The 121,839-nt window shown below is 43.0% G+C and overlaps 3 protein-coding genes and 2 long non-coding RNA genes across 11 annotated transcripts; 2 read left to right on the forward strand and 3 right to left on the reverse strand.

Annotated features, from left to right (window-relative positions):
- The first annotated feature begins 11,206 nt into the window (after positions 1-11,206).
- Positions 11,207-17,654, forward strand: lgi3 (leucine-rich repeat LGI family, member 3). Its single transcript, XM_088994553.1, is given in 10 exon segments — positions 11,207-11,344; positions 11,346-11,461; positions 12,126-12,197; positions 13,564-13,635; positions 14,089-14,160; positions 14,929-15,000; positions 15,095-15,264; positions 15,356-15,520; positions 15,611-15,701; positions 15,906-17,654. Coding segments are annotated over 10 exon segments (1,647 nt in total). The 5' UTR covers positions 11,207-11,257; the 3' UTR covers positions 16,636-17,654.
- Positions 17,655-21,201: 3,547 nt separating this feature from the next.
- chmp7 (charged multivesicular body protein 7) lies at positions 21,202-30,018 on the forward strand. 3 transcript variants are annotated; one of them, XM_088994555.1, is made up of 10 exons: positions 21,202-21,590; positions 23,915-24,086; positions 24,886-25,071; positions 25,185-25,318; positions 25,445-25,493; positions 25,581-25,700; positions 25,782-25,880; positions 25,961-26,018; positions 27,476-27,678; positions 27,761-30,018. In XM_088994555.1, the coding sequence occupies exons 1-9, from the start codon at positions 21,328-21,330 to the stop codon at positions 27,667-27,669; spliced, it is 1,275 nt and encodes a 424-aa protein (XP_088850681.1). In that variant the 5' UTR covers positions 21,202-21,327; the 3' UTR covers positions 27,670-27,678; positions 27,761-30,018. The 3 variants fall into 3 exon arrangements, with proteins under 3 accessions (XP_088850681.1, XP_088850682.1, XP_088850680.1); XM_088994556.1 differs by having other exon boundaries at positions 21,204-21,590; positions 24,886-24,930; positions 27,957-30,018; XM_088994554.1 differs by having other exon boundaries at positions 21,207-21,590; positions 27,957-30,018.
- Positions 30,019-35,635: 5,617 nt separating this feature from the next.
- Positions 35,636-53,876, reverse strand: ccdc92 (coiled-coil domain containing 92). 2 transcript variants are annotated; one of them, XM_088994558.1, is made up of 4 exons: positions 50,025-50,222; positions 46,975-47,112; positions 46,630-46,671; positions 35,636-39,124 (listed from the first exon to the last, which is right to left on the reverse strand). In XM_088994558.1, exons 2-4 carry the CDS (start codon positions 47,108-47,110, stop codon positions 38,331-38,333), a joined length of 972 nt encoding a protein of 323 aa, XP_088850684.1. In that variant the 5' UTR covers positions 47,111-47,112; positions 50,025-50,222; the 3' UTR covers positions 35,636-38,330. The 2 variants fall into 2 exon arrangements, with proteins under 2 accessions (XP_088850684.1, XP_088850683.1); XM_088994557.1 differs by lacking the exon at positions 50,025-50,222 and adding an exon at positions 53,687-53,876 and having other exon boundaries at positions 35,638-39,124.
- Positions 53,877-54,995: 1,119 nt separating this feature from the next.
- Positions 54,996-80,760, reverse strand: LOC148899370 (uncharacterized). 4 transcript variants are annotated; one of them, XR_016114861.1, is made up of 3 exons: positions 80,670-80,760; positions 80,379-80,459; positions 54,996-56,419 (listed from the first exon to the last, which is right to left on the reverse strand). It is a non-coding gene; the product is annotated as an uncharacterized LOC148899370 (long non-coding RNA). The 4 variants fall into 4 exon arrangements; XR_016114862.1 differs by lacking the exon at positions 80,670-80,760 and having other exon boundaries at positions 54,996-56,277; positions 56,352-56,419; positions 80,379-80,577; XR_016114863.1 differs by lacking the exon at positions 80,670-80,760 and having other exon boundaries at positions 54,996-55,366; positions 55,749-56,419; positions 80,379-80,577.
- A 16,323-nt stretch (positions 80,761-97,083) lies between these two features.
- LOC148899371 (uncharacterized) lies at positions 97,084-105,460 on the reverse strand. The gene is made up of 3 exons (XR_016114718.1): positions 103,541-105,460; positions 99,683-99,725; positions 97,084-97,453 (listed from the first exon to the last, which is right to left on the reverse strand). It is a non-coding gene; the product is annotated as an uncharacterized LOC148899371 (long non-coding RNA).
- Positions 105,461-121,839: the final 16,379 nt, after the last annotated feature.

Here is a 121,839-nt window from a genome sequence, read left to right on the forward strand (position 1 = left end):
GTTTTCTGTATGGAGTTTGTATGATCTCTCCGTTCATGCCTGGGTTTTCTCCGGACGCAACATTCACCATCCCACCCCTCAGATTCCAAAAACATGCACAGTAAATTGATATACATAACACTTTTTTTTCCCTCGCAGGCCACATTGTAGTTACAATTTCTTCTCGATGGACGTAACGAATTTGGGGAAACCATTAGAATCTCCTCCACACATTGCATACAGAACACAGAACAAATTAATGAACAAGTGAAGAATAATGACTGTTATTGTGGTTTACATAAGACAGTTTGACATTTTAGTTCGGACTTTAGGAGGCATCATGGCACTTGACACGCTTGATTTGCTTTTGCGGGACGAATAAAATGATGCTTGGGGCCAGATTTCGCTCCTGGGCCTTAATTTTGACACCAGTGCTCTAAATTATCCCTAGGAGTCAGTGTAAGTGCGGATGGTTATCCATTTCTGTGTCCCTGCGACTTGCTGGCAACGAGTTCAGTGTCCCCCGCTTACTGCTCGAAGACCGCTGAGATATCTTTAGCCAAGAGAAACATTAACAAGAATTCAAATCAAAATAAGGGGAACCTGTTCTTCACTTGCATTGTCTCGTCACACTCTGCCAAAGTACTGTACACATGCATCTAACGGCAAGGGACATGACTACTTTCCTTGGCCCAACAATGTGTGACAATGAATTTTCTTTTCTGTGATGTCTTACCAGTCAACAAGGACACACACTCCATAAAATGAAAGGCTCTGTTGGTTCAGATGCCGTTTGAGAGAGACATAACCTGACAACACATCCACCCACTTTATACAGATTATCAGCGGTCAGGTCACATGGGCAGCAGACTGAAAGCCTGAACTTCCCGGAGATCCCACTTCGTAACGGACCTTCTTCTGCAGCAGAATGGCTAAGGCGCGTGATTGGATTGGATTTACCTTCTCTTCCTGTAGATGAAACAAACCCTCTCTTAAAAAGGCTAACTACTACATACACAGCCTTTATGAACTCTTTATGAGCTTTTTAACAATCGCTGTCCCTTCAAAGCCCACAGGGAGCGGAGCCCAATTCAGAGTTCTTCAAATATCATGAAAAACCTACCAGAACAACAGATTATACCAGTGCTGGGCCATCAGGGCCTGCAAGGTATAATGAGATGAGCAAATCGTATTTGCTAGTTTGACCAGCGATGCCTGGCTATAGACCAAACGGAGCATATGCAGCTGTGAGTCAGTCGTACCAGAGTCTACGAGAGGCTCCCACATGTCAATTGCCTTCTCCCTCCGACCAAGACATCGGTGCTAATAAAGAACCCCAAATCTATCCAGAAGTTATATCATTGGGCCTGAGGACAGCCAGGGCCAACCTGTCACGTGGCATCAGGATGGCCAAGAGACAGCACTCCAGGAGGATCGCCAACCACTTCAAAGACAGCAGTGACACCAGGAACCTGTGGCGTGGGATACAGACCATCACAGACTACAAGCCCACTCCACAGACCTGCGAGAACTCCACCACTCTGCTGAACCAGCTGAACGACTTCTTCGCCCGCTTCGAGGCAAACAACAGCACTCGAGCACAGAAGACGCCACCACCTCCCGGCGAACAGGTGCTGACACTGTCCCAGGACAGCGTGAGGCGATCCCTCAGAGGGACCAACGCACGAAAAGCCCCGGGTCCCGACGGCATTCCTGGCCGTGTTCTGAGAGACTGCGCTGTGGAGCTCACAGATGTCTTCACGAACATCTTCAACACCTCTCTGAGCCAGGCTGTTGTGCCCACGTGCCTCAAAGCCACCACCATTATCCCGGTCCCGAAGAAGTCGTCCCCCACCTGCCACAATGACTACCGCCCGGTCGCACTCACTCCCATCCTCATGAAGTGCTTCGAGCGGCTAGTTATGAACCACATCAAGGCTGCCCACCCATGACCCCTTCCAATTTGCATATCGGCCCAACCGCTCGACCGATGATGCCATCTCCACTGCTCTCCACACAGCGTTCACCCACCTGGAGACCAGAGACTCCTACGTCAGAATGCTGTTCATCGACTTCAGCTCAGCATTCAACACAATCATCCCCCAACAACTCACCGATAAACTGAGCAAACTGGGGATCAGCACCTCCCTGTGCAACTGGCTGCTAGACTTCCTGACGGGGAGACCACAGGCAGTCAGAGTTGGCGACAACACTTCCAGCACCATCACGCTGAACACAGGGGCCCCCCAGGGGTGTGTGCTGAGCCCCCTCCTCTTCACTCTGCTCACGCACGACTGCTCACCATCATCACCCAGCTCCAACCTCTTCATAAAGTTTGCGGATGACACGACTGTGGTGGGCCTCATCAACAACGACGAGGAGACAGCCTACAGGGACGAGGTCAGCCGCCTGGCCACGTGGTGCAAGGACAACAATCTCCGTCTGAATGTGGAGAAGACGAAGGAGATTGTTGTGGACTTCAGGAGAGTGCGCCCCCAGTATGCTCCACTAACCATCGACGGTGCTGCAGTGGAGAGAGTGAGCAGCACCAAGTTCCTGGGAGTGCACATATCCGAAGACCTGTCCTGGAGCCACAACATGGCATCAATGGCCAAGAGATCCCACCAGCGCCTGTACTTCCTCCGCAAGCTCAAAAGAGTTGGAGCCCCGACCCCCATCACGACCTCCTTCTACCGCGGTACCATAGAGAGCATCCTGACCAGCTGTATCACCGTGTGGTACGGCGCCTGCACCGTGTCCTGCCGTAAGACTCTGCAGCGCATCGTGAGGACAGCTGAGAAGATCATCGGTGTCTCTCTCCCCCCCCTTCAGGACATCTACAACACCCGCCTCACCCGCAGAGCCATCCGGAGCGCTGGCGATCCCACCCACCCCTCCCACAGCCTCTTCAGTCTGCTGCCATCGGGTCGGAGACTGCGGAGTCTCCGAGCCAAGACCGGCAGGCTCAAGGACAGTTTCTGCCACCAGGCAGTGCGGAGACTCAACTCCCTCCCAGCCCTGCCCAGCCTGCCCCTTCCCACTGCCACACTCACCGAACTCTGAGTACACGCTACATGCTGTACGATCATCCTGAACTCTATTTTTTGTTATTTCTCATTAGACGAGACCTCACTTCAACCCTTTCCAACCCTTTCTAGTTGTTTGTTTTTGCAATTACGACATTACGTCACTTTATGTACGTCACTTCCTCACTTTACATATGTCACTACCTCACTTTACATACGTCACTACCTCACTTTCCATACGACACTACCTCACTTTACATACAGAAATTACATGTATTGTCTGTTGTCAATTGTATGTCTTTTTTAGCCACGTTATAAGTGCCTTGCATGTCTTGCACGCTGGGTCCGAGAGGACATTAATTTCATCTGTGCTGTATGTCATGCATATTAGCATATTTGACAATAAAGCTGACTTTGACTTTGACTTTGATTTACCGAACCCGTATGCTCCGTTTGGTCTATATGTGACGGGTGTCACAACAGTGACTATCTTGAGCTCCACCTTGCTGCCGTCTTAATAATACCCGACGCGTGGATGAGTATTTTTATTTCTTTTATTGCTGCAACACAGTATGGCAGAAGGGATGGGTGAAGTCACATGGGTTTCGTCTTGTGATATAGTTCTCAATATGCAAAACATTGTAGATAACAAAAGAAAATGAACAACGTGTGATTGTATAGTGGTTATTTACAGAAAAAGAGAAAACAACACAAGTTTACTGTTATTTACTTGATGTCCTTGAGCGCATCACATTCGAGCCGGTCGGTGCGAACACGCGGTGCGCTGGATAATGGCGGCACAGTTCGACCCGCAATTACACTCACGGCCAAATGAAACACGACACAAAAAAATAACTACTATACAATAAAAACGAAATGAAACAATTATGACCTGCAACACAGTATGGCAGAAGGGATGGGTGAAGTCGCATGGGTTTCATCTTGTGATTAACTACGCAACAGAAAAGCACTATGAGGCACAACTGCTTCAAAGTTCCACTCGACAAAACTTGAATTAAATAATGACGCAAAAAGTAATCTGGACTTGAAAGGAATCAGCCCAGTCAGCAAAATTGGTCTGGCCCAGCATAGAGTCATATCCCCCCATTTTGTGCTAATGTTATTCGTCATTATTAGGGCTCTTCGAAATTCAGTCTTAAAGGACAACCGACTTCACTTTTTTGTTTGTCAACTGACATCAGAAAAACGTTTTATAGATTCTAAAATACCCAAAACACGCAGTATGATATTTTTATTCAAATGCAAAACACCAATAAAAATGACTCGAAGTGTCCAAAATATGCAAAAAATTGAGCTGCGAATTGGGCATTTTCAGAAAGTCCCGCCCCCAGTTTGTGACGTTACGCCAAGACGTCTTGCATTGCTTAAGAATCAAAACAATGGCTTCAGATTCGGAGAATATGCTTTCTTGTTACACCTCCAGTTAGTCAAAGTCAAAGTCAAAGTCAGCTTTATTGTCAAATATGCTAATATGCATGACATACAGCACAGATTAAATTAATGTCCTCTCGGACCCAGCGTGCAAGACATGCAAGGCACTTATAACTTGGCTAAAAAGACATACAATTGACAACAGACAAAACATGTAATTTCTGTATGTAAAGTAGTGTCGTCTGGAAAGTGAGGCAGTGACGTATGTAAAGTGAGGTAGTGACATATGTAAAGTGAGGAAGTGACGTATATAAAGTGACGTAATGTAGTAATGCAAAAACAAACAACAAGAAAGGGTTGAAGTGAGGTCTTGCAGACAAAAATGAGAAAGGACAAAAAAAAATAGAGTTCAGGGTGATCGTACAACATGTAACGTGTACTCAGAGTTCGGTGAGTGTGGCAGTGGGAAGGGGCAGGCTGGGCAAGGCTGGGAGGGAGTTGAGTCTCCGGACTGCCTGGTGGCAGAAACTGTCCTTGAGCCTGCTGGTCTTGGCTCGGAGACTCCGCAGTCTCCTACCCGATGGCAGCAAGCTGAAGAGGCTGTGGGAGGGGTGTGTGGGATCGCCAGCGATCCTGATGGCTCTGCGGGTGAGGCGGGTGTTGTAGATGTCCTGAAGGGGGGGAGAGAGACACCGATGATCTTCTCAGCTGTCCTCACGATGCGCTGCAGAGTCTTACGGCAGGACACGGTGCAGGCGCCATACCACACGGTGATACGGCTGGTCAGGATGCTCTCGATGGTACCGCTGTAGACGGAGGTCGTGATGGGGGTCGGGGCTCCAACTCTTTTGAGCTTGCGGAGGAAGTACAGGCGCTGGTGGGATCTCTTGGCCATTGATGCCGTGTTGTGGCTCCAGGACAGGTCTTCGGATATGTGCACTCCCAGGAACTTGGTGCTGCTCACTCTCTCCACTGCAGCACCGTCGATGGTTAGTGGAGCATGCTGGGGGCGCACTCTCCTGAAGTCCACAACAATCGCCTTCGTCTTCTCCACATTCAGATGGAGATTGTTGTCCTTGCACCACGTCGCCAGGCGGCTGACCTCGTCCCTGTAGGCTGTCTCCTCGTCGTTGTTGATGAGGCCCACCACAGTCGTGTCATCCGAAAACTTTATGACGAGGTTGGAGCTGGGTGATGATGGTGAGCACTCGTGCGTGAGCAGAGTGTAGAGGAGGGGGCTCAGCACACACCCCTGGGGGGCCCCTGTGTTCAGCGTGATGGTGCTGGAAGTGTTGTCACCAACTCTGACTGCCTGTGGTCTCCAGCAGCCAGTTGCACAGGGAGGTTGCTGATCCCCAGTTTGCTCAGTTTATCGGTGAGCTGTTGGGGGATGGTTGTGTTGAATGCTGAGCTGAAGTCGATGAACAGCATTCTGACGTAGGAGTCTCTGGTCTCCAGGTGGGTGAGCGCTGTGTGGAGAGCAGTGGAGATGGCATCATCGGTCGAGCGGTTGGGCCGATATGCAAACTGGAAGGGGTCATGTTTGGGGGGGAGGGCAGCCTTGATGTGGTTCATAACTAGCCGCTTGAAGCACTTCATGAGGATGGGTGTGAGTGCGACCGCGCGGTAGTCATTGTGGCAGGTGGGGGACGACTTCTTAGGGACCGGGATAATGGTGGTGGCTTTGAGGCACGTGGGCACAACAGCCTTGCTCAGAGAGGTGTTGAAGATGTCCGTGAAGACATCGCTCCACTGCGCAGTCTCTCAGAACACGGCCAGGAATGCCGTCAGGACCCGGGGCTTTTCGTGCGTTGGTCCCTCTGAGGGATCGCCTCACGCTGTCCTGGGACAGTGTCAGCACCTGTTCGCCGGGAGGTGGTGGGGTCTTCTGTGCTGGAGTACTGTTGTCTGCCTTGAACTATTTGAATCATATGAATATGATTCAAATAGTTCTGAAGAGGAAAGCATACATGTTTGCAATCGATTAAAGAATTTATTCCATGCCATTTTGAGGCAACATTGGGGAGAAACGATCACCAGAAAAGAGACACAAAATGGCGACCTCCTGTGGCCACCTCCGTTTCCACAGGCTGATAAATTCCTTATATGGAGCTTGGACACCCTCTTCTGGCGGCTTTTGGGTGCAACACAAGGTTTTCAGACCAAACAATACAGTAAAATACATTGATGTGATGGAAGGACTGCTACAATGTCTTTTTTTTCGGTCAGGGGGCATTCCTTTAGTGATGTCACATACGGACTCGTCACCAACTCAAAAACAAGACTTCCTGAGTATTCAGCGCGAGTTTTAAAACGTAAAATATAGCTATATGCGGTGGAATCTTTTTAAAATACGCTCAGTAGAAGTCATTTGGAGCCATTTTACAAATTATGGACACAACTTGTCCGGAGACGTCGGTTGTCCTTTAACTCCAGAGTCTAGACAGAAATGTTTTCGTATTATACACGTGAAATACTTTTACTTACTACGTCTTTTCTGATGTCTCACTGGAGCGTGTTTGGTCAACTGCATTCATCGAGCGTCGTCGCCAACAGCTTGCGACTCAGCGAAATCCTTCCTTCTCGCCCCACCCACCCACCCACCCACTTCTTCTTCTTCTTCTTCTTCTTCTTCTTCTTCTTCTTCTTCTTCTTCCTTATTGGCGTGTGGCAGGTAACGTTCGCGCAGCATAACCACCCACTGTGTCGGAGTCTCGCAAAACTTGACTGTTGTATGTACAGTACATATACAGTATTGAAGTACAGTACGTAAAGGGGGAAAAAAAGAAAATTAAAAACTTTTTTTGTTAATTTGTTAAGTAGTTAACTTTTTATGTTCGATCATTATATTATTTTATTTTAAGGTCATCAAATTTATATTCGGTTTATAATTCCTTTAATATGTTTATGAGATAGCATTTGTTTGTTTGTTTGTTTGTTTTTTTGTTTGTTTGAAGGAAAGCTGGAAGTGTTCTCGGGAAGGCAGAGAAGGGTGTGCTCGAGTGAGTTTGGGGTTACATACGGCAAGATATAATAAAAGGCTGCATTCAAACGAAGTCCATCTCTCCTTTATCGAATATTCGTGGAGCCATCCATTGCCATTCCCAAAACTACAAATCCCTCAACGAACACTTGTACCATCTTTTTCAGATGTCAGTCGACTTCAACACAATCCTCCTATCAGAATGATTTTACTGTGTGTGTATGTGTGTGTGTGTGTGTGTGTGTGCGTGTGCGTGCGTGCATGTGCGTATGTCTCGAGTTCCGGTTCAATACTGGCTAGCCATCACTGAGCCGGAGTTGTAAATTGATTTCCGGCCCAAATCCAGTTTACCATAATCGGCCCACATCTGGTTTGCCATATTCGGCCCACGTCCGGTTTGCCGGAGTCAAGCCATGCCTCCTTTGCTGCGTCTGGGCCGCATTCGGCCCACATGCGTTTTGCCAGTGCCGACACAAGGCCGGCTGTGCTGGATCCGGCCCAGATGCCATTGCTGACTGGTAAGGAACTATAGATCCACTAGACAGTAAAAAAGGGGAAACAAAATAAGATATTGTCATGAAAATGCCGTTGCATTAGCATCAATATACTTCTTTGAGAGACAGCAAAAAGCAAGCGTGCAAGCTAATGAGCAGTGTGCAGGCTAGCTAGAAGTAGCTTCTATAGACCCGGCAAGTTGACTTTCATTATGATCGTTTGGCTGAATTTTTTTATACCAATCATGAGGAACGGAAAACTGTTCTTAATAATAGTATTAGTAATAGTAACAGAGTATTATCACAAAGTTATTTTAAATAATATATTCTGACATTTTACGTCTGTGTAAGCTCTCAGTCGTACAGGAGTGGTCCATCGATGAGAAGGTTTCTTCAGCCGTCATCTGTACAAATTTGAAGGTTTCGGACGTTTCGCCTCCTATCCAAGAGGCTTCGTCAGCGAACTAAAGTCTGACTGGTCGTATCGGCCCCATTTATATATCCCTAATGTCCAGACATGGCAGCGCCGGACACAGCTATGATAGGTCCCTACTCTCAGGTTGGGGGGAGCAGAGTACCACTCCCTGTGGCCCCACTGATTGTTCCTACATTCCTGACTAACGACTGGCCTATTTGCCCCACTCCCACCGGTATCACCTCATCAGCATTACGAATGTTGCCTAACCTGTTTTGCCTAAGCAGGCTATTGTATGAACGATCCAAATTGAACCTCACCCCACCAGACCGGTTCAATGAAGGATTTTGTTGTTTTATAAGAATCGCTTCTTTTACCCCCCTTTCAAACCATCTATGTTCTTTCGCTAAGATTTTAACGTCATTGTCGTCAAATGAGTGGTTGCTAGCTTTTAGGTGCAAATGTACTGCCGATTGAGGCCTACTTGTATTATCCCTGCGATGTTGATAAAGTATTTTCTTGAGAATTTGTTGAGTCTCCCCAATGTACTGCTCTTTACAATTTTCATTCTTACAATGTATGGAGTAAACTACATTACCTTGTTTTTCATTTGGTAGCCTATCTTTTGGATGCACTAATTTTTGCCTTAAAGTGTTTATCGGTTTGAAATAAGTAGGAATTTTGTGTTGCCAAATGACTCTTTGTAATTTTTCAGAAACTCCTTCGTCAGCGAAAGACGTCAAAGAAGTACAGACTTTCATTGATGGACCACTCCTGTACGACTGAGAGTTTACACAGACCTATCAACCAATATGCAAATGAGCTGAAAAACAGACCAATGACGTGAGTTTGGTGGATTAACAGAATCACTGTGGCATTACAGATAATAAACGGAGAGAAAGCGTACTCAGAGAATCAGATCTGCACCTGGAAAAAGCCTTGGCACTGTGTAGAGCCGCCAAGACTGTGAAATCACAGGCCAAAGAGCTGATAAATAATGCTAGCTGTAATGTGGATGCAGTGGAAAGAAATGCACACAGATTGTACAAAAACAAGACGACTGATGTGAAAGCAGGAGTGAGACAACCCAACAAAAATAAGATGTTCAAACAAATATCTTGTACTCGTTGTGGTACGCAACCCTAAAGCAGTGTCCAGCATCTGTGAAAATATGCAAAAACTGCGACAGAGCTAATCACTATGCAAGTTGCTGCAGGAACCAAGAAAAGAAAGGCAAGGTAGATGCAGTAGATGATCATTATGAAGTGCAGGGACTTCATGTGAATGCCGTATTGGATACTGGAGCCAATCTGAATGTCATGTCAGAGACTGATTTCGTGAAGATCAGATCGAGACCAAAAATACAAAGAGCAAACATGAAAGTTACAGCTTATGCGGGTGCAGTCATAGCAATTAAAGGAAATGCATTGTGTATGTGGCACCACAAGGCCCATTAGACAAGGTATCATTCATCATAGTTCCTAGTGATGTGCTGGCCATACTAGGTTTGTCGGCATGTGAGAGACCATACCGAGTGAAGAGAGTTGTTGTTGTGGACAGACAAAAAGAGACAATATATTATCAACTCACGGAGCAGAATCATGTCCGACTGGAGAAATACACTGGGCTACTCTTGGGACTACGTCAACTCTATCCAGAAGTTGGATCATTTACCGAACACGCTTGCACAACGCAACACAAAAGGCCTTCTCTGCTGGCCTAAAAATATCTGAATCACAGACTAATGTGAATTATATTTTGTCCATAAATACTTATTAAATTATCCCAAACTTTCTTAGGGCTTGCTTTCATTGCTTCGCCCCTGTTATGCTGCTTCCAGACGTGTGTTTTTGATTTTAAGCATTTAACCAATCACATTTCAGCTATAATTTCTTACCAGGGTCGGAAATCTACCTGGAACCCGTCACAATCAGTACTGCGGGGCCCTGGAGCATAAAAATCAATGTTGATCAATCTGTTGCTTTAACGGTTAAAGCACTCACTTTCTTTTATCTCTAGCCACTAGTGATAACAGCATATACTGGCCAGAGCTTATCTGTAGCGAGCTGCAGAAGCAAATATATTGTTGAGTTTTGTCGACCCATAACGGAGGAGGCTGAAGGAGGAAAAGAAATGTATTTGGTTGCAGATATACTGTTAGTAATTTTCAAGACGGACTTTTCAAGTCTAGATGGATATCATTAAGGTTGGACAGCTCCGAAGCAAGCAAAAATAGTAAATAATAGTGCACTTTTATAAGGTTATCATGAATCCACACGTTCATAGTAAAAAATAGAATACTTTAGTGACAGTATTTCTTAAGTTTCTTCAAGTCAGAAGTTATTGCCTGGCCAACGGCATCCTCTCGTGGATGTCGAGTAATATCACACCACACTCCCAGCTGATTGAGACGTAGCACGGCTGAAGGGCTAGGAGTGACATGCACAGCACGCCACTGATTTATACCCAAAGTATCTGGAAATATGCAACAATAAAACTTTTTGTTGCTAGCTTCAAATGTCATTTTTTTATGGCATTAAGTCTAACAAGTCCTTAAATATGAATGTGCATATGAATTATTGGCTGTCTATACCTACAGGGTGTGCCTTGTGATTGGCTAACAAGCCCATGGCACATGATGCCATCTTTATAAAAACCATTTTTTTCCTACCTTTTTCAATCCTTGAGTGGAAAGTAAATAATTCAGTAGTACTGCCTTCTGGTCCCATTTTTCATCATTCTTGTTTCTCATTTTTTCTCACAGCATAGGGCATGAATTTAAGGGAAACAATGGAGCACCGAGGAGACAAAACACTCTCCTTCCCCTTATCCCCCTCCCTCCCTCCATCCCTTAACCCCACCCATCTCTATCTCAATTTGGCATTTGGCGTTAGTGCTGGGCTGTTAGACAGTTTTTTCCTAGTTGCCCAACACGGCACGCAGAATCACTTTCTCCTCCTGCTCAAGCATGATGGAACTTGGACCAAGATGCCTCGCTTTGATCTATTTTCTGTTTCTGTGTCTGTCTTTGTGCCATCCCGGAGACACAAACACAAAAAAAAGCAATCAAGATACCCCGCTGTCCTGCGACTTGTTCGTGTACCAAAGATAGCGCCTTTTGCGTGCATACTAAGGCAATACCAAAGAGCTTCCCACCTGGGATCATTTCTCTGTGAGTTGAAACTACTCTCATTCTGTACTTACTTGTATGATGTCATGGCTGTATTCAGCACACATCAATGATGTCACCCTTGTTTGAGTCCCAAGGAGTAAAATGCATTCACTGTATGTTTTGAACAGCTGAGGAAACAGAGAGGATCCTTTTTTTATGATGCAATTCTGATGTGTGCGCCTGTACAGCATTTCTAACATTCTTCCCATATGCTAAACTTCAACATGGCAATAATATCTTAGCAATAGATTAACTGGATCTACAAGTCCTCGAAGAATCACTCAACATAATGAAATGAGATTCAAGGGGAATGGGGTGTATTTGTTGAGAGCTTCCGCTCACGTTACCCTAACCCCAATGGACAAGGATTTCAAAAGAAAGGTGATCTCATTTTGCACAACGGGAGTAAGAAATGAAGTTGTGTGTCCCGAGTTTTAAAAGGCTTTAACCTTCAACGACATTCAGACAACCAGTGTGTGCTACTTTTGACTGATTCATCTTATTGTTTGATTTATTGAACATATAAACACAACATGAAAGAAAAAAACAAAATCAAATAAATATATAAATGTGTTACAAAAGACAAAACAAATGATGCTTGTGTATTCCGGCACTCCATATAAAGTGCCTTCTCGTAAATGATTGTCCTTTCTCATCCGCACAGGACGATGGTGAATGCATCATTTACGACAATCGCAGAAGGAGCTTTCTCACACCTTCACCTGCTCCAGTTCCTGTAAGTGTATCACAACAACAATTTACATATTTTTTGCAAAGATTGGAACAGAGTCACCTTCTCTCTTTAAGACCCTTCCACGGGGGACTAATAAAGGTTTTCTGATTCTGATTCTGACAAACCTAAAGGACAATGCCAGGTTTGCACACAGTTTATGTTTTTGTGGTATATATTTGACAATGAAACAACTCCAACCATTTACAATGAATTGCATTTGAAAACAGTGGTGACATAGCTAGAACATGAGACATGCTTCTGTATCTGTGCCATCCCAGATGACTGAGTGCATCAGTTGTGCCCTGATAAAGGCCTAATTGTCCATCAGATGCAGTCATTTTTCTGTGTTTGCTGCAGCATCTCATTTGTATTTTGACTTGTGACATTAAATGTATTGTAAATGCAGTTGCGTGCCGTGCACGTCCTCCTAGGTCTTCAGTAGTGCTACGTCTGAATCAATCGGCTGGGAGTGTAGTGTTATATCACTACACGTCCACTAGAGGATGCTGTTTGTTGGCCAGCAAATAACTTTAAACCTGAAGAAACTTTAGTCATTAAACTCTTCAAATTTTTACTATGAAAGGGTGGGTTCATGACAACCTCATAAAATTGCAATATTATTTGCTATTGTTGCTAGCTTAGGAGCTGTTGAACCTTAATGATGTCCATCTATTCTTGAAAAGTCCTTCTTGAAAATGGCTTTAACAGTAAATCTGTGTCCAAATCCATTTCTTCTACTCCTTCAGCCATTGTGGGTTGATAAAACCGCTATTAAATCAACACAATATATTTGCTTATGCAGCTCGCTACATATACAGTGTGCTAGCTCTGGCCAGTATGCCCTTATCACTAGTGGCTAGTGAGACTATGATTGGTTAGTGATGAGCCAATCATGTGACTCACCAATCATAGTTTGTGAAAACTCTGATATTTCCGGTGCCTTCCAGCAGGCCTTGAATTGCCAACTCAAACTGTGATTGGTTAAAGCAACAGTTTCATTGCCATTAATTTTTATGCTCCAAGGCCTGCAGAACTGTTTGTGAAGGCGTACAGGTAGATTTCTCACCCTGGTAACAAATGATGGCTGAGATGTGATTGGTTAAATGCTTAAATACGAAAACACACATCTGGAAGCAGCACAAGAGGGGGGAAAGTAATGAAAGGAAGCTGAAAGACTAGTTGGAATAAAATAATTCATAGACAAAATACAATTCACATTAGTCTGATTCAGATATTTTAGGCCAGCAGAGAAGGCATTGTAGGCCCTGATGGCCCACCACTGGTATCCAGTGTATCAATCTCACTGGTATAACTGAAATGTATTGTTTTACTACACTTATCTCCTTCACAACTTTCACTGTGCCCGCAGACTTTTGAACTCCAACACATTCTCCACCATTTCGGATGATGCTTTCGCTGGCCTATCTCACCTGCAGTACCTGTGAGCAAAATTACAATTTATTTTGTTGTTGTTGTGGTTTGGCAAATGCATGTTGATCACGTCATGTCATATAATGTCAAAGTTGTTAACTTGTTTTAGCAATATTTGACAAAACAGATAATCCTACTTTTTTTAGACTCATCTTGTTTGCTTTCTTCATAAAATTGACTTATTATTTGTGTGAGCAATAAATAAAGATCAGCCAATAATAAAATGAAACTGTAAATATTGCAATGACAGACGTGCAGCATGACAAATGTAGCATTTTATTTCTTTGCCTTCAGAGAGCACTTGAGTGGATGGCTGGCTTTGTGATGATAATTGCTTCTGGCTACTTTGTACATGTTTTTTTGCACTGGCTTCTATAAGTTACTTTTTCTTCTTTTTTCTTGCTTTCATAAAACATCATCTCATCTGCCGAACATGGAACTGTTTTTTTTCTTCCTATCCCAGGTTCATAGAGAATAATGACGTCCAAACTCTCTCGAAATATACCTTCCGTGGACTAAAATCTCTGACTCATTTGTGAGTATCATCATTCTCGGCATGTCATTCTGCACTATAAACTAGATTTTTTGTAGTACAGGGACTTCTCAGTCCTGGTACTTTGAATGGAAGCATCCATCCATCCATTTTCCGTACCGCTTATTCCTCATTAGGGTCGCGGGGTGGTGCTGGAGCCTATCTCAGCTTTCTTCGGGCACAAGGCGGGGGACACCCTGAATTGGTTGCCAGCCAATCGTAGAGCACACAAAGACGTACAACAGTCACTATCACACTCACACCGCGGGACAATTTGGAGTGGTCAATCTGCATGTTTTTTGAGTGTGGGAGGAAACCGGAGGACCCGGAGAAAGCCCACGGGCCGGGGAGAATATGCAAGCTCCACACAGGAGCGGGACGCGAACCGGCAACCTCCGCACTGTGAAGCCGGTGTGCTAACCACTCGACTACCACGCGACTATCTCGTAGGAATATGGTGATGAATATAAAACGCATTCAGTGACCATACTTGTTTTTTTCTTAAATTCATGGTTACTGTAATTGCTGTTCATCAAAATGTATTCAAATATATATAATGTCATTACGCATTACGTTAGTGTACATTTGTGACAGGACAGAGTTGGGTACAACTTTTGGGTCACATTACAGCCATATGAACAGAACTCTATCGTATAACGAGTATTACCTGTAAATTTAACAACAACATAGTCCAAGTTTGATATATGTAGCCTTGATTTTGTCTACAAATATTTTATTAAATCCCCAATTGACCTTTTTCTTTTAATCCAGATCGCTCTCAAACAACAACCTGCAACTGTTGCCCAGAGATCTATTTAAACATCTGGACATCCTCACAGATTTGTAAGTGTGTTGAAACTGTCTGTGTTGGATTCAATGCACAACCTACAATATCCAGCTACTAAAATGACTTTGGATTTGCATTTGTTGGTTTCAGGGACCTGCGAGGAAATTCCTTCCACTGTGACTGTAAGATCAAATGGCTGGTTGACTGGATAGAACAGACCAACACGTCTGTTCCACCCGCCTATTGCACGAGCCCTTTTGAATTTCAGGGACGCAGAATCCATGACCTTGACCCGAGAGATTTCAACTGCATCAGTGCAGGTTTCAACTTAATTGTTCATCTTTGAGTTGAAGAGCAATGCCCTGTCAAGTTTGTGATTTGCTATATCTTCTCTGTATTTCCTTTTTCTAGATTTTGCCATTTATGAAACGTTTCCTTTCCAGTCTGTGTCTGTGGAGTCTTACGAGTTCACCGGAGATCAGTTTGTCGTCTTTTCTCAACCTGAATCGGGGTTCTGCACTCTTTATGTGTGGGATCATGTCGAAATGACATTTAGGACATTTTATAATATATCCTGTAAGTTATGGCACCAAATCCATGTAAATTCCATCTTTGTTTATTGTGCCTTTTACCTGCTCTGCCTTTTTTTACGGTTTGTCTTTGCAGCTCAGTCAGCGCTGTACTGCAAACCCATTGTGATAAACAACACACTTTACATGGTTGTGGCTCAACTTTTTGGTGGATCTCACATCTACAAGTAAGCTTTGCACACCGCAGTCGCCATGTAGAAACGCTCGGTTTTGATTTTAAGTTCTAAACCTTCACGTAAACAAAAAAAACATGTTTAGAAAATCTTGTCCTCCTCATCTTAACTCCTTTGGCCGCTAGATCGACATTGTAGCCTTATACAGGCATGTTTCATTCAAACTGTGTCACCATGAGGGTTTTCTTCAAACCGCAGGTGGGAAGAGGACGCTCTTCGCTTTGTGAAGATACAAGACATTGACAGTACCCGAGTGAAGAAGCCCAACTTTGTGGAGACATTCCAACTGGATGGCGAATGCTATTTCGTAGTAGTAGACAGCTCAAAGGCTGGTTCAACCAGCATTTATCGATGGAATAGCAATGGCTTTTACTCCCACCAGTCGCTCCACCCTTGGCACCGCGACACCCATGCAGAGTTTCTCAATGTCGGAGGAAAGTCTCACCTCATCCTCTCCAGCTCCACTCAGTCACCAGTGATTTACCAGTGGAACCGAGGGCAGAAGCAGTTTGATTTCCTCTCCCAAATCACACAGCAAGCTGATGTGCAGATGGTCAAGCACTTCTGGGCTCGGAAAGTGCTTTACCTTTGCCTCACACGCTTTATTGGTGACTCAAAGATACTCCGCTGGGAAGGTCAGCGTTTCATCGAGATCCAGACTCTTCCCTCTCGGGGCTCCATGGTTGTATATCCCTTCACGGTGGGCCTTCGGCAGTATCTCACCCTTGGGAGCGATTTCTCGTTTTCCAGAGTGTACTTGTGGGATGATCTGACACAGAGGTTTCAGCCGTTTCAGGAACTCAATGTGAGAGCCCCGAGGGCCTTCAGCTTGGTGTCAGTCGACAACAAGGACATTATGCTGGCTGCCAGCTTCAAGGGAAATTCCCTGGCCTACGAGCACCTGCTGGTCGATCTCAGTGCCAGGTAGAAATGCGAAGGACAATGTGACATGCCAAAAAAAAAGTGCAGGCATATTGTAGTGCATCGCAAAAAAATTATAGGTACATTTATTTTGAAAATCCAAACAGAAGTTTGTGTCTTACTGTATTCACTATATTGTACACACAAATATTAAAATAATTGATTTGTATACTTTTGATGATTAAAGCTTATACCTAATAGAAACCAAGAAATTGGTTCCCAATTTGTCATTATACTATAACGAATCTGGGCGAGTTTCACGTTTTGATTTGATCTACTAAAATATATGAACTTTTCCACATCTGTAGTTTGTGAGTCAAACCTGTATGAAAGTTTTGTATTCCACACAATGTTTTTAATGACTAACTAAAAAAGTATCCAATTAATTAATTATCTCTGGAAACCTTATGTTATTGTGAAGATAGAGCCTCAGTGCCATGCTGACTGAAATGCCAGGTTACTCTTTTTGTAGAAAGTGTTATTGTTGAAATGCATGGTCGCTATTGAATCAGTCACCGGATGATGTTCTTTTGTTTAATACTCGAGTACTGTTATTCAAACGTGTAAAAGTTCAAAATGCTAAAATGATTTTTTTTTAGTCACAGATGGCTTAATGTGTCCCTCTCGTCTTTTTGACACTGATTTAAAAAAACTTTTTTTTTCACAGGTTAAGTTTTGGGGATATTTTTGTTTGTGTATTTAAGTTTGACCTGTAAGAGCTTGCACAATATAAATGTTGCCATGCATTTTAATAATGTAGATAGCTTTCACGTTTCATTAAAAAAAATCCCTGTTCCTGAACCCAAACCTTCATTCTGAAATACCACGAAGCCAATGATAATTTTTATGTGAGAGAGAAAAAAAGGTGGCAGATTCTGGGTCGGCAGACAAAAAAAAAACATTGAGAAATGTTTACTTTGATCTCTGATTGAAAGTAGTAAACAATTCTTGACTATTTGAATACGTGTTTATTTATATGGTATCGCATATCTCTAAGCTTAATAAATGTAATAACAAGCACCTCATCTCAAGTGGCTTAAGACAAACTGTTTGGAGAGGGTAAATATCATTTTTATCTTCATTAATATATGCAAAATTAGAAGAGTGGAATTGCAGGGATTTAGATGGCACAGTAATAGAGGGGATAGGGGTTTGATGTTGGCACTAAGTTGAAATGTCCTTGAGCAAAATACTGAAACCCCCATTTACTCCTGATGCTGCATCCTCAGGTAAAATGATGTAACAATGTGAAGTGCTTTGCGTACCAAAGGGAGGAAAGTGCCACACAAGAGACAACCATCACGATTCCAATTGTCCATTGATCAACACATAATTATGTTAAGCACTAATGTATGTGTGACGGGTGTCACAACAGTGACTGTCTTCATCTCCACGATGCTGCTGTATTAATGAAGACGAGACGCGTGGATGTGTCTTTTTATTTCTTTTATTTCTGCAACACAGTATGGCAGAAGGGATGGGTGAAGTCGCATGGGTTTCGTCTTGTGATTAACCTGAATCTCCTCGAGATTGTTCTCAAATGCAAAACATTCTAGATAACAAAACAGAATTAACAACGTGTGATCGTATAGTGGTTATTTACAGAAAAAGAGAATACAACACAAGTTCACTGTTATTTACAAGATGTCCCTGAACGCATCATGGGCGGAGACTCGGCAGAACACGCGGTGCGCTTGTAATGGCTGGCGCACAGTTCAACCAGCCACGGACACTCACGGGCAAATGAAACACGACACAAGAAACTAAATATTGTTCAATAAAAACGAAATGAAACAATTATTACCTGCAACACAGTATGGCAGAAGGGATGGGTGAAGTCGCATGGGTTTCGTCTTGTGATTAACTGCGCAATAGAAAAGCACTATGAAGCTAAGTTCCACTCGACAAAACGTGAAGTAAATAATGACACAAAAAGTAATCTGGACTCGAATGAATAAGGGAACTAATTAGATAACACTAGACAGTAAAAAAGGGGAAACAAAATAAGATATTTTCATGAAAATGCGCGTTAATCAAGACCAACAGAAAATTGCGACTCACCCTGAATCTCCTCGAGATTGTTCTGGAAACTATGGGCGGGACATAGTGCCACACTGTGCGCCGTTGCGTCACTTCCTTCATAATTTAATAACCTAAGTGTACAACTCCGTTACATACACCCCCCTTAAATTATGCAGAAGTGAGGCAACATACACACGGAAGACAACAGAAAGACCAACAGGCAAAATAGACAAGGTTATCGGGCAAGGATGTACAAAAATGCTGTCTAATTATGTCGCTCATCTGACCAACTACGTCAGGTGACTGGAGTAAGGGATCTGTCGCCGGTGTGTCAGGGTCTGTGCGCTCGTCGGAGATGCACTGTACTGGGTCTGGGAAGGAACTCTGTCCCCACTAACATAAGTGGCCTCAGCTCGCACCTGCCCATTCCCCTCTGTACAAACTACATCACCCTGCATAGCACTACATAACTGTGACAGACTGGAGAAAGGTATCTGTTGCTGGTGTATCAGTTGTCTGTGCGCTCGTCGTAGATGCACTGCACTGGGTCTGGGAAGGAACTCTGTCCCCACTAACATAAGTGGCCTCAGCTTGAACCTGCCCATTCCCCTCTGTGCAACCTACACCACTCTGGATTGCACTACACAACTGTTACACGGTTGGGAAGCCTCTACCTCTACCAACACACTCATTCAACGGTGTGCTACTTGTTACTTCTAAGGAGCTCATTCTTAGACTTAACACACAAAAACACGTACATGAAAAAAAGTACACCAATTGCAAAACAGCAGGTAGACAATTAACACTCTACATGTATTTCCAAAACGGGGGTCGACACACCGTCCACCGAGTGATGGGACTGCACAGCGTCTTCATTGTGCAGCATCGCGGTCCCGGTCCGAAGTGGAGAGTCACTTGTGAATCCGGGTCACGGCACCAATGTGACGGGTGTCACAACAGTGACTGTCTTCATCTCCACGATGCTGCTGTATTAATGAAGACGAGACGCGTGGATGTGTCTTTTTATTTCTTTTATTTCTGCAACACAGTATGGCAGAAGGGATGGGTGAAGTCGCATGGGTTTCGTCTTGTGATTAACCTGAATCTCCTCGAGATTGTTCTCAAATGCAAAACATTCTAGATAACAAAACAGAATTAACAACGTGTGATCGTATAGTGGTTATTTACAGAAAAAGAGAATACAACACAAGTTCACTGTTATTTACAAGATGTCCCTGAACGCATCATGGGCGGAGACTCGGCAGAACACGCGGTGCGCTTGTAATGGCTGGCGCACAGTTCAACCAGCCACGGACACTCACGGGCAAATGAAACACGACACAAGAAACTAAATATTGTTCAATAAAAACGAAATGAAACAATTATTACCTGCAACACAGTATGGCAGAAGGGATGGGTGAAGTCGCATGGGTTTCGTCTTGTGATTAACTGCGCAATAGAAAAGCACTATGAAGCTAAGTTCCACTCGACAAAACGTGAAGTAAATAATGACACAAAAAGTAATCTGGACTCGAATGAATAAGGGAACTAATTAGATAACACTAGACAGTAAAAAAGGGGAAACAAAATAAGATATTTTCATGAAAATGCGCGTTAATCAAGACCAACAGAAAATTGCGACTCACCCTGAATCTCCTCGAGATTGTTCTGGAAACTATGGGCGGGACATAGTGCCACACTGTGCGCCGTTGCGTCACTTCCTTCATAATTTAATAACCTAAGTGTACAACTCCGTTACATATGTATATTTCTAATGTCAGTCAGAAAGCATTTTGCCAGTCTTCGGATGTGCATTTATGGACAGATGATTATGAACAAATGCTCTATAGCCCCTGAAGAAAATGAAAATACTTTAACTTAGTGTATTTCTCTGCTGATGACGACACAAATACAGTAAAGTCTCGTTATATCGATATTCAAGGGAGTCCGAAAAAATATCGATATAACCGGGACTATTGATATATCCGACCCTGTTTGCATGTAATTTTCTCCGTGCGTGCATAGAAATAGTATCGATATAACCAGGACTATCGATATATCCGATATCGATATAACGAGACTTTACTGTAATGGGTATTTAAAATCCAAAATTTTATATTTGTGATTCGATACAAGTCCAATCGATGCACCTTCGCGTAACTGAAGGTGAAAGAAACTTTGATCAAGACCTCGACCCCTGGTTTTCATAGTCATGCTCAAAATCAAATTCTGAAATCAGGCTCCACCCACATTAGATGCTAAAAGACACATAAAAATGCAAAAACTATTTGATAAATAACGATCGCAACGGGAAACGTGGTTATGATTTGGGATCATTTGAATAAATTCGAGAGAGTATCACTCATGACAAAAAGTTTTGTGACGCGCTAAATTTGCGTGACGTCATCTGCAGGAGTTGCCTCCATTGAGTGACGAAATGTGTCCTTCCACGCTCCTTTGTTGTTCCCATGGTCTTTTCGAAGAGGCTTCTTGGCGGGAAGCACCAAGATGCAACGGGGCGAAGTGCAGGGGAGATTGCCAGTAAATCACTAAGATTTACGTCTCTGACACCGACTTCCGGAATCTCCAGTTGTCACCGGAAGTGCCGCACCAACTTGCTGTCAACAAATTCCCGAACGCTCACTGACTGCCTTCCTTTGCCTATATTGCATCAAACATGTCAAGCGTTGTCGAAAACACACTGCCTTCCGAATGGGACGACGACGAACGAATGAATTTTCTGTTCTCTGACTTCAAAGAGAATCGCGACGTGAACACAATGGACTGGGACAGTAAAATGAACTTCTGGACGACTCTGGTTGTACAGAACTGCAAAGATCGCCGTTCCGTGTGTGTCAATCTGCAGGACCTCAACAAAGCCTTCAGGAGGAAAGAAAAAGTACCTCTGGGCTTGACGACTGTAATCCAATCCATGTCTCGGTAAATACTGTTGTGTACGGTCCGATTTCTGACATTTGTATGTGTAATGGTGAGGATGTCAATATATTTGTGAATGTTTGCGCGTTCCCCTCATGCATGCTAATGCGTGTTTACTGCGCACACTCCCATCAAATGTACATACATGTATATGCATCCAAATGTAGATTGATGAATTTGTCCAAGCATTCTACTCGATCCACTTGATTCCTCCGGCCCATTAGCCTTTGCATGAAATAGGTGCGCTACATCGGCGAGAGTGAAACTGACGTTTGTTTACATGGGAACTGTAATCGAATCCACCTAACATACATATTAAGACTCCCGATTTCGACCACAATATTCACTTTATAAAGCAACTATTGACACAATACAGACATTTCATTTGTAAGGTGAAACAAAAGAAAATGTAAAAACAAAAACATTTTTATACCAATTGAGTGTGTAAATAAACAATGAAAGCATTTTTGTTTTATTTACTTCTAATGTACACTTTTTAAACTCTCATATTATTTTAATACGCACCAGAGTCACAAGTACGAAAATCTCCTGATTTCTGAAACTTAACATGGATGACCTAACAACTTTTAATTTTATACAAAATTCTATTTGCTACTTTTGAGGCCTAAGGAATACCCGAACAGTGCAAAATTATTGTCAATGAAAATTTGAAAAAAGCTTTAAACTATTTGATAATTACTGTACTCAAGTTTGTCCAAACTTACATTGCTGTGCTTTTGCTTTCATGATCCAATGCCGAAGATCATTTGATGGACTTGATACAAAAAAAGAAACACAAACAACTGTATAATCCCAGTGGCGGTCCGTGCATTTCACACCTAGGCCTTCAGTGAAGTGCTGCTTAGTCCGACATGAACAAATATCCCTCATAATACCATAATTTATGACACAACGGCTGGAGATATCATTTACAAAAGCACACGCACGCAGTACTGGGCGTGGCATCACCTTAATCGTCTACAACACAGGCTATTTTCCGGAGCAATTACACATCAATAAATCTGCATCAGCAATTAGAACTTGTCACTATATGTGATACCGCATACACTTAAAAATAAAAGGAAATTTAAAATCATTTGTCCACAAAGTTTTATTAAGTCCACCAAGAATATGCAATCTTTAACAAGATTTTACGCTAAATTACAAAATGTCAGTTTAATATAAGAAAAACAACAAGACGTTCACAAAACGAACTATTTGTTGAAAATAAAAGTAAACAAATCTTTTTCATTTGTTCTTTAGAATAGGCCTACATGCGACAGCGAGTTGTCCTCTCCTTCAGCCATTGTGGGTTAAAAAAGCGAGTAGATATACTTGGTTTTTCTGCTAAAGTTTCCGGGTCTGATCTGTTGTAGCTTGGTTGATTTGCATAGCGCTGCCTCCGCTGAGGGCTGAGGTAAAGTGAGTATCCAATCACAGGACGCGTACATGTCATGTTCAACGCGAGGCCCTCTAGCTGGCCTCACTGTGCCAACTCGTGATCTGATTGGCTATCACAACTATATATCAACTACATGTGCCCGTTCATGTACAGCGCACAGGCGCCCTCACTGTTGATTCTGAAGGCGTCGGTCAGATTTCATACAGCCTGGCGACACAAGCTAGCTGAGTTCTGATTGGATTAAAAACTACAACACTGAAAGGAGCATAACCAAATGGATATAATATAACATCAAGAAAACAGTGTGTAGAATAATTATATATATATTTAGAAAAAATACTTTTTTAATGAAATTGACTTTTATTATAATTATGATAATGATGTCTGATTATGTTAGGCCAGCAGAGAAGGCCTTGCTGGCTCTGACGGCCCACCACTGTATAATCCCAAAAATAGTATGTACACATACTATATGATGGGACCGTGTTCCAGTAAACAACAACTATAAATATAAATATGCAGATCTGACTCGCCTTTTGAGCTGCATGCCTGGCGGCAATGAATCGCTAATGTACATCCTTTCCATTGCCTCATCTGGGGTAATCTTACCTGTACATGTACTGCCGCTGATGGGAAAATATCTCCACCAACAAGGCCGCCAGGTCAGCACATCTGTTTATCTGGTCAAGTCTGTATATCAGTGACAACAGCAGCTCAACCTGGAAACACATGTCGCCATCTCCATCTGTGATGGAGATGGCGCCACGGTGCTAGGAAACAACAGCGCCCAATACAGGAGCGAACAGACTTTTGACAGTTACTGTTTAAAGGAGTGTTTTGAGTGGACTAGAACACTATTTGCATTCTGTTGGTTGTGGTTCAGTTAAATCCAGGTGGTGCTGTATTTCCCTTTCACCTCATCCAGATGTGGGAAGCTTCAGTGGGAGTCTGAGTTTGCCGCCAATGTTGATTGCGGCTGGCTGTCGTGGGGTGTTGGCCTCCTGCTGGTGAAGCCTCTCAAGTGGACCTTCTCCTCAATGCTGGGAGGAAACCGACTGCCTTTGGAAGAGTCTTTTGTTGTCATCGAACTGGTGAAGGTGTGTTGCTCACTGTCATATGGATGAGAATGTTTCTTCAGCCGTCATTTTACAATTTTGAAGGTTTCGGGCGTTTCGCCTCCTATCCACGTTCGCTGACGTAGCCTCTTGGATAGGAGGCGAAACGTCCGAAACCTTCAAAATTGTACAGATGACGGCTGAAGAAACCTTCTCATCGATGGACCACTCCTGTACGACTGAGAGCTTACACAGACGTATCACTGTCATATGTGATTCAATGCAATATTGCTAACAAATTATGTAAGATTTCGTAAGACTGTGCACCTAAACAATGAACACCATGAGTGTGTTTTGTAATTTTTGTGGTGTTTTCATTGTTTTTGCATCACTGGAGGCCATCAATTACCTGTAATACCCTAAGTGCGATTTTATTGTGTACCCCGACACTGGCTATTTTTAGACACTCTCAAACTAATTAGATTAAACCTGTCTTTAATTTATGAGCCAACGCGTCACCCAGATCCCATGCTTCATAAATCACAAATACAAAATACAGTAATAACTAGAATATAAATTGCGTTACCAAAAAAAAATAAAGTCCTTTGTGTGATTACACAAGTGATAATAATCATTGGCCACTGGAAGGTTTGTGTTCAACTTTATTTTTATTTCACTGAATAGTAATATAACATTCAAAATATTTTTGTTGAATTGTAGCAGAGCTCCTGCTTTCATTCTGATCACTTGATCAACCACAAATAAACAAACAGAGGAGCCTGCTGTCATTTTGTCCGTGTGTGCTCTTTTATGGTAACTCCAAGTTTGTTGTTCTTTCCAGGAGAAAGCGGCTGAAGTGCTGAGGACTTACCAATGCAGTGAATTTGCAAGTCGCTCTGTCATGTCATTTCAAGAGCTGTGTACACTCACCTCCTCTATTTGTGCCGATGATAGTACCCTGTGCATGGCACTTCTGCAGCTTCAGAGGGACAAACAAGTGGCAGTTTCCTTGCATGAGGGGGAAAAGGCAAAAAAACGGAATGCATGACTGCCCAAATGACTTCTCATTTCCCCCCCCCCCCCCCACCTTGCCTGTCATTTTATATGCTGTTTTTTTCTTGTTTATTTTGTTGAATACAGATTGTTAAATTTTGCCAACTTGGGCAGAGTCGCGTCTCCACTGTCAGTGAAGTTGATATTGGAATCTATCAGTTACACCGTAGTGAGAAACTGCTCGAGGAGCGTCTGGAAAAACTGGGCCTGGAGGCTGACAAGTACTTCCAACTAATAATAACACCATTAATAATAAATAAATATGTTTCTCTAAAACCAAAACCCATTTGGTTGAATTTGTTAAGGAATAATGTCTTTTAAAGTTGCTTTATATTACTTGTGCTCAGGTGTAGAGAAGAAGCAAGAATTCTACTTCGAGAAAGGAAAAAAACACAGGTAAACCCTGAAAACGCTCCACAACATAATTAAAAGCAACAAGGAACAACCCAAATTTGGTGTTACGATTTATTGTGCCTTCAACAGGCACTGAGGTGTTTGAGAGGTCGGAAAAGGGTGGAAAAGAGAGCGGACAACTTGTTCGGACAGCTGGAGTCCATTAGAGGCATTTTGGATCGCATAGCTCAGTCAAAGACGGATAAAATGGTAGGCCGGCACAAAATACAAATACCGTAAGCTGAAAATCAATTTTGACGCCCGTCAATGCTGAGATTGTGTCTTGTGAAGGTTCTCCAAGCGTATCAAGCGGGAATGGCCGGCCTCAGACTTTCTCTCAACGAGGTGACGGTGGAAGATGCTGAAAGCCTTCTTGATCAAGGCCAGGAGGCAAGTTCATTTGAAAACGATTTCTTGCATCCTTTTATTTTTGTTTGACCTTCCAAATGCATCCTTTGTCATCCAACTAGTTGTGTGACAAACAAGATGAAGTGAACCAAGTCCTATCTGGAGGAGTGACCACAACAGGTAAATTGCTCGCCCCTTCTACTTGTCTGTCCTACACAAAAAAAATCTGAATATGCCAATGAATCTACTGTTCCGTCCCTTGTTTTAACTCTTCCACTACAAGCCTCTCAAAGTAATGTACAGTGATACCTCATTTTATGAACGCTTTAGCTCACAAACCTTTCACTTTATGAACATTCAATTCACGAGAATATAATCTTGGCAGACGAACTAGTTTTTGACGGACGAACCAAACCACATAGTGCCACGGTGGCTGGGAGACTAGTTTTCGTCACCTCCTTTCTTTGAGTGCAGACATGGTTTGTTATTGAGTGGAGTACTTTTGCTATTCTGGGACCGAAAAGACCTCGCCACAGGCTAGTGTTAAGCCTAAAAACATATCAAAGAAAATTACGATCGAGCAGAAGAAAGAGATTATCGAAAAACAAGAACGAGGTGTGCGTTTGTGTGATTTAGCGTCCCGGTACCAGTATGCTAAGTCGACCATTGCTACGTGTGGCTTAGGGTGTTTCTGTGTTTTCTAAGCAACGGTCTCAGATAATAGAAGAGGTTGAAAAACGTCTGTTGATTTGGATTACGGAAAAGCAGCGGGCAGGGGACATTGTGAGTGAGGGCATTATCGCCGAGAAAGCACGGCAACTTTACTTGGATATCATCAAGAGGCAACTCCATCAATGACCATCACAAAGGTAAATAAAACAACTTTATTAGACAGTATAGTATTTCTTTAATTACAAGACATTAGCACATTTACTATACATAAAATAAGGTATATTATGTGTACTTTTAAGGCTTATTTAGTATAAAATTATGTTTTATGGGGACCTGGGAACGTATTTTCATTTTTAAATGTTTGTTATGGGAAATAAATGCTCGGCAGACGAACTTTTCGCCTTACACAGACTTTCTGAGAACCAATTAAGTTCGTGAGCTGAGGTATCACTGTATTTCTAAACTTCAAGACCAGTCCGACTTGACATGCCCTTTAAAGATTTCATCAAGACGAGGCCCTCCGCTTGTGACCAAGTTCCATTCCTAAAACACACCTGAATTGGGCCCCACCTTAAGTCTATCACACCAATGCAACAGCACAGTCATTATTGCAGTCAATATGAATATGAAAAAACACTCAAAAGGGAACATCTTTCAAACATTACAGATAATTAATTCCGGCCGAGGATGATCCTTGGGGCAGTTTAATTGTCTATCTATTTATTAGGTGGAACAGGGTCTTTTTCAAGGAAGAGGGAATTATGTGAACTAGAAATGTGACCACACAACATCTGGCGTCTTCTGCAAATAAAGAAAATGTCAGAAAAAAAGACCAATAGAACAGCTGGAATTTATTTTGTCTGAATCAGATGCAGTCCCACCCCACACTGACTGAAGAAAAATAACCCCATAAATAGCATGACGGCCACTACTTTTTATGTTTTACAATTGATTTACTTTTGTAGATGATGATGATGAGTTGGAGAAAGAACTTCAATTGCTGCTGGATGAATCCAGCACAGATCCCGATGTTCCAAGCTCGGTCCTGCCGAGTATCCCGGGTGACGACGTGCTGGATTCACTGCCTGCCGTCCCTCACACGGACTTGAATAATAGCGCCAAGCGGCTGGAAGAGCAACTCAAGCAGCTGATTTTCTAAACATTTAAGGTAGGTTTTCATTTTCCGTGCTTTTAATGAAATTTTAACCACAGATCTAAAAATGATGTCCTGTGTTTTCCAACACATGCAGGAGTCTTGCAGCAAGAAAATGAGTTTTTTTGCATTGCAGAGGCAAACAAAGTGACCTGGAATTTTTACTATGTAAAGCTGGAGCTGTTAGTGAGATGTATGATAATAAAACTCAAGTTGTCACAAAGTAGACATCATTGAAAATAATATATGTAAAAAAGTATCATCCATTTTACAGACCGCTTTATCCTCATTAGGGTCGTGGGGGACGCTGCAGCCTATCCCAGTCAGCTGTCTTCGGGGATTAGGCAGGGGACACCCTGGTTGCCAGCCAATCGCAGGGCACACAGTGACAAACAACCAGTCACTCTCACACCTAAGGACAATTTAGAGCAGATATGGGCAAACTACGGCCCGCGGGCCACATCCGGCCCCTTGGTCTTTTAAATCCGGCCCGTCAAAGGTTGGTACACAGGTTTGATGTGATTGACTACCTTCATTTCATTTGGATTGTAATGACAGCCATTTAAAGGACAACCGACGCCGCCGGACAAGTTGTGCCCATAATTTGTAAAATCACTTCAAATGACTTCTACAGAGCGTATTTTACAAAGATTCCACCGCATATAGCTATATTTTACGTTTTAAGACTCGCGTGACGTCACATTTGGAACGCAACTGACCGAGAAAGCGACACAATGCATTTTGCGGTACTTTGTTTGGTCTGAAAACTTCGTGCTGATCCATGTTGATGGCGAAATTAGAAGGAAAACGCATAATGCGATAGTGAATCGTTGTGTGTTGCACCAAGACAACAATTTGATATTCGCTGACACAAATTCCCAGCAGACAACTCAGCCCATTTCCAACGGAGCTTGGGCGCCATCTTCTGCCTTTGTCTGGGACGCTACATTGCTGTCATTGACGGCTCGAATTGATATGGGGGGACTTCTTTAATCGATTGCAAACATTTATGCTTTCCTCTGTAGAACTATTTGAATCATATTCATAACTGGATGAGTAACAAGAAAGAATCTTCTCCGAATCTGAAGCCATTGTTTTGATTCTCGAGCAAGGCAAGACGTCTTGGCGTGATGTCACGAACTGGGGGCGAGACTTTCTGAAAACATTGAATGAAACATTCAGGAGAGACTGTGTCGGATCATCTCAAATTTACGAGACTTTTAAAAAACAAGGATGAGAATGGGGTGACTGTGATCATGTTAAAAACAATTGAAAACTGAAGCGTTCCCTGGCTGGCTTCAAATATTTGCGCATGACATTAGCTGAGCAATGCTCTTGTGTGGTGATCGCGGGGATCTATAGTTGGGCATGGAAAGAAAACCACCAGATCTCTTACTCATCTCGTTTCGTAACAAATAGTATAAATTTGTATAAATGTGTACTGCACGCTGCAGTTTTTGGGCAATATAACACTTTGTTGCTTGTGTTGTAACACTTTCATACCAGACATATACTGTACCGTTGTTGTTTCATTGTTCTCATTCATAAAACTATGTCAATACCTGAATGTTTTTTTTTTCTGATGATGTTTTATATGGACTCAAAAACATATGCGTTTTTTTTAAAATATGTACCGTATCCTGAATGTGGCCCCCAAGCAAAAAACTTTGCCCACCCCTACTTTAAAGTGTTCAATCAGCCTGCCATGCATGTTCTTGGACTTTGGGAGCTGAAGAGATAACCCGTGCAGGCCTCGGGAGTACATGCAAGCTTCACACCGGGAGGCCGGACTGGGTCTTGAACTCACGACCTTTGCACTGTGAAGTCGGTGTGCTAACCACTTGCCACACTACTTATTCAGTCCAAATTCAAAATGCCCTTTTTGTGGATGCATGCCAAAGAAGAGGAAACATTAAGCTTTTCTTTCATTTGAATGTGAAGTCAACATTTTAATGTGTTTACAATACAATCTTCTTCTTTTCCGTTCGGCTTTTCCCTTCAAGGGGTCGCCACAGCAAATAAGTGTCCTCCATCTTTAGAGGTTTGATCACCATGTTTGTTTTGGCTAAGCTTTTATGTCGGCTAATACAATACATATTGATTTATATAGCGCTTTAACAACAACTGAAGCTGTAACAAAGCTCTCTTTGGTATGTCACCACTGAGCATGCCTTTAAGACTCAGTTGGACAAAAAGAGTTTGTCCTCAAGTGTGTCGTTGTATTACTGGATAAGTGTTGCTTTTCCTGTTTTACCGTAATCTTGTTTGCCAAATGTTACATCTCGCTTGAGTATACTCACCAAGATGAGGGGTTAGTTTTCATCAATATTTATTCTGCAAATAAAATATATTTCAACCATACTGGTGGTATGTTTTCTTTTGTCAGGTATGTAACGGTACAGTCGAGCGTTGGTGGTACATAGCTGTATTCTCTGCACTCATTCTTGGCCCATTCCCGGCGTATACGGTACTTTATCAGGGATTTGTGTTTACAAGTATGACCACCAGTGCTCGCTGATTTGCACTGCACCAAATTGAGGACTTTACCTTGACTCTGTAGCCATTGAGGAAGGAACACACACGACTGAATTTGGAGATGTGTTTATTACAACGGCTAACAAGTGGATCTAACTCAAACAGAAAATGCAGTGAAATATATGTGACATAAACCCGCCCCCTCCCATGCCCCTGCTGGGTGAGATGCCTGGTCCTAGTGCCCGCCACACAGCCCCCCAGAACACCCAGAAGGAAGGTCAAGGTGAAAATTTTGCAGGGGGCTTGACCACCCTGCCACAACGACTACGGAGTCCGTCGTTCGGTGATGAAGGTGAACTCATTCGGGCAGGTGATCCGGGTGAGACCTGAGTGGGGGAACGACACTCAACCCAAGCATGGCGCGGTGAGGCTGGAGGTTTCGGAGGGCGTCCGCGACGTGGAACCGGGGCAGGCGAAATGTCCTCGCCTGCAACTAAATGAGCCGGTTTGAGCCTGTCTATTGAAATGCACTCCTGCTGACCAAAAAGCAGACCGAACGAATATTTTGGGGACGCAGTGGTGAAATGGTGCTGGAGTCAGGGGCTCTGCTGGCAAAAGAGGCAAAGAAGGTGTACCCGAAGCTTCAGGCAGAAATTCACCAGGAATGTGGAGTGGCTGACCGAACACTAACTGCCGGAGCGGCATTAAGGTCTTCTTTTGGGGCCGAACGTAACCCGAGCAGGACCCATGGAAGCCGGTCGACCCAGTTACTGTCCGATAGTGCGGCCCGTAGCGCGGCTTTAAGTGGCCGGTGGAGACGTTCACACATCCCGTTAGCCTGCGGGTGGTAGGCCATAGTGCAGTGTACCTGCCCACCCAAGGACCGTGCCATGGCTGACCAGAGCTCGGACATAAACTGGGGGCCTCTGTCTGAAATGATATTGGATGGCGTGCCGAAACGTACGACCCAGGACGACAGAAATGCGCGGACAATATCTGCCGAGGTCGTGGAGCACAGGGGGACTGCTTCCGGCCACCTAGTGGTCCGATCGACCATAGTGAGATGTGTGCAACCCTGCGAAGGAGGGAGGGGCCCGACCAGTTCCACATGGATGTGGTCAAATCTCCTGGCCAGAATTGGAAAGGTTTCCAGGCTTGCCCGGGTGTGCCTGTGGACTTGCATGCAGCTGCCCACTTCCTGACGTCCTTTTGTAACCCTGGCCAGACAAACTTGGCCCCAAGTAGTTTGACTGATGCCCGGACGCCAGGGTGTGAGAGGGAATGATTAGAATCAAAAATTCGCCGAAGCCACTCCTGTGGAACCACGGGACGAGTGCGACCCGTAGACACATTGCAGAGGAGAGCGGCACCCTCTTCACACAGTGCCACCTCCTCAAGTTTCAGGGCCATGCCTGCTGCCTTGAGTTCATGGATGTCCGGATCTTCAGATTGGGCGGTGGCCATCTCTGAAAAATCCACTCCGAGCTGGACTGGACACACGATCGTGTGTGACAAGCAATCGGTCACAGGGTTACATTTGCCGGCCATGTGCTGAATGTCTGTTGTGAATTCCGAAATGGCCGCTAAATGCCGTTGCTGTCGGGGCCACTACGGTTCAGTCACCTTCGACATGGCGAATGTGAGTGGTTTGTGATCCACATATGCGGTGAACCGGCACCCCTGGAGGATGAAATGAAAATGGCGCGTTGCAAGATAGAGTGCTAACTCTCTGTCGAAAACACTATACAGTGAGACCTTGGCTTACAAACTTAATTGGTTCCCAGACAGAGTGTGTATCCCAAAAATGTTTTTCCCATAGGAAACCATTAAAATGAGAATAGTCCGTTCCCAGGTCTCCATAAAATATAATTTTCAACTAAATAAGCCTTAAAACTACACACAACATACCTTATTCTATGTATAATAAAAGTGCTATGGTATTGTAATGAAAGAAATACACTGCACTGGAGAATAAAGTCACTTTATTTACATTTGTGATGGTCATTGATGGCTCTTAATTGACACCTGTTGCTTTCTGGCTTGTCAGATCTTACGAAACTGAGGCATCACATTATCATTCATCATGCTCATAGCCTTTTCTGGATGGAACCGTTCTATAAAAGCCTGCACATAAACTCCTGAATGGCCTGCTTCTGCTTGTCCTCTTGAAGGCAAATCAAATCCTCTGTGTTGGTGACCTCATTATGGTCAGCAACAAGCTCGTCGATGTCATCTGCATCCACTTCGAGTCCCGTAGGTGCTGGCAGAGATTTTATTACAACAAGCCTGTCAAGCTAGGCAAAATAAAATGGCACACTCGCGATCCCGGAAAGCAACAAACTTACGCGATCACGGCTAACAATCACCTCGGGCAAAGCAAACTCTTGGACTTGCCAGCACAAGACACAGCGAGGCGCAAGGCGTCGTAATAATTTCACTGGTGAGGTGACAGCGACTCGTTGACATGTCCCAGTATCGGTGATTAGGGGATCAACACACACACCTCGTTCGTGTTTCTCAATGATCTCCTTCTTCTCCTCGACTGTAATTTTGTTTTGTGTCTTCTTCGGCTGGCGGAGGTCGCGAGCGGCGACCCTGCCCCAGATGTCAACTTGCACGTGACAATTTCGGTGTCATTAGTCACGTGAAAGCGTCGACTAAATACCACCTTTAGTCAAGCTTTTTGCGAAGGATGGTAGCAATGGTGGACGGTACCGGGCCCTTTATTTGTAGAATGGTCGTAGAAAGTTACTCTCAGGGAAGTGACACACAGCGTGGAAGATGTGTCAGGCTGAGATTCACATGACAGCCGCGGTGCGCACATATGATGCCACAAACGTACACCTCGTTCGTGTTTCTCAATGATCTCCTTCTTCTCCTCGACTGTTATTTTGTTTTGTGTCTATTTCGTCTGAGCACAAGCCTGTGGTGGCATCTTTTTCGGTCCCATAACGGCAAAAGTATTATTGAAGACGATCGACGTGTGCACTCATAGAAAGGGGTTGTGGAAAGGTAGGCTGGCTGGGACGCTGTTCGGTCATGAGCTTTTGTGTTCTTCAGCCGAAGATTACTCTGCCAGCCGTATGCCCAGCTTTAATTTTCATAAATTTAAAGTTCGTAAACTGAAAAGTTCGTAAGGCAAGGTGTTCGCAAACCGAGGCCCCACTCTACTTGCCTTCGTTATCTTGCAACTTCCAACTGAAAAATGCAAGGGGCTGCCATTTGTTCTCCACAAGCTGCTCAACCACTGCCCCTACGGCAACGTCAGACGCATCCATCGGTGGTCAAGGCCACCTGTGCGGTTGAGATCGGGTGGACCAGAAGAGTTGCACCCGCGAGAGCTTCCTTGGCTCGTTGAAAGGACTGTGCTCATTGCAGGGCCCACTCGACGGAGTCATTAGCCATCTTTTTCTCAAGGCGCCGTAGAGGGGTTGTAGAAGGTCGGCTTCATGAGAAAGAACCCGGTTGTAAAAATTGATCATGCCCAAAAACTCCTGCAGAGCCTTAACTGTGGCCGGGTGGGGGAAATCCACCACTGCCTGCACTTTGGCGGATAAGGGGATGGCGCCCTGTGGAGAAATGCGGTGCCCCAAGAAATCGATCTTGGACAGACCAAATTGCCACTTCACAGGGTTAACGATAAGGCTGTGCCGATCAAGACGCTTGAAAACCTTAGTTAAGTGCAACAGGTGTTCCTCTGGTGAAGGGCTAGCCACAAGGATGTCATCTAGATAGACAAATACAAAATCAAGGCCTCGCAAGACTGAGTCCATCAGGTCTGTGCCGCCCCCTTCAGGCCAAAAGGCTAAAGGGGGTAATCACTGCAGTTTTTGGCACATCCTCTGCCCGTACCGGCACCTGGTGATAACCGTGAACTAGATATACTTTGGAAAAGATCACGGCGCCGGCCAAACGTGCGGAAAAATCTTGAATGTGCGGGATGGGTTAACGGTCATGTGTGGTTATGTTATTAAGCCGACGAAAATCACCGCACGGCCGCCAAGAACCGTTAATTTTGGGCACCATGTGTAATGGTGAGGCCCACGGGCTGTTGGAACGCCTCACGATGCCCAAACGCTCCATCGTCGCGAACTCCCCTTTCGCCATTGCCAGTTTTACCGCGTCGAGGCGACAAGCGCAGGCAAAAACTGGCGGGCCGATCGTGGGGATGAAATGCTCTACCCCTCGTTTCGTATCGGAATTGGAAAAGGCGGGGGTAGTTAACGACGGGAAATCGGTCAGCAGACTTTCGTCAACGTTACCTGACGTTAAAGAATTTGCGTGTGTTAACGCTCCGAGCCCTCCAGCCTCACACGGGAAAGTCGCGAAAGAGATGGCGTCAATCAAACGACGGTTAGCAATGTCCACAAGAAGTCCGTGAGCACATAAAAAATCCGCGCCGATTATCGGAACTGTGATCGAGGCAACAATAAAATTCCACTTGAATTCCCGTCCGTGGAAGCGCACAGTCATTGACCTGGAGCCAAAGTTGGCGATGGGCGAGCCGCTAGCTCCACACAAGGGAGGCTCGCATCCACCTGCCGTCTTGTCCGCGGCGGTGGCCGTCAGCAGGCTTACTTGTGCCCCGTTGTCCACAAGAAAACGTCTACTTGACGAGGAGTCCGTGATGAAAAGCAGCTCGCTTTCGTTGCCGGCGCCCACAGCTGCTACTGGGTGCCGGGCGTTGGAGATTCCCAGAGCCTCGTAGGAACAGGGGGGTACGCAGCGTCAAGCCTTGGCGCCAAACCGCTAATGGAAAAAGCAGATGGCGTTCTCGCGCTGCTTCTGCGATCCCACTCGGGCCACGACTGTCGGATCGATGCTCGATGCCCCTTCACTGAGGGTTTCGTTCGTCCCGCTTTGCACGACAAACCGCCGTGTCGCCAGAAGCACTTGAGCCGCTTCTTCAGCCGAACCTTGATAGTCACCGGTGGCTAAGCACGTTGAGTTAGCTAGCGCGGCGCGCGCTGAGGCTGGTAGCTGACGGAGGAAATATGGGGGAAAAGGAATCCGGCCTCATCCGAACTTAAGAGCGACAGCATATTGTCCATGAGATCCACTGCTGTTCCGTCGCCGAGTCCGGGAAGGGAAAGAATCCTGTCTGCTCTCTCAGAGGCCGATAACGTGAACCTTCTGATCAGCAGGTGTTTGAGCGCCGCGTATTTCTCGCTCTGTGGAGGCGCGCGTAAGAGCGGCTGCACACGACGAGTAGTCTGCTTGTTGAGAGACGCCACGACCAGGTAATACTTCGGCTCATCCGCCGTGATGCCTCGTAGGTGGAAAACTGCTTCCACATGCTGGAACCACGAAGCCGGATCGCTATACCAGAACTCGGCAGCTTTGCGACGTAGGCGGGAGCTGCGAGTTGGGGCGCCGGTCGTGGCGACATGGCCGCAGAAGACACCTCTTCGTCTGTTGCCATGAACATTTCCAACATCGGGGTCACCAGTGTAGCCGTTGAGGAAGGAGCACACACGACTGAATATGGAGACGTGTTTATTCCAACGGCTAATAAGTGGATCTAACTCATCCAGAAACTGCAGTGAAATATATGTGACATAAACTCGCCCCCTCCCGTGCACCTGCTGGGTAAGATGCCTGGTCCTAGTGCCCGCCACAACTCGTGATTTTCCCCAATGAAATGAATAGTTATTATTTAAAACACGGAGATCATAATGTAGAATACAATTAACAATTTCTGGAATCAAATAATTATTTTCTATTAATTTCTCCTTCCTTCAATAAACAAAGGCTACATATTTTCAGCGTGTCAGGATTTCCCTTTTTCTCTGCAATGCCGTGGCAATTGCAAATGTCTGCAAATGAATGCATGTTAATTAGCACACAATTTAATATATGGTGTTTTGTTGGAGACATGACATAATGAGACCCCACCTAACTCGTGGCCTTTAGCATCCTAGTGCATAAGCATCCAGTATATGGCGACGATGAACCACTTTAATTATGTCAGACACAAAAGCTTGAAGCTCACATGCAGTTTAGTAAGACATGTTAACTCTGTTATGTCTTGTAATTTATGAACTCTAGAACTTTCTTCAGCACCACTCACCTTTAAATGTCAAAAACAATAAAGCTTGATATGCATATGTGATATGTTGTGCGCCAATGTATCCGTGGTGAACGACACGTGCCATTGTGGCCATGTTTGAAGAAATCTAAAGAAGCTTCTGAGGCAGGAACATGCACATCGACAATCTCGAAACGAGTAGGCAACCCAAAAAAGCTTTATTGTGTGAATTTAAATTATTATTCAAGGGTACGTGTTATGTGAAAAGCAGGATATAAAGTGACAATAATTACCATCTGAGGTGTTGCTGTAGTCTCTAATAAACACTAATTTAAATTAAAATCCTTACAAATCTACAGCGTTTATCAAGTACATTACTTCTATCACAAAATTCTACAACATCAGTGTTTTTCCCAATGCCCCTTTATCACAAATAACAGATAATGGAGATGATTCCATCCTTATTAATCCTCCCACACATACATGACTTGTAGCTCATGTTGAATCGAAGCATAAATACACACGCAGTGACCAGCTCACCTTGATTATGCAACCTCCAGTAAGAGAAGTATACTGACATTGCAACGGGGGTGACAAGACATTCCAAGGGCATGAACTGAATCATTGCTGCGGCTCTCGACATTTCGCTCAAGAGTTTGTTATGACTTCAAGGGACTACCGGGTCGCCATAACTGCACGATGCATTGTGTGCGCATTTGCAACAAGCAAGCACTGATGCAGCTATTTGGCTGAGGATGTGCTGACTGCACCACATAGACAAGAACGATGCATGTATACTACAACACTCGATAAGGTTGTAAAGAAACATTTGGCATGCTTTGCAGGACAGTCGTCCTTTTCAAATGTGCATGAAGAAACGGCCATTGATTCAGTGCGTCATTTGCATTTTATATAACAGTGTTTTGCGTATAAAGCAGGCTACACAGTGTTCGGACTCTTCTCTGCCTCTTGTTTCATCGGATATATACACCACTCACAACAAATCGGCATAGTCGGCTTTCTGATAAAATTTCAGGATCAATCACCTTCAAGTGTGAACTTCGAATGCCTCCATACTTTTATGCACACTTGCTGTTCACTAACAAAGAACTGAATAGCAGAATTGTGTGTTAGGGCCATGCATGAATCAACCAAGAAAATAAACCAATTTCCTGTTTCACTGAGATTGCTTATTTAAATAATCATCAAGCTGTTCACATTTGGGCCTTATTGTACTGAACAATTGATGCCATTATTTTGAAGCTTCAAACATGATGTTCTTACAGGAAAACTGCCAATGTGCTTTGAATGTCCAACCAACCATCCATATACCGGACCGCTTAATCCTCATTAGGGTCTCAGGGGTGCTCAAGCCAATCCCAACCATTTTTGGGCACACCCTGAATTGGTTGCCAGCCAATCGGAGGACATACAGAGACCAACAACCATCTGTGCTCACACTCACACTGAGGGACAATTTGGAGTGTTCAATCAACCTGCCATGCATGTTTTTTGGAATGTGGGATTAAACCGAGGGACCCGGAGAAAACGCACACGGGACCAAGGAGAATATGAATATGCAAACTCCACACAGGGAGGTCAGACCGTATCTCGAACTGACAACCTCTGCATTGTGAAGTCAGTGTGCTAACCACTTGACTACTGGGCCACCCGCTTTGGATGTCAGTGTCATCAACTGGCTACAATAGAGATTAAGAGCAACTGGAAGAGTCACTGAAAGGCAAAGAAATGGACGTCACTAAGTGGGGGGGGGGAATGCTGTTGTAAATTTGGTCAATGTAAACGAATAGCACGCTATGCAAATATATATAAAAAACCCAAGGTGCAGGGAATGCCACCAGCACACATTATCTGAGAGATACTGACGGCGTTGAGTAAAGCTGCCACGAGGCCTCTCACTAAATGAAGTTCCTCCACTCATTTGCTTGGCACGGAAGAAGTACTGGGATTATTTGATACAAGTTTGGCCTAAACCTAAAAACAGTGTATCAGTGAATTTCAGCAAATAAAATGTGTTTTTGTCCAAACATTAATCCCTGAACATGAGAGGGTTCACCGAAGTTCATTTTAGGTGCGGTAAGCCGAGTATGCGTAACATTTTGTGAGTAGTGCATATGTGCATTCATGTGTGTGTGCCACGGCTTCAAACTGTCCTGTCAGCCCCAGAACGCTTGCGCACAACCTTTTCTTCTTTCACTTGGTCCACCGCCAGAGTTTCCAGCTCTGCCTGGGGCAGGGCCAACAGAGGGGTCCCATGGGGGATGCGGTGTGCCACCCCCACGTGAGCCCTGTACTGGCGGTCCCGAGCCGGGCTGTGGCGGGGGCTGGGCGTGACGGACGGGCGTTCCGAGGTGATGGGTGGAAAGACGGTCGTTCGTTCTCGTACCACCTGCATGTCTGGAGACTCTCTCCCCGCCTGCAGGAAGGGCGTCGGGTCGGGCATCGCGTCCATGGCCTCTCGCAGGACCACCCGCTTGCCGTCCGGGCCCAGCCGGTACACCTCGGTCAGCTCGGGGTGAAGTGGCTGAGAGAGGCTCTTCCTCAAACGGCGGCGTGGGGTTTCGGGTTGCCTGTCTTTAGCCGGAGGGGGCGTGGGCTTGAAGGAGGTGACGGGGCTGACGTTGGGGCTCGCCTCCGAGGAGCTGCCCGCCAGAAGTTTCTTCTTGGTGGCGTGGAGCTGCGACGTGAGGTAAGCGATGGTGCTGGCTCGCTGCTCCAACTCTCCGGACAGAACGGCCAGCTTGTGGCTCTTCATTTTCAGCTCCTCCAGGTACTTCTTCTCCCGCTCCTTGATGGTGTTTTCCAGCACGAAGATCATGGCGTTCTTCTGCTCCAGGTCCTTGAGCAGCTCTGTATTCTCCTCCTCCTTCTTCTTCAGTTCTGCCTCCAGCTCCTCGCACCTCCTTTGCAGCTCTCGGCATCGCACCTCACCGCTGTCTGCACGAGCCACAAATACCAGTTATGAGAATGAGGCAAACAAGACAACAGTTTGGACTATTTGGTTCAACGCTACACAGTATGACATTGCCGACGTCGGACGGAATCCTCATACCATACACTTTTTAGGGGACGCCGAAAACTGTATTTTTCAAAGAAACTCTTACTTCTCTTCTGTCATCTGCTTCTGTAAAAGTAACAGTCGTGCGAATCAATGGAATAGATCTGTGAAAACAATGACCCAACTGTGACAAAGACCGTCCTGGCCTGACGTAAGCGATATGCAAGGTAGTCCAGTTCACACTCGAAATCAGCTGTGAGCAAAATCAGCACCATCCCAATCCACCAGACGATGACACCCCCACCGGTACAGCAATAATTGTTTTAAAATATTTAAAGTCCCATATTTTACGGTGTATAAGGCTCACCCAAAAGCCTTGATTTTCTTCAAAAGATGACCTTGCGCCTTATATGTGAATATTGAGTCACAACAGGTCCATCACAACCCCGCCGCCTGTAAAGTTGTGCGTAACATCAGCCTCTAGTGTAGCACCTTATAATGTGGTGTGCCTTAAAAAAGGAAAACATAGATATTTATATACTATATTTGGAAAACTTTTATTTCGTTCATCGCCTTATACTCCGGTGCGCCTTTTACACCAGAAAATACGGTATCAAGTACTTTTGTTGCTAAAAAAGTACAAGGAGTGTGGAAGCATTTACTATTTCATGTTTCTTGCTAAAATCTGGAGCAAAACGAAAACTGGTCTTTACTTTCAATAACTGAGATGTTGCAAGCATTTCTTTTGTTGCCATCGCCGTTTTTAAAATAATTTTAAAATAATTTGAATAATTTAAAATAATTTGAACACTCATTAACTCATTCACTGCTAATCCCAGCATTTAGTTTTTTTGTCTATGCTAGCGTTTTGTTAGTTTCAGCTGTTGTTAAAGCACTACATTAATCAATATGTATGTATTGTATTGTATTTTGTACAGCCGCCCTCATTTCAAGATCATACACCTCCAGACCCATATAACTTGGGAATTAACTCTTTTGCTGTATTGAATGTTTATATACCGTATTTATTCGAGTATAACGCGCACATGTGTATAACGCGCACCCCTGATTTTCAATTAAGAATCTGTATAAAATTGTTTCACTTTTACTCGGCTCAGACCAAGCATTGGGATAAAAATCATTTATTGACAATGTAAACACTAAATGACAATGTAAACACTGAATTGAAACTCTGGATATTGGCAATTGTGCAAAACAGCAATGCTTAACTCACGTTTCAGTGTGGGCGAGGCGAGGAAAGTAAATGAAGCGTAGCTAAAAATATAGTAATCAACAATCCAAAAAAAGGAATGCGCATGATTCGGGTCTTTCCGAGAATCGAAACTGAAGGGCAAGAATAGCCATGGAAATGCTGCCCCCCTAGGAGGGATAAATCATTAAATATACAGTAAAGTCTCGTTATATCATGGTTTATATTGTTAATACTGCTTATTACGACACTATTTTCATTTCCCGTGCACATTTCTAGTCTTTTTATGTATAATTAGTTCCGTTTAGTACGATTCGTGGTTTTTACGATAATCCGGTTACTACGGTGCTCTTTTTCATCTCCCGCCAGCCATTTTGCTATGTTTATATCGATACACGCCATCGGTCGCGCCATTGGTGGACTTGGTCACGTGAGTTTGTTATGTGACCAGCTCCCGTTTAGCAGAGCCATTTCCATTTTCAAGCGCTCGCTCGTGTGGAGCAGATGAGAGTTTTTGTCAAAAGGTAAAAATGGGAAGCAGAAGAAGATTGATGACTTTTTTTTAAATTGCATACATAATACAGTAAGATGTAAGTGTTGCAGTTTCCCTGTTGTGTTATGTACTGTATATGAATGCAATCGTTTTTTGCAACAGTTTCTTGTTTTGTCTGCTGAAGCGTGATGATTTTGAAAATTACCATACATTCCATACTGTGTATTAAAGGACAACCGATGTCACTTTTTATTCAAATGCAAAACACCAATAAAAATGACTTCACGCCAAGACGTCTTGCATTGCTTGTGAATCCAAACAATGGCTTCAGATTCGGATAATATGCTTTCTTGTTACACATCCAGTTATGAATATGATTCAAATCCACTGTAGTTCTGAAGAGAAAACCATAAATGTTTGCAATCGATTAAAATATTATATGTGCCATTTTGAGGCAACATTGGGGGAACATCTCTCTCCCCCCCCCAAAAAAAGAGGCACAAAATGGCGAGCTCATTGCCAGCTCCGTTTCTTATATGGCGCTTGGATGCCCTCTTTTGGCGGCTTTTGTTAATGCAGTTCGGCGCAGGAGGGATATATCGACAGTACGGTTATATCGACATTTTCTCTAACTCCCGAGAATATCGATATAACGAGGATTACTGTATATTATTATTAAATATAGATTATTTTACCAGTCCTCGTTTATAACATGCAACCGAGTTTTGAGGTTCTTTTTTAGGTTCGAAAATTTTGCGCGTTATACTCGAATACGGTAGTCCGAAAACTCAAGTCTGCGAGTCAGCAATTTTAATGAAAATGTCAAAAACCCTGGCACTGGAGTGAACACATTTTTGCATATCATCTGGCAGTGAATGAGTAAAAGGGACCAACAACACCTAGTCCATCAATTTGTTGTGCAGCTCATGACATAAAGGCGTGCGTGAAAATTTATATGGTTTCAGTCACACCGCTCTGACAGAATCCATAACTACTTTGGACATTGCCAAAAATGACTGAAACCTCCATTTGATCATTCTGTCTCAAAAAAATTGTAATAACAGTGCTGCCTTTACATTGAACATGTTTCACGAGCAACTCAAAACACAGGTCTCTTCCAAGTCAACGTTCCCCATTAAAATAAATACAAATGGTATTAATTCGTTACAGCCCATTACATTTGCGTGTTTAAATGATGTGGCAACAACTTCTGTATGCACTGTGAGAGGAGGACTAACGATGGCGTGCCTAACTGCACGCGGTTACGGGATTATACTGCGTAATCACTTGTATGCACTTCCTTGGTACTGAAGGCTAATTCACAGCAAAATCAGACCGGGAATACAATACTGAAGCGAGTTATGTTTATACGGTGTGACGGAAAGCAAAAGTGATCATTCTGCACGGATGGATCTTAAAAAATAATAATAATCTGCTCAGGAACTTGTAAACTATTTTTTCTCCCAAATATTTTGATCATAAAATTACAAAGTGTTCCTTTCTGATCAAGGAAGAGAAGAATGTCTTGGGAAGAAGGTGAAATCATGATGATAACCTCGAACAAGATAAGCGAGAGCACGGTTACATGGAGATGAGTGCAGTGTGCTCTCCCTGCTCCTGTCTCACAATACACGACGGACCTCACCCTCTGACCTCTGTTGCTTTTTCAACAAGATTAGAGACCCCACACGCTGTGTCCATACCGCTTCAGTCTATAAAATTCAAATCATTGAATGAGACTGATCAATGTGTTTAAGCCAGATTTTCAAGGTGAAAATTGTACATAGAGGTGAAATGATGACGTGCATAGGCAATGTTGTGAAATAGCCGTGCTTTCAGGCGTCGTGATGTGAGCAATGAGATGTGACACATAATGTCATTTCGTGCACTCTGATTTCTGATGGCCCATATTGACACACGATCGTGGCTCGGGTCTCACCCTCTTTTTTCATGTTCCTACAAATCCGCACAAGGCTGTACACAAATAGATATATTGCTGAAAAGAACGAGAGATGCATTTGGCCTGCCTCGAGCGTCCCTGGCTGTTAAACAACTGCCCTGTTAACAGTGACGTGCAGCCTGCCGGGGCGTTGGTGATTAGAGATTCTTCTTGCGACTCCTCGGCTGCAGAATAATAGAATTAGTGACAGCAACGGACAGTTAGGACGGCGGAAAAAATCATTGGCACCGCCCTACCCACTCTCGAGGACTTGCACACTGCAAGAATCCAAACTAGGGCGCGGAAAATCCTACTGGACCCTCCGCACCCTGCCCACCACCTTTTCCAGCTACTCCCCTCAGGCAGGCGCTACCGATCCATGCGCACCAAATCCAGCAGACATTTAAACAGCTTCTTCCCCCAAGCCATTACCTCTTTGAACTCTTTCAACAGTAGCCAAAATGGAACTGTATAGTGCCACTTAGCAGTTTTTTTGACAACGATACTAGTGCAGCGTGTTCTACCGGAAACAAATTCCTTGTGTGTTCTACATACTTGGCAATAAAGATGATTCTGATTCTGATTCTGAGCAAGCTACAGTAAACAGTTAGCAAGTTAAGTGCAACCATCCAGTCATTTTTTCGAGTTGCTATATCTAAATTGAAAGAATCTTGTAAGCTGAACTTTCAATTGAAGCAGGAGATAATAAATTAAAGGAAGACCAACACCGGACTGTATAGCTCACAAACAGTGAGGGATGAATGTAAATCTCCTGGACAGCTTCTCAGCTTTTTGGCCAAGAAGGATCTCATTGAAACTATTCCTGAAGCGCCAAAGTTGCTCCAGCTCGTGCTCACTGTTCCAGCTACTACAGCATCAGTGGAGCGGTCATTCTCAAGACTGAAAACATACAGTCCTAACAGGACTGATCAAGGACGACTTTCTTCACTGGCAGTGATCTCCATTGAGACAGAGAGACTTGGACTTCATTTATAAGTAAAGGTAACACGATAATGAAGTTTTTTTTTTTTTTTTTTTTCTATGCTACAGTTTGTATACAGTATATAAAGAATGCTGACATGACATTTTAAACAAAACACGTGAACTGTTGCCAATCAAATGGTGAATAAGCTACTCTGTGGAGTTCATATGTTTGTAAATCTGACTGTGATGACGTCATTGCCTCACCAGCCATGAACCTCACTGCACGTCACTGCCTGTTAACCAGTATCAGCACTCAGGGCGAATGATGTCATGGCCATGGCAACGTGGGGGTTGGGCACCCGATGGCGAGCAGACATATCGAATCAACAATTGACGAGTCCAACAATGCAACGATTTAGAGCGTGCCGCATGCAGTCTTTGAAATCCCATGTTGAATTACAGTGATACCTCATCTTACGAACTTGATTGATTCCCAGAAAGTGTGTGTAAGGTGAAAAGTGTGTCTTCCAAACATTAATTTACCATGGGAACCCATTGTGGCCCCAGTCCAAACATCATGGCTGGTCTCACCACTGTTTTAGAGGCTTTGGAGAGAAAATCAGAGAGGCCAGACTGAGATGGTTTGGACATGTCCAGAGGACAGAGAGCGACTATATCGGGAGAAGGATGCTGAGCCTTGAACTGCAAGGCAGGAGACCGAGAGGAAGACCAAAGAGGAGTTTTATGGATGTGGTCAAAGAGGACATGAAAGTAGCGGGTGTGAGAGAAGAGGATGCACAAAACCCGGGTTAGATGGAGGACATCGATTCGCTGTTGCGACTCCTGAAGAAAAAAAGCCGAAAGAAAAAGGAGAGGAAACCATTAAAAATGAGAATAATCCGTTTCTAGGTCCCCGAAAACATAATTTTCTACTAAATCAGCCTTAAAACTACACAAAATATACCTTATTTTATGTATAATAAATGTGCTATTGTATTGTAATTAGAGAAATAAACTATACTACAGTAAAGTCTCGTTATATTGATATCGGTTATATCGATAGTACCGCTTATTACGATATTATTTTCGTTTCCGTTGCACATTTCTAGTCTTTTTATGTATAATTAGTACCGTTTAGTACGATACCCGGTTGTTACGATAATCCGGTTATTACGGTGCTCCTTTTCATCCCCCGCCGGCCATTTTTGTTGTTTATATCGATATATCCGTCGCGCCATTGGTCAACTTGGTCACGTGTCTCGTTACGTGCGCCGCCATCGGTCGCGCCATTGGTCGACTTGGTCACATGAGCCGCCATCGGTCACGCTATTGGTCGACTTGGCCGTGACTTTGTCACGTGACACGCCATCGGTCGCGCCATTGGTCAACTTGGTCACGTGTCTTGGTTACGTGTCACGCCGTCAGTCGCGCCATTGGTCGACTTGGTCAGGTGACTTGGTTACGTGCCCAGCACCCATGTCGCAGAGCCATTTTCATTTTCAGACGCTAGCTCGTGTGTAGCAGACGAGATTGAAGTGTTTGTGTTAAAAGGTAAAAATGGGAAGCAGAAGAAGATTGATGACTTTTTTAAATTGTATACATAATACAGTAAGATGTAAGCGTTGCAGTTTCCCTGTTGTGTTATGTACATGCCCACTGTACTGTATATGAATGCAATCGTTTTTTGCAACAATGTTTCTTGTTTTGTCTGCTGAAGCGCGATGATTTTGAAAATTATTAACATTCCATACTGTGTATTAAAGGACAGCCGATGTCACTTTTTATTCAAATGCAAATAAAAATGACTTCACGCCAAGACGTCTTGCATTGCTTGTGAATCCAAACAATGGCTTCAGATTCGGATAATATGCTTTCTTGTTACACATCCAGTTATGAATATGTTTCAAATACACTGTAGTTCTGAAGATTAAAGCATACATGTTTACAATCATTAAAGAATTATATGTGCCATTTTGAGGCAACATTGGGGGAACAAAAAAGGGAGCTAATGGCCAGCTCCGTTTCTTATATGGCGCTTGGCTGCCCTCTTTTGGCGGCTTTTGTTTAATGCAGTTCGGCGCAGGATCGGGTATATCGATAGTCCCGGTTATATCGATATTTTTTCGGACTCCCTTGAGTATCGATATAACGAGACTTTACTGTATATAATAAAGTCGTTTTATTTTTCGTGGTGGTTGTTGATGTAGTTGTCTCTTGATGATATCCGAGTGAAGTTGCCGTGCTTTCTTGGCGATAATACCCTCGTTCACAATGTCCCCTGCTAGCTGATTTTCATTAATCAAAATCAACAGAGGTTTTTCAACATCTTCTGTTGCCTGAGACCGTTGCTTAGACAACACAGAAACATCCTTAGCCACACGTAGCAATGGTCGACTTAGCGTACTGGTACTGGGAAGCTAAGTCACACAAACGCACACCTCGTACTTGTTTTTCGATGATTTCCTTCTTCTGCTCGATCGAAATTTTCTTTTATGTCTTCTTAGGCTTAACACTAGCCTGTGGTGGGGTCTTTTTCAGTCCCATAATAGCAAATGTATCCTTGATAACAAACCACGTATGCCACGTATGCCACGTATGCACTCAGAGAAAGGGTGTGTGGAAAAGTTGTCCGGCAGCCACGGTGGCGCTGTTCGGCCGTGTGGTTTTCTTCTGCCGAAAACGAATCCGCCAGCAATTGTGGCGCTCCGTGTGTTTCCTAAAAACTAGTTTGCATTCCAAAATTACATTGTCACGAATTTAATGTTCATAAGGCGAGAAGTTCGTTAGCTAAAGCGTTCGTCAGATGAGGTATCACTGTGATCAAGGTTTAATACAGCTGTTTAATACTGGAGGAACACGCTTGGTCACGGGATCTTACCTGAAGGATCGGAGCTTCGCACCGTGAGCTCATATGTCAGATCTGTGAAAAATACAAGAGGAGGACCCTCAGACGGCTCACAGCCACATTTCAACCACCAGCGGCTATCAGGATTACACAAATTAATCGTTTTCCACGTTCTTAAACAAATATCGCCACTCAAAGTCACACAAATGTAGAGAAAGCCCAAACACGTGTGTCAGAGAAGGGTTACCTCAGGGTCAGTTTGAACCAAAAGGTGTCAAGTGAAGAAAGAGGTCCCAGCGGGTCTCGCATTCACCCTTGTTTCCATCTGCAGACTCGCCACATGCACTCTTAAGAGAAAAAGTGGAGCCGGAAAGTCACCTGTGCATTGCTGCTGCAATCGTCGGATCTCGGCATGCAGCCCCTTCAGTGTGTTGGCGTGGTCTTGCTGGAGGAACAGCAGGTTTTTCTGCGCGCTGTGCAGCTGATTCTCCAGTGGGACGTTGGCCGACGCCATGGCTGATGACAAGTACACGCCCCGACACACGAGCACAAAGAAAAAGGGACGGGGAAAAAGTCATCATGTCAACAGGCATCATTTCAAATGCATGAAAAAGACATTTCATAGCCTTCTGTTTTTGTTAATATGTGACTGATCCTTCTCAATCCACCAGCATCGGAAGCAAAAATAGAAACGAGACAACATGGCAAATGAAATTACCCAATGAAACATGAGCTCACCTTCTATGAACATCACCAAAAAACTAGGGCGCCCATTCAATGCAATTATCCGTCCATCCATACGGTCACAAAGCTCTTACAAACAGCCATTCAGATTCACATTCACACATTACTGACAATTTGGAGTTATTAACTCATTCACTGCCAGACGTGCAAACATGTGTCCACTTGAATTCCAGGACCCATAGAATATTGAATTTGAGGACTACATAAACATTCAATGCAGCAGAAGAAAAAAAGTTAATTCCTAAGTTCTATTTGTCTGGAGTTATATCAGAATCAGACTCATCTTTATTGCAAAGTATGTAGAACACACAAGGAATTTGTTTCCGGTAGAACACGCTGCACTAGTATCATCATCAAAAAATTGCCAAGTGGCACTATACAATTCCATTTGGGCTACTGTTGAAAGAGTTCAAAGAGTTAATGGCTTAGGGGAAGAAGCTGTTTAAATGCCTGCTGGATTTGGTGCGCATGGATCTGTAGCGCCTGCCTGAGGGGAGTAGCTGGAAAAGGTGGTGGGCAGGGTGCGGAGGGTCCAGTAGGATTTTCCGAGCCGTAGTTCGGATTCTTGCAGTGTGCAAGTCCTCAAGAGTGGGTAGGGCGGTGCCAATGATTTTTTCCGCCGTCCTAACTGTCCGTTGAAGTCGGATTTTGGCCATTTTTGTGGCGGCCCCGAACCAAACGGTGATGGAAGAACACAGGATGGATTCGATGACAGCCGTGTAGAAATGTTGCTGCACCTCCTGTGGCAGGCCATGCTTCTTTAGCAGCCTCAGGAAGTATATTCTCTGTTGGGCCTTTCTCAAGACAGAGTTGGTGTTGACCTCCCACTTCATGTCCTGGGAGACTGTGATTCCCAGGAACTTGAAAGTCTCAACGGTTGACACGAGGCAGCTGGATAGTGTGAGGGGTAGCTGTGGTGATGGATGTTTCCTGAAGTCCACAATCATCTCTACTGTCATGAGCGTGTTCAGCTCCAGGTTGTGACGGCTGCACCAGAGCTCCAGCTGCTCCACTTGTTGTCGGTACGCAGACTCGTCGCCGCCTTTGATGAGACCGATGACTGTGGTGTCGTCTGCGAACTTTATGAATTTGACAGCTGGGTGCGTTGAGGTTCAGTTGTTCGTGTAGAGAGAGAAGAGCAATGGAGAGAGGACACATCCCTGCGGGGCTCCAGTGCTCGTGGTTCGTGTTGAGGATGATATTTTCCCAGTCTGACTGTCATGATCTGGTTGGCGACCAACGGGGGGTGCCGTCGGCCCCGCCTGCACCTGCGCAGGTGCTGGTCGTTATAATCAATGACACTTAAAAGGACACCTGGCGTGATCATCCGGTGCCGATTCATTGTTTGTTTGCTGCTTGGTTGCAGCATGCATCGTGTACGTGTTTGTTTAACCTTGGCGGGCTTTTACTTTTGGTCTTCTTTTGCTACTTTGTATTTTTTCCATTCAGATCATTTTGATGTTTTACATTTTGTTCCTGCTGACTTTATTTTAATACAATTTGTCAAACAACCTCCTGCTCCCTCCTGCCTGCTTTTTGGGATCCGAACCCGCCATCACCACCTCGCAAACCGTGACAGAATGAATCGGCCTACCATCGGATCCCGCAGGTACATCGGACCCGTCTCATTTCCACCCTGTGCCTGGCAATGCTACGTCCACGTTAGCGCAAGCCTCGTCGAGTTTGAATTGCGTCACTCGACGAGCCGCAACGTCCACGTAAACGTCCGGCCGAGACCTCCTTCCAGGTGGCCATCCAGGGTGAAACTGGGTGACTGGCATTGCACGCCCACGTCCAGCCACGCTGTCGTCGTGCATGACGAATTGAGTCTCATCCACGACGAGCCGTGCAACGTCCGCGTCAACGTCAGTCCGAGACCCCACTCACCGCTGGATCCCGGAGCGGCTCTGGACTGGTCTCGTTCCCCCGGAGCCGGGCAGTTCACGCCCACGTCGGCGTCCGGCCGAGACCTGGTCCCATACGGTCGTACGGGGTGCCATTCTGCGCCTGGCAGTTCGACGTCCACGCAGAGCCATGCGCCGTCGCGTGAACGTGCGAGGGGGATCGCACTCACGCCCACGACGATCCGTGCCGCGTCTTCGTCCACCCCAGGCCGAGTCCCGTTCCCATCAGGCCGCCGCCCGTCGTATGCTGGAGAGGCAGCGGTTGCCCTCTCCACCGACCGTTCCCTGGCGAGTGGACCTTTTGGGAGACTGTTGGGACTTCTGGAAGCAGCCCCTTGAAGGGGGGGGTACTGTCATGATCTGGTTGGCGACCAACGGGGGGTGCCGTCGGCCCCGCCTGCACCTGCGCAGGTGCTGGTCGTCCCGATCAGATTGGCGGGTAGCGACGTCAGCCCTGCCGGCAGCCTCGCAGGTGCTGGTCGTTATAATCAATGGCACTTAAAAGGACACCTGGCACGATCATCCGGTGCCGATTCATTGTTTGTTTGCTGCTTGGTTGCAGCATGCATCGTGTACGTGTTTGTTTAACCTTGGCGGGCTTTTACTTTTGGTCTTCTTTTGCTACTTTGTATTTTTTCCATTCAGATCATTTTGATGTTTTACATTTTGTTACTGCTGACCTTTATTTTAATACAATTTGTCAAACAACCTCCTGCTCCCTCCTGCCTGCTTTTTGGGATCCGAACCCGCCATCACCACCTCGCAAAACGTGATACTGACCTGTTGTGTCCGTCCTATCAGGAAGCTGAGGATCCACTGGCAGATCGTAGGGGACACACCAAGCTGGAGAAGTTTGGGGATGAGGAGTTCTGGGATGATGGTATTGAACGCAGAGCTGTAGTCCACAAACAGGATCCTTGCGTAGGTTCCAGTGTTGTCGAGGTGGTCGAGGATGTGGTGCAGTCCGATGTTGACTGTATCCTCCACAGACCTGTTTGCCCGGTAGGCAAACTGAAGAGGATCTAGCAGAGGTCCGGTGATGTGCTTTAGATGGTTCAGCACGAGGCGTTCACAGGACTTCATGACCACAGACGTCAGAGCGACACGTCTATAGTCGTTCAATCTGGTGCTGGTTTCTTTGGAACTGGGATGATAGTAGACTGTTTCAAGCAGGATGGGACTTCACACTGCTTATTCTCGTCGCCGTGTACATCGCGCCACAAGCTAATGCTAACGTGTGTATACAAACGCGAGCGGACCATGTAAACAAACTCGAACTAAAATATCCAGAGTCACCCCTGATTTGGGCGATTTTAATCAAACGCGTATGAGCTTGAAATGAGGGCGGCTGTCCAAAATACAATGCAATACATGCATATTGGTTTATATAGCGCTTTAAATGGTTCATATAGCGCTTCAACAACAGCTGAAGCTGGAAAGCTTCTAATATGTAAAAAAAGGGCAATTCTGCCCCTTGTGGAAGGCAAAAACATAGCTAGAGGCCATGGCTAGGGCTTTATCGGCACCCAAACAAGAAAAAAACAGTACTTGAACAAATTCAGGAATGGTACTCTGTCATATTTTCCCAAATACATTTGTGAATGGCAGTGAATGAGTTAATTAAATGTACGCTTTTGGAATGTGGAAGGTGATTTGAACCTTGAGCCTCTCCACCGCGATCTCACGTGCTTTTCTAAGACTGCATACATCAGACACGTTGCTTCCCACACAGGCCTTGCACTCTTGCGCTGTCCGACAATTTCACTCGACTATAAATAACATATAGCCCTTGGCTGGACACACACCTTTGACTAAATGACTTAAAGAGGGAAGCATTGGGAGAAGCTTCAAACCACAGAGGAAAAAATGCATTGGTGAGCCATAAAGGCTGAGGAGATGATCCATTATTGATGAGTAATGTTGAGTCCTTCCAGTAAGGCATCACTCTCACCCTAGCCCTTTCCTAGAATCGCCCGGATGTATTTTTGCTAAGGCACGACCTCAAGCGGCACTAACAAGAGTCATGCCATCACATCAAGGTGACTTGAAACGGAGAATCATGTCGGGCAGTAAGCTTCGTGTGTGATATGGTTCGCCGTGTGGCACTAAAAGCGAAAATATAGTGTGATTTTACAACCCCCCTTCAATGATTGCGATCTAAAAATTACACAGCAAAAGCATGCGTTCAAGTAAAAGCAGTGGGAATAGCTCTGTTCGGAAAGCTCCTTCTGTTGGATGTTTCAGATACATCATTAATAATCAATGAACTGCAGCAGCATGAAACATTAGCCATGAGCTAGCATGCTCAGGACGGCACTCCCACACAGTCAGAGATGGTGCTCAGGAAGGACACAACATTAGGTACTCCCAATATAAGCAAAAGAGACACATTAGTTGATTTGGTTTGCAATATGTGAGGCATTTCGACACTTGTCAGGACTAAACCTTTGGAAAACCTCGGTGTGATGCAGTACGCTTCCATCCCAAATGACAACCATGACTTTGTTTATACAAACAGCAGATATGCTCCATCTACTTACATCTCTACTCTCCCCCGTGTACTTAAGTGGAATTACAAGTACTTAAAAGGAATTAGAAAAAAAAGTCAAACTGCAATTTGTTTTTTAACATTGTACAGAGTGACCTCAAAAGATGCCTACCCATGAAAATGTCAATTGTGGTTTGGATTTAAAAGCGATTTATTTCAAATTACAACCACCCATTATTCAGTTTATGGAAGACCATTCACCAGAGTTTCAGCTATTTTTGTCAAATTTTCATCAATTTATGGCTTTCCCAAGATGTGTTCCAAATGTCCACCATTTTGTTGCAAGCGAACCTGTACTCGTCTGACATAGTTAATCACTTTTACACACTTCTCTTTCAGGAGAAAACATTGCTGTAGTGATGGATGGTGGACATTTGGAACACATCTTAGGAAAGCCATAACTTGACTAAAAATTTAAAGAAATAGCTGAAACTATGGTGAATGGTCTTCCATAAACTGAATAATATGTGGTTGTAATTTGAAATAAATAGCATTTTAATAAAAGCCACAATTGAAATGTTCATGGGTACGCATCTTTTTGTGTCACTCTGTATGTACAGACTGTGGAATATACTTAGGTATAAAAGGTAGTAATATATATGTATCAATAACGGGTAGACACCATATGTATGATTGGGAGGTCTTTTAGGACACCTGGTACGAATCATCCATTTTAGAAATTTTGGGACACGGGGGTGGGGTACTCGACACATAGATTAGATTAGGCTTGAAATACTAAAATCTAAACTGTTTTCCCAAGAGTCATATCCTGTCCTTTTTAGATCTGTCCCTACTCCAACACACCTGATCGTGTTTGCTGGTCAGCTGATTACTCAGATCTGTGAAATGTAAATTTCTCCACTGCGAGATGAATAAAGGTAGAGTACATCCAATCCAATATAGCTCTTGACGAACCGGAGTTCCTCACTCCTGATCCAAACAGACAACAGGTCCCACATAAGCAAATGTTTTTTCATGATTGTAACTTTGTGTCATAAAGATATTCAACAAACGCGAAGATATCTGACGAATCTACTTTAGTATAAAAGCTTGTTTCTAACGCCCCACTAACATATTAAATATTGAATTCATTTTTGATTAGTATGTGATTGTGCAAGTGGACTAAAAGGATTATGCGCGTGCGTGCGCACGTGCGTGCGCTGCCAAGTGGGGATGCTGCACTTCCACTTTCAGCACCTGCATTGCGGACAGCACCCAACGCCACACCAAGTGACGTTGCAGCTTGGCGGCCACGCCGTGCGTCCTCATGCCAAAGTCCAAAGCCACACGAGCATCTTTATCTGCACCAATCCCCCAAAAATATTCAAGTCGCGGGTCTATGGTAAACAAAAGGTCGTGCCGAGCGGCACAGCTTAACCTACATTTGCAACGGATCGCTTCCTGTTTGTTTATCAGGACATCAGCGTCGCCTACAAAGGAAGCATCTCTTAAACATGGTCTCCTTTCAAAAGGGGAAAAAGAGATGTCTTCATCATGCGTAGCTTCTCAATAACGGAAGGTAACTGCTGAAAGGTGGTCGTATATTGGGGACGATATGTGGCGACGAGCCCACCCATGGACTTTTCGGACACATACCACTATCTTTTCTTCACTGATGAAGGGCATTTGTAAAACGTTAAAAAAAACTTTCATGTTGTACACGTCAATATTGGGAACCCGCTTGGAACAATAACAATGCGCATCTAACAATAATACGTGCATAGTTAATTTCAACACAAGACGAAAACACCTTCTTTTAATGAAACAATGTGTCCATCGAATGGGAACTTCCCGTGTGACGCTTTGTGAGGATGATAGCTTAGCCGGCTGGATAAACGACATAATAGAACACACCCATCGTCTCCGATACAAATGACGTCGTATGCTTTCTTACCTTGCAGCTAAAACGAACCCCGACCGTGGACAATTTGACCAAAGACGGGCAAATCGTGATAAAGCAAAACAAGCCACAGCGGCTTAAGTACGCTGCAACTTGCCGAGCATGTCACTGATGCTGCCGAAGAGCGAGAGCGGAGGGCGGCTGCCTACGTCTGGTTGTCTGGATCACGGTCCTGTCATCTCCCTCGGCGACAGCACTAAATAAAGCGATGCATCATGGGAAACGCCCAGAGACCATCTCGGGTTAAGTTATTTGAGGTAACTTTGCGATGATCTTATTAACCAGAAATAACAACACAATAATTAAATAGCCCACACACATTAGGTAAGGTGACAATATCAATTTAAATGCAATTATATTCGACTTGATATTGTGAGGCGCTTACGATTTGCATTGGTTAGCGTCATTGCCATAACAACGCAGTCACGTGTTCAAAACCGATGATAGCCCGCCACCTAGTGGCAGTATTGGACTGTTTAATAAGTAAAGTCAGTCGAAGGAGATGCTCTGACGTTCTCACAGTGGAGAAATTTACATTTCACATCAGACAAGTTATAAAAGGAAGAGGATAGGAAAGGAAGAAGTAGAACAAACACGAACAGGGGCTGCTGGAAAGGGAGCCACTCTCATGGCGCCACGTTGAAGTCAAAAGAACAAAAAAAAACTAAATAACAAATAATATGACAACACAGGGCGGCCCGGTAGTCGAGTGGTTAGCACACCGGCTTCACAGTGCAGAGGTCGCCCGGTTCGCGTCCCGGTCCGGCCTCCCTGTGTGGAGTTTGCATGTTCTCCCCGGACCCGCGTGGGTTTCCTCCCACACTCCAAAAACATGCATGGCAGGCAGATTGACCACTCCAAATTGTCCCTAGGTGTGAGTGTAAGAGTATCTGTTGTATGTCTTTGTGTGCCCTGCAATTGGCTGGCAACCAATTCAGGGTGTCCCCCGCCTCGTGCCCGAAGACAGCTGAGATAGGCTCCAGCAACCCCCGCGACCCTAATGAGGAATAAGCGGTACGGAAAATGAGATGAGATGAGATATGACAACACAAAGACATAGAGAGTCATTCATTCTTAAGCACTTTCTGTTCCCTCTTTGTTACATTAAGCCATTCTAGATGAAAGAGGAGAGGATAAAGGCCTCCTTTTCACCAGTGGATCAGGGACGTCATCGTGGAACGTGCACGTCTACTACAAGCTAAATGTTGAAAGTGTTGGAGGAGACTGGCCTTCTCTCCTCCGCGTGTTCATTAATATCGGATGATGAGTATTTTGGTAATCCAAATAAAAGCTGGAGTCGATCAACAGTACCTTCAAAGGGTTTATTTGCAGAATATTCCGGACACACATGATTTACAGACAATGGCTGCATGATCACGAGTGTGTTCACATCATGGACACACAACATATTTATTTTATCAGAAGGGCGGTGTCAAGACTATGGCGCGACACTGAGGCGGCATTCTTCCAAAACAATTCCTAGCTTTTATCAGTTTGTCTCCACAAAGTATCCAGTAAGCAGTGTATCAAACGTAACGTCCACTTCAATTCCAAGACATGACAGTTCCTCATACGCATCGGCGCTCTGCGCTGACGCTCCTTTCTTCTCATCGCGGGCTCCTCAAGCCATGCACCCATCCAGGCGCAGACTGTCCAACAACACCGACCTTTACGCTGAAAAACAATTGGTATCTGTTTCCACACGAGGTACAACAACACAAAGTGACAAAAGAAAACACAAAAACAAGACAAAAAAAATCAAGGTTCATGATTCGTCGTAGATGGCTGCCTACACCGGCGCCTTCTTGGACTTTGATTACCAAGTACAACTTGTATTTACTATGCGATTTATATTTAAAACATTGCCATGTCGATTAGTGTACAGTTATCAGCCAATTTGTTCACCTAAATTAAAATCATAGTGCTTTCTAATAGGAGGCACGGGGGTGACCAGATATAGGGGAAGGCCCCCTTCTAACACCGTTGGTAGGTAGGACTCGATCCCAGAGGATTAAATACTGCAAATAAACAAACGCTGCCGTTTATTTTGTCTCACGTTAGGTTTTTAGTGTCTCTGAGATTTCCCCTGGTGTCGTGGCTCCGTCTGGTCTACTCATCCTTCAGTTCATAGCTCCAAATAAAACTGTAGAGGTCTGCCAAACAAAACCAAATGCAGAATGATTTTCTACCGTGCATCTCCAGAGAAAATACAATGAAAAAAATATCCCTGTAGTTTTTGCAGATTGGGGAAATTCCCATCAACACATCATCAAGGTTCATCTAAATCTTACGGGTCAGTGTGAAGGTCTTCTACTAACAGGAAAGCTACTTCACAACTTGGTACTGCGCACCCTTTTTGAGATGTGAACATTTATTTTTTTTATTTTCACCACCTTGTCTTTCTTCAACAACCTTGACACCATCTTGTGTTCTCACACAAGCCCAAAATCACAGGTGCTGTGTCCTCAACGGGGATGTGGGGACTGATGTGGTCGAGTCCTGAGGGCCTCGCGAAGGGATGCATGCTTGACTATCCTCTTTCAAAAGAAGGCTGAAGATGTCCACGAAAGAACACCCTGGTCCAGCTGCTTGAATGGAAACTCAACACCAGATGTGCTCCATGAGAGTCACCCGCACAGGAAAGCCCTGGATTACTCACCTCTTCCTTGGCCATCTTCAGACATCCTTGACTCCCACTTGACACCGAAGTCGAAGGATCTGCATTGTCTGAGAAACAAATACACTTTTAACTGATTCACTGCCATTCACAAATGTATTTGGGAATTGAAAATATGACGTACAACGCCATTCCCGATTTTGTTCGGGTTTTGTTTTTTTCTTGTTTGGGTGCTGATAAAGTGCTGGTCATGGCTTCTGGCAATGTTTTTTTCCGTTCCACAAGGGAGCAGCATTTCCTTTTTTTTCATGTTAGCGCTTTGGTCCAGCTTCAGCTGTTGTTAAAGCAATATAAACCAGACATGGGCAAACTACGGCCCGCGTGCCACATACGGTCCGTTAGGCTTTTTAATCCGGCCCGCCGAACTTGCCCAAAGTATAGTAAAAACAGTGTCTGAAACTCATGACAAAAAGTTAGCAGACAACAGGGCAGGTAAGTGAAAAGTTGCCGGCCCCATTTTTCACAACTTAAAAAACAATGAAACAACAAATCACATTAATAACATTGTCACAAAGTAAAGTTTTTTCTAAAATCAAGAATGCACATACTACAAATGCTACCTTGCTTAATTTACGGCAAATGTGCATGGCTGTAGATTTTGCTGCAGTAGTCTATTGTCATTGTGGTGCACAATCCAACGTTTGCATTGCTTCCTACGAGCCACTAAGCCCCCTTTCATAAGTCTCACGTACACTTTACAGTCACGGTTTAATGTAAATTTACGTTTTGTAGCGTCACATATGTTGTTAGCTTCTTTTGAATCTTTCTTCTGGGCTGAGGTTCTGTGCATCTATTTTGGAAAATGACATGCAATTGCACGACTTTATAACGCTTGCGAAAGTCCGGAAGAGAGAAGCAGGCTTCTGATTGGCTGCCATGCTGAGTATGCAAATTTCAACTGCAGGTAGCCTACGTCTGTGTGCTCGGCGACGGTACACGTGTACTGTTTGCGCATGAAGGCGAGAGCGTCAGTGGAGTTTGTTGAGCGCGCGGTCAGGACAAACCATCTATGATTTGGCGGAATTTAACACAAGCAGTGACGTGCGGTGAGGTTCATGGCTGGTGAGGCACTGACGTCATCATAGTCAGATTTACAAACATGCACTCTACAGAGTAGTTTATTCACCATTTGATTGGCAACAGTTAACGCATTTTGTTTAAAAAATTATGTCAGCATTTTTTATATATACAAACTGTAGCATAGAAAAAAATAAATAAAAAAAACGTTTTTATCGTGTTACCTTTAGTCCATGTGCCGCTCCTTCTGAAGAAAGGCATCGATAACTTCTTTGTAGAAGCCTTCCTTATCTTTCTTCAGTTTTAAAAGTCTCTCTGTCTCAACGGAGATCACTGCCAGTGAAGAAAGTCGTCCTTGATCAGTCCTGTTTCGACTGTATGTTTTCAGTGCTGAGAATGACAATCTCGTCTACTTCTCCAGCAACAAATGGGGCTGCACCGATCTCCTTTTTAATGTCATTTCTAATGACATCACCAACTGCTTCAATTAAATCGTTCTGTATTCTGTTTCCCAGGCTAGAAAATATAGGGATGTCCCACAATGACTCGCTAGCCTGTCATCTTTCTGAGCTAAAGCATGTAATAGTTCAACATAGTTGCCACGATGAGCAGAGCCCTTACTTTCATCATTTCCACGAAATGCCAGCTGTTGTTTGGCAAGGAAGCAGGTGGCATTGATGAGATCTTTTAAAATCTCCCGGTTCTCCTTTACCTTAGCATTGTGGATGCTGATGTTGAGTCTTCGCTCATTTTTGATGAGGCTCCGTTGTAAAATTTTCAGGTCACAATATCCCATTTGAGTCCAGACATTGTCACAAATTGAGAACAGAAGGCAGGAAAAGCAGAAAAGGCGGTTTCTTGCTGGACATCCACACAGCCAGCCTTTTCGTGTGTACCAGTCCGCCTGAAAAGAGCGATTATTGTGTCCCGTTGTCTGAAGCAAACCTTTTAGCTCCGGTGTTGGTCTTCCTTTAATTATTACCTCCTGCTTCGATTGAAAGTCCAGTTTATAAAATTCTTTCAATTTAGATATGTAATCCTCCATTCTGAAAGTGAGGCCAAGCAACACGAAAAAATGACTGCAGGGTTGCACTTTACTTGCTAACTGTTTACTGTAGCTTTCTGTCTCTAATTCTATTATTCTGCAGACGTGGAGTAAGAAGTATCTCTGGAATCACAAGCGCCCCCTGCCTGTCATGAGGCGGGAGAACTGTGTGCCTCACCTACGCACAGCGTTTTGATAAAAATAAAACAAAATAAACACTGGAGTACAGTGTTTATAATGTACAATGACTCTACATTATATACACCAGCTAAACTGTAGAAATTTAGTTCATATACTAAACGTGTTTGAACGCTTTAATAGCGATATGCAGAAGGACAGCAATGCGGTCTCACTGCAGAGCAAGCCAGCACAGTAAGCATAGTGATTGCGCAATCCATAGTGAGGATCAGCCGGCTGGTGCCTCACTGCTCGTCTCTACTTAGTATTTGAACAGTAAATGTGAAAATTCAGCGATTTAGAAAAAAAATCCTAAAACGGTGAAGTTAAATGGACAAGAACTTTAAAGTACAAATCACTAAAAACATATAACTGTTTAATTTATTTTTTCATTTGATATTTCCATGACAGCTTTCCATGATGACAGGTGAGGCTCTGCCTCCCCTGCCTCCACTGACTGCACGTCACTGAACACAAGTAGGTATTATGGAGCTTGAATATTTCGTTGTGTAATATGTTTTGAATGTTGAAAGTGATTCCATTTTTCAATAAATATTGATTTCTTTAACTTTGCCCCTTCAATGAAAAATTATTAAAAACAGATGCAATCTTGATAAATCACAGTGCATATGTTATTTTAATCTATTTCCATTTCCTCCTCCAAGTATCCGCGAAATAGTATGTAAACGCCATATTCCTTGAGACGAATTTATTAACTAATCAGGGATATTTTTCACATTTGAAAGACAGTTAATAAATTGGGTTGTAGTGTTCTTACTGTGCTATGAGGTTTGTACACACTACATTTGAAGGACAACCGGCACCATTTTTTTTGTTTCCCACTGACATCAGAAAAACGTTTTATAGCATCTAAAATACCCAAATCAGGCAGGCTGATATTTTTAGTTAAATGAAAAACACCAATAAAAATGACTTCAAAATGAATCCGGAAATGGCCAGTTTCAGAAGGTCCCATCCCCTTGTTCGTGACGTCACGCCAAGACGTCTTGCCTTGCTCGAGAATCAAAACAATGGCTTCAGATTCGGAGAAGATGCTTTCTCTTTACTCATCCAGTTATGAATATGATTCAAATAGTTCTGAAGAGGAAAGCATAAATGTTTGCAATTGATTCAAGGAGTCCTCCCATATCAATTCGAGCCGTCAATGACAGCAATGTAGCACCCAGAAAATGCAGAAGATTGCGCCCAAGCTCCGTTGGAAATGGGTTGATTTGTCAGCTGGGAATTTGTGTCAGCGAATATCAAATAGTTGTCTTGGTGCAACACACAACGATTTACCATGGCGTTATTTATGTGTTTTCCTTCTAATTTCGCCACCAACACGGATAAACACGAAGTTTTCAGACCAATCAAAGTACCCAAAATGCATTGTGTGTCGCTTTCTCGGTCAGGGGCGGTCAAAACGTGACGTCACATGGGGATCGTCATCAACTCGAAAACAAGACTTGATGAATATTCAGCGCAAGTCTTAAAACTTAAACTATAGCTATATGCTGTGGAATCTTTGTAAAATGTGCTCAGTCGAAGTCATTTGAAGTGATATTATAAATTATGGACATAACTTGTCCGGTGGCGTCGGTTGTCCTTTAATGCTTTAGGTTTAGTATTTCCGGCCCAAACACTCCCTCCAAATGCTCCTGGCCCGGCCCCTCTGTCAAATTTTAGAACCCAATGCGGCCCGCGAGTCAAAAAGTTTGCCCACCCCTGGTATAAACCAATGGATGTATTGTATTTTGGACAGCCGCCCAGTTTGTAACACTGGATTGAATGTGTATATTGTGTTAAAACCTAATATTCTGCTGGTCTTGGAATTTGAGTGACAGACAAAAACCCTGGCACTGAAGTGGACACATTTTGCACGTCTAGCAGTGAATTAGTTAATATTAACTCTCCTAACTACTTTAGCTATTTTGGCAATCACACATGAGCTGCGTCTGCTACTGATTTATGCAGTCCATCTCGTGCTGTTTAGTGGCAAATGGGATTGAGTTGTTTTTTTTAGCAAATACTTTCCACACTATATTTTCATTGAGGCAAGGGCACAGCTTTGCCTTGGACTTCTACGACAAGTCCCCCCGGGTTTGCAAAGAAAAGAGCCAATATATGCCAGTCACTCCAGCGTATTACCACCTTGCCAGAATGACTTCATGCTTACATTTATCAAAACCAAAGTGTAAAGCAGCATTTTCACACATTTACTACATACACACTTTTAATACTCTCTACTGTGCACACGTGCCTTGTGCGATGCTCTGACGGATACAACGTGAAGAATGAACTTGGATAACGATGCAGCATCAAATCGGCGTAGCTGTCACTAAAACAAGACCGACCACGTAGCACGTGGCTAACTGTGACGTCAAGTTTGACTCCACAAAGTATGATTCTGTGTGGACCATGCAGCAAGTGACTGCGGTTTGCGATGAAGGAAAGAAGAGCTATCAAGGTTGACTCGCACTGACTCGTTTACAAAAGCTTGACAGATGAAGAAGTTGGAATTGGAGGTTATGTAAACACTGTTGCTGTCTGCTTGTTGACCCCACCTCAACTGCTGAGAGGGCAGCTGGAGACCTGACAGGGTGCAATGAAAAGGGCCAGAAACAACAGCCACAAACCATCAACTGTCCACAAAATACCTAGCAAAGTCTAACTCGGAGTCGTCCAGAAATAATTTTGCGGTCGAACAATGCTGCATAAACTAAAGCATTGGGTCACCACAATTGAATATGGGCAAATATGGATGGTCACTAATGTTGCACAAGAAAGTCTGGACCACAGTCTTTATTCAAGCTCAGCACAAAAAAACTGATGGGATTGAGGTCGCGGCTTTCAAGTTTATCCACATCAAATGCAACCAGGCAAGTTTTTCCAGACTTTACTTTGCGCACTGCGGCACAGTCATGCAGGGACAGATTCCCAGGAAATTCATTAAAAAACAGCAGTGGCTCATTTGTGAAGACTTGCACTTTGAAATGTGAGCTACACAGTTCATGACCTGCTGTGGACCAAAAATTAAACTAGTTGGAGAGCTGCTTTCTGACTACTGCTGAGGTGCCCTTGAGCGAGGCAGCAAAATTCCCAGGCAGCATTATTTGCATTTCTACACAGCTGTCATTGAATCCATCCTGTGTTCATCCATGACTGTTTGGTTCGGGACCACCACAAAAATGGACAAAATCCCACTTCAACGGCGGAAAAAAAATCATTGGCACCGCCCTACCCCCTCTCGAGGACTTGCACACTGCAAGAATCCAAACGCGGAAAATCCTACTGGACCCTCTGCACCCTGCCCACCACCTTTTCCAGCTACTCCACTCAGGCAGGTGCTACCGATCCACATCCAGCAGACATTTACACAGCTTCTTGCCCCAAGCCATTAACTCTCGAAACAGTAACCCAAAATAATAACTGTATAGTGCCTCCATTTTTCTCAATGTTTTGATGATACAAGTGCAACGTGTTCAGTGACGTGCAGTCAGGGGAGGCAGGTGAGGTTGTGCCTCACCTGTCATCATGGCAATATCAAATGAAAAAGTAAATTAAACAGTTATATTTATTGAGTGATTTGTACTTTAAAGTACTTTTCCATTTAACTTCACCGTTTTTGGATTTTTTTTTTTCAAAATTGCTGAATTTTCACATTTACTGTTCAAATACTAAGTAGAGACGAGCGGTGAGGCAGCAGCCAGCTGAGCCTCACCATGGATTTCGCAATCACTATGCTAACTGTGCTGGCTTCCTCTGCAGTGAGACCGCATTGGTGTCCCTCTGCATATCGCTATTAAAGTGTTCAAAAGCTTTTAGAATATGAACTAAATTTCTACAGTTTAGCTGGTGTATATAATGTACAGTCATTGTACATTAAAAACACTGTACTACAGTGTTTATTTTATTTTAATCAAAATTGTGTGCATAGGTGAGGCACACAGTTCTCCTGCCTCATGACAGGGGGCGATGGTGATTACAGCTTTTTCTTGTACCTCCTTGGCTGCAGAATAATAGAATTAGTGAGAGCAAGCTACAGTAAACAGTTAGCAAGTTAAGTGCAACCATCCAGTCATTTTTTCGTGTTGCTTGGCCTTATTTTAAGAATGGAGGATTACATATCTAAATTGAAAGAAATAGAGAGACTTTTAAAACTGTTGCATCAATAACTGAAAGTTATTGATGCCTTTCTTCAGAAGGAGCGGCGCATGGACTTCATTTATAAGTGATGGTAACATGATAATTAGATTTTTTTAATTCATTTTCTTCTATGCTACAGTTTATATAAAGAATGCTGACTAGTGCAGCGTGTTCTACCGGAAACAAATTCCTTGTGTGTTCTACATACTTGGCAATAAAGATGATTCTGATTCTGACATGACATTTTAAACAAAACACGTTAACTGTTGCCAATCAAATGGTGAATAAGCTACTCTGTAGAGTTCATATGTTTGTAAATCTGACTGTGATGACGTCAGTGCCTCACCAGCCATGAACCTCACCGCACGTCACTGAGCGTGTTCTACCGGAGACAAATTCCTTGTGTGTTCTACATACTTGGCAATAAAGATGATTCTGATTCTCATTTTGATTCTGACACCGTTTGACACCACTCATCTGTCCTTGGATGCCCGCATGTGTGTTTCAATTCTCTGCACTGTGTGCGGAGGAGGGGGTGAAATTGACTTTCAAGGTCAAGGTCAAGGTCGAGGTCATCTTTATTGTCAAATATGCCCTATGCTTCACATATGGCACAGATGAAATTTCTTTCTTGTCAAACCTCTGTGGAAACGTGCAAATGTGCTTATATGATTATTGTTAATAGAAAGTTCAATTAAAATTGCATTGCATTTTTACATCATTTGATCCACAAGAACAAAAAAAATAGTTTTCTGTTAATTTTAACTCCCGGGGTGGAGTTTGCATGTTTTACAGTCTGACCTCAACCCCTCCTAAAAAAAAAAACTTAAAAAAACTAAAACAAGAATCATCTCTTTGTTGTTAGCCACCGATAGCCACTTAAATGTCCAATTAATTTAAGATATTTGAAATTCTGTTCGTGATGAAATGTAAGGAAAGAGATGCCCATTCCACTTTAAGATGAGAGCATTGTCATCAAATGGTGAGTCGTTTTACTTTATTTGAATGTTGCTGTACTGACGACCATTTTGTATTTGAGGGGCCTTTGATCGAGCATCTTCATTTTTATTAAGTTCATAGAGTTGCTTGTTCTGTATCAAGTTCGCACAAGCCAGTGTCTTATTGTGACGGTCCCAAGCCCGGATAAATACAGAGGGTTGCGTCAGGAAGCCCATCTGACTTAAAAGCTTGGCCAAAACAAACTTGCGAATCAAACCTCTCAAGATGGAGGACACTGATTCGCTGTGGCGACCCCTGAAGGGCAAAAGTCGAAGGGAAAAGAATAATAAGAAACTCTGCTTTTGTGATAAACTACTGCAGATTTTCTGTAATTGTTTAAGTTGCCAATTTGAAAAGTGTTTTGGCATTACATTTGATATCATTCCATTTCACAATACCAGACGTGTAAGTTGTGGTGAGGGTTTGATTCTGCTCGCCCAGTTTGTGTATTTCATTTGAAAAGGGCTAATCCAGACACATCAAGAAAGGCGCAGTTGGAATGCAGCAAAGGAGAAATCGGGCTAGCACACATTCCTCCAAGCCACATCTTCTCCTGGCAGCTCGTGCCCGATGGCTCTCCAAGCACCATGGGCTAATGTCTTGGGTTTCTCTAAATATTTTCTAATGCCACTGAAGAATGTTCCAATGTTGTTGAAATAGCAGAGCTCTGATTTTTTTCTTTCACAGGATACTTGATGAAGAGGTTTTGGGACTGGCTTATTGTTGTTCTCCGAAACCGGCATGCAGTATTCCCCTCTGAGGATTCGGCATTCAGTTTACACAAGCACACACATGCCCGAGTTCAATACAATACGTGTAGGATTGTATAGCAAGCAATAAAGTTATACATGTCATGATTTATTTCTTTCACTGACAAAAATATTTGCTACTGCGTGAGCTTGAATGAGTATATTTGGCGTAAATTAAACCTGCAGTGTCAGAGTTTCTTTGGCCCAGTTGGTTTCCTTGCCATCGGACAGAGTAGGTCAACAGAGCCGCAGTCTGTCATCCAAGAATCATATATTCCACTATTTGTCATGCATAAATAAATAGAAGACTCTTTCTCTAGCCTCACCATGGCCTCACATTAAGGGTGGCAGACCAGGGGCAATTCTAAGATGAGGGGTGTTGTGGTGTTGAGCACACATCTTTTACATTTCATGGTTTTGTACATTGCAATGGAAATCTGATGCGGTACATTGGTTTTCCCTTACACTGTTGTCGGAACATGGTCACATCACAACTACCTTTGTAATTACAGACTACGTCAATTCATTTACATTTGAAACCTTCTATGGAGTATTTGGTCACTATGAATACCAAGCGTGTATCTGAGTTTGAATTAAAATAACTCACCAAAGAATCTACAGTAACACCATAATTATTTGCAATCGTCAACCATTGTGCGATCCCAAAAAGAGTGAATACATCATATATGCGTATGATTTCTTCTATTTCTACAAATCAAAATGTGAATACTGTTTACTTTTATAATCTTTGAATCATTTTAAGCCTTTCACACATCCTTTAACCTGGTAATAATAATAATAATAATAATAATAATAATAATAATAATAATACTTTGTTGAATTAAGGGGCGGTCTGGTGGTCGATTGGTTAGCACGCCGGCTTTAATTTCTAAGCGCCATTCAAAACTCTCAAGGACACTTTACAGTCACGGGATTTTTTTGTGCAGGTGAGCAGTGGCAGCCATTCGCGCAAGCATTCACTCGACTCTGAAGTAACAGAGCAGAAAACTTGTGCAAGGAAGAGGAAAGGAAAGAAAGAAAAAAAAAATAACAAGTAATAGGATGAACTACCTAGTCCAGCTACCGCTGTCCCTAAAATGGTTAATAAAACCCCTCCAGTTATACTTCTGTAACATCCTCGTAGATCTGGTGGATGAAAACATACCATATTTGGCTGACTTTCTATTCTTTCGAGTCTCCTTCTGTTGTGGTCTTCTTGAAAGCACATCAAAGCCTCCAGGGGTGGAGAGGACACATCTGCAGCATCCATGCAGACAAAACTGATGATTACCGTACCTCACTTATTACTGTTGAGAAAATGAAGGGCTATGTCTGCCAACGAGAACGCCAATGTATCAACATGCACATGTAATGTTTGCAATTGACACCATATTGAAGCTTGACAGGGACATGCAGAACGTATCCCATCAATGGGATTCTTGCGCTCTTGAATTCATCAGTAGTGCTTCCATCATATTGTAGTCTGATTATAGTATGAATTGCTGAATATCTTGCTGCATTAAACTGGAGAGCAGACAATGACTTTGGGCTGTTTCAGGTCCAGTTTATAGCCTGGAGAGGTATATTTACCTTTCTTCCTAAAAAGAGGGGATGAGGAAACAAAAATTGCAATAAATGGCTATTTGTTCAGCGGTTGTTTGGTCTGGTGAACAAGCCTTCTTTATAATTTTCTCCCACTCCCAATTCAGGATTTGGAATCTAAGGGCAAAAAAAATACCAGTATCGAGAAACTGTCCAATCAGGAATAAAATTACAATGATTGAGCCAGCATATGTTTTTCTCCAGCTTCACGTTACAGCTTTTGCCATGGTTTAGTTGATAAAAAAGAATTATACAGTAAAGTATGTTTTGAAATAAAAGGCTGCCTAATGTACTTGGAGTAATAAACACTTTTAATTAGCCACTTCATACGACGTTCTCTTCCCATAATTTGGGGTTGGCAAATTGGGCCAAGAGTCTAGCCTTGGGAAAAATTCAGCAGAAATAAAAATAAAAAGATGTTTATGAATGCACGTCGATTCATTACGAGTAAATGGCAATGGAACATTTTCCACATTGAGTGCAAGCCAGAGAGGGAAGTCAAGTGCAAATGTGAAACAAACCTGTGAAACGGTATTATTCTCAAGTAAACTGTTAATATACGTAAAGGGCAAAACATTGAAAAGGTTGATAGAAAATATTGGGCTCCCCTCACCTTGAAATTGACAATTCGAATAATCTTCAATGTGTGTTGACACCAAGGCAAAACGATTGACTTCTCTATAAACACGACGGAGTGACTTATATTTTCGCTCCTTTTACTTTTTGGACACAGAATGCCTCTCTCCGCTTTTTATGCACATTTTAAACAAATAGGTAGATAAACAAAGAAACCCGAGGAAAATATAGGTTTGTTCAAACATGTGAAATCCGTGTCAAACACAGGCAGTTTACTCCCAGCTACATCGGAATCAATTTCAAGCGACCTTGTTGAAAGACTGCAGTTGCATGAGTCCCACAATTTAACCCTAACCAGAATCCCAGACTTAATGGTGATGTTGCGCTCTCCACTATAGTAAGGGAGATACGGTGTTGTGGGATCCAGAAAAAAACCACAAGACAAGCAATGTGATACGTCTTGACTCAACAGTGGTTTACTTCGAATGCCCCGATCTAATGCAAACGTACGCGCACAACAATTTCCGGTCCAACGATCTAAATCGGTCCGACACGAAACATGAACCGAAGCAGGCGTTCCATGTTTAAATAAACATTTTCGATATATATCATTTGTAAACCAATAGAACTACGCGAATGTAACCAAAATAGGAAATACGATAATTTACAACCTGTCACATACTCCCCCTCAAAATAGATGTTGTCCCCAACATATGTACTAGTAAAAACATAACTACGCTGGACGACGTGCCCAAAACAATGACGCACGGTATTATGAACTGCATCCAAATATGAACTATAATAATGAACAGTTTACAGACTGGAACTCTTTTCATACATTCCGTTTTACTTATACAGGGCTCATCGGGGTCTTCTTGTTTCCATCTCACTGTTCTATTAAACCGAAGTGTCGATTAACCATTTCTGTAGTATTTCGTGGCATAATAGGGGTGTGCGCCATACATCCAAGGCATTGTCTGTTCACCATGATATGGTACTGTCCCTACATTGTAGCAAGATGGCGAACCAAGGCGATCATACGTGAATACCTTGGGTCTCCTGTGTTCTCGTCGTGGCCGTTGATTTCCCCCAATATCAGGATTACTGGGGGGTGGCTGGGGAAAAGGGGGACACGCTGTCACAGGTGGATCATTTTCCGGACCAATGTTGCCCTCCTGAGATTGGTCAACTTCCGCAGCTCCCGGCTCCGTCCCCGGCAGTTCATTCCCCAGTTGATTGTCATCATGGTGGGTTGTCTCCACAAAGCTCACGTCCCGCGGTTCTGGTGAGTCTGGTCGGGTGCTCTGGCGATGCAACACTGGATAATACTCATCCTCCTCATCATCCTCTTCCGGATCCATTTCCGGCATCTTGTTCGGTCGTTGCCGAGTGGACTTTTCCTTGGACTGGGACTGTAGTGAAGTCTCTAATGGCAAATGATCACATGGCAGCAAGAGATTGCGGTGGAGTATCCTAGATCTGCCCTTCCCCCTCTCAGGTTTCAGCTCATAAACTGGAATGTCTTGGCTGACTTGACGAACCACTGTATGAACAACATCCTCCCAGTGGTTTCTCAGTTTGCCTGAACCTCCACGTGGGGTTAAGTTTCGAACCAGAACACGATCACCGGGCAACAGGGTAGAATACTTTAGTTTACTGTCATATAGTCTCTTACTCCTGGCAGCAGCTTTGTTGTTATTTTCTTGCGTGATCGCATACGCTTCCTCCATGCCCTGTTTCCACTTCTTCACATAGTCCTTCTGGTTGGTTTCACCCTGGTTCGAGTCTGGATTCAAACTAAACAACATATCAACTGGCAAACGTGGTGAACGTCCATAAAGTAAGTAAAAAGGTGAGAACCCTGTCACCTCACTTTTGGTACAGTTGTAAGCATAAACGAGTTTGTTTAGTGAGTCTTTCCAGTTACTCTTTTGTTTCTCTGTCAGTGTCTTTAACATCTGGATCAGTGTTCGATTAAATCGTTCAACTTGTCCATTTCCCTGTGGATGGTAGGGGGTTGTCCTTGAACCCGCAACCCCACAATATTCCTTCAGTTGAGCAAAAAGTTGATTTTCAAATTCACCACCCTGATCATGGTGAATTCGAAGGGGGAACCCAAACTTTAAAGCATAGTCATTAAAGATTTTGTCTGCCGCTGTTTTGCCAGCTTTGGACGTTGTAGCATAAACTTGAGCGAAACGTGTAAAATGGTCTACTAGCACAAGCACGTATTCATAACCACCCTTACATTTGTCAAGATGCAAAAAGTCAACGGAGACAAGTTCAAAAGGCTGAGTAGTCACAATATTAGTAAGAGGGGCTCTGGTCTCACGGTTGGGCTTTTTGTGTTTTAGGCACACACACTCTCTCAGTACATAGTCCTCTATTTCTTTTTGCATAAAGGGCCAGTAAAAACGATCCCTTACAAGGGAAAGAGTCCTTTCTACACCATGGTGGCCCATTTCATCATGCAGCTCTTTTAACACTGTCACCTTGTGTTTTTCAGGAAGCAGTAGTTGGGTTCTGTTTGCCGTTTTTCTGTACAAAACACCTCTGTCATTAAAGTGTAGCTTGTCCCATTCCCTCACAAGACAAACAACTTGAGGACAATGCTTTCTTAGTTCAGTACCTAGCGGTTTCGTCTCCGCCAGTTTGTATCTAATAATATGTCCTATAATGGGGTCAGTCTCTTGATCTAGCTTGATCTGTCCAACAGTCAATGGGGCTATCGGTGTGTTTAGTGACACCTCGGCACACATAGCTGAGATTCCCATAGACCAAGCTGCACTAGACTCGTTCTGTTGGTCAACCGCTTGTACGGCAGCACTCACAGCATCATATGACATTTCTTTTGTACATCCTTCCATATATGTTACCATATCAAGGGGCATCCTAGATAAACTGTCTGCATCAACATTTTCCTTACCGGGACGATATTTAACAGTAAAATTAAAATCAGAAAGTTCTGCGACCCACCTGCACCCAGTTGCATTTAACTTAGCAGTCGACAGTACATACGTGAGTGGATTATTGTCACTATACACAGTGAAGAATGGTGCATAGTACAAATAATCACGAAACTTGTCTGTGATCGCCCACTTAAGCGCCAAAAATTCCAACTTGCCCGAGTGTAAATTATAATTCTTCTCAGCTGCAGTTAATGTCCGAGAGCCATAGGCTATCACGCGAAGTTTGCCATTTTGTCTTTGGTACAACACAGCACCTAAACCCCGGTTAGAGGCATCTGTATGCAAAATGAAAGGATGCGCGAAGTCAGGAAAACCTAAAACTGGTGGTTGAACTAAACAGTCTATTAGCTGCTCTAACACTGACTGATGCTCATCACTCCACTCAATACGTGTGTTGGAAGACACACTGTTATGTCTCACTTTCCATTTTTGTCTTTGATGCTGCTGAGTCTCAACATTCAGAGGGGCTTTAAGCAAAGCATACAAGGGACTAGCGATACAAGAGAAATCTTTGATGTATTGCCTATAATAGCTTAATAGTCCCAAAATGGCTCGAAGCTCACCGACAGTGCCTGGCTGCTTGTTTTTCAGGGCACGCACTGCTGCTGTATCTGCCGGGTCCATTCTGCTCCCCTCAGCAGAGACAATCCTGCCGAGGTACCTCACTTCCGGCTTAAAGAGGTCACACTTTCGGGCTTTGAGTTTTATTCCATTTTCCCTGAGACGTCGCAACACTCGTCTGACGTCCTCAACGTGGTTGTCAAATGTCCCGCTGAAAACAAGAATGTCATCAAGATAGGGGACACATATTTCGTCCCGTAACCCCTCCAGACATTGTTCCATACACCGCTGGAACGCTGCTGGTGCATTCATGAGTCCAAACGGAATTCGAATCCATTCATAAAGGCCCCAAGGGGTCACGAAGGCAGTCAGGTGTCGGCTCCCTTTGGACATGAACCCCTGGTGGTATGCTTTGCCTTGGTCCAGCAGCGAGAAGATGGTGTTACCCCCAAGGCTATCCACCACGTCCTGTACCCGTGGGATGGGGTGCCGGTCAGGGTGTGTTTTCCGGTTCAGCTCTCTGTAATCAATACATAAGCGCAGTGTACCATCTTTTTTCCTGACACAGACGACAGGGGATGAGTAGGAGGAAGTGGACTTTTCCACCCACCCCTGCGCTATCAAGTCCTGTAAATAGTCTTTCACCTCTCTGTACATTGGCTTTGGGACAGACATATATGTCTTTGAAACAGGCTCAGTGTCTTTCAACAAAATGTCCATTTGTAGGTTTTCCACACACCCTATGTCGTCGTCCGATTTTGAAAATGATGCCGATTCCTCTCTCAACATCTGCTGAACAGTCTTTCTTTTATCTTCGTCCAAATGAGAAAGGTCAATTGGGGGGTCCCACTGCTCACTGAGAGCGATGGTGGTATTCTGGACATGGACCTCATTGACAACCACTGAAGGAAGGTCCCTTTTAAATATGTTAGCTGGGTAGACAGACCCTACCGACTGCACTGTACCAATAATAGCCTTTACTGGAAACCTAATATCATGATTAGTAGGGTTCTGGACACTAACAACTATCCTAGGGATGGAACCTGCCTTAACTGAGACCAACGAGTCACAAAGCTCGAGGCCATCTGGCCACTGTGGGTTTTCACTTGGCTCAAAAACCAATGTAACATCTTCCTTAAAGGGCTTAGCCTGTACTTTGCATGGAATAATAAGTGAGCTATGCCTGGCTATAGTGAATCTCTCATTTGTTGTTTTTACACGGTACTCATGTGCTTGTCCCAGACTAACTGCTTTTATGAAAGTGGCAGCTTTATTGCGCTTAAGGTGGGGAAAAGCTAGTCTAACCGATTTCAAGAGCTTTTCTGTATCCCCTGTTTGTGACTCATTAGAGAGGCTATCTAACACAAGACGCTCAATGACATTAAACCCTATGATAGGACACTGTTGCTGGTCACCTTTTAGTACTAATACTGGTACAAGTAGCCCTGGATCATTAGCACCAAGTTTAAATGATATCTCAAGCCATCCTACATAAGGCATATCCGTTCCATTAGCTGCCACAATATTGAGAGTGTTATCAGGGTCAATAAGTTCATTCACATTTTTCAATGACACGTCAGGTAAGTTTGTTTGTTTCCATAACTCATCTACAGCACACACCTGGGACCCCGAGTCCCAGAGTGCTTCAACCCTTTTGTTACCCAAAAAGCACCGAATAAGACATTTCTTTCCCACTAACTCCCTGACCGAAGGTAATTTGCCACACTGGTTCTTATCTGTACGCTCGACAAATGACTGCTTATGTCTCTTCTGAACGGGGCCACGTGTGTGGGGCTTACATTCCATTTTCATAGCACCACTGTAACACTGGGACCTATCTGTCTCTGTGGTCACACCATGTCCCACTGGAGTAACCCTTTCTAGTTTAAAGCATGGTTCCTAGCTGAGTTCTGTGCTTTGCAGCCTGCTCTGAAATGTTCACTACTGCCACATTTAAAACAGTGCTGACAATATTCTTCACCTGTCTGAATACAAGAATAACACCTGGGCTGAGGGCGACGGGGCATGTAGTACTGCGGAGGGGCGAACCGCTGCTGGAACTGTGCTGCCCCCCTCATCGGCCTGGGCCCTGGTGCTGGGTGGTACTGCTGAAGAGCTGATGGGGAGTGCTGGGTGTAGTAGTGCCTGGCTGGTGGATCTACCTGATATTGTGAAGGTGGAGTGAAGGCGACCTGTTCAGGGTAGTGGTCAGGCAGGCGTTCAGGTCCTCCGCTGGTGGGCTGAGAAGTGGCTGTTGGTTTCTGAATAGTCTCTTTGATCTGGGACACTTCTGCACGCAGCTCTTTTAACAGCATCATCTCTGACCTCATCTCTTTGATCTCTGAAAGGAGTTCATTCGGCACAGTAACAGTATTCTGCTTTAAAACTGTCTTCTTCCCAATCGGGACTGGTGTGTCATCTACCTGGACAGTGTTCAGCGTTGTCACCCGTGCAGCAGCATTTTTCTTTTTTTCCTGTCGCTCTTTTTCATTTGCACATGCCATGTTTAATTTTTCTAACAGTACTTCATCTGATGTGGTGGTTAGCAGGAGGAAAGGTTGCATGTCACACTTTACATTGTCACTCTGTAACCCCGTCAGAACTGTGTGCAGGAATAAACTCTGGACCAACGTGGGATCATACTTCACCCCTGATTCAGCTTCTTGAGATGCAAAAAGAATCCTTTGACGAAGATCCATTGCACGCAGTAGAAATTTCTGTGGGGACTCTTTATTAGTCTGCACTTCCGATGAGAGCTGCTTGTACAACTCAGTGGCTCCTCTCTCTTGATAGTGAGATCGGAGAATCCTTCGTAAAGAAGTTAGGGTAAGATTTTCTTTCCCTTCGAGGTAGCTTCTCAACTGCAGACCTGGTGTTATGGCACGAACCACTGCATCGATGATCTCATCCCCCTGGTAGCCTTTACTGAGCCCACTTTCTATCTGTCTGACCAAATTAGGAAATGTGAGTTTATCTTTTTGTCCGAGTTCACCTATTTGTCCAGATATTTTGAAATCTTTGCGCCAGGGGGCAGTGTCTGGGGGCACTATGCTTCTCTTTCGCACTGCATCCCGACCTTTTTCACTTGGTTTGGCTATTCCTGGTTCAAAATCTTTTATACTTTCAATCAAGTCCTTTATACGTAGCAAATCTGACATTCCTCCATCTTCTAGCTCTAATTCAGCTCTTTCAATGTAGGTTGACACAATATTAATTAGTTGGCCTCGAGTCTTTCCTGTAAGTTGCTCTCTTTCCAGTCCAGATATTTGGATTTCAGCACATAACTCTGACAACTGTTGAAAATTCAGTCCAAATAACTTGCCTTTGATGTCCAACTGTAATTCCTCTAACGCCATTTTCGAGAGGGTAGACGCAGTTCAGCTGGCCGGATTCACTTCAAAGTCTTCCAGTGCCCTCTAGTGGTGGCTGTACGCACAGAGATGCAACTGGAGCACATGTAGAAACAAACCAGTAAACGGCGACGCCACTCCGACTGGGTTGATTGGGGATATTCGGCGCGAGCTTCTACCCACGGCGAGTAGACAACACTCGAACGCAAATATCCCAGCGGTGCCTCCAAAATGTTGCGCTCTCCACTATAGTAAGGGAGATACGGTGTTGTGGGATCCAGAAAAAAACCACAAGACAAGCAATGTGATACGTCTTGACTCAACAGTGGTTTACTTCGAATGCCCCGATCTAATGCAAACGTACGCGCACAACAATTTCCGGTCCAACGATCTAAATCGGTCCGACACGAAACATGAACCGAAGCAGGCGTTCCATGTTTAAATAAACATTTTCGATATATATCATTTGTAAACCAATAGAACTACGCGAATGTAACCAAAATAGGAAATACGATAATTTACAACCTGTCACAGTGACACTTGCTGGGCTGTATCATTTGTTATATTTTCTCCTGAGATTCTGGAATTAATCTAGGTTTGTCCCAGAGAGTTTTTTTTTATTTGGTCATGGAAAAAAATAACATCAACCTTTCAAGATTGATGGATTCCAAAAATAACGGAGATGTGAGACAGTCTATTTTCGTCAATGGATGCTACAGCTTCGTGTTTGCTTTTGAAGGATTTTTTCAAATTATCAAAGTCAAAAAAAGTCAGTCAGCTTTATTGTGAAATAATAATAATAATAATAATATTTTGTTGAATTAAGGGGCGGTCTGGTGGTCGATTGGTTAGCACGCCGGCTTCACAGTGCAGAAGTCGCTGGTTCGCGTCCCGCTCCGGACTCCCTATGTGGAGTTTGCATGATCGCCCCGGGCCCGTGTGGGCTTTCTCTGGGTCCTCCGGTTTCCTCCCACATTAAAAAAAAAACATGCATGCATGTCAGCCTGATTGAACACTCCAAATTGTCCCTAGGTGTGAGTGTGAGAGTGAATGGTTGTTTGGCTTTGTGTGCCCTGCAGACCCTAAGCGGTACGGAAAATGGATGGATGGATGGATTAACTACTTAAACATTTTCAAAAGCATTGCAGTATCTTTTGCATCATACAGTAAACAGTAACCCCCCAAAATGAACAATCAAGCAAGTAAACAAACAAATAGGTGAATGAACGAATAAAGAGGGACAGACGGACAGAAGGACGCACGGACAGACAGACAGACAGACAGATAGATAGATAGATAGATAGATAGATAGATAGATAGATAGATAGATAGATAGATAGATAGATAGATAGATAGATAGATAGATAGATAGATAGATAGATGGATGGATGGATGGATGGATGGATGGATGGATGGATGGATGTCGGGTTGTGAGACTTGTTGTGGCTCAATATTAATTCACATCTAAGGCGCTTGGCGTATAAGTCGCAGGGTCATTGGATTGGATTTGGATTGGATATGCCTTTATTAGTCTCACAGTGGAGAAATTTACATCATCTTTTGAAGAAAATCAAGGATTTTGAGTGCACCTTCTATACTGAAAAATACAATATTTGTGATGCAACACTGCACTAGTACTACTAATTAAGCAGTAGATGTTAACAAATAAAATATTATAATGTCATTAGTACTAGAAGTAGCATGCAATTGTCAACTAGTGCACTGTTTTCCCTCACTGGTATATGTAATTTTCCGACCACACTACAGATGTTGTCCGATTGTGAAAACAATCCTTATTAGTCAATGATTTTGGTTGTATTTAAGTAATTTTTCTCTCAATTAGGTCATGGTTAGATTTAACATATTGCAATAGGGACTGAAGTGTTCACTTTATTTATTTGTCATGATCGTTAGTTCATTTCTTTAGGTTTAAAATGTGCATCTTGTATCTGGTGAGGAATAAAATAGTAGTGTTTGTAGTACGTCTTGCATCCCCAATACGTTTTAAAAGAAACCTTGGGCTCTGAGAAGTATTTTGTATCCATCAATAGAGAGACCTTTGACATAAAATAACACACTGGTCCTTCGAGACACACCTAAACATACAATCACTCACACCACAGGGCTTTGGCATCAGTTGTTAAGCGTTTCTTTTTTTTTTTTTTTTTTTTGGGGGGGGGGGGGGGGGGTGAGTCACAAAAACCATATAGGCTGTCAACCATAAAAGACAAAGAACATAAACCCAAGGATGCAAATAAGGCTATAAAATGCATTTATGTGGTCTTGGCACTCGTGATAGGAAGAATATTTGGAGTCAGACAGCAGTTTCCTGAGACGAGACTGCATCCAACATTGACAAATTCGAAAATTGACGTTTATTTTTTTGTACGCATATTGCAACCACTATAGGCTATTTTTTCTGATGTGTAACTACAACTAATGCACCAAACAGACAGAAAACTAACCTACAGAGAATTATTGTGTGCAAACCGTTGCTTACTCCAAGGGGGCGATACCCCTGCCGCCCCTCCTTCTGAATGTTTGCACAGGTGCACTTATGATGTAGTCCGTATATCATACAGGCAGTGTGTGATTGAGCACCGACCCACTTGGAGCACCATTTGGCATTCGGGCACTGCTGTCACTTCCTTGAGTCTGACTATATGCCAGAGCAACAAATGGCCCCTTTTCACCTTTCGCCGTGCCTTTTGATTCCTTGCATGCTCCAGATATTTATATGCATCTGTTTCTATATATACACGGTATATAGTCAAACATACACGCACCCATTCAGATTCAATGTTCATAACATGTTATTAGGAGATCAATAAATAAAATACATTGTACTCAAAATAAATAAATACAATATATTGTACTCAACAAAGATGCTTATTTGTAGACAAACACTATTGTCTTTTGCTAATAGCACTGTTGAGATATACAGTGTGGACATTGTAAAAGTTACCAATTAATCCTTGACTCCTAATCATTCAACTTCAAAGCTTCTCCAACTAGTCCTCACAATATCTTGGCTTTCTTTTATTTTTTTTAGGTTCCCTTTGAAAATTCATTCATGAAATAAAGAGCATGTTAGTCACCAAGAAGTATTCAGCTGTTGACCGACTCATAAGTAATCATGCTGGGTCGCTCTCCTAAATCTGAAATATGATAGTTTCAAATTCTCAAAATGAATGAAGAAATAAATATAGCTGAGGGTAATTCACGATGGCATGGCAAGACATTGGGGCTGAAATCTGGTTGGACATAAAATAAAAAGATAACCTACAAACGACTTCAAGATGTGCTGCCAAAACATATCATATTACATACATGAAGACAAAATACGGTGATAAATACAACACTTAATTCATTCATTAATGGTCATGGACAATACTTAATTTCATCTAAATTTAAACAACGTTTTCAATGTAGGTCAGTTCTTCTGATATCGTTTAGGCCTGCAGAGAAGGCCTTGAAGGCCCTGACAGCATTGCATATATATTTGGAGCAATTTAGTGAAATTAAATATGTCGTGTTGGCAATTGGTGAGAATCAGAGCCATATTCTAGATGACTGTCCACCGCACTTGATGTTAACCACCTTTGTTGTGAAATACTTGTTGTTTTTTCCTAACCAGCCTTTGATTTGTTGAATGGCGTTCAGTTTTCATTGGCAGGACATAAAATTTATAGCAAGTGAAGAGGAGGGTTTGTCTTTTGAAGTTCAGTCTTGATGAACATAATTTCCTCCTCTCATAAAACAAACCATATGATCTGCAAGCCTAAAAGACATAAAATATAATTCTGCCCTCCAAAAACAACACACATGTCCAAATCCTGCTTTATTAGTCACCCAGCTGTTATAGTCATATTCTTCACCGGGAACGTGCAGTGACAAGTGCCAGGAAGAGGATCACTGGATCCACACACCCATCCATGCTTGCTCAGCCTTTTCTCCCCCCTGACGTGTGAATTGGCAAACAAACAGTTTGCAACACTGCTCTCTTTCCTGTAAGCGCCTCAGGTGTTTCAGTTTCATTGCCAATTTCCATATCAACTTTCTGGGAAAAGTCTTTCTTGACACCACTTAAGTTTGCACAGCCAGGAATGTATTATATTTCAATTCCCCTTGCTCATAAGAGCGCAGATATTAAGGATGCATTCTTGTGGAATCTGCACCATATAGGTCGATACGTTTTGCAGCCACAAGGCTTTTCCAGCAACTTCCAAAGCACCTATTAAAGATACCCGCAGTACTTACCTCCAGTCCTCTTTAAACTTTTTGGTCTCTCATAGCTTTTTAATTCCACATAAAATATAAGAAGAGAAATAATCAAATGAAATGTAATACAGATTTGACTTACAATGATCAACCTAATCATATTATTAAAAGGTGACCACTGCCACATAGGGGCTCTTGTCACTTCTAGACTGGACATGGCTTTGAGTTTGGGTTCAAGACAATGCAGTAGGTATTATTAGTCATAGCCAATCACTGTTCAGGCATTGCACTCGATTGTCGAGACAGCACAGTCGTCTACAAAGGTTAGATCTTATGGCTAGTGTTAAAATTATGAGTTAAACCTGAGCAAAGTGCCACAGAGAGTTGAAGGTCGTGGGAATTTAATGATCATTTTAAGCCTCATTTTAGGAGCGTTTGCTCTCTGAGTTATTCACAAAGTAGTGAACCATACCACGTCATTCATAGGGTACAATTGCACCTTTTAGGGATACTCCTTTAATACCCAATCACCTCCTTCCCAATTAGCCTGTTCATCCATGGAAAGTCCAAAACAGGTGATTGCAATCTTTTGTTGCCCGTCCCTCAGCTTTTTGTGGAACATGCTGCAGCCAGGAATCAGATTCAAAACAGTGTAATGCAGTGGTGTCAAACTCATTTTTTTGCCGTGGACCACATTGTAGTGACGGTTTCCTCTTAATGGCCGTCATGAATTTGGGGAAGCCATTAGAATGTTACATATAGAAATCACAAGTTTTCAAATCTGAAGTCAAGAATAATGACTGCTATTGTGGTTTACATATGACGATTTGAAATTTTGGTTCAGATTTTAGCAAGCATCATGGAATTTCACATTTTATTTACTTTCGCAGGCTGAATAAAATGATGTGGCGGGCCTTGACTTGGACACTTCTGATGTAATATTTGCAAAATATCGTATTTTACACAAGGTCCTGGCTCCCATATTTATTGCAATTGAAGTTTATACAACATGAAGTAAATGCAAGGAAAGAGATTGATTTCATATTACAGATTACTTTGTTATTGCACTGGCGAATTACAATTTTAACACAGAGTGGATAAATTTCGCTATATCATGTGCTTCTGGTTACAGTTCCACAAGTCCAAGAGTGCTGGAATGTATCTCGATAGTCTAAATGAAAGCTGTATATTTGGAAGGGACGGGTACCCAAACTTGAGCGCTGACTGTACAGCAAATCAACTCTGTACTCCCAGAGGTGGGACCGAGAGCCACTGTCACTCTTGCTTTCTGGATTGAGGTTAAATTATTTGAATGTGTGCCTGTTTTCATTACGCCAGAATGCAATAGTCTGGCAAAGTTCGACAGTTGGGCATGAAAGAGGGTTTTGGCAGGATTTGAGTTCTCCAGTTTGCTCCTTTTAATATCATACGCAGGCGAATGGGAACACAGACCTCAGTGTGGCGCGTAGTAAAAGGGGCGGTTTGGCCGATGGTGTTAAAGAAAGTATGGTAGGTGCATATCAAACTTGGTAATGAAACCTAAATGTATGACCTGATGAAAAATAGTGTCCCATTACATCGTTCTCCATGAAAAGAGCCAGCTCATCATTGAAATTGTGAAACATAAGTCCTTAAAATGTGCACATTAGTGTCTTCTTTAAATAGCGCTCAGAAATAATGGAGATTCTAATTTGCAATGAAACAATACCATCGATGGATGAAACAGCCGAATGTCAGTCACATTTTAACAAGCCCCATGTTAACGTTAGCATCAACATACTTCTGTGAGAAGTAGATTGCAGATAGCAAGTGTGGAAGCCTATTAGCCGTGTGCAGGCTAGCTAGTAGTAACTTCGCCTCTGGACCGGCAAATTGAATTTCATTCCGATCGTTTGCCTGGATTTTTACAAATCACGAGGAACGGAAAACCATTCATGTTAACGGCGAGTACTATCACAAAGTTATTTTAAATAATACATTCTGATATTTTGTTGAAAAGTGGCCGCGCGTGTGTGTATGTGTGTGTGTGCGCACGTGCGTGTGGCTCTCACTGAAAAACATTTCTAAATATTTTACTTATATGGCTCTCTTAGTCAAAAAGGTTCCCGACCCCTGACCTACAGGAAACCCACGCGGTCCCAGGGAGAACATGAAAAATCCACACAGCGACCTCTGCACTGTGAGGTTGATGCGCTCACCACTGGTCCACTCGGGTACCGATTAAATAAGGCTTTTAATATTTTGCGGATCCAGACAGATTTTTTTTGCCTAATATTGCTCTTTAAACATTTTGGGTTGCCGACCCCTGGACTAAATTGTAGGTCATGGTGTTAAACTAAATGATGTGATGGTCCACAGGGTAGTTATGGTACCCCTCAGCCATAACGACAGTGAGATTTTTTGAAAGTATAATTGCCTCATCATTTTATTCCTCAAAAGGTATTCAACAAATAACTGTATAACTACAGACACAAGTGAAATTTGAAATTTGTTGAGTCAATTTGCAACGTGGGTGCGAATTTGAATAGAAAACCTGGAGTAGAGACACAATGGCTTTAAAATGATGTGACATGCCAGATGTGGCCCGAGCTTGTTACCTGTGCTGAAGGCATCCGCAGCGCTTCACAGAAAGCACTCCTTCCTGATTCTTACAGGATGTGGTCTGTCCTGTCTGGCTCCTGGAAAGAAAAGGCCGTCAGCTTCAAAGGCAGGAAAACAGGGTGGAGAATTAGGCAGGACATGGGCTGGAGGCAAAAATAAACCTCTGCCGTGCTCAATGGCCTTTTCAGCTCTCTGCTTTACATTTACCTGAAGAAAAACAAGGATACAGTAGTTTAAACATTGCCATTTGTACCTCTGGTGCCATTGACTCTTTTTATCGCTGTTACCTTACAAATAAGGGGGGACGGAACTCTGATTGGCTTTTGCAAATATTGACTTTGAAAGTATGTGCAGTTGGCAGGCAAAGGCAGATTCACCCTATTCTGGTGACATCTGAGTCATGTTCCAGCCAGAGTGTGTGTGTGCCAACAAGTGGGCTACTCACGCCCCCCCCCCCCCTCACACACACACACACACACACACACACACACACACACACACACACACACACACACACACACACACACACACACACACACACACACACACATAATGCGGAGAAAAACTGTCAATAAGTGCATAATAAATTAAGCAAGGTACAGCTCTGAATTTCCATGAAATAATAGTCATACATACTTGCGTTCCAACCTTTTACACTTGTCTTGAAGGCTCACTCACATGTTAGGCACATGTTGTGAGAAGTAGGGTCGGATTCAAATAATTATCACTTAAAAGATGCGCCGTCTTCACTGTAAAGCACTGGCGCATGTGTTTGGCATTAGCGGTCCTGTGCTCCACATTAGAATAGACATCCTATGATCATTAAAAGAGCCTGAAAGGGAGCCTCCGACAGAAGAACGACTATTTATGAAAGCAAAAAAGACCACAACAGAATAACTGGTACATTGCATGTTGGAGCAGGAGGTGTAGTAAAAGCTGTCAACAAATTACATTTTGATTTTTTTTTCTCTCTAACCCAGTGACTGTCATGGATATTGTTTTTGAGATTGCTCATCATAAATCACTCTGCTATGGACGTGCACGATTGAGGACCCAAGTGCAGAAAGCAGGGAAGGAAAGCAGAAGTACTCTCAAAATGGGAATTCAATCCTTCCATATACCTTGTAACCTGATAAAATCATAATCTGCCCGCTGTAGTAATTGATGTCCCTGAGTGGGTTCATCTTAAAAAGAAAGAAAAACCCACAAAGGCAAGAAAGGTCCGTTGGATGAACTACCGTATTTTCCGGTGTATGAGGCGCACCATAGTATACGGCAGACTCCCAATGAATGGTGTATTTTCACATTACATTTTCCAAATATAAGGGGCACCGGATTATAAATCGCACCTTCAATGAATGAAAATAGTATTCTAAATATAATTAATAATTAATTATATAATTAATGTAAATTTCTCCACTGTGAGACTAATAAAGGCATATCCAATCCAATAATATATAAATATAATAAACGTTTTCCAAATATAAGGTACACCACGTATGAGGTGATACAGTAGAGACTGGGGTTACACACTACTTCTACAGGGGGAAATGGAGTCGGTGGCTGCTGACAGTAGTTGTGAGACCTGTTGTGGCTCAATATTGCTTCACATATAAGGCACACCTGCGTATAAGGCGCAGGATCATCTTGTGAAGAAAATTAAAGCTTTTGGGTGTGTCTTATGTACCGGAAAATACGGTACTCAATATTCCACGAGATTCAAAATAACAAACAGGATAAGACTGGGCATAACTCGACAAAGTGATGACTAGCAGGACTGAGGCAGATAAATCAAATAAACCACCAATCTTGGCACCCTCAATCTTAAATACTTAGGATATGAACGAGATACATTTTTGATGCAGAGAAAGCTTAATCTGTTTCTTTTCTTCTGCTACTTACAAGCTTCAAAAGCTTGGTCATCAAAATATAGTTTGACTCAATTAATCACATCTTTAAAAATGTCTACCACTACTTCCCAACCACTATACCTTTGTCTTTTACCTTGTGTCTTTGAAAGTTGTGCTAATTTAAAATTTTATAAGGATCAACTTCAGGTGCCAAATTCGTAGGCACCACAGCTGTGGGTGTGAATTTTCTTGTCTTGTTTACTTGTATGATAATATTCCAAATAATATACCGTCATCTAAACATGACATTCTGTTTGAATTTCGAGTCCTGCTTTCTAGAGAATTGAAGCTTTATTATTTGGAGTCGGGGTCCGCTGTAGTCTTGCATCTGACATCGGGCAAGAGGCTCAGTGCTTATATTAATTTATCATAATGTCAGTTGTTCATCAGCCTGTAGAAATGGACCCTTACGTGTGTTTCCATCGAAGGCATTCATGTTTTTTTCCATGCTTATCCACTAATAAAACGCTTCAAAAAACCCCACTTGGTGTATGTTATCATTGTTGGTTCATGAATGGCTTAACTAGTTCTGTAATTCACATCATTTATGTCTATCTCCTACATTCAATGTTATACTCCTTATCTACAATACACCCTCTTATGAGCATATTTGGTTAAAACAAAATGAGGATATTCTGTGGTTCAGCTTGTGAAAATATGCATTCAGTTTGAACGTGGCCACAAACCATTACATAAAGGCTAACTGCACATTCCAATGATAGCTCAAAAATATCTCACATTCAACAATTGTATTTGATTATGTATAATTGGAGAGGAAGAAATCAGTGCTTTATTTAGCTGAAAGATCTGGGATACTGTTACTGTCTGTCTGTCTGTCTGTCTGTCTGTCTGTCTGTCTGTCTGTCTTCCTGTGGTCTGCAGAGATCTCACTGACTAAATACGAAATTAAGCGTTCTGACTCAGTCTCAATAATATGTGTCAATAGTCGCCAAGTTGCGTGCAGTGCCAAGGGAAAAAAAAACTCTTTCTTCATTTGCTCTGCGGCTGCGAGCAAGGGGAGTCAGTATTTGTTGGAATAACAAAATGCTCCCCATGCCAGAAAGTACTCATAGATCCCGCCCGACGGGGTGTCAACATGCCCCGCAAGAATGTGCTGAGCTGCATCCCGGCCAAGTGTCAGTGTGTGCATGACTTGTGTGTATGTTTATTTGTGAGGCTGTGTCGATTTGTGTGAAGGGAGCTTAAAGTGAGTCAGCTGGAACAGCATGTTTATGCGAAGAAGGTGGGCGATGTGAGATGAGTCTCTCGGTTGTGGACGTTGTTTGCTGCTAAAGATGGTCAGCGACTAGTTAACAGGAGCCAGTGCACTTCGACTTGAAAAAGAACTGACTACCTGTCAGTTGTGGGTGTCACCACACGACACTTCGTGGTCGTGTTGCCATGGCAGCAGGTGTCATTTAAGCAAACAATGAATCACTCCAAATTCAATTCAAAGACACACTATTCTAATTATATCCGAACGGCAGTTGCCCGGTCTGGAAGGACTTGGCTTGGCCATCTTGGAGGAAAAAGAAGAAGACCGATTGTAGGCCGAGTATGGAAATTGGGAGTGATGGCTGGAGAACTGCTAGTTTGTTGTTGAGCGAGACACAACCCCTTACCTGCCAGGAGTGACTGTGCTGCCTTTTAGACAAACTTTTTTTTATTACTGTGTGCGTGTCCATTTACACAAATTGTACCAACCCCACTCTCACCGCCCACTCCAGTGCAGCTGCGGTGGATGATGCCGCAACATGAGCCATCCATGCACAGGCAAAAACAAAATAAGGTTTAATAGTGTTTTATTTCATCCATGATATGGTGATGGACAGGCTGACAGACGATGTTAGACAAGAATCTCCTTGGACCATGATGTTTGCAGATGACATTGTGATCTGTAGCGAGAACAGGGAACAGGTGGCGGAGAAACTAGAGGTGTGGAGATATGCCCTGGAAAGGAGAGGAATGAAGATCAGTCACAGCAAGACGGAATATATGTGTGTGAATGAGAGGGATCCAAGTGCAAGAGTGATGCTACAGGGAGTAGAGATAAAGAAGGTCGAGGATTTTAAGTACTTGGGGTCAACTGTCCAGAACAATGGAGAGTGTGAAAAAGAGGTGAAGAAGCGTGTGCAGGCAGGCTGCAGCAGCTGGAGAAAAATGTCAGGTGTGATGTGTGATAGAAGGGTTTCAGCTAGGATGAAAGGAAAAGTGTATAAAACAGTGGTGAGACCCATGATGTTTGGACTGGAGACAGTGCCACTGAAGAAAAGACAGGAAGCAGAGCTGGAGTTGGCAGAGCTGAAGATGTTGAGGTTTTCTTTGGGAGTGACCAGGTTGGATCGGATCAGGAATGAGTACATTAGAGGGACAATTCATATTAGAGGCTTTGGAGAGAAAGTCAGAGAGGCCAGACTGAGATGGTTTGGAGATGTCCAGAGGAGAGAGAACGACTATATTGGGAGAAGGATGCTGAATCTTGAACTGCCAGGCAGGAGACCGAGAGGAAGACCGAAGAGGAGGTTCATGGATGTGGTCAAAGAGGACATGAAGGTAGCTGGTGTGAGAGAAGAGGATGCACAAAACCGGGAGAGATGGAGGACATTGATTCACTGTGGCGACTCCTGAAGGGAAAAGCCGAAAGGAAAAGAAGAGTGTTTTATTTCATCTTGCTTCTTTAGGTTGAGGTCTAAATGTCCCTTTCCCACAATAGAGAATGAGTCCTTGCGGCTTGCATATTACTGCAAAGGTGCCAAATGCTAGGCTAAGCTTGTAAGCAGTCGGCCAACTGACGATTAGATGGGTGCAGAGTATTTGACACCCATTCTGATATGGGTTAAAACGGGTGGATTTTGCTGCTTAACTTATATTGCATGAACACACTATAAATCAAAATACAATGTTTACACCAGAGGGGGAGCATAAAATATATAACAGTAGGGAACATTTTTTACTTGACTTTATCTTCAAGCCAAAAACAAAGTGTTATTAAACACAGATCACCATGATCATAATGTAATCTTTTTTTTCTTTCTCATTTTACAAAGTACGCCTAACATTTCACCCATATTTTTTTCTGAAAGGCTAGTGGGATTCCTTTGCTCCCTCTTTGCTAGGCAGCTGTTGCAGAGCAGCGGTGTTTCATGTCTGCCGGGGAAGCCTGAGCAGGCTGAATGGGCCCACACACAGAGGGAATGAGAAGTGTCATGGCCGGCTTACCATACAAGCCCCACAACGGCCCATGGGGGATCAGTCACTGTCCAAGTTGGTTGAGAATCAGTGCCGATCTGTGTGTATGTGAAGCGATATATGTATGTGCATACATGCGTGCGTGTAAGGAGTCCCAACTTGTTTCCTTGTTCAAGGTTTGTTAGCGTACATATGGAACCATAAAGGGTTCAAAATGCTTTCATTCAGGCAGGTTTGGAATAGGAGGGAATACACTAACTGTCGTAAAGGATGCAGCTCTAAACAAAGATTCATTCACAGGCCTGGAAACATGTGTGCAACACATGCTGAGGCTAGATGACAGCCAGAGCTACAGACTGGATAGCCCGCTCAGACCAGGCTACAAACAACTGCAAACAACCACAAACGATTACTCGCACACACACACACACACACACACACACACACACACACACACACACACACACACACACACACACACACACACACACACACACACACACACACACACACACACACACACACACACACACACACACACACACACGCGCACACACAAACACACACGCACACACACTCACACACGTGCACACACACATGCGCACGCACATTTGCGCACAACTACATGTTCTCCCAAATTTTCATCTACCACAGGAAGTTGATCCATTCTCATGTTGCTTGTTCTTTTGGTGTTAACCCTTTCTTTGCCATTCACGAATGTATTCGGGAATTGAAAATATGACGTAGAGCGCCATTTCCAAATTTATTCTGGTTTTGTTTTTTTTATGCTTGAGTTCCTTTAAAGCGCTGGCCATGGCCTCCAGCAATGTTTTTTTTTCTTTTCCACAAGGGGCAGGATTTCCCTTTTTTCCATGTTGGCGCTTTCTTCCAGCTTTAGCTGTTGCTAAAGCGCTATATAAACCATTCATTCCTTTCATCACTTTGCTGCTGTGAAATGTAAATTTCTCCACTGTGAGACTAATAACGGCAAATCCATTCCAATCCAATCCAATATGCATTGCATTGTATTTTGGACAGCCACCCTCATTTCAAGCTCATGTTAGGACGACGGAAAAAAAATCATTGGCACCTCCCTCCCCACTCTCGAGGACTTGCACACTGCAAGAATCTAAACAAGGGCGCGGACAATCCTACTGGACCCTCCACACCCTGCCCACCACCTTTTCCTGCTACTCCTCTCAGGCAGGCGCTACCGATCCATGCGCACCAAATCCAGCAGACATTTAAACAGCTTCTTCCCCCAAGCCATTAACTCCTTAAACAATAACGCAAATAGAACTGTATAGTGCCTCTGCAATTTTTTGATGATGATACTAGTGCAGCATGCTCTACCGGAAACAAATTCCTTGTGTGTTCGACATACCTGGCAATAAAGATGATTCTGATTCTGATATAACTGCGGACCGATATAATTTAGGGATTAACTCTTTGTTTCTGATGAAAGATGAGTGTCTATGGTTTCTAACGGTGTAGTCCTAAAACTCAATATTCTGTGGGTCCAGGAACCCAAGTGACAATGACAAAAACCCTGGCACTGGAGTGGACACATTTTTGCACATCTGGCAGTCAAATGAGTTAAAACCCAGTGCTTGTGGTATTGTGTGTGTGTGTGTGTGTGTGTGTGTGTGTGTGTGTGTGTGTGTGTGTGTGTGTGTGTGTGTGTGTGTGTGTGTGTGTGTGTGTGTGTGTGTGTGTGTGTGTGTGTGTGTGTGTGTGTGTGTGTGTGTGTGTCTGTTATCATGTCAAGTGTCAGTGTGTGAAGTGTCTCAGAACACCCAGAGTGCTCAGAAAGCTGATGAGCGTTAATAGCCTATGAATTGCACAACAGCTGGAACTGCCTAGCTGCCATTCAATTCAAACATAGGCATGCAAACAACCCCCCCTCCCCCACACGCACACACACTGGTTTCAATGATGGTGAAATGAACCCTCTCTTCACCAGGCCTATCATTCCTCCGGACCTCATCTCTTGGCAAGAACGAAGAGCTGATATGAGCTTATCTGAATGTTGACTGCTTTATTTCAGGGCTGGGGTTTCCCTGCTTTGCTGGCTGAGCCATGGAATCTTAAAGATGTGCATGGACATTTCTGAAGCGAAAGGGAGGCAACTTACAGCCCTCCATAGACTTGGTCTCGTAAATCCTAAAAAGCATGCACTGTGATCATCAGTGATCCCTGTTTGTCTAAAAATAAACGCGTAAAAAGAATTTGCAGATGTCAGGTAAGCAAATTTGTGAGGACATCTTTGACATTTGTCATGCTTGGTTGACAGAAAACAGTATTTCAGTTTTTTTCATAGTAACATCACCAGACTACTTGAGACAGTTGCTCAGTGTTGAATATGTGAGGCCTTACAGAGGTATCCATCCGTCCATCCATCCATCGATCATTGAAATCTCTTTAGACTCAAAAGGGTCACAGTTGGCCTGCATCCTATCCGAGGTGTCTTCTGGCAGCAGGAGAACCTGAAGTGATCGCCACGCATAGACAATTTAGATGTTTGATCATCATCATGTGTTTGGACATTGGGACCAAGTACCCGAGTACTTGGAGAAAACCCATCCAGGCATGGACAGAACATGCAAACTCCTCAGAGGAAGGCCAGGGCCCAGAATCAAACCCTGCACCTCTGCACTGTGAGGCCAACGTGTTAATCATCCCCTCACCATGCCCCTCGCCTTATGGAAAAATATACACCAAATTTACAACAAACTGGGGCCTTGCGAGGTTCGGGCGCTGGTCACCAGGGTTGTCCAGGGGGGATGGCACCCATACGTACTTTTGGTAGTACTTCACTTGCACTTTGCATAGGCAAGTAACTAGAAATCAAAATTCATCAGCGACTTGAGAGTACCACCCCCTTTGAACCGGTTCTACCTGATTTCCAGTTACAGATGCTCAACCTTACTATTGTCCCGATAACCTCAATGATTTAATTCCTGTTATAGTCCTCCAATTCTCCAGTTGTCCAATTCTTGTCAGGATCAAACTTTTCATCAATTGACCGTGACTATTTAGAGAAAGGTTATCACAGTCTTTTTTTGCCGCGAGCCACATTGTAGTTACGCTTTCGTCTTGGGGGCCGTTATGAATTTGGAGAAGCCATTAGAATGTTTCATTCCCTTCACATATGATATATAGAGCGCACAACAAGTTAAAAAATAACTAGCTTTTAAATTTGAAATCAAAAAGAATGACTGTATTTGTGGTTAATATAGCACCAGTGTCTAAAATAACGTCTGTACAACTTACAAAAACGTCTCCGCCCGGGTGGCTGACAACTTCATGAAAAAAAAAGACATGTTTTTCAAATAAAACGTTATTCATTAAGCAAACGCTACAAGCAAACTGCAAACGAACCGGTTTTCCTTCAGCGATCGGTATTCAGTGAAATTTTAACCCGGATCCTTTCACAAAACCCTTCGTACAGACAACAACCACACACGATATCACCATCATACTAAAACGTGAATATTTTCATTTATCAAAACTGAAAATGAAACGTGTACAAACCGGTTCATTTGGCAATTTGCATACTCGGCACGGCAGCCAATCAGAAGCCTGCCTCGTGCTTCGGACATTCTCCAGCATTATAAGGTCATGCATGTGCATATCATTTTCCAAAGTAGATGCACAGAACCTCAGTCCCAGAAGAAAGATTGAAATGAAGCTAACAAAATGTATTACGCTACAAAACGTAAACATACATTATCTCGTGACTGTAAAGTGCCCTCGAGAGTTTTGAAAGAGGAGTTCATGTGGCTTGGAGCAGACAACGCAACGCAAACATTGCATTGTGCACCATGACAGTGTATGGACAAACGACAACTGCAGCAAAATCTTCAGCAAGGGATATTTGCCATAAATTAAGCAAGGGAGCATTTGTGGTACGTACATCCTTAATAAAAAAAAATACTTTGCAACAATGTTTTTTTTTTTTGCGATTAGTCGTCTTATTGTGTTTCAAGTTGTGAAAAATGGGGCAGGCAACTTTATGGCCGGGCAGGCTACTTTTCAGAGTTGGCTGCCCTGGTGTCCGCTAACTTTTTGTTTCAGACCCTGATAGGACAATTGGAAATTTTGGTTCCGACTTTAGCACACATCATGGAATTTCACAGGTTTGATTTGCTTTTGCGGGTCAAATAAAATGATGTGTTGGGCCAGATTTGGCCCACGGGCCTTGACTTTGATACCTGTGGCGTAGAGTAACATTAGAGCTTCTGATTCCCTTATTGCCAACAATGTCAACAATAAACGTACTGAACAAGACAGCCGATCAAACAAAAAAAAACTAATGTTCACTTTATTAGCATTGATATTTATTAAACAACTTGATGAAATTGTTTACCTGGCAACAGTCGAATAAGAAGAGGACCGGTTCATTCCACTGAAAGGATTGATTTTTTTTTTTCAAATAGAAGCCCAACCTTAAATATTGTCATGGCTGCCTATATTTTGCTGACCCAACAGTGTTTGATCAATCTGCATTGATCAGTATGAAGTATCTCATCCCATGTTTTCTAGACTGCCGTGTTGAGCTGTTTTTGTCTATTTGAACTCTGTACATTCTCATACTTGTTCAAATAAACATTGATTGTAGTCTTGCACTGCTGCTGCACTTAGGAAAAGAGACTTCCACTCAGTTGTCACACATGTAACTGCAATGGGGAAATCTAGCGCCATCTTCGACGGAGGATATGAAACTCGCAGGCGGAAGGAACCCGAGAAGGAATTTGTAATTTTTGGAATCTTAGCTCCTAAATCACCCTCAAGTTATTATATAGTGGTGCAGGGAAACTGATTCCTTAACAAAAGTGCTTCCCTATGCACCGTCAGGAAAACTGAAAGGGTGAAAAACGGTTGAATTTGATGGCTCCACAATTGAGTCCATCATCTTTCTTTGTCTTTGCACCAGTTTTCAGCATTAATCATTAATCATTCATTATTTTTGTGTCTTTATTTTGGAGATTCCTTTAGCATGTCTGCTGGTAGTGGTAGGTTCACATAGCTTGCATTTAGGCACCAGGCATCTCTAGTTGGTAACACTCAGCTTGCTTTCAATAGCACGATAGTGGGCCATATTTACCACTTTACAGGCTGAATGAAGGAAGTAATTATGGTAAGAACCACCACCAACAAAAACATCAGCACAGCTCCAAGCAGCAGTTTTGTGCACACGCTGGAGAATAGGCGAGAGAATTAATATACATCTTAAATTAGTGTTAAATACACAGTTTGAACTTCAATTACCTTAATCAACAACACATGGCGAGTCATGAACGTAAAGAAGCTGATTCACACAACACGAGATGTTGAAAAAAAAGGAAAAGATTTCTATAATAGTTTGTCATCCAAATCCAATGTCAAAGGCTCAAACATTTAAAAGGTGATTCCCGTGGTTTGTGGTATTTTTAAATGCCTAAGGCCGGGGCCCAAAGGTGCCCCCTAAGAAAGTGTAACCACAATCAGACTGTGCTAATAAATCATCTGTATTATTAGAAAAACCAAGTATGGGGTGTGCAGATCTTAAACAGTCAAACAAAAGCACAACACATTTCAACGGCTCTTTTCCACTTCTGTTAACTTTTCCAATAATAGACCAAGAATCTGACTTTGCTGTTGTTTTGCTCACTTGACTTAATTGTATCATGACAATTGCGTTCATCCACAAAGTGCCAAACATTTGGTTGCAAATCACCATGTTGCAAACTAGACAACGATTTCAGTACAGATATTGAACATTTTTATTTTAAAAAGCTTTTTTTAGTATGTTGTATATTCGTATTTGTATCCTAAATGCATCGTTTATGCAATATACTTAATTAATACTGCAGTAGAGTCGCAATCATTACAGACTTGTGTGTTTTAATTCAAATCTTGAGCAGTCTTTTTCCTTGAGAATGGAAAGGATTGTTTCATTTTTTTTTTGTTTGTTTGTTTTATTTTCTGGGGTTGAGCAATGTCTCCATTGTAACTCAAACAGTAAAAAGGAAAATAAATTGCCCTAACATCATGGGAAATTTTTTAGAGTCTCGTGTTTTTGTTTATTTTAGCGTCTGTCTGATACTTAGCAGGCTACTTACTTCCTTCTTCCTGATGACGGGAGTATAACTCTTGATACAGTGCCTGGCAGATGTTAAAAATCGAAAATACTTCCCTCAAGTTTTTTTTGGGGGGGCAAGGGTTGCATTGTGGTGGTGGTGTGGGGTGATGATGGATTTTGGGGGCCGGATGGATCCAGCAAGTAGTATCAAAATCATATACTGATGTGATGTTTTGCTTGACAGAGGGAATATTAGGTTAAGCGCTGTACTACAAGGTTCAATCAGATGGCAGGGACAGTAGGAGAATGAAAGAATAGTGGACCGAACATTGATAGTCTTGGAGAAGGATTAAAGTTGCATTTGTATTGCTTCTTGTCGGGGCCAAAATAGGGCAAGCCATGCGTGACTAATCCTGTATATGTACGCTATATGATGGAAGACCACAAAAGGGTTGAGCTAGGCAGGGGCTGGAAGGGAGGAAAATGTCAGGCATGTCATCCACCGGGCTCTGTGACACTAATCAGGCAAATCTCCTTGAAGAGCAGAATTTGAGATGAAACCACAGAATGTCTGGAAGGAATTGACTACAGGGGGAAAACTAAGGTAAGTGAAAGTACAGTATCATATCTGAAAAGGTTAGCAGAATGTATTTGATATAAAGACATTGGTTACTATCCAGCAATGAATTGCCTGTGTGAGTGGAACAACTAAGGGAAGAAAAGGAGCATGGTGAGCTGTGGCGGACCACTGTTTTTGTGAACGTGTCCACAAGGCCGGGCCCTTGCTTTCCTGCTACTCTTCAACATCTGTGAATTGTGGCCCATGGGCAGAGGAATGCTTTCTTGTTTCTGCTTGAAAACCGCACTGGAGGTACGAGAGCAATTTAAAGCATACCTCTAATCTATTAACTCATATGTTTCCTATAAGCATGCGCTAATTAATGGCCTGGGGAAAATGAGAGGCTGCACAAATGAGCATCTTAAAAAAAAGAGGGCAATGCAGCGAGAGGATGTGACACTCCTCTATTATTTTAGTTGTAGTGTAGCTTTCCAACAATAACAAAAATCATTTACACTTTCTCTGTGATTTGATGACAAGCAATTGGCTGTATTTGTTTGTTGAGTGGCAACGCAAACAAGGGTGAGTTTCCCCTGTGTTTACTGGGGAGCAGAATATTTCTGTGTACCATTATGACAGCAATTTTCTCAATCCCAGGAGCATGCATGGGAATGATTAAGGGGGGAAATGCGCACCGTTGTGGTCGCAGTTAATCTGGCAATCAGCCAAAGGAAAATGTGTAGCTTTGATTGCACCTGGGCTCACCGTGCTCGATTTGGAAATATGTTGTGAGCCATTTTCGTGAATGTGCATGTAATGTCGACCCTTTTGAAATGTACACATTCAAGGGAGGAACAATAGATATCCTTCACAATATTTGTTCAGTAATACTGTACAGCCGTCAGCCATAAAAGCAGAAGTTACTTTCCCATACTTTGATTAAATCCGCATTTGCAGTCTGGGACAACGTTTAATCGCGCCAGCGAGCATCAGGTAGCAAAGATAAAGTCTCTTTCTCTGACTCTCATCTCCCATGCACAGTCGATCCTTCAACATCTGTTCCAAACACGCTGGAATGGAATCTGTGTTTGCACAGCTGTCTGCTTTCTCAATCTTTCTCCAGTTCTCAGACACCCACTACAGGGGAATAATATCACAGAAGCTGCCAGGTAGCCAAACTTCTTCCTCGTAGTGCAAGTCGAGTCAGCGAGCTCCTACATGACCATCGTTTGACTTGTCGGGCGGACGTCCGTTCTCATGGTCAGACCGGACAAATCTTGTTGACAAAGGAAGCTGAGGCTGTTCTCATCGGGAGCTCAGTCCATGTTTTTAAAATATAAAAGCAGCTCAAATTCATTGAAAAGAAATGACATGACTACTTCCTTAAGCAAGAGGTATTATTATGCTCTGGTGTTAACACGACAACACTAGGAAATGGGATTACATGAGTGCTCATATTTCTTCTGCCTTTTAGATCATATTCATGGGATATGATCTAAAACCAGACTTGAGTTAAGAACTCTGTCTTTCCAAAGATAATATTACTTGACAATAACATACAGCTATTTATTTTATCGTATTGGTTAGTGGTGGACTATGTTGTACATAGTCGTCTGACCACTTTCTTTTTTTGTTTTTGCTTGACATAGCATGTGTAAAAACATAAAAAAATAGAATAAATAAACAAACACAGATATAAACACACAAATAAATAAATAAATAAATAAATAAATAAATACATAAATACATACATACATACATACATACATCACACTGGCAGAAGACCGAGGACACGCTGGAGAGACAACATCACCCAGCTAGCCTGGGAACGCCTCGGGATCCATCAGGAAGAGCTGGAAGAAGTGGCTGGCGAGAGGGAAGTCTGGGCTTCCCTACTGACGCTGCTGCCCACGCAACCCGACCCCGGATAAGTGGCAGAAAATGGATGGATGGATAATCACGTGACGTGCATTCAGGGGAGGCAGGTGAGGCACGGCCTCACCTGCCTTGTCATCATGGAAATATCAAATGAATAAATAAATTAAACAGTTATATTTATTGAGTGATTTGTACTTTAATGTTCTTTTCCATTTAACTTCACCACTTTTGGATTTTTTTTTCCAAAATCGCTGAATTTTCACATTTACCATTCAAATACTAAGTAGAGACGAGAGGTCAGGCAGCAGCCGGCTGAGCCTCACCATGGATTGCGCAATGACTATGCTAACTGCTGGCTTTCTCTGCAATGAGACCGCATTGCTGTCCTTCTGCATATCGCTATTAGTGTTCAAACACTTAGTATATGAACTACATTTCTACAATTTAGCTGGTGTACAGTACAGTCATTGTACACTATAAACACTGTACTAGAGTGTTTATTTTATTTTGTTTTTATCAAAACTGTGTGCATTGGTGAGGCACACAGTTCTCCTGCCTCATGACAGGGGGCGCTGGTGATTTCTGAGAATTCTTCTTGCGACTCCTTGGCTGCAGAATAATAGAATTAGTGACAGCAAGCTACAGTAAACAGTAAGTTAAGTGCAACCATCCAGTCATTTTTTGTGTTGCTTGGCCTTATTTTCAAAATGGAGGATTGATGAGAAGGTTTCTTCATCCGTCATCTGTACAAATTTGAAGGTTTCGGACGTTTCGCCTCCTATCCAAGCGGCTTCGTCAGCGAACTAAAGTCTGACTGGTCGTATCGGCCCCATTTATATATCCCTAATGTCCAGACATGGCAGCGCCGGACACAGCTATGATAGGTCCCTACTCTCAGGTTGGGGGGAGCAGAGTACCACTCCCTGTGGCCCCACTGATTGTTCCTACATTCCTGACTAACGACTGGCCTATTTGCCCCACTCCCACCGGTATCACCTCATCAGCATTACGAATGTTGCCTAACCTGTTTTGCCTAAGCAGGCTATTGTATGAACGATCCAAATTGAACCTCACCCCACCAGACCGGTTTAATGAAGGATTTTGTTGTTTTATAAGAATCGCTTCTTTTACCCCCCTTTCAAACCATCTATGTTCTTTCGCTAAGATTTTAACGTCATTGTCGTCAAATGAGTGGTTGCTAGCTTTTAGGTGCAAATGTACTGCCGATTGAGGCCCACTTGTATTATCCCTGCGATGTTGATAAAGTCTTTTTTGAGAATTTGTTGAGTCTCCCCAATGTACTGCTCTTTACAATTTTCATTCTTACAATGTATGGAATAAACTACATTACCTTGTTTTTCATTTGGTAGCCTATCTTTTGGATGCACTAATTTTTGCCTTAAAGTGTTTATCGGTTTGAAATAAGTAGGAATTTTGTGTTGCCAAAGGACTCTTTGTAATTTTTCAGAAACTCCTGCAATGTAAGGTACTGCTACTCCTCTCCTTTTTGTATCTTGAGAATTATTGGTTTCATTCCCTATTCTTTCTTTCTGACATTTGTTGAATGGCCACTGAGGGTACCCACAGTTAGTGAGTGATCTCCTGATATGTTTTGACTCCTTTTCTCTACCTTCAATGCTAGTTGGTATTAGTTTAGCCCTATGCTGGAGGGTTCTGATAACTCCTAATTTGTGTTGTAAAGGGTGGTTAGAGTCAAAAAGTAAGTATTGGTCAGTGTGCGTAGCCATCCTAAAGACTTCTGTTATTAGCGCTCTGTTCCCTTTTATAATTACTTTACAATCCAAGAAGGCTAGTTGGTTCTCTTTAATGTCCTCACAAGTAAATTTAATGTTGATGTCTACCGAGTTGAGGTGATCTGTGAAGGAATGAATTTCTTGTTTTTTAATTATGACAAAAGTATCGTCCACATATCTAAACCAGTGTCTAGGTTTTGTCCCCGGGAAGGATGTGAGGGCCTGTTTCTCCATCTCTTCCATGTACAGATTAATGTACAGAAATTTCCACATTGCGGGACGAATAAAGGTATTCTGATTCTGATTCTGATTAGCCACTATGGGTGAAACTGGTGAGCCCATAGCACAACCATGAATTTGTTTATAAAATTTCTCCCGAAATTGAAAATACGTAGTATTAAGGCAGATTTCCAATAATTGGCAGATGTGATCCGCTTTAAGTTTGGTTCTTTCATGCAGAGAAACGTCCGCCAGCAGTCTCGTCCTCACCACTGAGACTGCTGCTGGGGTTGGGACAGATGTAAAGAGAGAAGTCACATCGTATGATGCCAAGGTTTCCTCAGGTTCCAATATGAGGTCTTTGATCCTCGCTACAAACCCTGTGGTGTTCTCTACGTGATATTCTGTGTTACCAACCAACGGAGCTAAGATAGTTTTTAAATATTTGGCTACATTGTATGTAGAGGAGTCAATGCTACAAACAATGGGTCTGAGGGGGAACCCTTCTTTATGTATTTTTGGCAGGCCATAGATACATGGCGTGGCCTCTCCCGGGTATAATCTAAAATACATCTGTTTGTCTATATGTTTTCCCTTCTCTAACTTTTGCAGACAGTCTATCATTTCTTTCTTGTATCTATTGGAAGGGTCCCTTTTTAGTTGCTCATAATTGTTAGAATCACTGATTAACCTATTTATTTTGTCTTCATAATCCAATGTGTTGAGAAGCATTCTGCATCTGCCCTTGTCTGCTGGCAAAAGAAGCGATTCTTATAAAACAACAAAATCCTTCATTAAACCGTTCTGGTGGGGTGAGGTTCAATATGGATCGTTCATACAATAGCCTGCTTAGGCAAAACAGGTTAGGCAACATTCGTAATGCTGATGAGGTGATACCGGTGGGAGTGGGGGAATTAGGCCAGTCGTTAGTCAGGAATGTAGGAACAATCAGTGGGGCCACAGGGAGTGGTCCTCTGCTCCCCCCAACCTGAGAGTAGGGACCTATCATAGCTGTGTCCGGCGCTGCCATGTCTGGACATTAGGGATATATAAATGTGGCCAAAATAAATACGACCAGTCAGACTTTAGTTCGCTGACGAAGCCTCTTGGATAGGAGGCGAAACGTCCGAAAGCTTCAAATTTGTACAGATGACGGCTGAAGAAACCTTCTCATCGATGGACCACTCCTGTACGACTGAGAGCTTACACAGACGTAAAAATGGAGGATTACATAAATTGAAAGACTTTTCTAAACTGGACTTTCAATCGAAGCAGGAGATAATAATTAAAAGAAGACCAACAACGGACTGTATAGCTTACAAACGGTGAGGGATGGATGTAAATCTCCTGAACAGCTTCTCAGCTTTTTGGCCCAGAAGGATCTCATTGAAACTATTCTTGAGGCGTCAACGTTGCTCCGGCTCGTGCTCGCTGTTCCAGCTTCTACAGCATCAGTGGAGTGCTCATTCTCAGCACAGAAAACAGACTGAAAGACAGACTGAAAACATACAGTCGGAACAGGACTGATCAAAGACGACTTTCTTTACTGGCAGTGATCTCCATTGAGACAGAGAGACTTTTAAAACTGAAGAAAGATAAGGAAGGTTTCGACAAAGTTATCGATGACTTTCTTCAGAAGGAGCGGCGCATGGACTTCATTTATAAGTAAAGGTAACACGATAACGTTTTTTTACTCTTTTTTTCTATGCTACAGTTCATATCAAGAATGCTGACATGACATTTTAAACAAAACATGTTAACTGTTGCCAATCATATGGTGAATAAGCTACTCTGTTGAGTTCTTCTGTTTGTAAATATGACTGTGATGACGTCAGTGCCTCACCAGCTATGAACCTCACCGCACATCACTGAAATCACGACAGTCATATGTTATCTACTGATCAAACAAAAAATTGGACAAATAATGTAATGTGAATATCTGCAGCCAGTGATGACCAAGTAGGAGTACATGTCATAACTAATTGACACGTTGAGTCACGTGTGTCGTACCATCCGTGGCAGATTCTTTGCCGAACCTTTGAGACTGAACAAAGGTTAAGAACCACGATGCTTGAGTGAGTGGAAAATACATTTTGTGGGAGATGTTTGAGATCTTTGTACACTGGGACTCATACTAATGATGCTTTCTTTTTATTTTTGAAAAAAATTGCCACCGACATGTTGCTAGTGTGTTTTGACACACAAAATCCTTAACATGCTGGAGGAATCAAGAATGAGAATCAGAATCAGAAAACCTTCAAAAGTCCCACAATGGTGAAATTTGCAGGCCACAGCAGCAATTTGAAAGGGGGTGGGGGGTGAAAAGATGAAAAAAACAAGGTATTCTAAGCATAATAAAAATATCATTATTTCCCCTTTAAGATGAAGTCAAATTATTTTAAGTCCTGTCGAGTCATTTGATTGAGAAAAAAATAGCAATACATGTGGCTTTCAATGACATCAATCATCTCCCTGGTGTCGTTCATGAATATCAAAGGACAACCGACGCCCCGGACAAGTTGTGTCCATAATTTGTAAAATCACTTCAAATGACTTCTACTGAGCGTATAAAGATTCCACCGCATATAGCTATAGCTATTTTACGTTTAAAGACTCACACTGAATATTCAGGAAGTCTTGTTTCTGAGTTGGTGACAATACCTCCCGTGACGTCACGGTAGGTATCGTCACTGACCGAGAAAGCGACACACAATGCATTTTGGGTACTTTGTTTGGTCTGACAACTTCGTGTTGATCCGTGTTGATGGCGAAATTAGAAGGAAAACACATAAATAACGCGATGGTGAATCGTTGTGTGTTGCACCAAGACTACTATTTGACACTCGCTGACACAAATTCCCAGCGGACAAATCAGCCCATTTCCAACGGAGCTTGGGCGCCATCTTGTGCATTTCCTGGGACGCTACATTGGTGTCATTGACGGCTCGAATTGATATGGGAGGACTTCTTTAATCTATTGAAAACATTTATGCTTTCCTCTTCAGGACTATTTGAACTATATTCATTACTGGATGAGTAACAAGAAAGCATCTTCTCCGAATCTGAAGCCATTGATTTGATTCTCGAGCAGGGCAAGACGTATTGGCGTGACGTCACGAATTGGGGATGGGACTTTCTGAAAATCCCCAATTCGCAACTCATTTTGTTGCAGTTTTAGCACACTTTAAGTCATTTTTATTGGTGTTTGGCATTTGACTAAAAATATCACCCTGCGTGTTTTGGGTATTTTAGATGCTGCAAAACGTTTTTCTGATGTCATTTAAGAAACAAAAAAATGTTGTCGGTTGTCCTTTAAGTATCACAAACAAAACAATAATGACAGCGCTGCAATAGTATTTGTGCATCTCCAGGAAATATTTACTGCAGCACTTCTAACGCCAGTAAAGGCACATCACTTAGCAAATTCTTCATTGAAATGTCACACATTTCACAGCGGGGGGACCCGCAGCTGGCGCACATGTGTGTCGTGTTTCATTACGACGGTGCTGGTGTAGGCGTGCGAAAAGGTTTTTGGTTCTCTCAATGTGAAAGATGAAGGCTCGTTATCTGGATGCTGAACTTCTTCCAATTGTAACAGTTTCCGTTCATGTTAAAGAGGAAAGCACCCCAAAAATCTTCTCAGGTGGCGGACATTTTGCTAGTTGCTGTCAACTGAAAATGACATCAGAGTTGCTCAGGGCTCACGTACCAAACAACAACGACTTACCGGTTTTCTGAAGCTGAGCCATGGAATATAAAATCCGAATTCCCTGTTGAGACAAGTGAAGGGACAGAGAACATTTTAAGAAGTAAAACTTTGTTGCACATTTAACCTTTAAGTATGAAAAGTAACCATGCAGTATATTGGCAGCTACTGAACCAATGGGTGTAGAATGTAAGATCCAGATAAAATACTTGGAAAACTCACAGAGTGATGGGAGATGAGTGGGGTAATGTGTTGTATTTTGTGTCGTCAAGTTTAAAATGATGAAAGCATCCATCAATCTTCTCCACATACTAAATTGCTGAACAGTCAAATGTTAATACCAGAGCGACTTCTGTTAGCACATTTGGTTGAATTTCGTGAGAACCATTCTGGGATATGCAAACAAACACACTCACTCACTCAGTGGCTATCTTGTGGAGAAATACTCTGATGGGGGATGGCTCTGTTGTTGAAGCGGTAGGTTGCAATGTTTTTTCCATTCAAACCTGTGTGAAAATGGCTCAACTTGTACCCACTCGTACCCGCACAACCCATTCAAATGGAGGAGGTTGCACTCCTCGTCAATAACAATACAGCATATTTCTAGATTCTGCCACTAGTCCCCTAGTCGGTGTGGCTCTGTTTTATTTATAGATGGGCTCCATTTAGAATTCAGTTCCACATTTGACATGCCATGTTCTTCTCTTTGGCTCTGTACGTGTCAAGACTCCCCATTAGCCGGCAACAGCAGGTTGGCAGCTGCTTGGTTGCTTTGGCTGCGCGCACAGAAACGCATGTGTTTGGGAACAAGTCGGCGGCACCGACAAGGAAGGGTGTGGCAATGAACGTTAGCCCAGTTGAGCCGGCAACTCCTGCGGACAGCGGAAGGACAGGCAACAGAGGTGGCAGAGTGCTGTTATCCAATCTGTCAACCAGCAGCGCTATATCACACGACCATAGGCCCGTCCGTCTCTTTCACGTTGCTGTTTAAGGACAATGTGACTTATATGAACCCCACTCAACTATATCTACACAGACTGGAGAAGAGTGAATTGTGCCTGCTGTGTGACTACAAGACGAAAACATTAAATACACACATTAGACTTCTGAAAGCATTTATGTCTCCTTCAGCAGTATTTGTAGTTCATTCATTTTGTGGCAGAGTATAGTGAGGCCGTCCATTCATGCATCCTTAGATAAACAGCACCGATTGAGGTATTAATGATGACCTCATGCTTGCGATGCATTACATTTTTATGCTAGAACTCCTTCTCAACTTTCCATTTTTTCCCCTGGATGGAGGGAAGGTCTAACTTCTGACAATATGCCCATGTCAACGGAAATAATCAATGCAATACTGTCTAAAGTACAGACCTACCACACCTTAGCAATTGAACCTATAGGGAAGGAAATCACAGATCAAAATGTATGCTGACATACAGCATAGTTAGATGACAATAGATAATTTTTCCCCTTTAGTTAATTAATTGAATTGTTCTTAGAACTGAAATAACTCAACTGTATTAATAGAGCACTTTCAAACAACAACTGCTGCATACAAAGTGCTGTACATGGAGCAATGAGCATATATACAAAAAGTAAGTTTTAATAATAATATTACATTTAATTTACAAGCGCCTTTCTGAACACTCAAGGACACTTTACAACAAAGACAACACACAAAACAGTAAAATCATGCATAAAACAATAAATAATAAAACAGCAGAATAAATTAGACCATGAAAGCAAGTTTAAACAGGTGGGTTTTCAGGTGAGATTTGAAAGTAGGAAGGGAGTCAATGTTGCGGATGTTGGGTGGAAGTGAGTTCCAGAGTTTAGGTGCGGAGCGACTGAAAGCTCTGCACCCCATCATTGTGAGACGGGCAGAGGGCATGTAGAGGTGGAGGGAGGAAGAGGATCTGAGGGCCCGAGAAGGAACTGAGATTTGAATTAGGTCAGACAGATAGGGGGCGGGGGCAAGGTTATGGATGGCTTTAAATGTAAACAGAAGTATCTTAAATTCAATAAGGCGTTTAACAGGGAGCCACTGGAGCTGTTGGAGGACAGGAGTGATGTGGTGAAATGAGGGTTTTTTTGTGATGATCCGGGCTGAGGAATTTTGGACTAGTTGGAGTTTATGGAGACATTTTTGATTGACCCCGAAAAGAAGTGAATTACAATAATCGATACGGGAGGTGACGAGACTGTGGACGAGGATGGCAGTGGTGTGAGGGGTGAGAGAGGGACGGAGACGATTGATATTGCGGAGGTGGAAATATGCAGACCGGATTATGTTATTTATATGGGAGTGAAAAGATAGTGTGCTATCAAGGATGACACCCAGGCTCTTAACCTGAAGGGCGGGGGACACGGTAGAAATGTCAATGGTGAGAGAGAAACTGTTTGCTTTGTTAAGGGTGGATTTTGTACCGACAAGGAGAAGTTCAGTTTTTTCGCTGTTTAGTTTGAGAAAGTTATGAGAAAACCAGGATTTGATTTCTGAGAGGCAAAGTGTAAGGGATGCAGGTGGAAGAGAGGCGTCCGGTTTACTAGAGAGGTAGAGCTGGGTGTCATCCGCGAAGCAGTGAAAATGAATTCCAAAATTGCGGAAGATATCACCAAGGGGAAGAAGGTATATAATAAAGAGAAGGGGCCCCAGAACAGACCCTTGGGGCACACCAGAAGACACAGGGGAGGACCGTGAAGTGAATGAGGTAATTTGGATAAACTGTGAGCGGCCAGTGAGGTAGGAGTGAAACCAACTAAGTGGGGTGTGTGTCACGCCTAGAGTGGAGAGTCGGTTGAGCAGGACGGGGGTGAGAAATGGTGTCAAAGGCCGCAGATAGATCAAGATGGATGAGAATAGAGAGGGAGCCGGTATCTGCTGCTATGAGAAGGTCATTCGTGATTTTTATGAGGGCTGATTCAGTGCTGTGGCGGGGACGGAAACCAGACTGGAATTGTTCGTAGAGGTTATTGTGAGTGAGGTGAGAGTGGAGTTGACAGGCGACGGTTTTTTTCGAGAATTTTAGCGATAAATGGAAGATGCGAAATTGGACGTAGGTTATTGAAATCATTGGGATCTGAACCAAGTTTTTTCAGGATTGGCGTTACAGCTGCGGTTTTGAGAGGGACAGGAACAATTCCAGTGGACAGTGAGGAGTGAATAATAGCTGAATAGCTGTTTTAGGGCGGGTTTTAAAGATTGTGAGCAAGGGGGCTTGTCGAATGTTGAAGTCAAAATAAAATTCCTTTAAGCGTGTTGTTTATTTCCTGTATATTCAGCAATCCATGCTTGTTTGATTTCGCTTATTCGACGGGAAGCTGGAGCCTATCCCAGTTGACTTTGGGTGAAAGGCAGACAATACACCGGATTGATCATTAGTCATTCGCAGGTCTGATGGCCATTCACGGTCAAATCATTTAACATGTATAAATACACATTGCATCTGGATTGATTATTGGTGTTTGGCATTGTGCTTCGTGTTGTCACAGCTCTACTCTCTATTATGATATACCAAACAACATGTCAAGAGATCTGACTTCAAGTACCTATTCAACTCAGTGATGTAATACAGTGGGACCTTAGCTTACGCACTTAATTGGTTCCCAGAAATAGTGTGTAAGGTGCCCAATCAACGTCACTTCCGGGTCGAGTGTACGCTGGCGCGCTTTTGGCTGCCGCTGTTCGCCCGCAAACATTTTGGCTTCTTTTTGGTTTTTAAGATTCCTGTAACCACTGGAAATACTCGACAGTCACCAGAGGAACTTATGGTCGAACTCCAATCCGCTTTGGCTGTCGGATCGTCTCGTGATTCCGGTCGTCTATCCGGACCGCGAACGAGAACACGGACGAGAACATGTACCATCTCCACCCACCTGTACCCGCTGTTGAGGGCTAACCTGGACGCTGCCTGTCTCTGGACGTTGCTGGTTGCTATCATGTCGCTCCTCCAACGACCCGTTGGACGGCTGCAGTATTCGGCGTCAGAGCTGCTTGAACTCCGCTCCCGGTGGACGAGTGTGCCACAGGCGATTTTCCGATTCCCGGAAATCGCTCGCCGCCCTTCCTGGAGGTATATCCACCGCGGATCACGTCGAGACTTTCACCTCGACGACTCCAAGGATATCACCTCCCTGTGGTCATCTTTCCGCCGGCCACGCAGAGGTTACAGCCGCTCCGTGCAACACCGTGTGTTGGCCGGCCTGGCTAGGTCGGCTAATGCCCCTCAAAATGACACCACCAGCGTCACCTTCGGCCTCCTGAACATCCGCTCGCTTACGGGTAAGGGTTGTCTTATCCAAGACATCCTTAATGACCGTAAGCTGGACTTCTTCTGTTTGAATGAGACCTGGCAAACGGCGGGGGACTTTTCCGAGTTGGTTTGTTTACCTCTCAAAACCCCGCCTCTCGGGCCGCGGAGGCGGTCTTGCGATATTTTACCGCGAGATCGGGAAAATCACTCAAGTACCAGTCACGGAAACTCTCTCATTTGAATGCCTTGCGTGTCAAATTTCTGGTCCATCTCCCACAGTTATAACCACTGTATATCGTCCCCCTAAACCACATCGTGACTTTTTAAAAGACTTCTCAGCCGTCCTCACACACCTCTCCACTCTGTCACCAAATATTATTATCCTTGGGGACTTCAACATACACATTGACAATTCCACCCATCCCCTCACCAAAGACTTTATTTCCTCATTGGAGAGTTTTGGCTTACACCAATTCTCTGATTTCCCCACGCATATAAAAGGGCATACCCTGGACTTAATATGCTGTGGTTTTAACCCCGCCAACTGCACAGCAAACGAACTGCCTGTAACGGACCATTTCCTCATCTCATTTAACGTTCCCATCACACTCTCTCTCCCCAAGCCACCGCGCATCATCACTTATCGGAACATCCAACACATTGACACTGTCACCCTCACTGCAATGGCTGCCAACCTCAATCCGGACTACAACTCCCCCCCTGATGAACTTGTTTCGCAATACAACAAGGACCTTGCACACATGCTCAACACCCTTGCTCCTGTTAAATCCCGGTCAGTCCAATTCACTCGATCCGCCCCTTGGTTCACCGCCCAACTCCGCTCCACCAAGACGAAAACTCGGCAGCTGGAAATACTTTACAGAAAGACCGGCCTCACCCACCACCAGGACATGTACACAGCTCACCTCACCCACTACAAGGACTCTATCACACGCGCAAAATCAGAATACTATTCTGGACTGATTGATGCTAACAGTGGGAATCCACAGACTCTGTTTTCCCTATACAACAAAATCATTCAACCCCCTATCTCTCTCTCCTCACACTTTCACTCCTCAGACACCTGCAACGCACTACTTCTGTTTTTCACTGAAAAGATCAACAAGATCCACCAGCACCTCGGCTCCTCTGTATCCCCCCCTCCCCCAACCTTCCTACTCCCTATCAACTGCTGTCGTCTTTTGAACTCCCTCATCCCTCCTTACTTTCTGACCTCATCACCAAGTCCAAGAATTCCACCTGTCAACTTGACCCCCTCCCTACTGTCCTCATCAAATCTTGTCTACCCGCTCTCCTCCCTTTTATTTCAGCTATTATTCACTCCTCACTGTCCACTGGAATTGTTCCTGTCCCTCTTAAAACCGCAGCTGTAACACCAATCCTGAAAAAACTTGGTTCAGATCCCAATGATTTCAATAACCTACGTCCAATTTCGCATCTTCCATTTATCGCTAAAATTCTCGAAAAAACCGTCGCCTGTCAACTCCACTCTCACCTCACTCACAATAACCTCTACGAACAATTCCAGTCAATTCCAGCCATTTCTCACCCCATCCTGCTCAACCGACTCTCCACTCTAGGCGTGACACACACCCCACTTAGTTGGTTTCACTCCTACCTCACTGGCCGCTCACAGTTTATCCAAATTACCTCATTCACTTAACGGTCCTCCCCTGTGTCTTCTGGTGTGCCCTAAGGTTCTGTCCTGGGGCCCCTTCTCTTTATTATATACCTTCTTCCCCTTGGTGATATCTTCCGCAAATTTGGAATTCATTTTCACTGTTTCGCGGATGACACCCAGCTCTACCTCTCCAGTAAACCCGACGCCTCTCTTCCACCTTCACCCTTACACTTTGCCTCTCAGAAATCAAATCCTGGTTTTCTCATAACTTTCTCAAACTAAACAGCGAAAAAACTGAACTTCTCCTTGTCGGTACTAAATCCACCCTTCACAAAGCAAACAGTTTCTCTGTCACCATTGACAATTCTACCGTGTCCCCCGCCCTTCAGGTTCAGAGCCTGGGTGTCATCCTTGATAGCACACTATCTTTTCACTCCCACATAAATAACATAACCCGGTCAGCATATTTTCACCTCCGCATTATCAATCGTCTCCGTCCCTCTCTCACCCCTCACACCACTGCTATCCTCGTCCACAGTCTCGTCACCTCCCGTATCGATTATTGTAATTCACTTCTTTTCAGGGTCAATCAAAAATGTCTCCATAAACTCCAACTAGTCCAAAATTCCTCAGCCCGGATCATCACAAAAAACCCCTAATTTCACCACATCACTCCTGTCCTCCAACAGCTCCACTGGCTCCCTGTTAAACTCCGTATTGAATTCAAGATACAGTAAAGTCTCGTTATATCGATATCGGTTATATCGATAGTACCGCTTATTACGATACTATTTTCATTTCCCTTGCACATTTCTAGTCTTTTTATGTATAATTAGTACCGTTTAGTACGATACCCGGTTATTACGATAATCCGGTTATTACGATGCTCCTTTTCATCCCCCGCCGGCCATTTTTGTTGTTTATATCGATATATCCGTCGCGCCATTGGTCAACTTGGTCACGTGTCTTGTTACGTGCGCCGCCATCGGTCGCGCCATTGGTCGACTTGGTCACATGAGCCGCCATCGGTCGCGCTATTGGTCGACTTGGCCGTGTGACTTTGTCACGTGACACGCCATCGGTCGCGCCATTGGTCAACTTGGTCACGTGTCTTGGTTACGTGTCACGGCATCAGTCGCGCCATTGGTCGACTTGGTCAGGTGACTTGGTTACGTGCCCAGCACCCGTGTAGCAGAGCCATTTTCATTTTCAGACGCTAGCTCGTGTGTAGCAGACGAGATTGAAGTGTTTGTGTTAAAAGGTAAAAATGGGAAGCAGAAGAAGATTGATGACTTTTTTAAATTGTATACATAATACAGTAAGCGTTGCAGTTTCCCTGTTGTGTTATGTACATGCCCACTGTACTGTATATGAATGCAATCGTTTTTTGCAACAATGTTTCTTGTTTTGTCTGCTGAAGCGCGATGATTTTGAAAATTATTAACATTCCATACTGTGTATTAAAGGACAGCCGATGTCACTTTTTATTCAAATGCAAATAAAAATGACTTCACGCCAAGACGTCTTGCATTGCTTGTGAATCCAAACAATGGCTTCAGATTCGGATAATATGCTTTCTTGTTACACATCCAGTTATGAATATGTTTCAAATACACTGTAGTTCTGAAGATTAAAGCATACATGTTTACAATCATTAAAGAATTATATGTGCCATTTTGAGGCAACATTGGGGGAACATCTCTCACCCAAAAAAAAGGGAGCTAATGGCCAGCTCCGTTTCTTATATGGCGCTTGGCTGCCCTCTTTTGGCGGCTTTTGTTTAATGTAGTTCGGCGCAGGATCGGATATATCGATAGTCCCGGTTATATCGATATTTTTTCAGACTCCCTTGAATATCGATATAACGAGACTTTACTGTACTTCTGTTTACATTTAAAGCCATCCATAACCTTGCCCCCCCCTATCTGTCTGACCTAATTCAAATCTCCGTTCCTACTCGGGCCCTCAGATCCTCTTCCTCCCTCCACCTCTACACGCCCTCTGCCCGTCTCAGAACGATGGGGTGCAAAGCTTTCAGCTGCTCCGCTCCTAAACTCTGGAACTCACTTGCACCCAACATCCGCAACATTGACTCCCTTCCTACTTTCAAATCTCACCTGAAAACCCACCTGTTTAAACTTGCTTACATGGTCTAATTTATTATGCTGTTTTATTATTTATTGTTTTATGCATGATTTTACTGTTTTGTGTGTTGTCTTTGTTGTAAAGTGTCCTTGAGTGTTCAGAAAGGCGCTTGTAAATTAAATGTATTATTATTATTATTATTATTAAAAGTTTGTATCCCAAAAAATAACTTCCCATAGGAAACAATTACAACGAGAATAATCCGTTCCCAGATCCCCATAAAACATAATTTTCTACTCTCTAATTTTCTAAGCCTTAAAGGACAACCGACGTCACTTTTTTGTTTCTTCACTGACATCAGAAAAACGTTTTATAGCATCTAAAATACCCAAAACACGCAATATGATATTTTTATTCAAATGCAAAACACTAATAAAAATGACTTAAAGTGTCCAAAATCTGCAGAAAATTGAGCTGCGAATTGGGCATTTTCAGAAAGTCCCGCCCCCAGTTCGTGACGTCACGCCAAGACGTCTTGCATTGCTGAAAAATCAAAACAATGGCTTCAGATTCGGAGAATATGCTTTCTTGTTACACATCCAGTTATGAATATGATTCAAATAGTTCTGAAGAGGAAAGCATACAAGTTTGTAATTGATTAAAGATTTTTTTCCATGTCATTTTGAGGCAAACGGGCGGGGGGGAATGTCGCACCCAAAAATGGCGACCAGCTCCAGTGAGTAATGAATCAGCCCGTTTCCACAGGCTGATTAATTCCTTCCATGGAGCTTGGACGCCCTCTTCTGGCAGCTTCTGGGTGCAACATCAAGGTTTTCAAACAGTACAGCAAAATACATTGACGTGATGAAGGACTGCTACAATATGTCTTTTTGCCGGTCAAGGGGGCGGTCCTTTAGTGACGTCACGTACGGACTCGTCACCAACTCAAAAACAAAACTTCCTGAATATTCAGCGTAAGTCTTAAAATGTAAAATATAGCTATATGCGGTGGAATCTTTGTAAAATAGGCTCAGTAGAAGTCATTTGAAGCCATTTTACAAATTATGGACACAACTTGTCCGGAGACGTCGGTTGTCCTTTAAAACTACACAAAATATACCTCATTTTATGCATAATAAATGTGCTATAGTATTATTATTAAAGAATAAAGTGCTCCGGTTTCCTCAGCATTAAACACTTGATGAGGAACATAAGCTTCTTTCACCATCTTGAGGAATGATCCCTTATAATACAATACAATACAATACAATACAATACAATACAATACAATGCATATTGATTTATATAGTGCTTTAACAACAACTGAAGCTGGAGCCTATCCCAGTTGACTTTGGGAGAAAGGCAGACAATACACCGGATTGATCATTAGTCATTCGCAGGTCTGATGGCCATTCACGGTCAAATCATTTAACATGTATAAATACAAATTGCATCTGGATTGATTATTGGTGTTTGGCATTGTGCTTCGTGTTGTCACAGCTCTACTCTCTATTATGATATACCAAACAACATGTCAAGAGATCTGACTTCAAGTACCTATTCAACTGAGTGATGTAATACAGTGGGACCTTGGCTTACGCACTTAATTGGTTCCCAGAAATAGTGTGTAAGGAGAAAAGTGTGTATCCCAAAAAATAACTTCCCATAGGAAACCATTAAAATGAGAATAATCCGTTCCCAGGTCCTCATTCAGAATCAGAATACCTTTATTCGTCCCGCAATGGGGAAATTTGCAGTCCACAGCAGCAATTGAAGAGGGATGGGGTTGGGGTGGGAGTGAAAGGATAGAAAACAAGATATTCTAAGCATAACAAAATAAAAATGTCAACTGTATACTGTGCAAATGTAGATGTGCAAAAACAGTTCTATAAACAAGACTGTACATAGTGCAGAATCAAGAGATGCATTTAGATATATTGCAACAACCCATATTTACAAGTGTCCAGTTTTTTTTTTTTTTTTTTCACATGTGATCATTGGGAATTGTGAAGCCTGACAGCAGTCGGTAGGAACGAGCGGCGGTACCTCTCCTTCTTGCAGCGCGGGTGTAATAGTCTCTGGCTAAAGGAGCTACCCAGAGCTGTCAGGATGGGCAGGAGGGGGTGGGAGGGGCTGTCCGTCATAGCTTTTAGTTTAGCTAGCGTCCGTCTGTTGCCCACCTCCTCTAGAGAGTCCAGCGAGCAGCCCACAATAGAACTGGCCCGCTTGACAAAGCGCTCCAGTCTTTTTCTGTCCATTTAAACATAATTTTCTACTTTCTAATTTTCTAAGCCTTAAAACTACACAAAATACACCTTATTTTATGAATAATAAATGTGCTATAGTATTATGATTAAAGAATAAAGTGCTTAACGTGGACACTACCCTATACAGGAAATAAAGCAGTTACAAAGATAGTAGACAGCACCAGGGAGTGAAACCAAGATCAAGTCGAAATCATGCTGAGTCGAGTGCCAAAGAGTATAAGTTAGTTTTGAGACGTGTTTTAAAGATGGGCAGTGAGGGGGCTTGCCGAATGTTCAGTGGAAGGTCATTCCAGAGAGGGGGACCAGCAACGGAAAAGGCTCAATCCCCTCTGAGCCTCCGTTTAGTTTTTGGCACATCTAATAATGTCTAGTCAACGGACGGATGTGGATGAGTAAAGCGCATTACAGTAATTGAGCCGAGATGTGACAAAGGCATGAAATAGTGCTTCAAGGAGCTCATGAGAAAGGAGAGGTTTTATTTTAGACCGCTGCCTAAAATGAAAGAAGCTGGATTTAATAACAGCACCAATTTGTCGGTCAAGTTTAAAGTCACTTTCCTGTTTAAAACGTTTGGTATAGTTTTCGTGATAAGTTGAGTAAGTCATTTAACAAAGTGACCCTGTGGATACAACAGCTCAACATAAACTTGCATATCTTTAAGTACTGTATACTTTTTCTGAAGAGGACATGTCCTCTGATGAAAGAAAACGTTTCCCAGCATGAATAGCAACAGTAAGGATGTGGTTTGAGCTTCTTTTTCTTTGTGTTTTCTTTTCGAGCCCTTTCCATCACCTTCTTAGTACTGCTGTAATCGTGCCTCGCCGGTCTGACAGATTCAGTGCTTGGCTTCTTTCTTTGTAGGTCGAGTTTGAAATCCAACACCGGCACCAGGCGTCACCTTCCTAGCATGGTCCAAATGCCCCGCCGCCATCCCAATGGCCTGCCATCACAAGATGTGAGGTGGGACAACAAGTCACACCTTCAAGGCAGAATTGCTGCACCAGGCCAACCCATATGTGTGTCCTGACATCATGTAAGGAGTTCTCGGAGGGCACCGGCAGTGGCGGCACATGATCATGACACATATCCATCTGTTTTATAGGCAGTGCAGCCTGACTCATAATCAGGGCACACCATGACCTCCTGTAAACCTCCATCCGTCCTTTCCTGAGGATTCTGTTTCGCAAAAGTCATGAACACAATGGCACATGAGAAGTGTGTGATGAACACAAAAGGCATGAATGCAATGAGTGATTCTGGAAAAGGAGATGTAAAAAGACACAAATAGAGAGATGAGGCGACTGTGAAGACAGCGCACAAGTGCTTTGGCCATTCACGGTTGTTGTTGCCGTCACCGAGGTGATTGATGGGCAGTGGTGCTTGCTGTTGCTGCAGCAATGTTAGTCAGCTTGTGGGTTGAGAGATTCTGCTGACTTCGGAGGTCAACATGAAGGATACAGAACCTCAAGCTACCAACGGAAGCCTGTCAAAATGAGGAATAAGAACAGATCTTTACATGCCAGTAATCAATCCACATGAACATCAATCATCAGACCTCACCAAACTATGTGAGTTGTTCATTTTGTTGTCTTTTACGGGATTTAAAACAACAGCAGCAACATATTTTCACTAGTCTTGGAGGAGCGGTCTGTTACATATTACAATGTAACGTACCGGTAATTCCTTTGACGAATGAAGGTTTTGCACTGTACAAAGTCTCATTGACATTTTCATCAGTCAAGTAATAACTGTTTGTAATATGATTGTCAGGTTGTTTTTATTTTTAATCAGTTGAGAGTAGTGAACGCCTCCTTAATGGAACACGGCAGTTTTATTGGTTCTTATGTGGTCGAATAAAACTTGGACACTTATTCGACAGAGGATGTGATTGGAAATTGCGACAGCATTTCTCGCCCCTTGGGCTCTAAATGACTTGACATGTTTGTTTTAAAATAAAACCGTCATCACTTTCGGGAAAACTCCACTTGATTACAACCGAGCCTTTCAGTCGTGAATTCTATTGCATGTTATTGTACATAGCGGAATAACTGCTCAGGTGGGAACTTGTCTCGCTTTAGGGCAATAAGCACAACCTGGCAGACAAAAAAATACAGAGCTTATTCATGTAACCAGCTGTACGTGGATCTCGCACTTTACAAACATCTGTACATAGCCTATCGCTGCATGCTAAGTCACTCGTCGCATATAATGTAAAAGGACACGACTTCTAAAGCCAATTGTGTGTGTACACTGAAAAAAAAAATGGCATGCTGAAATTGCTCAATTTTATTTGAAGTACTTGTATGAAATAAAATTTGTCAAAATCTGTTTTTCAGTAAATTAAAAAAAGAAAAAAAGACTAACTAAATCCAGATGATTTTATTTTGTGGAGCTACTTGCAAAAATAAAACTGAGTAAACACCTTTTTTTCTCCATTGTACAGTTCTCCCCTCCTAAAGCTTCATTTTTGCTCTAAATTTAAAGGATTTGTATTCGATATCAAAATATGAATAGGAGGCGCTTGCTGTACATTTTGGATCTGACACACAACTTTTAAGTTTGCAGCTCTTGTTTGAACCAAATTAGAGGAATGTGTTACTCAGAAGCGTTGTCGCCCAGGTTTATTTTATTATGTACATTGTTTAAGAGAACAATAAACAGCACTAAATGTTTGCACTCCATTTCATGACAATTTCAGATTCAAGTTTGCCTTTGTGGATAACATTTACACTCGTGAGAAGTGCAAAGAAAAAAACAATTCTCTCAATGGGTGAAAAGCAAAGCAACTGAAGCTGAGCAAATGTACGTACCAAAAAAAAAAAAAAACACTTCAGCAACACAGGCCATTGCCAATCCTGAGTTAACATTTGAAATGTCCTGATGAATAAACAAATCACTGCTATACTAAGTAGCAGATTTTGAAAGGGTAGACCGTGGAAAAAAAACAGCAGTGGACCATGGTAAAATGTTGAAAGCTGTAAAGAAATACCCAAATACAGCTGTTTGTGAAAATAAAGAAAAATGCTAAAATGATTGTACAAAATGCTCACCACTCATTTACAAGAAAGGCCAAACTGGCATTTGCCAAAAAGTACTGAGACAAGCTCCTAATAATCCGAGTCAACGTTTTATGGAGTGATGATAAAAACGATTTACAATGACGAATTGGTGAACAGGGTCGGTCACCTAGCAAAGTCGAGGTTATGTCATGATTTGAATTAATTTAATTAATTACTACAATTTTAATTGTGCTTGAAAAAGAATGGGACAGGACAAGCTCTCTCACTCTCTCTCCATAAAATAAAAAACCTCATCTTCTCAACTCTGGTGTCATCTTTAAAATTTTGTATTGGGCAGATGTTGGATTTGATTGGATTAGCCTCACAGTGGAGAAATTTACATTTCACAACAGAAAAGTTATGAAAGTAAGAGGAAAAGAAAGGAAGAAGGAGAAAAACAAATACAGTAGCTGCTGGAAAGGCAGCCACTCTCGCTGCGCCATCCTGAAGTCAAAAAGACAACAAAAAACGAAAAGTCACTGGTGCAGAAACATAATTCCATTAGAAATTGCTGCCCAGAAGAACCGACAACACACGTTGACTCAAAATTGATATAATTGCACTTGTGCATCCTCAACCTGTGTGAAATTGTCACCAATATTCACATGTCTGTGTTACATATTCTGCATCTCATTCCATTACCTTTAGGCGACCAAAGAAAATGACTTAGGACATGATTTACTTTAGTGTGAACAAACACAACACTACACGCTTGCTAAATCTGCACTCCTCATTCACCTGACACTGAGTCTGTGTGTGAGCCACCCAGAAAGAAGGGGAGTGCATTTACAGACAGCGACACAGCGGCAAACATAACTTCTTTTCCACATGATCTCCAATGCTCAACCTGTCTGGCTCTTAAGGTACCACTGTCACAGCAAGGGTTGCACTCACAATACTCTAGGCCTGATGTAAACCCACACACATTATTCTTCTTAATAACAGAACGCAGGAGCCGCCTTCCTTGAACCCACGTGGAGTTATAAAGAGTGGAGTGCATGTAAAAGGGCACCAACCCCTGACTCTTTCTTTGAGTCTGAGCCCGTGCTGGCCTTCACCAGCCCACACTTATATTCATAATTTTCCCTCATAACACAAGTTGACCACATGTGCTTGTATTGCTTCTTCTTGTGCTGTTGGTCTTCACAGGGCATAAGGTGGTTTGACTTCATCTGGATGTGGAAGACATCGCACAGGACTAGAAAGTTTCTATTAACGATGGCGGAGTCAGTCAGATACATCCTTTTTTTTAGGGGGGGTGGCATATATTGTGGTTGGTCTTTCTCGCCCCAATTACATTACACATATTTAGCAGGTGGGTACTTAGTCAATGGATTTGAACAAAGAGCTATGCATCTTCAGTGTTGTGGAGTAACATGCCAGTTCTCACCGAGAGGTACACTGGGAGAGATTCATTGAAATGAATGAATGAGGCAAAGCAGGTCACCGAATAAGGCCAAGTAGTTGTGTCAGAGCAGATAATAGAATGCCTTGGGGCAGTGGTTCTTCATCCCTAGGGTTCGACCGAACCCTAGGGATTTGGTGAATCAGTCTCAGGGGTTCCACAGAGCTTCAGCCATGGAGGGTGACGCACCCGACTCAACATGTCAATTAGTTATGACACATCCTCTAATTAATACATACTATGTAATCCTTACATTTCTTTCATGTATTTGTTTTCTGTTTTGAATAAATGCATTTTTTCTTAAATTGTAAAAAAAATCATATTTTTAATTAAAAAAAAGAATGGTTTGGTGAATGCATACTGGTGCATACTTGGTGCATAAAGTATATTGTATATGAACTGGTTGGCTTCAGTTCCTCTAACAATGTTAGGAGCAGTGACGTGCCGTCATGGGGGGGCAAGTGAGGCCGTGCGTCACCTGTCATCGTGGAGATATCAAATGAAAAAAAAATAATTGAACAGTTATATTTATTTAGTGATTTGTACTTGAAAGTTCTTTTCCATTTAACTTCACAATTTTTTGATTTTTCATTTGTTTTTCAAAATCTCTGAAGTTTCACATTTACCGTTCAAATACTAAGTAGAGACGAGTGGTGAGGCAGCAGCCGGCTGAGCCTCACCATGGATTGCACAATGACTATGGTAACAGTGCTGACTTGCTCTGCGGTGAGAGACCGCATTGTTGTCCCTCTGCATATCGCTATGAAAGTGTTCAAACACTTTTAGTATATGAACTAAATGTCTGCAGTTTAGCTGGTGTATATAATGTACAGTCACTATACATTATAAACACTCTATTACAGTGTTTATTTTATTTTTATCAAAACTGTGTGCCTAGGTGAGGCACACAGTTCTCCTGCCTCATGGCAGGGGGCGCTGGTGATTCCAGAGATTCCTGTGACTCCTCGGCTGCAGAATAATAGAATTAGTGACATCAAGCTACAGTAAACAGTTAGCAAGTTAAGTGCAACCATTCAGTCATTTTTTCGTGTTGCTTGGCCTTATTTTCAGGAATGGAGGATTATATATCTAAATTGAAAGAATTTTCTAAACTGGACTTTCAAACGAAGCAGGAAATAATAATTAAAGGAAGACCAACACTGGACTGTTTAGCTCACTAATGGTGAGGGATAGATGTAAATCTCCCGGACAATGTCTCAGCTTTTTGGCCCAGAAGGATCTCATTGAACCTATTCCTGAGTTGCTCCAGCTCGTGCTCACTGTTCCAGCTACTACAGCATCAGTGGAGCGGCCATTCTCAGCACTGAAAAGACTGAAAACATACAGTCGAAACAGGACTGATCAAGGACGACTTTCTTCACTGGCTGTGCTCTCCATTGAGACACAGAGACTTTTAAAACTGAAGAATGATAAGGAAGGCTTCTACAAATAAGTTATTGATGCCTTTCTTCAGAAGGAGTGGCGCATGGACTTCATTTATACGTAAAGGTCACACGATTAAAACATTTTTTTATTCTTTTTTTCTATGCTACATTTTGTATCTATCAAGAATGCTGACATGACATTTTAAACAAAACACGTTAACTGTTGTCAATCAAATGGTGAATTAGCTACTCTGTAGAGTTCATATGTGTCACGTTTTGCAAGGTGGTGATGGCGGGTGCGGATCCCAAAAAGCAGGCAGGAGAGAGCAGGAGGTTGTTTGACAAATTGTATTAAAATAAAGGTCAGCAGGAACAAAATGTAAAACATCAAAATCATCTGAACAGAAAAAAATACAAAGTTATCAAAAGAAGACCAAAAGTAAAAGTCCGCCAAGGTTAAACAAACACATGCACAGCATACACAACGCATGCAACAAACATGCAGCAAACAATGAACCGACACCGGATGGTCGTGCCGGGTGTCCTTTTAAGTGTCAGTGATTAAAACGACCAGCACCTGCGAGGCTGCAGGCAGGGCTGACGTCGCTACCCGTTGGTCGCCAATCTGATCTGGACGACCAGCACCTGTGCAGGTGCTGGCGGGGCCGACAGCGCACCCCGTTGGTCGCCAACCAGATCATGACAATATGTTTGTAAATCTGACTGTGATGACGTCAGTGCCTCACCAGCCATGAACCTCACCGCACGTCACTGGTTAAGAGCCACTGCATTGGAGTATCATTGCATACTTGTAGTCGATTGTGCTGCTCCATATGTGTTAAAGTAGCTTTACGATAGGTTATTACTCTTAAAATCCATTCGCCCATCGGCTATGTTGCACATTAGATAAATTGTTAGTCTTAGGATAACTGAAATCCTTTGCGTCTGCAGAGGAGAGCCTTGAACGCCCCGACCGAATGCCATTGCTAAAACTACTCGTAACAAACTAACCACAGACAAAAACAAACCAAATGGAGGTCAAACATGTTCACTTTAGTGTAGACAAAGAAGTCAGACTGTGCTGAGATGACAGAGTGACTGAACCCCATGTGAGTCAGGCGTTGACGTGTTGAAATGGCTCGGTGAGTGAAAATGTGAGCTATATACATCAAATAGAATTTAGTAGCACTCTGTCTACAGGTTCCAACCATTGCTCTTCACCCCCACAGAGATTTCTCCCTCCCGTTGACAGAATATTTTCCAAAACTTTAACATTTGTGGAAAAGGGAAGGAAGCATATACTAGTCTTGTCAAATGTTGTTAGTCTGTTTTGATGTTTGAATCAAACTCAAGAGAATGAGCATTTCTTCTTCCAAACTATGTGGACAACTAATATCCATTTCCATTGTAAAGGAGGGAAATGAAGCAGTTTCTCCGAAATGCCACGTCCTTAACAAAAAAGGAAAAAAAACTAATGGAAAGCCTCACAAGGCCCACATTGTTCCCTCAGCCTGTTAAAAATGCACATGGAGACGTTGTCGAAGGGGTGGGGGCGGGGGAGTGAGGTTACTGTTGCTCTGAGGGTGAGGCTTCAAGCTGTTGCGAGATAACATCTTAAGAAAACAACATCAGCCTTTCCTGCATAAAGTAACATCTAAACCAGCATTCTATAAACCGCAGTTGTTATTTTTAAGGGGCGGCAATTTGTACGATATTGAATAACATGTATTACATTTTCCTTAGGCAACAGCGATGACATAAACATCAGGCATTTAACCATCTTAGTTCTCAGGTTTTGACATTACAATCCATGTTAAGTAAGTAACAAAACAACAAGTGGAAAGAATCCAGGGGGGGTAGTTTAGCATTAACTTTGCAAGAATTTGTCACATACTTGTGCCACGGTGTGCTCAAATGAGAAGATATGAATATGCATTGTTTAACGACAGATTGATTTCTACAGGATTTAAAAGAATTTACCTCTGATATACATTTCGCATGCACTGAAAACCCAATGTTGTTACAAGACACATTGTTTTATTAAGTACACTATTCATCTACTCAAAAATGTCCCTGGCACCAGATAATTTTATTTTCATTCAGGATCTGACATGAACCGCTAACAATGAACAGACCAACCAGTGTGTGAATGTTGCATGTTGCAGTCAACAATACAAAGCTCGAAAGGAGGCGTTTGCAGCACACTGCAGCATTTCAGGCCATGAGAATGGGGAGAGAACCAGGACAGAAGTTTCTACCGTCTACTAGTGATGAAGATCAGAAAAATCCGACAAACTAAAGCTGCCATTGAGGTTGGAAATCGCCTCCAGCACTCCCTGCTGAATGGAGACATTAAGAGTTTGCAGTCTTTAATCTAAGAGTTGTCGTAAAAGTAAAACCCACTGCATAGTGTCATATTTAAGGATTGCACATTATTGGTGCAGGTACAAAATGATCATCTTGCAGGAAAAGCGCAATTGCCTGTGGTTTTACCACGTATTGCGATTTCCTCCCATATTTCAAAACCATGCGTGGCTGATTAATAAAACACCTTAAATGTTCCCAAGGTGTGATTGTGATCACAAATGGTTCATCTAGGTGTGCTGCATGTACTGCTCAAAGACAAGTGGGATAGGCTTTGCACACCCACGACTAATGCAAGGGCAATCGGATTAGATCATGGATGGATGGAGTGTATATAGTTTAACATAGTTTGAAAGGGATTAGCAAATTGTGTATTGAATTTGAATTTACTTAATTGACATTTTAAGATTCTAATTGTCCATTTGGATGAACATGGGTGTGAATTATTTTGTTTACCAACATATCTGCTTGGAATAATATTCTTATATATTAATGCAATTTATTATTGCAATATATTGGGATAATGGATTTATGGAGGTGCATAATGAAGCATTTTTCTAAAAACGTTTCATCCTGGAAAGTAAATTGCTGACATATTGTCAGTTAAATACTGGGTTACATTTTGGTAAGAGGAATTGTACCCATCCATCCATCCATCCATTTTCCTCATTAGGGTCGCGGGGGGTGCAGAAGCACCCAGCTGTCTTCGGGCACGAGGCGGGGGACACCCTGAATTGGTTGCCAGCCAATCGCAGGAAGTGTACCCAATTTTTTAAAATACAGTTATCTTTCTGAATGGCAGTAGGAGTAATTTTAGGTACAAATAAGGCCATTTGACCCTTGCAAATATGCAGGTAAATGCCCTGATTTTTCCTTATTCATTAGACTGTTTTGCCAGCGGACCCACTGATTGAGATTTCCCCCTCGGCAGTCCTACTCAACAATGCCCCCCACCCCAAACCCACACCCCTTCTAGAGCATGATGGAGCAAACCCAGAAAGCACATCAGCCAGGCCGCAGCGTCCCCGTGTCACAGTTTGTTATTCTCCTGCAAAGGTTAATTACAGTTTTCCTTCAAAGGACTAGCTGGGCCATCTGCAAGGACTTTAAGTTTTGAACTTGGGAGATTCCTGTCAGGCCAGAGTAAAATATAAACAGACCAATCAATCATTGCAGAGCTAAATTACACACACCCTGCTGTGGTTTGTGGGGGGTAATTGTGAGCTAATGTCTTACGATGAGAATGGCACCTGACTGCGAAATAGACTCGATACCTGCACAATACACGATGCCGCACGAGGGGGCGTGGACGCATGCCTCCATGCAGCCGCCACTGTGCTCAAATTACATGTGTCAGGTTGGAGGGAACAGGACAAGACAATGTGAAATGATGCACAACAGAGTCCATAAAGATGCATTTACAGTGATTCCTCAGCTTAAGAACTTAATTGGTTCCCAGAAAGTGTGTTTAAGGCGAAAAGTTCGTCTGCCAAACATTTAGTTCCCATAAAATAACATTATAAATGAGAATAATCCGATCCGAAATAATTTTCTACTAAATAAGCCTTAAAACTACACAAAATGTACCTTATTGTATGTATAATAAATGTGCTATTGGGTTGTAGTTAATGGAATAAACTGTACTTATAATAAAGTCGTTTTATGTACCTTTGTGGTGGTCGTCTGTGTAAGCTCTCAGTCGTACAGGAGTGGTCCATCGATGAGAAGGTTTCTTCAGCCGTCATCTGTACAAAAGTGAAGGTTTTCGGACGTTTCGCCTCCTATCCAAGAGACTTCGTCAGCGAGCTAAAGTCTTCCTCCGTCCAACATAACATTAGAAGAGAGAAAGGCGTTAACTACTCTACAAAAAGACAAAAATATTACTATTTTGCCAGCAGACAAGGGCAGATGCACAGTGCTTCTCAACACATTGGATTATGAAGACAAAATAAATAGGTTAATCAGTGATTCTAACACGTATGAGCAACTAAAAAGGGACCCTTCCAATAGATACAAGAAAGAAATGATTGACTGTCTCCAAAAGTTAGAGAAAGGAAAACATATAGACAAACAGATGTATTTTAGATTATACCCGGGAGAGGCCACGCCATGTATCTATGGCCTGCCAAAAATACATAAAGAAGGGTTCCCCCTCAGACCCATTGTTTGTAGCATTGACTCCTCTACATACAATGTAGCCAAATATTTAAAAACTATTTTAGCTCCGTTGGTTGGTAACACAGAATATCACGTAGAGAACACCACAGGGTTTGTAGAGAGGATCAAAGACCTCATATTGGAACCTGAGGAAACTTTGGCATCATACGATGTGACTTCTCTCTTTACATCTGTCCCAACCCCAGCAGCAGTCTCAGTGGTGAGGACGAGGCTTCTGGCGGATGTTTCTCTGCATGAAAGAACCAAACTTATCAGATACCGGATCACATCTGCCAATTATTAGAAATCTGCCTTAATACTACGTATTTTCAATTTCGAGAAAAATTTTATAAACAAATTCATGGTTGTGCTATGGGCTCACCAGTTTCACCCATAGTGGCTAATCTTTACATGGAAGAGATGGAGAAACAGGCCCTCGCATCCTTCCCGGGGACAAAACCTAGACACTGGTTTAGATATGTGGACGATACTTTTGTCATAATTAAGAAACAAGAAATCCAATCCTTCACAGATCACCTCAACTCTGTAGACTTCAACATTAAATTTACTCGTGAGGACATTCAAGAGAACCAACTAGCCTTCTTGGATTGTAAAGTAATTATAAAAGAGGACAGAGCGCTAAAAACAGAAGTCTTTAGGAAGGCTACGCACACTGACCAATACTTACTTTTTGACTCTAACCACCCTTTACAACATAAACTAGGAGTTATCAGAACCCTCCAGCATAGGGCTAAACTAATACCAACTAGCACTGAAGGTAGAGAAAAGGAGTCAAAACATATCAGGAGAGCACTCACTAACTGTGGGTACCCTCAGTGGTCGTTTAACAAATGTCAGAAAGAAAGAATAGGGAATGAAACCAAAAATTCTGAAGATACAAAAAGGAGAAGAGTAGCAGTACCTTACGTTGCAGGAGTTTCTGAAAAACTACAAAGAGTACTTTAGCAACACAAAATTCCTACTTATTTCAAACCGATAAACACTTTAAGGCAAAAATTAGTGCATCCAAAAGGTAGGCTTCCAAATGAAAAACAAAGTAATGTAGTTTATTCCATACATTGTAAGAATGAAAATTGTAAAGAGCAGTACATTGGGGAGACTCAACAAATTCTCAAAAAAAGACTTTATCAACATCGCAGGGATAATACTAGTGGGCCTCAATCGGCAGTACATTTGCACCTAAAAGCTAGCAACCACTCATTTGACGACAATGAGGTTAAAATCTTAGCGAAAGAACATAGATGGTTTGAAAGGGGGGTGAAAGAAGCGATTCTTATAAAACAACAAAATCCTTCATTAAACCGGTCTGGTGGGGTGAGGTTCAATTTGGATCGTTCATACAATAGCCTGCTTAGGCAAAACAGGTTAGGCAACTTTCGCAATGCTGATGAGCGTCGTTATGCTGATGAGGTGATACCGGGGGGAGTGGGGGTAATAGGCCAGTCGTTAGTCAGGAATGTAGGAACAATCAGTGGGGCCACAGGGAGGGGTCCCCTGCCCCCCCCCAACCTGAGAGTAGGGACCTATCATAGCTGTG

This window comes from Hippocampus bargibanti, linkage group LG04, assembly GCF_051943395.1.
Source record: "Hippocampus bargibanti isolate YZ-2025 linkage group LG04, ASM5194339v1, whole genome shotgun sequence".
Taxonomy (NCBI): Eukaryota; Metazoa; Chordata; class Actinopteri; order Syngnathiformes; family Syngnathidae; genus Hippocampus; species Hippocampus bargibanti.

What these genes read in the sequence shown, in the direction of transcription:
- ccdc92 (XM_088994558.1), bottom strand. Translation starts at nt 47,110, where the DNA reads ATGGCGTCGGCCAACGTCCCACTGGAGAATCAGCTGCACAGCGCGCAG. An exon ending in ATTGCAGCAGCAATGCACAG is followed by an intron (nt 46,672 to 46,974) that starts GTGACTTTCCGG and finishes TATTTTTCACAG; the next exon opens with ATCTGACATATGAGCTCACG. An exon ending in GCGAAGCTCCGATCCTTCAG is followed by an intron (nt 39,125 to 46,629) that starts GTAAGATCCCGT and finishes TGGCTCGTGCAG; the next exon opens with ACAGCGGTGAGGTGCGATGC.
- chmp7 (XM_088994555.1), top strand. Translation starts at nt 21,328, where the DNA reads ATGTCAAGCGTTGTCGAAAACACACTGCCTTCCGAATGGGACGACGAC. An exon ending in CCTTGCATGAGGGGGAAAAG is followed by an intron (nt 25,072 to 25,184) that starts GCAAAAAAACGG and finishes TGTTGAATACAG; the next exon opens with ATTGTTAAATTTTGCCAACT. An exon ending in CTGGGCCTGGAGGCTGACAA is followed by an intron (nt 25,319 to 25,444) that starts GTACTTCCAACT and finishes ACTTGTGCTCAG; the next exon opens with GTGTAGAGAAGAAGCAAGAA.